Here is a 144,179-nt window from a genome sequence, read left to right on the forward strand (position 1 = left end):
CTAGCTGTTTCTACTATCTTCAGCCTTGCAAGAGCCATTTTGCTCTTCTCATTGTACCCGGTGACATCGAAGTACTCTTCGAAGTACTCTTCCATTGCTTCGATCCACTTCTCCAGAGTCTCGCCCAAGTTTTCCCCTTCACTCTTGAAAGGTCCAGGCTACGATCTATGAAGAGTTTTACGAACATCCAAGTCGAGCTCTTCCTCATCGAGTTGGGGGTTATCATTCCTACCATGATGACCTTGATCCATGATCCTATCAATACAAAAATTCTTGTTAAGTCCTTTTACAATTCAAATCCGACTTTAGATTCAACTGATTCTGGGGTTCTTTAGATTGGTCAACTCTCCACAAAATCATGGGATAAAGATCCCTTATATAGAACTCATTATCAGATAACAATTCATTCAGAACATTTCATTCATATTCTTAACACAATAACGGTCCATCAGACCTAAAATTCCATCTGAACATTCCTCCATGGAAGTTTCAGTTATGCTGGTTTTTAATTTGTCATCCCTTAATTGGATCCACTAGGTCAAGTGTTAACAGTAGCAATCTGTCAGCACAATCCACTAATCTCGTAGTGATTTGCTAAAGTCATTATCGTCATTCCGATTACGAATATCATCATAGGGACTCGTCCCACTCATCCTCAATGTGGCTTTGTTTAACTGATCGCTTTTCAACCAAAATTCAAGAATCATCTTTTTTTCAATCAGAATCCAAATCAACTCATCAATTCTCAGCCAGAATTTTAAAATCATATCAACCACATTCGAATTCATCATCTGGATAGCATTTTTACTTTTAATTTTAAAGTCTTAGATCTACTCGTATATACTGCCGGTAAAGAGCTGCAGTTATACCCTCGGTATATACGGGTAGTCACAGTCCTTGGAATTATAAGGTAAATACCATCATGTCTAGGTCTCAAGCAAGTCAGGGATTTCCATACAATTGTGGTACTTCATCTGGAGACCCACTTTCAATTTTATGAATCTTCATTCTGAATATCAATTTGTATGAATTTTATCACACAATTACAACCTTTTACTGGTACTTCTCATAATTTTTTTGACATTTATGGCTTCTCGACGGTTGATCCGCTTTAGCCAATTCACTCTGATATGAGCTGAAAGATCCCAGGCCCCTCTGGGCAACGGATTTTGGGGGTGCTAGCAGCGGAAGTAGCACTTTTTGTGTGGGGCAGGATCCCTCACTTGGGGCCTCGCTCCACGGATATCCGGACAAGAGACTAATCCCTTGGTTCTTCAAAAACCGAACCCGAAAAAACTTCCCCCTACCGGAAAGCACGGGCAATTCCACCAGGATATTTGTACTCTAATGTAGTCAGGGTCATTACTGACCAAACTGATCCTACCAAACCTGTGAGTCACTTGGTCAGATGAAGAAAGAAACTTGCACTTGGATCATAGAAACCAACGCTTTTTTTCCCATCGAGAGGCACAGCCGTTGATTCTTTTTCCATAGAATAATTGCTATCCGGGATTTACTTCATCTATCGTACTATAATAGAATTGAGTCTTATTTTACGGATCCATCAGTCCAGCCTAACCCCATCCAATCCCATGGGTTAGCCAACCGCCCAACCATTGTAGTGACGGGATCCAATTAGGAATTTGGTTAGGTTTTGTCCTGGGTACTAGGGAAAAGAGTTCCAAGGCCCCCTAGCCAGATATTCATGCAAATTTAATGCCAGTCACACCACTTATACACCCAATATGAAATTACCTTTTTCATAGATTCAGCTATCTTTAAAATAATCATTTAATAAAACCATAGTGTCCCTGATCATAATCCTCCAAAATATCCGATCGAATTCTAATTTCCAATCATTCCTTCATCGGCGTACCTATGGCATCGTTGGCAACCAGAACGCTCACCACCTCTCTCTCAGGGGCCTTTTCGATAGTTCCTAGCTCATAGTACCCGACAATATATTCACTTATAAAAATCAAGATGGAATCTCCATTGAAGATCAGCAAGATCAACCAACAGATCCATATAAAAGAGCCATGGACTCATCCGTTGTTGAGGACCAGCAAGGTCAATCAACCAGATCCATGCCTGGTTTCAGAAAACAACTCTTACTCGTTCCAATATCTTCCACGACGCACGTGTGGATATCTTCGGTGACCCAAAGTCCGAACACCGTATGGTCAGCACCCTCTAAGATCCTTCACAGGTCACCCAGCGCTTCACTCATAGGCCGCTTCCTTGGTCCCTCATCTACCATACCGAAAGCTCACCATTTAAATCGAACCGAGGCTCTCTCAATTTACATCACATCTCATCTCATTCATTCTTCTCCCGATTCACATCACATCACATCTCATCCATTCACATCCCATATCATACATTTACATCCAATTCGCATGACATCACATCTCATTCATTCACTCACATCGACATCACATCCTTTCACATACACATCCACATCTATTCTTCCACATACATATCCACATCCATTCTTCCACATACACATCCGCATCCATTCTTCCACATACACATACACATCCACATTCATTCTTCCACATACACATCCACATCCATTCTTCCACATACGCATCCACATTCATTCTTCCACATAGACATCTACATTTATTCTCATTACATCACATCTTATCACATCCTGTTTTCATCTTATCACATCCTATCACATCCCATACACATCTTATCACATCCATTCACATCCCGTACACCTCTTATCACATCCATTCACATTCTATCACATCCATTCACATTCTATCACATCCTATACACATCTTATCACATCCATTCTCATCCTATCGCATCCCATTTACATCTTATCACATTCTATCACATCCCATACACATTTTATCGCATCCTATTTTCACCTTATCTCATCCATTCACATGCTATTCCCATTTAATAGCTTTTTCTAGGCTGATCCCAATAATGGGACTTTTTCTAAATTTTTACCAACTGCTTGGCCTAATAAAAGGTTCTTTTTCTTGACGACTATTTCTATATTCATTCACAATTTCTCAAATGAATTATATTCAATATTCCTCTTTTGAATAAAAGAATTCATGGGATTTACAGAAATCAATTCTATCCATATTTTCACTTTTGATAAATAATCATAAATTGAATTATACTAAAAATTTCTCTTCTTCTCATTTAATTTCTTGGATCTCAAATACCATGGGAATTCCTCTTTTTGCATTTAATCGATTGCATTCCAATGTCATGGGTATTCCTCTTTTATCATCAAATATTTCTCATAAAGTAATTTCATCTAAAATAAAATACCCATTAATTCAATATGCTAGGAATTTTTCTTTTCCCATCTAAATGATGGAATTCTAGATGTTATAGGAATTCCTCTTTTAACATTTAAATATTTCTTATAGATAAAATAAATTTATCTAAATTTCATCTTTGAATTTAATTCAATAATTCCAATATACTAGGAATTTCTCTTTCTCCATCTCAATGATGGAATTCCAAATGTCATAGGAATTCCTCTTTTAACATTTAAATATTTCTCATAGATAAAATAAATTTATCTAAATTTTATCTTTGAATTTAATTAAAATGCTCAATAATTCCAATATACTAGGAATTTCTCTTTTTCCATCTCAATGATGGAATTCCAAATGTCATAGAAATTTCTTTTTTACCATTTAAATATTTCTCATATATAAAATAAATTGATCTAAATTTTATCTTTGAATTTAATTAAAATACTCATTAATTCCAATATACTAGGAAATTCTCTTTTTCCATTTCAATGATGGAATTCCAAATGTCATAGGAATTTCTCTTTTAACATTTAAATATTTCTCATAGATAAAATAAATTTATTTAAATTTTATCTTTGAATTTAATTGAAATACTCATTAATTCCAATATACTAGGAATTTCTCTTTTCCCATCTCAATGATGGAATTCCAAATGTCATAGGAATTCCTCTTTTAACATTTATATATATTACTAGAAATTTCTCTTTTTTCTAACAACTATTTGTGCATAAACATTAAAATCAATTTATCCATGGTTATGATGAGAATTAATCAATTAACCTAGGATGATTAATCCTAGAATATGATAGGAAGTCCTCTTTTCGTATTATGAATGAAAATGATTTATGTGTTAATTTTTTAAAAATTTTACCATAGCTCCGCTACTATTACTGATAATTCTCAATAATTTTGAAAGCATAAAGTTTAGTAATATCATATGATAGAATAACCATTAATTGGATCACTATCCAATTATGGAATTGATTCCTAATTTTTTCATAAATTAAATAGCATAAAAGCATTAAAAAGCTATTTCTTTGGCCTCTAATTTGACAAGCATAGAAATTACTTTTAGATTAGAGAATTGCTTCATGAGAAGCTTCATTTGAATATAGAATAGGTCATAGGAATGACCATTCTTTGGGGGAGAGAGAGACATGCTTAAAAAAACATTTAATTTAAGCATCAATAGAAATTTATGTGTTTTATCACTATTGTTCATTAAAGAACTTCAATTGTTTAAAAAAGCCATTTAATTGAATGTTTCTCAAGCTTGAGAGGGGTTGAGAAGAGAGAAACATTTGGAGGTTAAAGAAAAAAGACCATAAACCACATTTTACCTCCTAGACTGCTTGATTCTTTGATCAAAGTAGAAGCCCCCAACCAATCAATTGGTTCGGTATGTTGATGAAGTCTCCAAGGAAGATTGAAGAGAGAGAGAAGCTCCAATCTCTTCAATTTGTAGAGGATTTTTAGAGGATAATAGAAAATATCATTATTTCAGTATAATACTGGCATGGTATAGTTGTCATATTTTTTTTACAAAGGGCTAAGGATCTATTCATAGGTGAGGGAGGCCTCTAACCAAGTCCAACTAGTTTTTAGAATTTTCCAGGTTGAATTTGGCTGAATTTGGACAAGATTTGGGCTCCCTTTTGATTTGGTTTGATCCAAGAGAGAGGAGAGATAAAAATATCACAATATTTTTGAGTTTAAAACTCTACCACACATGTGAAATAGGTGCCTCCTTGAAGAACCCCCTTCTCCTTACCAAGGTGTCAAAATTGAATCATTATACCCAAAATATCTCATTTGTTTAGTAATATTCATAGTTTTTTACTAATAAATGTTGAGATATCAAGCTCATCCAGTGAGGCGGTGGACGCTGATGACCCGCCTGGGGGATAGGCCCCACACTTACACCACTGGCATGGTTGGTGAGATCTTGGGTGATATGCGGCCAGTGGGATGACAGGCTGTGTGACAGCCATTCTAGAGACTGGCATAGTTATAGCGCTAGCTCATTTAGTTGGGTTCACACTATAGAGAACCCGTGTATGTATTGGTTGAGTACCTTTCATATTGTGTGTACTCTTATCTTTGTATATGGTGTGTTGAGTGTTGAGTGAAGAAGAAGAAGAAGATTTTCAGCCTCTCACCTTGTGTGTTCTCTATTAGGGTTTTGTGAGTGTGTGTGTGCTTGCAAGAGCTCAAGCTCTCTTCCTCCCTGCATCTTTTTATGGTTTCAGAGCTTGGTTCGTGCTAAGGGCTGAGCTGCAAGCAAGACAACCACAGGAAACGGTACGAGGGTAAGAGCTTCAACTACTCTTCCCTATTTGTGTTGGTGACTACACCCTTGTCGGGAGCTCTACGGGAGGCACCGACAAACGATCTCTGATTGAGGAGCTTTCTTCGCGGGAGTAAAGCTATAGGGCAACTATACTGTCCTATCATCGGACTCCATTTTCTGGGCCGAAAACGCGTTTTGGGCGCGTCTGGGCCTCCATTTTTTAGAAAGCAGGCGATTTCGAGCACTACGGGTAAGTCATCGATTCTCTGCAGAACTCTGTTTTAAGAACTGCAGAAAGACAGATTGACTGTGCAAACACTGTGGGTGCTGCAAAGAGGTCAACAGTTGCCATTGGGTGTATGCATGCACATTGAAGTCACTGGTTGTGACATTTGAGAGTACTACAGTACCGCTGTGCAGGAAATACAACAGTTTGTGCAGGACAAACCAGAGCGTTGTTTCTGGTAAAATTGTGTGTTTGGCAAGATGTCAAATGATGGGATAACCCAGATTGTGGTTGAGAAACTAGATAAGAATAACTTCCATGCTTGGAGGTTCAGGTTGACGAATTTCCTGATGGGAAAGGGCTATTGGGACTACATAGAAGGTGAGCATGAAGAGGCACCGGAGATACCGGACATAAATCCGACTGCTCTGCAGATGTGAAAGAGTTTAAAGACTGGAACCAAGGAGCCAGGAAAGTAATGTATTGGCTCTCCATTAGTATATAGGACACCATGATTGGACACATTCAGGATGCCAAGTCCCCCAAGGAGGCGTGGGACACCTTGGTAAAGCTTTATGAAACAAATACCAAGGCACGTAAGATACAGTTGAAGAATGAACTTCATACTGTGGAGAAAAAGAGCATGTCTGTGAATGACTATGCGTTGAAGATAAAGGGTATTGTGGAATCCCTTGCATCTATTGGTGTGTCAGTAGATGATGATGATAAGGTGGAGGTCTGTCTACGTGGTCTCGGGCCACAATACAAGGCGTTCAAGACGTCTATTCAGACTCGGGAAAACATTCCCAACTTTACAGATTTGGTGTCTATGCTGATTATAGAAGAGAAGTGCTTGGGTGAAGACCAACAGTCTTCACAAAACAAAAACAGTTCAGAGCAACGGGCCTTCTACACAAGTTCAGGAAGAGGACGAGGTAGAGGAGGCCGTGGACGCGGTCAAGGAGGTGGCCGAACAGGTAATCAGAATTATGGACAGCAGCAGCAACAACAACAGTCCCAGAATACACAACAACAACAACAACAACACGCAGGTGGAAGAGGCAAATTCAGAGGCAGGGGGAGTCAAAGAGGCCGTGGAAATTGGCAAAGGCAGTATAATGATGCACGTGAATGCTATTATTGTGGTAAGCCTGGACATGTGCAGGCAGAATGTTATAAGAAGCAGGCTGACATGCAAAATGGGAAAGTGCAGCAAAACAACTATGCATTCTCAAGTAGAAATAATGAGGATAATGAAAGGCTATTTGTTATGCAGCATGTCGTGAATGCCATGTCTGAAAATGTTGATGCAGCACAAAAAGATGATGTATGGTATGTGGATTCAGGTGCTTCGAACCACATGACAAGTCATGGGGAGTGGTTCAAGGAGATGAAAAACCCGAAAAGACCAAGTTTTGTGGAAACAGGGGATGACACTGCTCATTCAATTGCCCATGTTGGAGATGTGCCATTGTCTATGCAGGATGGCAAAGTGAAGTACCTTGCAGATGTACTTCACGTTCCGAACATAACAAAGAATCTGGTTTCAGTTGGCCAGATGATTGAGCAGGGTTTGCAGGTTAGGTTTAACCCTGATGGTTGTTATGTTGAAGACTTTAAAGATAAGTGCAGGTTGGTTGCAAAAGGCAACAGAGTGGGCAGAATGTTTACGTTGAATGTAGACATGCCTGAGATGAGTGCTGCAATGTTTGCAAATGGTTCAGGAATTGTTGTGTTGTAGACACAGACATTTGGCATAAAAGGATTGGACATGTGAATGTGCAGAGATTGAAGTCTATGCAGAGACTAAAGGAATTGTGACAGGGCTGCCAAAATTTAAAGTGGAAGGTATGCAGAAAATATGTGAAGCGTGCCAATTTGGGAAGCAAACAAAGCATGTGTTTCCACGTAACAGATATGTGAGCAGAAATGCACTAGATGTTGTGCATTCAGATGTATGGAGTCCTACGAAGACCATATCTTGGGGAGGCTGCAGGTATTATGTGACATTCATTGATGACCACACAAGGAAAGTGTGGGTATATTTCATGAAGGAGAAGAGTGAGGTGTTCACTCACTTTCAGAATTTCAGAGTTTTGGTTGAAAAACAAACAGGGAAATATGTAAAGTGCCTAAGGTCACATGGAGGGGGAGAGTACTTCTCCAATGAGTTCTCTGAATTTTTGAAGAAGAATGGTATTCGGAGACAGTTTACATGCAGATACACTCCGCAGCAAAATGGAGTTGCTGAGCGAAAAAACAGGCACATTGCTGAGATTGCACGAGCATTGATGGAAGAGAAGAATATGCCGCATAGCTATTGGGCTGAGGCTGTTTCTATAGCAGTATACATCATGAACAGGACTCCAACTGCAGCCATACATGATGTAACTCCAGAGGAGAGGTTTACTGGCAGAAAACCAGATTTGTCTCATCTGAAAGTCTTTGGATGCATTGCATATGTGCATGTGCTAGATGAGCTGAGAACTAAGCTGGATCCGAAAGCTAAAAAATGTGTGTTTATTGGATATTCCCTTGAGCAAAAGGGATACAGGTGTTATAACCCTGCTACACGTGAGTTGAGGGTAAGCAGGGATGTTGTCTTTGATGAGATGAGCAGCTGGTATGCTGCTGAAAAAAAAGCTGTTGGGGCTGATGTGAGTGCAAGTGTGGTTGCACAGAATGCAGGTCAGCAATCACAGTCTTTGAGTGGACCAGGAGAGTCCTCATCTAGTGGATCTGTTGACAGACCATGGAGTGGCAGGCTGCGTCATAATACCAGTCCTGCAAATGTGATTAGTACATCACGTAAAGGAAAAGAGAAAGTGGTTGAGCCCCTTGGTATGCCTGACCCTCTGTAGGGCATTCTCATGTTGATGGAGAGTCTAGTGGCTCAGATATGAGCCTTGATGAGGAGCTTGGGATCCCAGCTATGAGAACACCTGGTGTAAAGAAGGCTATGGAAGCCATGAATGAAAAGTTACGAAGATCTGGGAGAGTGAAAAATCCTGTGCAGAGGTTTACCTATGATGGTTATGTGGCACATCACTACGCATATATGGCAAAGGTTGTGCAGGTTGTTGAGCCCACATGCATTGATGAGGCTGTTGGAAATGTGTGTTGGGAGAAAGCTATGGATGAGGAGATGGATGCACTATATGGAAATGAGACTTGGGATTTAGGGCAATTGCCTGAAGGCAAGAAAGCCATTGGATGCAAGTGGGTGTACAAAGTAAAACATAACAGTGATGGAAGCATAAAAAGGTACAAGGCTAGATTGGTAGCCAAAGGATATGCGCAGACATATGGCATTGATTTTATGAGGAAACTTTCAGTCCAGTTGCCAAGATGGCAACAGTGAGAGTTGTGATAGCAGTGGCTGCGTCAAAGCAATGGTCTTTACATCAGATGGATGTAAAGAATGCATTCTTGCATGGGGATTTGCAAGAAGAGGTTTATATGTTGCAGCCACCTGATTATGAGGATGTGGGTCACCCCAAGCATGTTTGCAGGTTGAAGAAAGCCTTGTATGGCTTAAAACAAGCACCAAGAGCATGGTCTAACAAGATTTCTGAATATCTTGTCACTATTGGCTTTCATGTAGCCAATACAGATTTCTCACTGTATGTGAGACATGGTGATAGAGGGGTTATGCTTGTTGCCATCTATGTAGATGACTTGATCATTACGGGGGACCATGATGCAGAGATCTTTGATGTAAAGATCTTGCTTAGACAGAAGTTTGAGATGAAGGATCTGGGGGAGCTCAGATATTTCTTGGGCATTAAGGTGATTAGGTCACCACATGGTATTGGATTACTGCAGAGATAGTATGGCTTGGACATGTTGTCCAAGTATGGTATGATAGGCTGTAAGCCTATTTCCGTGCCATTAGATCAGAATGGCAAGTTGAGTGCAGATTCAGGAGAGATCTTGGAGGATCCTACTATGTATAGGTGCATAGTAGGAAGTTTGATCTACATGACGATCACCAGACCAGATTTGAGCTATGCTATTGGGTTGGTGAGTCAGTTTATGCAGGTTCCACGGAAACCGCACTTGGATGCAGTGAGACGCATACTGAGGTATGTGAGGTCTACTTTGCATTGTGGACTATTCTATGAGACTGGGACAAAGATATGTGTACATGGGTACACAGATGCTGATTGGGCTGGTAGTATCTCAGATAGAAGATCAACCAGTGGATTCATGTTTTCTTTGGGGAGTGCTACTGTGACTTGGAGCAGCAAGAAGCAGCCTACGATTGCTCTATCCAGTACAGAGGCCGAGTACAGAGGAGCTGCTATGGCAACATGTGAGGTAGCTTGGTTGAGAAAGCTACTTGTAGATTTGGGTCTATCAGTGGATAGACAAGTTGTCATTTTCTGTGACAACATTAGCAGTATACAGTTGGCCAGGAACCCAGTCTTTCATGCTCGTACAAAGCATATAGAGATCCACTACCATTTCGTCAGAGAGAAGGTCTTGGTAGGAGACCTCGACCTTGTTTATGTCAGCACAGAGGATCAGGTAGCTGACATCTTCACCAAAGCATTGGGTACAGAGAAGCTTTGCAGATTCAGGGCTTCGCTTGGTGTACATGAGATGGAGTTGAGCTCGAGGGGGAGTGTTGAGATATCGAGCTCATCCAGTGAGGCGGTGGACACTGATGACCCGCCTGGGGGATAGGCCCCACACTTACACCACTGGCATGGTTGGTGAGATCTTGGGTGATATGCGGCCAGTGGGATGACAGGCTGTGTGACAGCCATTCTAGAGATTGGCATAGTTATAGCGCCAGCTCATTTAGTTGGGTTCACACTATAGAGAACCCGTGTATGTATTGGTTGAGTACCTTTCATATTGTGTGTACTCTTATCTTTGTATATGGTGTGTTGAGTGTTGAGTGAAGAAGAAGAAGAAGAAGATTTTCAGCCCCTCACCTTGTGTGTTCTCTATTAGGGTTTTGTGAGTGTGTGTGTGCTTGCAAGAGCTCAAGCTCTCTTCCTCCCTGCATCTTTTCAATAAACCTTGTACTTAGTCAACTCTTCATCTTATGTGAGCATTTACTCATTTTTGGGGGTTTTTCTTTTATAAATTGGATTTATATCCTCCACGCCACACTTGGATTGATCCTATTGGCCCATAGGAACCTTAATTGGGACCATAATTCCAAATTTTTTGAAAATCTAGACCCTTAGGCTAAGGTCCGTTATACTTATTTTCAATTGATTCCAAATGCACATGGAAAGTTCTTTTTGAATTTCTGTTTCAGGAGAAACCATTTTAGACACTAGGAGGATTTTTATATCCAAAAATTTCTCCATTTTGGATTACCTCTCTCTAGATATTTTCTCTCTCTAGGTCAAAACAAGGTAAAACAGAATCTTTCTTTTATTTCAAAGAGGGGAATAATTACAAGATCGAAAGGGGAGGTTCTTACACCTGTACACCTCAAAAGCTGGAGGGAGGAATCTTACAACCCCAATTTGTGCGATTTTCACTCACCAACTTTTTGAGGATACGCTGGAAGATTTTGTTTGTAGACTCTTCTTGACCATTGTCGTGTGGATAATAGACAATGGACTTCTTATGATGATCAAGTGTTGGGTGACTAATTGGCGAATGAAGTCATTTAAAAACCGTTTACCTTGACCACTGACCAGCTTCTTAATAAGACCAAACATGAGCCTAAACCTAGCAAAATGTGCATTTGTAGTCTAGAGCGGCATGCTCCTTAGCCAAAACTCACAAAAAGTGGTTCTGTCCAATCTACTATGCCAGCTGGAGATTATCAGATGCAAAGCAAAACTACTCCACCACTCATAGTAGGGAGGTGCTCAGGATGATTTACTTGGTTAGCAAATTCTGCTAGTACCTGCTAGGCAATAAATTTACATTTCATGTGGATCATTACATTGCTATATCTAGTAGATAAGAAGAGTTTGGTAGGGAAAATGGCTCGATGGATGCGGATCCTACAAGAGATCGAGTTAAGCATTGTGCACACCCTGAGAACCCACCATGCAGTGGCAGAATTCCTATCTTGGTTGGAGACTGGTGAAGCTCTGAGTGGCATGGCTATTGATCTACCAAATGCGGAGCTGTTTGCATAGGTAGTTGTGCTTATCCCTTCGACCTGGTACGATGAAATGTTGCAATTTGTGGCCATAGATCTAATGGAGGATAACCTTTCTCGAGACCAAAGGAAGTGATTGGTTGTGTGAAGCTAGAATTTCCAAGAGTGATAGAGCCAGATAGTTGAACAAGAGGGGCATTGACCAAATTCTCTGTCAGTGCATTCCACCTCATGAGTGAACAGGAGGCTGTCCTCCGAGAAGCCAATGAGGTGATGAATGGTGGCCACTTTGCAAGGGAGGTGACTGGGAGGAGGGTACTATAAGCCAGTCTTTGGTGGCCGATGGTATTAGGATATGCCTACATATTGGCAAAGCAATGTGACGTGTGTGACAGAGGCTCAGTCAGTCGAGTGACAAAGATTGGATATCTCACAATCCAATCCTTCCATGCGGAAGCCATTCTAGAAATGGGGACTCAATTTTGTGGGTCCATTCAAGCCACCCCAGCCCACTTTAAAGGTAACCAATACATTCTGGTGGCCACAGGCTATAGTACCAAGTGGGTGGAAGCAAGAGATCTTAAGGACTTAAGGACAATACAGCCAAGTCCACTGCCAAGTTCCCGTATGAGATGATCATCAGCAGGTTTGAATCTTTGTATTTTGACATGCATAACGCAAGATGCGTCAGGTATTGGCATAACTTCCCGAAGACACTGAAGTCATCTATGACACCTGCATGAAATGCTCATAAAAAATTTCTTTAATTGCTGAAACGTGACCAGAGCATTCTTTAGCCCAAAAGTCATCACGTTGGATGCAAAGGCACCCCATTCGATGACGAATGTTATCTTCTACCGATCCTTTCATGCCATCTAGACTTGATTGTAGCCATTGAATCCGTCAAGGAAGGAATACATTTTGTGGCTGGCTACTTCATACAGGGAATCTATGAATGATAAAGGGAAGGGGTCTGTTTATGGTTGTGGCATTGAACTTTCTGTCCACACACACCCTAATCATTTGACTTTTCTTGGGGAAAATTACGATTTGAGACAGCTGAGTTTCTCGATCGATCGGATATATGAATCCAACAGGTAGTAGCTTATCTAGCATCTCCTTCACCCTTTTGGCATAGTTCGGGCTCATCCGATATCTTTGCTATTGGATCACTGCTTCCTCCTTTAGATTGTTGATCCAATGTTGGTAAAATCGGGGGTCAATCCCTTTCATGTCCGTGTAGCTCCATGCAAATAAATCCTTAAAGGAAGTGAGTAATCCCCGAATCTCCGTCCGAAATGTATCATCCAATTTTGCACTTACTTGGACTATCTTTGGGCCTGCCTCTGTACCCAGATTCATTTCCATCAAATCATATTCTTTGACCCGTTTGGACTTCTTAGGTCCTTTTCAAAAGCCTTCGTCGTCGCCTACAATGATTTTGCTAGAGGTCTTGTACACTATCATCTTTGGCCAATCCTTTGAAAAAGTCCTTGGCCTCATTTGGAGACTCCACCTGCCTCATCAGATTTTGCTAACTCTCCCTTGTCTCATTCTGCTAATTCCGGGTTGGGTGGTACTTCTTCATTATGCTGACTACTTCGTCACCTGCCAATGATTTGCTAGAGGTCTTGTACACTTTATCATCTTTGGCCAATCCTTTGAAAAAGTCCTTGGCCTCATTTGGAGACTCCACCTGCCTCATCAGATTTTGCTAACTCTCGCTTGTCTCTTTCTGCTGATTCCGAGTTGGGTGGTACTTCTCCATTATGCTGACTACATTAACCTCAAACAAGATGATCAGATTGGCATTCTTCTGGAGTTATTCTTCTTCTTTATCCAAATCCATTCCTTCCAACATGTTGACTCCCTTGATTACTTTTGGCTGAGATGGGTTTTCCACTTTCTTGCAGCAGTTGGCCACTGACAATTCAACCTTCTTATTACCTCTCTGGATGGTGATCTTATCCACATCCCAATCCTCCTTTATTCGTACCTACCATAGCCATGGTCTGCCTAGTAACATCGAGTAGGAACCTTTGATGTCCTCCATCTGGATCACCACCACTGCTATTTTGAAGGTGAACCCACCAGTGACTTCCATTATTGGCCCTCGCGGATCAATCCAACTAGTTGTACTCTATGCTGATCTACCATTTTCACAAACGAATGAGACTTGATCTCAATCCTAATTTTTGGCATGTCACATACAACACAATATTGACTCCCGATCCTTCATCTAACAATGCCTCTACTATGTCAATGCCATATAGCTTGACCTGAATCATCGAGATGGCCTCATCGGATTGGAGCTTCCTTCAACAGAATTGGATTTTTAGATGCCGTTTTGTCAATGTGCATGGTTTCCAGAACCTATGATGTACATGTCCTCTCCTCTAGGGGCATTAATTGGTGGACCAGCTACTCTCTAAAGTTCGGTACTAGGGTTAGTAGCTGCTCCACTAACATGTGGATCTGTTGTTTCTTCAAATCTTCCCATAGATCATACTGTAATGTTTCTCCCTCCGCTACCGTCATTAGCCTCCTTGGTGCCTCCGCACTTTCCTACGGGTTTACTTTGCCCCGTGTCTTGACACTTCCTCCCATGATCTGTGACTTGTTGGATCGGATCACCAGATTGTATTGTGAACTTAGCTTCTTGCTAAATTGTCAGCTGCTATTCTGACTCCTTCGTCCAAAGTGCTTCTCAAGCTTCCTGCTCTTGTACCCAATTGGACACGTGTCAAAACCTGGTGTTCTGATCCTGCCATGTGACCACCTTGTGCTTCCCTTTCTTATAGGTCATTTCTTTTGCCACCTATAGAGTCTTGGGCTACATCAATGACCTTGTGAGACCCCTTTGCCCTCTCCGTGCACCGGATTCCCGGTTGCTACCTCTTGCGCCGCGGGCAGGGTTTCCCACTTGGGGCCTCGCCCTCGAATGTCCGGACACGAGACTAATCTGGTGGTCATTCCAAAATTGAAACTGAGAAAATTTCCCTTGCCCGAAAAACATGGACGATTCCACCTTTTTGATTTTCTTAATGAATTTTCTAACGGGGTCAAGAGACTAAACTATCCTTCACCTGATTAAACCAGATAGAAGAAAAACTATCACTCACTTAATTTGAAGAAACCAACGCTTTTTTCCTCATCGAAATTAGGCACAATCACCTTCTTTGCATGACATATAAGTCTAGAGAAATGGATTTCACTTGGCTTGACACCAGTGCACCTATTTTGGATCCGGACGCGAAGTGTCCACAACATACCACCTTTCCAAACCTATCCTCGTTACTTTTACGTATTTTAGGAGAGAATTGTGGAAATGCTTTCATTGCTTTATTTTTATTGTAATTCCATCCGATTTCTCCATGTCCTGCATGTGAATGATACATGCTCTTTGTAGTGTCCCATCTCTTTTGGCAATGTAGGACATATTTTCGATGATATGGGGTACTGCTTACTCTAATCCAGGTAGGAGTGACATTGCAGGCATGACACTTGACTGTTCTTTACACGGTTGGTGGGCTTAACCAAGTAAGGAGGCAAGCAAGCAATGGAGACAAGAGCATTACCTTGCACACCCCCCCCCACCACTTTATGAGATGATATTACCCACACCATATCCATTTTTTGGATAGAAATATATGAGTTTATCGATGATTTTCAGGGAGTGAGTTGCTTTGACCGACTTATCTATAGTACCTATGCCCTTCCATAACCAAGTTACACTCAGACCATTGCCTACTCATCCAGCAGAAAGTTACGTTTTGGGAAACCCGAGCGAGGAGGAAGATCAACCTAGTAATGTTAAATCAGACCTTGCTTATTCACTATGATTATGTAACATGATGAGCTTGCCAGATAGGATTATTTTATAAGTTATCGATTTGTAGTCCAAGAATTTACATCATTGCACACCAAATCCAGATTTTATGACTTGAAGAACCGATGTAGGGGACACACAACTTTATTATGATGAGAACTGAATTCTTCCACTTGCTCAAGTGTACCCTAACTTAACTGTAACTTTAAAATTGTTTCTTTACTTCACTTAGCTACATTCATGGAATAACTCAAAAACCTTATGACTAGAATGAATTCCTTTCTAATTGGCACTTCAAGGAACTCCATGGCCATATTATTTAATGTCCCTATTTGACCATGACTGACCTTACAATATGCTGATAGAGTACGCCAAGTACTCCCACTCAACCTTTAGTGAACTTTAGGTGAGTTGTAGATTTTAAAAACATTTTTTTAAATGACCAAGAGGATAAATATTGTCATGTAGGATCCTAGTAGAACTCTTGGTTACTCGTGGTGGTCCCTAGTTGATGTCTTCATTCTCATGAGATAGGACCTTGTGTCACCAATAAGATAATAAAAGGAAGAGGCTAAGCCATCACCGTAATAATCAAAAGATTCCTGGTGGTCCTAAGATACTCTTGGTGGAGACGTCTCTAGGCCATTGCCTTGATCTCCACGGGTTAGTGCCTTATCCCTATTTATCTTTATTTACTTTTAAAAAAAAACCAAAAGAAACAAAAGTCTAGTCACCTTCACTTTTACCACTAAGAATGACTTCACCATAAAAAACATCGTTTGAAAGACTTTCATATAATCTTTTTTAGACATGAGTGAAATAGTACCTAAACCTTTTACATCGTTGCCCAATGCTACCATAATGCCATCTTCCATAAGTTTAGGGAGGAATACTAATCCTTTCAACAACAGGCCATGTTCCTAGGAAGCCCAACGATCCAAGAATCATCATATGCTGCAACATTTTTCGTCTCAGTGCACACTTCTTCAATGGTAACAACTAGGTCTATCTCTATATCATGTCTGGATTCTTCCTTCGTCTTTTAGAGTGCCATTCTTGGCATCTACTTGCTTTTTCTTGCATTCTTTGGGTATGTGTCCTTTTTTATTTAAAGAGTTACCCTTCTTCTTTGTGTTAGTAGAGAAAGCCTCGTCCCCACCATTTGCGACCTTGCATCCTCTTCTTCTCATCTTGAAGTAATGAGCTAAACTCCTTAAATGTGAGAGAAGTAGGCCTGACACTCACATCCAAAGATTTTTGTTCCTCAAATGTGAGAGAAGTAGGCCTGACACTAACATCCAAAGATATAACAAAACTATAATACTTAGGTAGTAATACCCTTAGACAACGACGAACTAGCGAGCGAAGAGTAAACTCATGTTGATTGCAGCCATCTAGGTCACGAAGATCTTTGATTCTGGTAAGAAACACGTCCATCGTTTCCTCTTCTCTTGTTTGAAGCTAATTTTTGAGATTCTGAATTCTTGATGGATTTGTGGTCTCATTCTAGCTCTGCAACAAAGTCCATGCTTCAACTCTATAGGTACATGCTAAACCATAGATCCCTTCATCTCCAAGCTTAGACAATGTCAGTAGTATAGATTGTACAAGGTTACCGTCTACTACATCCCTTATTGGTGGTGGGTGAACATCAACAATAATGAAGTGCCCCAAAGATCATAAGAGGAAAGAAAAACCTTAAGCTTGAACTTCCAGAGAGGATAATTAATACTGTTAAGCTTTCCATCGACACCACCAAATGGTTGTGGGTGGGGTCTTGTAGAAGATGCCATTTCTCTAAGGAACTTCTAGATAGAAATCAAAGAAGAAGTTTTATACCAAGGAAGAAGTCTTCATAGGCCACCTTCCCATGTTATACAACCTCGTCTTCACATGGGAACGTGGCCTATGAAGACTTCTTCTTGATGCTGTTATACAACCTGTAAATTGTTACCTGTAAATTGCTAGCAACATATCCAAGTGAAATTATTGGATATCAATGTTCCACCCTTATATCGTATTGTCTAGGCATCGGTTAGCTCATGTTTGTGCAGTCCCCATTATGACGAGTAGGCCATGGTTAAGCACCTCAGGTTCCTAGTATCCTCGTCTTCACATGGGAAGGTGGCCTATGAAGACTTCTTCTTGATGGTGCCACCTTCCCATGTGAAGACGAGGATGCTGGGCACCTGAGCTGCTCAACCATGGCCTACTCGTCATAATGGGGACTGCACAAACATGAGCTAACCGATGCTTAGACAATACGATATAAGGGTGGAACATTGATATCCAACAATTTCACTTGGATATGTTACTAGCAATTTATAGGTTGTATAACAGCCACTTTGGTTACTAGAGTTGTGGCATAGTTATAGTGCCATATCATATAGATGGGTTCACACTTTGGACCTTGTATATTTTAGTAGTAGGGTACTTTCTCTTATAGTATATACTCTTATCTTTATGTTGTGGTTATATAGAAATGAAGAAGATAGTGGAAAATCTAGCCATTCATCTCTCTTGTGTGCTTGTCTATTCTTGTGTATGTGTGTGTGAAGAAGAAATCTTACAAGGAGCTCAAGATCACTCTCTCCCCCACATTCTTTTCAAAATAGTCATTGGCAACAAATGAACACATCTAATTTCTAAACATCATTCTCTTAGAAAATATATAGCAAAAAAGCCTTACTAAGACTAAAATCTTCTATTTTAAAAGAATATTTTGACAAAACAAATTACAAATTCATTAGGATAATCAATGAACATCATTACTAACATGATTACAAGTATGATTTCCTAAATAAATTATCTTAGTCAAACAATGTTCAATTTGATGAAAATTGATGAGTTAGGTAATGAGAGAGAGAAAGAGAGACATTTTTCAATTTTATATAGAGAAAGAGTCTTCAATTAGAACATCTTTAACTAACATTGATATATAACTTATCTTGAATCCAAGGTGCTATTAAAATAGCCTCATTGGGATAAACAAATATAAGAGTTTGCATTATGGTAGCTATGGCAAATTCTAGTCTCTCATAGATTGCACGTGAGAAGTTGGATAGAAATAACTTCCAAGCATGAAGGTTGTGTATGTAAAATTTCCTTATGGGAAAAGGAATGTGGGATCTCATTACATGTGATGAAGAGGAGCCCAAAGCTAAGGTGGTCAAGCATAAATCTTGGAATGAAGAATCAAGGAAAGTGATGTATTAGATATCTATTACTTAACTCCATGATATGTCATGCATACAAGATGCTAAGACTCCACATGAAGCTAAGGATAAGCACTCATGAGACAAGCCACTAAAGCGAGGAAAATGTAGCTAAAGAGGGAGTTGCATTACTTAGAAAAGTCTAGAGAAGTCGTCTATGGGTGCGAATAACTATGTGTAAAAGGTTAAAGGAATTGTAGATGCATTGGATTCTATTGGTGCCCCCTCTGTGGTGGTCGATGATTGATGATCTTGTGTTTGCCACTTTGGATGACCTTTGAAAAGAGTATAAGACATTTGAGACATTGATCTCACTTAGGGAAAACTTCTGTGATTTTTTAGAGTTGGTATCACTATACATTAGGAAGGAGATTAGCCTTGGTGTTAGTGATATATTATCATCAAGTGGTAGTGGTGGAGTAGGTCTTCTACTCATACAGGGGTAGAGGAAGCAAGGGGAGATCCTCGACCAAAGGAAGAGGAGCACAAAAAGTGGTGGCCAATGGCAAAGTCACCACCAACAACAACAAACATGTTTTGGTAGAGGCACATGCTCATATGGCTCTAGAGGTAGGGGAAAGCCTAGAGGTAGAGCATGATCTACAAAAAGGCAAGGGAACTTGATGCTTCTATTGTGGAAAGAAACGGCATTATGCAAGTAGTTTTTAGAAGAACAAGGTAAGAAGAATGGAAAATTACAATGCAATTATGGATCTACTAGTGGAAAAGAGGACTAAATAGGAACACTTACTACAATGAAGCATACTATAGGGTCAATTATGACAGATGCATGTTATGCAAGGGCAGTATGCAAATGATTGTTGGAAGAAGAATGGTAAAAATTGCAAGGCAATCATGCATCGGACCAACAGCACATGAACAATTATTGCAAGGCAATTATGCATCCAACCAACAACATGAACACTTATTTTCTGTGAAGCATATTATGGGCTCATCCATGCCAGATGCATGTTATGGTGATGTATGGTATACTGACTTGGGTGGATCAAATCATAGGATAGGTCATGGTGAGTAGTTCCAAGATTTTATTCCAAGGTGATGATACAATACATTGCATTACCCACATTCCCATAAAGTTCCCTTGAAGTTGAAAGATGAGACAACAAAGCATCTTTGGAATATATTACATGCTCCCACCATAACAAAGAACTTAGTATTAGTTGGGAAGATGGTAGATCAAAGATTGCAAGATCGATTCAATCAAGATGGGTGCTACGACAAATGCAAGTTGATCACCAAAGGAAAGAGGAATGAGAGAGAGTTTATTCTTGATGTGAGTATTATTCCTGAGGTAAAGGCAACCATTTCTCTAATGGTTCAAGTGTGATTGCCAATGTGGACATGTGGCACAAGAGAATATACAAAGGTTGAAAGTGATGCAAACCAAGAGAATTGTTGATGGTTTCCTTGAGCTTAAGGTTGATGGTGTGATTGGTGCTTTTGAAGCTTGTCGATTTGAAGAATAAGCTAAGCATTTGTTTCCCAAGCATGGCAATGTAAGCAACAAGCCATTGGAGATTATAGATACAATTGGCCCAACCAAGATAGCTTCATTGGGTGATTGTCACTCTTATATCACTTTCATAGATGACCATACACGGGTTTACTTTATGAGAGAGGAGTGAAGCCTTTAGATACTTTAAAGCCTTCAAAGCCCTTGTGAAAGTTGCCTCCTTATCACATCCAAAAACTCTAAGCTTCTTTTAAACAAGACCAAACAAGACCACCACTTTTTCCCAAACCTCATACTCCCCTAGAAGCACAAGTCTAACCTTTGTATGTAGACTCCCACATGTATCCGAACACCTTGACCAACCATTGCTCGAAGTTCTAGTGTGTATCATCATAGAAATTCACATCACAACCTATTTCTATCTCGGAAAAGCTTCTAAGGTTTGACCACAATGTCCCGTTATAACTCCACATGGGCATGTGCATTACATTTATGGTCTCATAAACCCCATACCTCTATGTTTGATGTTTTGCTTTGTGATACTAAAACGAGGGTCTCCGTAAATGGCTCATTTCCAAGCCTTCCTTACTTTTATGACATGGATCGTACCAAGTTTCATGTGTTCTATCTACAAGGAGGTGAGATCCTCACCAATAGAAGTTGGTGGCTAGGAAGGCCGCACCTTTTATAGAAATGGCAAACTTGGGAATCTTGGAGCCATTTCTTTGTCATATCCTTTCATACAAGCCATGCATTGATGAACGGGGATGCCCCGTGGGGAGGCTAGTGACTCATACACGCATGCAATGCTCTAGTGGCTTCTTCTAGCCCCACCTTCTACGACCATATTTAAGCTCTCTTTTTGTATTTCTGGTCGGTGCAGCATGGAAGGCCTCCTTCATACGTTCTTATTATTAATATTTAAGAGTTCCTCCATCTCGTTCTCTTGCAAAGACTTTAAAAGTCGTACTTTCCTTGTCATGGTGCCCATTGGTGCGGGCCACAAGGTAGGGCGCACACACCCACCTGAAAGTGCAGAGCAGGGGAAAGAGGCCAAAAGTGCGGCCAAGGCGACACACGGAGCAGTGGAGGGTGAAAAGTGCATGGGCGTACAAGAATCATAAGAACGGGGCGAGGGTTTTGTGTGTGTGTGTGTGTGTGAGAGAGAGAGAGAGAGAGTTCTACTAATGTGTACAAAAGACCAAAGGGTCTATGAGACCCCAAAAAAAAAACACACACACACACAAAGAAATAAGGAGATTTCGGTCACAGTCCCCTACCCCCTCATGAATTTATTCCTGAGTCTCCATATTGTATGCAAGGAAACTCTCACACATTTCCAATCCACATACTCCTCTTTGAATAAACAAAGAAGTGACCAATGATTTTAGAGTACAGTAGACATTGAAGGATAACAGGCTCCTTGCACTTTTATCTCATATATGTCAGATGCAGTACGGGCATATTTGTAGCTGTAGATGCTCTCACATGGGTGCCACTTCTCTCCCAAGGTCCATCCAAAGTCTGTGAGGGCACCTTGATCTAGCCCAAGGAAATTCTAAATACATGTGGCATATGAATCTGTAAGTCTCGTGGCATTTGGACAAATCCATGTACAATCACTATGATAAAATGGCCTCTAAACAAGCTCATCCGTGTCCTATAAATAAGAAGTTGTGAAAGTGTGATCTCTAACGACTTTGCTTAGTTCTTGGCTAAAAATCCAACAAGGTATTCAAGAAGTGGAAATACATATATTGAGAGACCACACATTGTCATCCATATGCAAATCTTGCCAGACAAGAAGTATAATGGAAGTGACTTGGTTAGAAACTGCTGAAAATGGCAACTCAAAAGAACAAAAGAAGTCCTTAAAACAAAAACCTAAATATCACTTTTCTTCAAATATCAAGACCTTGCTTTTGCCAAGATAGGCCAATACAAGATTGTGAAGTTACATAACCTGCATTAAGACCCCCCTCATATGGTTGATCCCATATGAACTATTAAAAATGAAGCTGAACGCTCAAATGCAGGCAACATGCTTAAGGACAACAAACTTCATCTGAACCATGAAGGTTCAGGTCTACTCAGCTGCATCCATGAATGGTGTCCAATCAAACTACAGCTTGGGTTTGTTTTCAATCGAGCAGTCATAAGACAGGCTCATTAAGGATGTTCAGCAAGCTGCAAGCATTTTACGATTACGCTGGAAATCTGACCTGCAAGCCATTCGAGAGGCTTGTTCGAACAAGCCTCAGAACCAAGAAATGAGAGAAGTAAACAATGGAAAATAACATATTAGCTACAGAAACAAAGAACAAAAAACAATAGCGCCAAGCAAAAAATAGCCTCCGCCCAAGTCTCCACCCACGTGGGGAATTCACAAATATTACCTTATACGCATGAATTGTACTTCTTGAGAGCTCAGACAAGGAGAGGCCGCTTTAGACAAGTTCTAATCGCAGCTCCAACCTCCTCAGGAAAGTCCTCTTGTGCGTGGTGGCCAACCTGAAATTACAAAAACAAGGTCCATAAAAATCTTTTGGTGAACATACACAATGCAAAATGCTGACGTCGTCGGAGGTGACAAATACTTGCCATTTATGTCAACAGGATGCAAATACTGTAAATGCTTTCATCTAGCTTTCAACAGAACTGTTCAAATGCCAATGAGGTGATAGCTCAAGTGGTGAAGGTGTTTGCCTAGGACCAAGAGGTCCTGGGTCAAAACCCCCCTTGGTGCTTTCCTCGGCAGCATCACCTACAGACATAATTAAGCGCCTACGGCCGGTGAAAAATCAGAAACTCTTGGGCCTGAGGCCAGTCAAAAAAAAAAAAGAACTGTTCAAATATCCATGGAAACTGATGAGCTTCACAGTACAAAATTATGTCTATGTACACGGGAGAAACATCCCACATCTCCAAGGGGGCTGTGGGGACCAAACACCTCACCTCACCCTTCCCTCGCTCATATTCATCCCTTGGGGCGTGGTTACTACCAGGTTGAGTTTGATTCGCCTGTAGCATCAGACAGAGTCACGCAGCTGAGCCCCGTCGCACTAAGTACAGCCCAGGCCTTCTTTGTGAGGTGGCAGCACAGCTTCAACCCAACGTCTGACCCTCTAGCTGGCATCTCAGGCTTTGCCGTGGTAGTTTTCTTTCCTCATCTCAAGAAAGAATACCTTCCTCTCCTCCCGATGATAGGTGTGTTATTGGGAGAGTGATGGAACCCCCAACCCCCCCCCCCCCCCCCCACACGCGGCCGCTCTCGGACGGCCGGGATTCCATCCCTTCATATCGGCATAGCCTCTCCGGAGTCAATCCCTCATGCCATATCGCTTCCTTGCCTCCAGGGAGATCCTATTCTGCAGAGAGTTTAGTACTCCAGCCTCCCAGGCCAATGCTTCATTTGCCGGAAAATGGGACACCTTACTAAAGCTTGTCCTTAGGAGGGCACCTCCAATGGTCCCCCCCCCCCCCCCCCTCCTAGTTCCGATCCTCATCAGGGGGGTGTAGGGGATACCAACCCCCAGGCATCAGAGTACCAGGGCCCGGCCTCGGTACTCTGATCCCAATGTAGGTGAGTGGCAGACCGCTGGCCCGAGGCGGAACCACCATCTGACTTCCACAGCAGATCGGCGCCGCCACACATGCCAGGCTGCCAAGACACAGGAGGATACGGTTTTATCAGAGAACCGTTATGAGCACTTATCTCAGCAGCCCCTTGATGGTGATGGGCCTCCCACGTACCCTCGAGGAACCCGCCACCAGTCCCCCTTTCTAGAGACTGTTGCCTCATCGTGATCCCGCTCCATGCATTCAGATTCCCACGAGGCTTTCTAACCCCAGAGACTTCGGCGGGCCGACCCCGGAGTCCCAACCTTCCCCTCCCTCACAGGCAAACCCTTCCTCCCCCGGCCACCCTCCTCAACCCTCGCTCCCCCGTTCCCACCTTCTGCTCCGGCTTTCCCCCCTCCGCTCCGACTTCATCGGGAACACCCCCCCCCTTCCACCTCACCGAAGCACTCATGCCGCCCTCCGGCCGCGCCTAACCCAAAGCAGATCGAATCAATAGTTCAGTCTGCGGTTTGATCCACTCTTTCACAGAGCCAACAGAGATGACTAACACTGCCTCTCCGGTGCAGGCTCTCCCTCCAAAGTTGCCACACCCCCCCCCCCCAACGTGCTCGGGCAACCTGTCGACTACAACTTCTTCCGATTCCTTCCCGTGAAGGAGCGGGTATTTTCAAGGCATGAGTGCAGCATCGGGGACGAATTGGAGTATGGAGTCGGTTTCTGCCACTATCCACAGCAGGCCATAGAGCTCTCACACCATTTGCATGATATGCATATCACCAATGTGCTCACTCACTTCTGGCCATTGGCACGGATGGAGTTGGGTGGCTCTGGCCACAGAGGTCCGGAAGGGGAGATGGTGTCCTCGAGCCTGGAGGTGATCCTTTTTGTATTTCTTCATGTTTGAGTGGCAACACCCCTTCCTCCCTACTACACATACTTGCACTGTGATAGGTGGAGCCAAGAGTATGTATATTCCAGGGCTCGAACTTACCCCCCCCCCCCCTCCCGCCTCACCGGAGCACTCCCACCACCCTCCGGCCGTGCCTGACCTGGAGCAAAGGTAGCAGGCTAGTTCAGTCCGCCGTTTGATCCATTGTTTCTTCACAGAGCCAGTGCTTTTGGCCCATCTAGGACACAGGGTGGAGTATGCTTCTCCGTCAGCGAGCAACTATTGCGCCTACAGTGGTATATTGTGCTTCATTCTAGCATGGTATACTGGGTTATTAGCAAACTCTTCATCATGAACCTCCATAGTGAGTAGTTGGGACCATCAAGTCGATCTATAGTTGTCTTGAACCCACCAAACCCAAAAAGATCAGTGGTGGCAGGTCCTCTTTGTGACATCCTCACAGTACGGGATTTCCCAAAGCTGGATAGGGTGTAAGGAACACAAAAGCCCCCCCTGGATGTGAGCTCTTGGGAAAGTAAGGGAAGAAGAGATGTATGAGAGTGTGCACACAAGGCACTGGGATATGACCGGATTTGAGGTGTGATAACCGAAGTATACCAAAAACAAGATGTATACTTGAGTGAGTAGAACAAAAGCTCGGAGATATGTGCACAAGAACTCGAGTGCATACGGATGCCTAAACCAAAAAGATATCTCTGAGAGAGCACCCCAAAACAAGAAACCGATACCTCAAAGTTTTGCCAATGATGACAGCTGATGGCGTGATGGCTCCCAGCAGCTCCTCCCTTTCCAGTGGTGGTTCCTCCCTTTCTGACTGCTCTTCTAGGTAGCACCCTCTCCAAGCAGGGTTGCAACTCTGATGGAGCAAGATGGCACTCAAGGCGGTTGCTCTAGGACTGAATTTATTCCCATATTAATCACTATCAATATTTAAAATATACTCATTTTCTATATTCGATAGGAAATATCACAAGCTCTTAATAATATGGCTGTGATCCGTCACCACATGCGATTATCTACACTTTAGGATCTTCCAGTTTGTAACTATTCAACCAATGAAAAAGGCTTCCCACAAGCATACTTTCGAACAAAAGTTGTCACACAAGTTGTGGAATCCAGTACCCGCTCCCTGAAGCAACCCAGGTTTGAGGGAACAGCATAGCCTAACTATCCCATGGATAATTGATTGAACCGAAGGATATAGCACCGTAAAGATTCATCATTGAAAATCTTAGTCGATACCATGAAAGTGGTCTCCCCAGAAAGTTATACAATATATCTCTGTAGTAGAGTTGATGGAGGGCGGGGCACGGTGTAGCATCAAATCTCAAAGGAAGATACTATATAAATGGATCCATATTGAGAATAGGATAGTTAGAAAGATTATTATTCTCTAGGAGTACGGAAAAGATTCTATTCGAGACAAATGGAATTAGCAAGCCCTTTCACTAACTATTTTCTTAGTTCCTTCACAAATCAGGAGTAACACTTTGCTTAAATGAACAAGTGCAATGTACGATTCAAGACATGCCACCTTTTTATTCATTCAAGTAACAACGTATAATGCAACTACGTATCGCACTAAGTATGCATGTCGGTTGGCCATTGGACGTAGGCCAACATTATGTTCGAGGTGTGGCCATCCCCAAAAGTCCAAGCATCATTGTCTTTGGGATTGCCCGAAGGCTCGGTAGGTTTGGCAGCGAATCCTCCGCATCTTTACTATAGACAGGGCCCCTTCCCGCACTATTGCATGGGGCACAATTGCTTGGGCCACTAAGGCCGAGTTTGTCATGGCATATGAGGAGGGTGGGGAACTAGCCCTTCAGGTCTCTCACCTTCGTATTTCTACAATGCTAGTCCCAGCTCCATCTATCGCTCACTGGTCTCCAAGTTCTTGCTAGAGACGGGAGACTTGCAACAGTATTGCTACATGGCACATCTAGAGAGCTCAATGCAGTGAAGCCATCAAATGCACCCTCACTCCGCTAGCGAAGTCCATCGAGCTTCTGGCTCGATATCATTCATACCTCCCATGGCCAGTGGGGGAAGCTTTAGGGTGGTTCAGACCGCATGCATAAGCATCGAGAAACCTTCCTGAGGATCTAGCAACCCGGTCCCTTTCTCACTCATAGTGGTGGTGAGCCCGCTTGGCACTATAGACCACCTATGTGGTTATTTCCCCCTCCCTCCATTGTATGAGATAGTCTTCTCCTCATAGAGTGGCCAGCCGGAGGAGAAGAGCATCCTTCACCCTCATTCTGTTCCTTGATTCTCACTCCATATATGGAGACTTAGCCTTGAGGCTGTTTTTCTTGGTAACTAATAGAAGGATCTTTTTCCCAAAAAAAAAAATGTATGCATCCGTAATGCATAGATGTTATGTATACACACATAGAATCTATGTATGTGTGCCGAGAACAAATACAATCTCGTATCTTGTCCATGAGTCAAAGTAGAGATCAAGGGTTGATAGTACGCAACGGACGACCGAAGTCTACCAATGGTCTCCAAAGTCTCTCCACATGCAACTACCGCTAAAACCATTGGTACCTCCAAATGAGGGTGATGATAAGACAAGGGCTACATTGGAGAGTCATAGACTCATCATGGTAACAACTCCTCCACTCACTTACTTTGAATCATAAAAACATGATTACAAAGCATAGAGATCTCATCCCGACATGCATACATAGATGAAAAGTGTATTCGTAGAGCTCTATTCACTCAAGAAATACTTAACAATTGTGAAGCAAGCTTCAAACACATGCCAAATTACTTCTAATCTATCCTAAGCAACTTGACGAGTGTGAAGCAAGGTTCTGATACATGCCAAATTACTTCTAGTATGTCATAACTAGAAAAAACAATTAACTTTTAAAAAAAATTAAAATGTATTAAACCAAATACAAGAGGAACTTTCAAGTAATATTTATTATTTTTCTATCATTATAAACAGACTTTGAATTTTAATTATTAACTAAAATTTATAGAAATTTATTAACTTAATAAAAAATCTAGAAAATAATTACCACTGGTCTAACAAATTATTTTTATAAATCCTTTTTTGAATTGTGTTGCCCGTTTTTTGCCACAGATTTGATATCAGCAGAGGGGTAAGGGGGAAGAGGGAAGGAAGGGGATATCCAACAATGTTGGTGGATTGTGGCTAGAAAACAATCCTCACTTCCATGTGAGGACTTCCATGTGGGAAGCGAAGCATTTTGAGGATCACAGACCATAATTTTTGCATTTAACAAACTATACTAGGAAAAGATGATAAGTTGCTAAGCATAATCATACCTCCTGAAGTTCCACAAGCTGCAAACCAGCTGAGCTTGTAAATTCTGCAACTCCTTTGAAATCCAACCATTTGTCCTTTCTGCCCCAAATCACAGATGTCTGTTTGCTCCATCTAGCATCTGATAAAGTTTTCCTCATGATGTCAATCGATCCCTGTGGCATGGTCCAGGATGCTTCATCTTATTTTAATATCTCATAAAAGCCATGCTAATGCTCCACAAACGCCAACATACATAAACTCAGCAACCTCCCTACGGGGAATGCACACTAGGGCTCACTTAGATATGCAATAGGCCCTTCAAATTGTGAACACATGAAATTGTTCTGAAACCAGATGGTTTCCTTGATCTACTAAGGCATGGCCCTTATGTCTATTCCTATACCCATTCCCATACAAAACACGGGGAGATGCACACACCAAAGCATAACTAACTTTCCTAACGATCTCACATGGTTCAGTTTAATGCATGCATAAATTGTAATGCTCACCAGCATGTGCAATCTAAGGATGTTTGAGGAACATGAAGTAAAACCTATCACATTCCTTCAAGAAGTCTGGTTCTAAGTATACAACACATTTTGAATACTATGAATTACTTGTCCATTTCTTGATCTCTTGTAGTAAGCCTTCTGCTTCCACCTGGCATGCATATACATTCAAATCTAAGGAAGCGTATAGTCAATTATACATCCACATCTGCAAAAAAGAATACATCTGTCTCTTAACACAAGCACAATATTTGGCATAATACTTATGCGCCATAAAACCATACGTGCTAATGTTAAAATATCCACATCTGATGCAAGCATCGATATGCCAGGAGCTGTATAGGCTCATACATGTACTTCATTCTTGAAAATTCTACGCTGGGACATACATATCTGTTGGGTATTTCGGAGTCTGTGTGTGTGTATCCATCATCTACATGTACCCCTATTTGTCTGTGTGAACAACCCTTATATGTGTGTGTGAACACTCACTTACACGAGTAAGTGCATTATAGCCAGTGTTTGTGTGTGTAGACATTGATATCATTAGTTTAGCTAAGTGTCACTAGAATGATGTCCCTCTCTTCAGTTTGTTACATCTCACTCTCTCTTTTCTATACACATCACCATGTATCAGTTTGAGCCTCCATAGCTGCTGGTCTGCTAACCCTAAGCCCCACAATATCGAGATGTTAAATTCCATATATGCTGAAATAAATATCTGGGTGCTGAAAACCATATTTACTTGAACAAATAATTGTAACAAGCATTCTTATGCTTTGCATATTCATGATAGCATAAGAACGCCTAGGGCATTGTATACTCTACCAAGTTGAAGAGAATCTTTTCCTTGCATAGGCAGAAGAGATCCTGATAATCTTGTGATTACACGACAATAACAAATTACTTTCCGACAAAGGGATAGTAAATTTGAAAGTCCCTTTTGGAGAGTTTCGTTTTAAAGATTGGGCACAAGGTTACATATAAGCACTGCTAAACATCCTAAAATGATCAAATAGAAACAAATATAAGTTTGTCTTACTTCCTACTTGTGTATATATGAAGCCTAAAGCCTCTATAAGCCAAGTCTCATGAGATGTAAATTAAAAAAGTTAGGGTCTTCAAAAAACCCCTTAAAAGGACACTTTTATGTCTTGTAACATTATCAAACTAGTTTTAGAATCCCACCCACTACCTCTTTCCTTGAAGAGGCCAGTGAAAACAATGTAAGATAGCAAGAGAGTTTAACAAAAGGCTTCTTAATTTTCCATGGAGTTAACAAAAGTACAGGGTCATGAGAGCATTGAAGATACGTTCATGCATATGTAAAACACAAGCAAACCATTTGGGAAGAGTACACCAATACTAGAAATTTCTTAAAACAGTGCAAAGCACTCAGCTATAGATTTTAATCCATTTCTGATCATGTATGGATTTAAGCCTAGAGCTCCCCTAGCATGGGTCTAGAGAAGGAAAGGGTACAAACACCTAAAGACTTTCTTGAGGATATGAACCAAATGGTTAAGTTGGCTCAAAACAGCATAAGGAAGGCTCAGTATAGAGAAAAAAGTTATGTAAACTCACATCTAAGAAGGGTAGAGTTTATTACAGATGAAAAAGTCACTTTAAAGGTATCCGATTCTTTACAAACCCTAAGAATCAAAAAGCTTCCTAAGCTATCTCCTAGGTATTCTAGTCCATTCAAAGGGCTTAGAAAGATAAGTGTAACTTGGTTGGAACACAATACTAATCAATACACTTACATACACCAAGATTTAATGGACAACATGCTCAATACAAGAAGTAATTTGCTAAATTGACAAGAGACGCACAATGAACCGGAACAGGGATTCTGTGAGGTACTTGCAGGACTCACAGGGTGAGGTTCCGATTGAGCCTGATAATGTGAGGGGTATTGCTTCAGAATTTTATCGGTCTTTGTTGACTACAGAGGTGCCCTCTCCTCAGAGAGATGTGGCATGGCAGAAATTTTGGGAGTGCATGCCCAGGCTCATTACAGATGCTATGTGTTCTTCCCTGGATGCCCCTTTCTCGAAGGATGAATTCCTTCACGCACTGCATGCTCTTTCCAGTGGTTCATGCCTAGGGGATGATGGTCTTTCTCCCGCCTTCTTTATTCTTTTTTGGGATCATATTGGAGATGCTATCACTGTTGCCCTTCAGGAAATGTGGTTGTAGGGTATGATGCCTCCATACCTCACGGAGGAGCTGATTCACCTTATCCCCAAGAGTGGGGCAAGACTGACATCAAGCAATGGAGGCCCATCACCCTCCTTGGATCTGCATATAAAATCTTAGCTAAAGCCTTTAGTATAAGGTTGCAGCCACTTCTCCAAAGGACTATCCATGATACCCAGAATGGTTTCCTCCAAGGAAGGAGTATATTTGATAACATTTTTTCTTTTTGGAAGCTGTCAAGTGGGCAAAGTCTAGTCAGCAGCCTCTTGCCATTCTTTTGCTTGATTTTGAAAAAGCTTATGACAGAGTGGATTGGGAATTTTTGGAGGGCACTATGGCACACATGGGGTTTTCCCAAAACTCGATCAGAGGGGTGTCTTGCCTATACAGGAGGCTCATAGCACTTTTTTAGCCTGTGGGGGGCGCGGTGAGCGTTTTCAGATTTCCCGTTCAGTGAGGCAGGGCTGTCCCCTCGCCCCCCTTTACTGTACCTCATTGTAGCTGAGGCTATGAGCAGGTTTCTGCGGCTTGCCCCTGGTGTTGTGGGTCTCAGGCTGCCTTTATGCATGGAGGAAGAGTTTTTGGACTCTGAGTTAGCAGATGATACGGCGTTGTTCCTTGAGGCTTCACATGCTTGTTTATGTTCATTCCGGACAGCCTTGGAGGCCTTTTGTTTGGCAGAAGGAGCTACTATCAATTGGCATAAGTTAGTTGGTTTTTGGATCAGTGATTCTCCTCTTGCAGATTGGGGTACAGATGTTGGTTTTCCTTGGATTGAGAGAGGATGATGCTCTGCCAAATACCTTGGTTGTCAGGTGGGCGTTGACATCTCCCCTGCACAACAGTTTGCTCCAGTGCTCTTAAGCATTAAAAGCAAACTTCACTGGAGTAGGAGGAAGCTCGACTTGGCCTCTAGAGCTTTGGTGGTTAACCAAGTTTTGCTAGCCACGACTTGGTTTATCGCTTCATGCTGGATTTTTCATAAGGGCTGCATTGGCCAGCTTCGTCGCCTTATTCGGAACTTTCTTTGGTCAGGGCTTGATGGAAATGCACACACTATGGCTAGAGTTGCTTGGGAAACCATTATCAGGCCTAAGAAGGAAGGGGGATTGAATATCATTGACCCTGAGGTGCAATGTAAGGCTTTGCTTTGTAAGCTGGTTCTTAGGGGCTTTCTTCCAGGCACTGAGCCGTGGAAGGACTTTCTCATGCAGCAGATCACGAAGTGTGTCCCTGTTTGCGGAGGTGACTGGACTCTCAGCTCACGCTTTATTTTTTCGGATGCAGTTCACCGCTCCCCTTCATCCCCCCTGGTTAGGTTCCTCCTATGGGCCTGGGAATGCCTAAGGAGTTTTTTGGTACACATCCCCCCGCGTTCAGCGGAGGAAGTTAACTGGCAGCCCATTCTGTGGAATGATTTGATCTTAGATGTGCATGGTAGGCCTCTTGGGGCAGCAATGCATATTCTTTGGGCTGGTTGGGAGACCCTATGCCCCACAGTGCTGGCTTAGAAGAGGTTTCAGAGCCTCACCGAGGTACAGAGATTAAATTTCACGCAGCATTTGAGAGGCTCTAACCGGAGGATTGTACAAATTGATGCAGCCATTCCCAACCACTGGATTACTGGATCTTTCTTGGAAGGTCGTCATCATTCTTGGTTTGGGGTTTTTTCTGGGACAGGTGTTCCTCTTCAGGTTATGGGTCTCCCCTTGCCTAGGGAGGAGGATGTACCGGTCTTTTTTTCTGTACAGGATGGATGGCAGCTGGAGAGATGTGAGGTGCAGGACCTTATTGAGGGCCCCCAGATTCGTCCAGTCAGAGTTGTTGGCAGGTTAGGGAAGCACGTCTTTGTTGACACCCACCCCCAGGGATGATCACAGAGAGTGTCAGCCTTTGGTTGTATGGTGGCTGCCCTATCAGACATTTGCATTGGGACCCCGGTGAGTGGGAGTGGAAGGATGCTTGTAACCCTTTGAAAAGCATGCCTTTTTTCAGTTATACGGTGCGGAATGCCAGACATCTTTTCTTGGGACACATTCAGAGTGTCCCTACTCTTAGACCCCATTGGAAATTTTACGGCATTTTGACTGACATTCTGAGGGTTTTTTGGCGGAGATTGTGGCATTCTTATAGGAAGATTGATAAATTTTCTGATAGGAAAAGGCTATTGGGATTACATTGAAGGTAAACATGAGAAGGCACCAGAGATACCGAAGATTAATTTAACTGCTGCAAATGTAAAAGAATACAAGGATTGGAATCAAGGAGCAAGGAAAGTCAGGTAATGGCTTTCTATTAGCATACAGGACACCATGATTGGGCATATACAAGATGCAAAGTCACCCAAGCAGACATGAGACACCTTGGTGAAGTTATATGAAACTAGCATCAAGGCACGAAAGATTCAGTTGAAGAATGAGCTTCATACTGGGGAGAAGAAAAACATGTCTGTGAATGATTATGCCTTGAAGATCAAGGACATTATGAAATCCCTTGCATCTATTGGTATTTCTGTTAATGATGATGATAAGGTGAAAGTATGTCTACATGGTCTCGGGCCACAATACAAGGCATTCAAGACGTCTATTCAGACTCGGGAGAATATTCCCAACTTTACAGATTTAGTGTCAATGCTGATCATTGAAGAAAAGAGTTTAGGTGAAGACCAGTCTTCACAAAACAAAGGCAATTCAAAGCAACATGCCTTCTACACAAGTGCAGGTAGAGGACGAGGTAGAGGTCGAGACCGTGGCCAAGGTGGTAGTTGAACAGATATCAAAATTATGGTCATCAACAACAGTCCCATGAATCACAACAGCAACACACAGGTGGAAGAGGCCAGTTTAGAGGCAGGGGGAGTCAAAGAGATCGTGGAAATTGGCAAAGATAACAAAATGATACACGAGGGTGTTTTTACTATGGCAAATGTAGACATGCGTAAGCAAATTGTTATAAGAAGCAAAATGACATGAGAAGTGAAAAAGTGCAACAAAATAATTATGCGTCCTCTAACCGAAGTAATGAGGACAATGAAAGATTGTTTGTTATGCAACATGTGCTTAATGTTATGTCGAAAAATAATGTATCTGCATGCAATGATGATGTATGGTATGTGGATTCAAGTGCTTCGAACCACATGACCAATAATGACAGGTGGTTCAAAAATATGAAAAATCTTGAAAAGCCAGGTTTTGTTGAAACAGGGGATGATACTACTTATCCAATTGTCCATGTTGGAAATGTGCCATTGTCTATGCAGAATGGTAAGGTGAAGTATCTTGCAGATGTACTTCACGTTCCAAATATTACAAAGAATCTGGTTTCTGCTGGCCAAATAATTGATCAGGGTTTGCAGGTGAAACCGGCCTCTGGTAGAAACCAAAGTGCAGTAGACTAGCAGTCACCCTTCCACTTGTAGTCCAGATATAAAAACAAATTTAATTGGAGCTAGAGTGCCCCAAAACTGTAATGAGAACGACACCTGTTGGCCCCAAAGCTTGGTGCCCCTTTCGGTATTTATTTATTCAAATTCAAAAAGATGTAAAGCTGAGTACAACAAAACCAGCCAGGAGAGTACACCTGTATGTCCAATCTGGCAGCCCACAAGACCTCTTAGCACAGAGGATTCACACACAGATCTGTGTCCCACAAAAGCAACACTCTGTGTTTCCCTCTGATCAGCCAAGACCATTCAGCAGGGCAGCCTTGAGCACACATCTGGCATATCCCATGTACATGGTTCCACAATTCAGCACAAACATACATCCACTGTCCAATCTCTGTTTCCACCCTTTCAATCTGCCATACCCCTCCTCTCACAAGAGGCCAGATAGCACAACTCTGCAGCAGACATAAGCCAACCAGCTTGTACTTTCCTCCTTGCAATCACTTGACTGATTCACCAACTAAGCTCTGAGAAAGCTTTGCCTGCAACTGGAGATGCACCGCCCACTACTGTTCAGGTCTGAACAGAACTGAAACTGGCTGTACCTGTCCGTACACCTGTACCAGATGTCATACAGCTGCCACGTGGATTGTACCTGCAGCTGTACCTGCCTGCAAAACAGAACTACAGCCGCCTGTACTCTGGTCGCCAACAGTAGAGCAACAGCCGCCTGAGCCAGCGCCGCCTGTACCTGTAGCAATACTTGCTGTCATACAGCTCTGTACGGCATGTCCTGTTCTGTACGGAAGATTCAGTATGCAGCCAAACACACAGCATGCACCTGCTTTCAGCCCCTGTCAGCGCCGCCTGTACCTGCAGCAGCCATACCCTGTACGGGCAGCCACGTGGACTATACCTGCAGCTGTACGGGCACTTCTGTACGGAAAACAGCAGTCAGCACTCTCTTCTATGCAGTCGAGCAGCCTTCCCCTCTTCTCCACGCTTGAGACTTGCACGTTTTTCCAAAAAAAAGCTAGAGAGAGAGATGATAGAGGCGTGTAACTCCAAAAGTGGAGTGGCCTCTCTCCAAAATTATCCTAGGCCCCCAACTTTAATAGTTATTAAAGTTCCCTAGGGGCCACTTAGGCCTAGGGACCACCCATGAATAAAACATTAAAATTCATTAATGTTTTGGTCCCCCTTCACACCTGAAGATGTCCACGCATCATTCTCTTTGTCCGGGCACCCCAAATGTGAATCATTTAATATTTTTGCTCAACAACCACCATGCCCACACTTGTGCTCTTCCATTTTCACAGGGTCATGACATACCCCCCTCTTGAAAAATGGCAAGCGTCCTCGATTGCATTCTGGTGATACAGCAAAATATCCAAAGTGAAATATACAATATGGCAAGATCAGCGTCCCAATCTCTCTAAGCCATGCACATGTAACATCATTCACTGCAAACCAATGGCGTAGTAGTAGTCCAAGTTGTATACCACTGTGAACCATACAGAACCACAACATCTAATGTGACTAGTACACATATATCATAGACGTCCCATAAACAGATGTACTGTCAGCCATCAGTACCTTCGGGTGAGATAAAAACTGCACCAAGCGACCTCTAGATGTCATCTGAGCCTGTTTGTATCAAGGGAGTGGAGGTGCTACCCCCCTCTTGAGCATCAGGCAATGCTCCAAACCCATGCTCTGCTGAACCTGAATGAGCCAAAAAAAGAGTTGTCTCCAACTCAAAGGCATCGAGATAAAGCTGCAAAACGTGAGGTGAATCTGTTTAGTCACCTTCCTCCATCCACTTCGCATCCATCGGTGAATAGTTCTTGAACTTCACAAGATAGCGACGGGAAACTTTACCTCATACCTTTCTTTCCTTATGTACCAGTATCTGCTCTGGAATAAGAACCTCATCAAGTTCCTCAACTTCCGGCTGAGCCTCATCTGATACATCCTCAGGCACATCCCCACGGAAAGGTCTAAGGAGACTCATGTGAAAAGCATTGTGAATCCTCCAGTGATCTGGTAGCTTCAAGCGATAGGCCACCTCACCAATCTTTTCCAATACCTGAAAAGGCCCATAATAACGCATGCTCAACTTAGGGAATAAGCGCTCTTTACCCTTCATCTTCTTGAGTCTAGCCTTTTCAAATCGCAAAAGAACCCAATCACCCAATGCAAACTCTAAAGCACGTCTGTGACGGTCTGCGGCTTTCTTTTGCTTTTGCTGAGTTTTCTAGAGTGCCAACTTAACTCTCCGATAAGCTTCATCCATGTTTTCCACATACTAATCAGCCTCAAAGATCTTATCCTTTGTGTGCAAAATGGGTGGTACCTTCTTCCCTCCTTCCACAATCTCAAAAGGCGCCTTGCCCGTCGAGGTATGGACAGTGTTGTTATATGCAAACTCCACCAAAGGAAGATACTTTTCCCATTGTTGCTTGTGCTCTGACACATAACACTAAAGAAGATCTAGCACTGTAGAGTTAGCCTCTTCCGATTGACCATCTGTTTGTGGATGAAATGAAGATGAAAACTTGAGAGTTGTACCCATGTTGTCAAACAATCCTCTCTAGAATAAACTCGTCATCCGTAGATCACGGTCACTAATGATAGACGTAGGCAAGCCATGATACTTGAAGATGTTCGCGATGAACAACTTCACCATATGATCCACTTTGATCGTCTTACGCAGGGGAATGAAATGAGCCTGCTTACTGAACCTGCATATGATAGTCCAAATGCCATCATTACCCGTTTGTGTCCATGGCAGATCAAATATAAAATCCATGGCAATGCTCTCCCAAGGTCTATCTGGAATAGGTAAAGGCTGTAATAACCCTGGTGTCTTTTGACGGTCAAACTTTACCTTCTGACAAACGATGCATTGCCTAACAAAGGCATCAACATCTCGTCTCAAGGTTGGCCAATAAAAGAAAGTCTCCATTGCTTTTACCGTGGCGTCAATACCTCTATGACCTGCATACGGTGGAGCATGACTTTCAATCATAACCTTGAGTCGCAATGGCCTGGTAACACACAGTCTGCCATGCATCAACAAAAACCCATCTCTGAGAGCATAGTGCTCATGCCGCTGACCCTCAGATATCTGATCATACAACCTTTCAAAGTCCTCTTCATGGGCATACTGCTCTTTCATTTCATCAAGCTCATGATGATAAGCAAGTGAAACTGCTGAGACCTGTGGCTTGCGTGACAAAGCATCTGCCACAACATTCTTTTTGCCTTCCACATGCACAATCTGGAAGTGAAACATAGACAAAAAGTTTGCCCATCGCATATGCTTCTCTGAAAGCTTAGTTTGCGTGAGGAAATAATGCAAGGTCTGATGATCTGTCTACACAGTGAAATCAGCCCCAAGCAAGTAGTGTTTCCATGTAGAAAGAGCGTGAATTACAGCCAACATCTCTTTCTCATAAACCTGTAAATGCTTCTCGGCATCTTGCAATATTCTACTCTCATAGGCTATCACATGTCCTTCCTGCATGAGAACTGCCCCAATGCTACTTCCACATGCATCACATTGGACAACAAAAGCCTTTCGGAGGTCCGATAACACCAATACTGGATCCGAAGTAAGCTTTTCTTTAAGCTTTTTAAAGGCTGTAATTTCCTGATCAGCCCATCTAAACGGAGTTGCCTTCTTTGTTAAGGCATGAAGGGGCGAAGCAATTTCAGCAAAATACCGTATGTACCGCCTGTAATAGGAACACAATCCCAAAAAGCTGCGTACATCATGCACGGTTCTCAAATCTGGCCAATTAAGAATTGCTTCCACCTTCGATGGATCCATACGGACTCCATGCTTAGACACAATATGCCCCAAGAAATGTATCTCTTGCAAGAAAAACTCACTCTTCTTGCCATTAATAACCAGCCTATGGTTCCTGAGTTCTGTAAACACAATGGCCAAATGTCTTCTATGCTCCTCCTCAGTTTGTGAATGCACAATCATATCATCAAAGAACGTGCCCACAAACGCTCTATGAGGCCTGAAAATCCTGTCCGTCATTCTGTTAAATGTGGCAGGTGCATTTGTCAAACCAAAGGGCATAACCAAAAACTCATACAACCCAAACATGGTTCGAAATGCTGTCTTATGTACATCCTCGGGTCTAATACGTATCTGATGATACCCGCTTTTCAAGTCAATCCGACTAAAAACTGTGGAGTCCTGTAAGCGGTCCAATATGTCATCGATCCTCGGAATGGGGAATCGATTCTTGATGGTATTCTTGTTCAGCGCCCTGTAGTCAATACACATGCGCCAAGAACCATCCTTCTTTTGTACTAAGAGTACAGGTGAGCAAAAGGGTGATGAGCTAGGTTGTATCAACCCTTTGTTCAACAGCTCCTGTACCTGACTCATAATTTCTTGTTGTTGGACTGCACTAACACGGTACGGCGGTCTATTTGGTGAGTACCACCAGGAATTAGATCAATGGCATGATCTTCTGGCGAGATCGAGCAATCCAGAGTCGTATGGGCTTACAAGTAGCTAAACTTAACCTTTGCAAGATTTGTATTCTCTCCATGTTTTTTCAAGCCGTCATCCGTGATGCCATCTCATAATGTTTGATATTTGATCTCTAGAATTCAGGAGATCTCTCAAATCATAGAGACGCGATGGGTGCCGCCCAATTCATGGAATAGCTGCCTTGGTTCATCCTCTGTACAGCAAGGATGATCAATCCAGACCTTTTGATGCTGCAAGACCACTACCTAGAGGTGGCCTACCCCGTAAAGGAGCATGCGGTGATCAACAAACAAATGGTGAGCTACATTCATAGCTTGGGGGTGTTTTTAGTAGAACCTCCTCTATGAAGGAAGAGGAGACCAAGGCTCCAGTTGATTGGTGGCTCACCTATGGATACAACGCGGTTAATCTCCAACAAATGGTCATTCGTGTCCTCTCTCAGGTAACTACTTGACATAAGCCATATGTGACAACGGCATGCTCCTTGCAAGTCATGACTCCTGCGTATTACTGTAAAACTTTTTGTAGGATTGTTCAGCTGGTGCGTGTAAGTGCAATTGGAGCGTGAACTCCTTGATTCACACAAGAATACACGAGTACACGTCAAATGACGCGCTTGGTCTATTGCCAAGAAAATCTCCATCTTGTACGGAATCTAAAGAAACTCGGCATCCTATGCAGGTAGCTATGATCCTTGCAAGGCTCGAGGTCACATTTGTCACTTGTGATCTAGATTCTATCATCTTGCATATCATGAATCCCCTTCTGGGTTGTCTTTGTTTTGTCTCTTCTTGCTACGTGGATCCCCTAGCATTGGAGCTACAGAAGGTGAGCTGCAAGCGAGGGTGAGAGACAAGCAGGAGGAGATCCTCCGGATGCTTCATAGAGAACTTGAGAGCATCGATCGGAGGGTTACACGGGCTCGATCTAGGGCCTACAACATTCAATCTGTTGAGGGTACTCCATGCCAAGGTCGGGTGGTCCAACCCCGTGCACTTGGCAGAGGTGTGGGACTCGACAAGGATGATGAGTAAGAGGATCTGCCACAGTATGTTTTCTAGGGAAGACAATTCAACTTAAGTCTATCCCTGATGTAAAAGCACCCGTCCATTTACTTATGACGGTGATCTTACAGTGTGAGCTTGACCTACACAAAGTCGTCACAAGCCATACCATCCCACATCCCAATAGACCATGTGCCGTGAATTAAACGCAAATGATTGATTTGATCTTCTCAAACATGGATTCTTGACATAGAGGGGGCTTACACACATCATAAGCAAGCCAAAACCCGGCACAAATGATGAGGTGGAGCATTAACTTCTAAGAAAAGCATATCCTTGCGAATCTCTGGCCACAAAAACCAATGAGAGTTTTCTTTTTTTCATGATTTTGTTCCTAAGATATGATGTCATGGTTCAATCCACTTGCAACCACCCCAGCTGGTGTTTCTAAGCACCCTCATAGAGATTTTATGGTCCCGTAGCTCTAGATCCTCCTCTCAGCTTGAGAGGACCGAGGTACAGTAAACAGAATTTGAAATACCACGAGTGCATAAGGTGTTAGCAATACTCAACATCCAAGGTGTGAAAAGTATCCATATATGCATTTTCACTCTCCTGGTATGTAACAGTGAGAAAACTAAATCGCCAATCAAGAAGCAAGCTGGAGAGAGTCACTTCATGAAAATATTGATCATTTATTGGAGGAAGACGCAACAAATCAAAAATCTATGGATGAGACGAAAAAGTTATATCAATCAAGGGGGAAGTCCTACTTTAATAGAAGCTTGGATATGTGCTCCTTTCCTACTTAAATAGAAGCTTTGTTCTTCATGAGGAGAAAAAGAAAAAACAAAAGTGATATTACTATGATGAAACTAATATGATGGAGTGTTTAAAACCAGATAAAACCTCAATGGGCGGTGTGTCTTTCTTGTAGGATGTTGTAAAGACAAAAAGGAAAGCTGAGCAATGGTTGACCAAACCTTTAACTCCTTTTTCAGCGCCTTACTTATGGCTGTGAGAGCAAATCCAGCAGAGCCTGACGTAAGGTAAGGCCTTCTGTAAACCATAGCATCTTCTTCGTCCAGAATATATGGCCCACATTCATTTAGTGGGTTTTCACCAGCTTTGAGAGGATCCTGCATTTTGGAATCATTTTACAAAGAAAAGAACAATCAGGCATCACTACAAGATACTAATTTAGTCTATCTTATTGATAGCATGACTCTAAAGCTATCATTGTGTAGGCATCTGGCATCTCTGCCCTTCTAGCTCAAGGGAAGATACGACTGTACATGTGCTTGTACCTGTGCCTGCACGTGTGGGGGGGACTGTTAAGATGTTATAGAATGACTTGAGCTTTTTGTCATAATTTCTATAATAGAATACCTGGGCAAAAATTTCACCAAGTAGGAAGTTGGAAAAAATCGACAACCCAGATGGTAGCTTTGCATGCTGCTCTGTGACCTTCAAATATCATACAGGTGGCAATGTCACAGTTACTTGACTGAAGGCTTAAAATATATGTCTGCATAATTTGGAATAAAGAGGCGTCCCTTAAGTTTTTCTCAATCAGAAAATGAAAGTCCAGTTTGACTGTAGTTTATCAATAAGGGAGTAGACATGGGGACAACATTCCCCTTGGAAAATGGAGAACTGCCACAGCAGCGACCTATTTTCCATGTGGGGAATGTGAAACCCAGGTGTCATTCCCTGATGCCATTGTCCGTCAGGAGAAAGATTAAATTAAGCATTTATGAAACACTCAAAGGGTCTATGAGATTAAGAATGAGTACGTATGATCCCGAATAACTAGATGTCAGAAACATGAAAAAAGAGAGCACTGGGCAGGATGGTGAGGGAAAGCACAGGGCAGCAGCTAACAGACTGACAAGTCAACTTTGCAGAAAGCAGATGGTTTCCTGACAACTTAGCATCTTAGAAATCAATCACAAAATGTCTGATGTGTACGAATCTCGTGCGTTTCCATTTAAAAAAAAGAAGACCAATCGGTGGAGATGCATCTTCCAACACCTAGAGAACAATGATGGAGGTAGACAAGCAGGAGACTAGACAATAGGGTAAAAATATTATTACAGAGCACATAGCTCCATACGTATGTGCAAACTTTAATCCCTTAACTGCATCCTTGAAAGTTTACAGATCAAAGCTACAACAATACTTACAGGAGGATTTAGAAGCACCAAGCAGTCTACCTTCTCCTGATTTCTGCTTGCAAATTCCAACACTACTGGTGCAGAAAATCCCTGCAAGGTTGTAACTAGCTAATCAACGTCTGGTTAATGCAACATATGCACTCTCTCTCTCTCTCTCTCTCTCTCTCTCTCTCTCTCTCTCAGTTCACTAAAAGAACAAATCTTGAGCACCTGGAAAGGACTATGAATTTACCTGACACACAACACTCAATCTTTCTAGACCAAGAGATTCTACCAAGCTTGCCAATGCATTTACATACTCTACGACATACAAGATCAAAAGTCAATTCCCCCACAAGGTGACAAGAGCTATGAGGCTCAGCAAGTTTTCAGTAGTATGTGGGTCTACATATTTGCCAAAAGAATCACAAAAACCTTTACATTTACAAGCACGCAAAAATATCTGACCTTTTGTTGTGTAATTGAAACCATAGTTCACTTGGGGCTTATCTGAAAATCCAAACCCTGGATGCAGCACAGCATTAAAACCAAGGAAATTGGATACAAGCTGAGAGATGCTGAAAATCGAAACCCTGGATGCAGCACAGCATTAAAACCAAGGAAATTTGGATACAAGCTGAGAGATGCTTTAAAAAATTATCTAAAGCTGGTGACTTTGTTTTTAACAACTCACACTTGTTTTTTAGGGTGCAGACATGGTAAGCACTGTTGGTGTCAGGGTATCAACTCAACGTTGGGTAAGGTAGTTCGTGAGGTAACCACCCAACCTATGCCATGACTTATGCCCAGGTTATTGAAGAAACACCAGAAAAGTAAGCTGCAGATTTCTGAAAACTCGCATGCACACACCTTTCCTCATTTCGATGACTTCTCTTTATTGCCCTCTCTGTTTCCCTTTTTCTTCCTTCGTTTGTTATCCTTGTTCCTTGCTCTCTCTAGCTGACTAGTAGGATTTTTCTTCATAAAGACCTCCATGGTCTTTATGTTATGTATTGTTAGGTCATTTGGTATTTTGTAGATGTTAATAAAAGTTTTCTTTTTCTTTCTTTCTTCAGCCTGTCAACCCTTTTAAACATTAGGTTCAGCCCTGCAGCCTGCCTAGCCATACAGCCCATCATCCAGCCTTCAGCTTGTCACTTAGTTGTGTAGCTTATTGCCCAGCTTGAAGCATCAACATTTTACATTCAGCTCTGCAGCCCACCCTGATGTACGTCAAGAACCTGCATAACTAGAAGCCTGGCTGTTGGCAATACCTGCTTCCCCAATTTCTCATTGCTAATGCGCCCGACTGCAGCCCCTTGTTTCTGTTTTGCACCAATTGCAGCCTGCGACCCCAATTTCCCCCAAATTTTCCTTGCCCATTCAGCCTGGTGACTGCAGCCTGTTTCTAGCTCATGGCACCCTATCTTATCATAAGATTTTACTCCTGCACCTTGGGATTTCCAGAGTTAAGGATGTCCTGTACCTTGTGACCAGCAGTATTTGGGTTGCAGTGCAATTGTTTAGGATTCTACAGTGCTTTTCTAAGTTCAGACAGATTGGATATGTGCAGCACAGCATAAAACTTCATTTTTACCATTTATACTACATCCACTTTCAAAACATAACCAAGAGCGATTTATTCTTTCCACTTTTACCATTTATAGAACTAGTTCCCCATCCACTTTGAAAACATAGCCAACGCATTTTTATTTTTATTTTTAAAACTGTGTTCTTTAAATTAACTAGGACTGTATTATAAAGATTTAAGGATTTTACAAGAAACATACATAAAACTCGGCATAAGCAAAAGGTGCTATAACCACAGAGGATCTACAATTGGACTATGATTGTGCAGCTATGACATGTTTGGGTCTTTAAACTTTAACAATCACAAGTTGGTGACTCATGACAAACCCCATGGAACACTCATGAAGTTGATTTTGAACTTTTAGCATACTGAGAACATGAAATTTACTAGCTGCATACCAAGCCAATCGAAGGCAACAACATGGAAGTCTGTTGATAACATAGGTATCACCTTGCGAAACGAGTAGGCCTGTAGACAGGCGAGGCCAACTTCAATTTATAAAACCAGTAAGGCAATTTCACTACTAACAAGATTAACCCCATCTAGAAGGGGTTAATCTTACTAGAACGTTCACCAAGAAGCAAAAGGCATTCAAAGAACTATATGTAGCATTTGTTACCAACCTGGGATGGAAAACCGTGGACTAGCAAAACTGTTGGTTTCTGGGGATCTCCCTCCTCAACACAAAACCACCTAGGGTCACAAAAACACCAAAGATGCATCACAAAACAATACCAATTGCAAGTACACGTTCTGTTTGTATCTGAAGACACCACAAAAAACAATATAAACTCAGTGTGGAGGGGGAGATAGCAGACAATCACGAAAATAATGCAGTTCATAGTGATCAACATCAGTTCTTTAAATAACGTGTGTTATTGCATTTAAAACAACACTCAAAGGTTCCCCAACTTCCATATGTTAACAAATTCCAAGGTTGGTCAGTTACAATAGTTGGTAACTTTTGAGGTTAGAACAGTTGACCCATAGGTCAATTGTTCAGCCACCTGCTCACCAAACCATCCCCAGTGTAAACACTACTGAGGCCTGGAAATGGAATCATGATTGCTGTCCACCTTCATCTGCTGTCCTACACAGTCTGCATATTATCCTGAACTAGAAATGAATCCTCTGCTCATTCATAGTTGGATTGACCCCAGTGCAACAGCAATAGCCTCTTGATAAGGAGGCAGCAACACAAGGAATTGTAAGAAAACACAATAGCGGAAGCACGATCTTCACAATACAAAGCACTGAATTGCATAAAGAAGTGGAGAGTAAACAATATTACTACATGCAAACTTTGATTACAAACTGATGGTTGTAGCATGCAGCCTGTTTGATCGTGTAACGTACAACAAGGCCTTCTTTATACCTTTATGTTAGTGAGCATGAAGCAATCCACTTAAATCTTTATTCATAGGAGATAGAGATGAAGAGAGAGAGAATGTAGAGACGACACCACATTGGGTCCCAATCTGCCCACGTAAGGGCCCCCTCCTGCAATCAGGAGTATTTGCTTAATTGCTTTGGAGAACTTCTTTACAAAGCAGAAAACTTACTGCAGATGGTTGACTAAGGATTGCCAAATGAAAGGATGATGTAGAGCAAACATTGACTGAACCATCAAACAGATTGGAGACACTCTCAAGCCACTTCGGAAAGCCTTATGCACACCCAAATCCACTGAGGGAGATGCAAGAATGAAGGCTGAATGCTGAAGAGAGCGTCAGACTACCTTGGACTGTAGCACAATGAAGTGCTTGGCTGCGATGATGTATGCACAAGCCCTAAGACTCAAGCACACATACTTCTGCAGTTGTTTACTGTTGAATCTATAAAAGAATGAGATGATTTAGGAAAAGGATTGAGGAGTGCTTATATATGAATACTATTTTGTTGGTCGGTTCCTTTTACTGTTGTCAGCCTGTTATAATATGCTCAACTGCTGAAAATAAGCATAAATGCTTCTTCAATGTCATTGCTTCACACATGTGAGTCGGGGCTCTCCTCAATGCTGGCCGATTGGGCCTGATGCTGGCTGACAGCCTGTATATTGCTCAATGGAGCTGCCGACTGGGTATAGATTACTTTTATGTCCCTTTTTGGTGGCCCACATGCAAGGCTCATAGGGCTGGCCTAAAGTCTTGAATCCCTTTGGTAACGAAACTCCTACATGCTTCTAGATGCTTGCTATGCTAGGGTGACCTACATGAACTGACTGTTCTCCAAGTGGGTTGACTGACTGACATGTAAGTCTTGGAAATACCTATGTACCTTGTGCGCCTGACATGTCCCTAGACTACGGCTCATGATGGGATCACAATAAACAACAAACCAAACTAAAAAAGGCACTAATACTTTACAAGTATGGCACTGATGCGATGAGCCAGTGTGTCACATGGAACCTAAGGGCATGAGTGCATGTGGCATCCCCTCCTGCTTAACTTGGTAGTAATTGGATGGCCTATGGGTACTCTTGGAAGAATTCCTCGTCGAGGCAAACAACTTTGTGAGTGCTTTGGTCTCTGAACTTGGTGTAGAATGTCTCAGTCTTGCATAGTCCAATTGTCTAGAAACTTCAACTTCATGGAGACATCATTGAGCTACTTTACAATAGGGAGAGCTTGAGACAACGCTTGCCCACTTGCTTTATCTGTTGCTTCATGATTCGGAGAAATGCCCAATCTCCCTCCTTGTAGTTGACGTCTCGTCTAGACTCGTTGGCTTGCCTGGTGTATAATTCCTATGCTTTAGCTAGGCACTCATGGACTCAATAATCTCTAAAAAAGTTTATGTGCTCTTGTTGATCTCAATGATAGCCCTAGCGACACCATCCTCATAAAACGAGACGAGAAACGGTGAACAAATGTTGCCTCATATGGAGTCCTACCAACGCTAGATGAATGAGTTGATAGAATGCACAGTGGATGATGTGAAAGTGGAAACACAGGGGAGAGAGAGAGAGAGAGAGAGAGAGAGAGAGAGAGAGAGAGAGAGATGTTATTAACGTCTTCCAAAAGACCAAACTCGACCTATGAGACAAATCGGTGTACCTGTATGGGGTATCCTCTGTCATCCCAACAAAATGAAAAGTACTCAACTAAAAAGCTGAATCTGGGTGTGCAATAAGTACAATGAGTGGGGGAGGGGATGGAGCTCTACTACTAGGAGAATGCAAAGCTATATGCATGGAGTATACAATCATGATATACAACCTAGCTAGCTCCATCCTGTACCATACTGGGGGTATAAAATGGTATACATCAATGAAGGGGGTGTCCATAGGTCCCTGAAGAACATGCCTGGGTCTGCTCTAAAGCGAGCTAGTCACTCCGCACCCTCTCTGTGAAACTGAGCTCTGATCTCTGTCATCTCTCTCTGGTATAGGCGAGGTGTCCGAAAGCCAGGTGTCCTCTGTCTCCTGCGGGCTCTGAGTGTCTCTGCTCTCTGGAGAGTAATTCCCTGCCGTGTAGGGGCTGGGAGTGGGATGGATCTTTGAAAAAATGTAGTAATCTGTGTCTGTCGGCCCCCCTCTAGAGCTGTTTGAGCCTGTAATGATGTCTCTCTGTGACGCTGTATGTCTAGAATGAATCTCCCCAGTATGCGCTGGTCTGCTGCCTCAAAGATCTGGCGTAGGGAATGTGGCTCTCTGAATAAAATGGGATATCTCTCTCTGATGCCTGTATATGCTCTGCATCTGCATACATAATGCTCCTCACTCTCCACCTCCTCTCAACACAATCTGCATACCCTCTCCTCTCGGGGGATCCGTGCTGCTCTGCCAGTCTCGATCTCCAATCAATGAGATGAAACTCTAAGCTGACCAATAGCCACTCGGGAGCCGTGTGGTAAAAAGCCCTCCATGTATCTAGGCCTCTCTATAAATCCATCATCAGTGATACTCATGAAGTGATCTCTGTAGTATAGCATCTTCGGTGGAAGAGGCTGTGTAGGCGATATACATGTCTCTCGTGTATAGAGCTGCCATAGGTCGTGTCTCAATACTCTGTTCCTCTCACTATGAATATGTGGTGCATCCCTGTCATACTGGAATGGTGGTAGATGATCCATGTCTAGGCCATGCTGTGAGAACCAATGTGTGACCTGTGCATACCATGATCCTCTGTCTCCTGCCTCAGCCAGCTGTCTAGATGCCTCAAAAGCTCTGTATGACAATCTGTCCTGTGGCATCTGTCTGAATCTGTCTAGCAGGCATATAGTCTAGAATATGGCCTCTACCATCATAGGAGGCGCAGCAAACTCTGCTTGGATAATGTCATGAGGTACCGACGGTTTGCTGCGTATCATGCGTGCCATCATGAGGGCCTGTGGTCTCTCTATCTGTGTCCACCAATGGGTAGCAAGGCTTGGCGCCCATACCACTGCTCTATGCATCAGTGCCGGTGTGACTAATGTGTCAAATAGCCCCCCCTTCGTTCGGGGCTCTTGAAAATGCGCCTGGTGGCACTGTCTCTCTAGCATAGCCAATGCTGCATATCCCCGTGTCAATCTAGCTCTGGCTGCTGAACCCATGGTGAAGCGTGTGACTGCTGCAGAGAAGGTAACCCCTAGGTACACGTATGATGTCACCACCTCCACCTGGCGTCTTGCGAGAGTGAATGTCAGCTGACTCCTACCCTGTCTCGATGTATGGAAGACCATAACCTTGGTTTTCCCAAGGTTCACAGTAAGACCCCTCTGTGTGCAGAAATCATCGAGTGCATGTAGATGCTGCTGTAGACCTCCTGGAGACTCAGACACTAGTACAATATCATCAGCATAAAGCATAATATGTACTGAGGTACCTACTAAATCAAGTCCATCTTCGCCTCCCCGTGTAATGAAGTCAGTCACCTCATCAATGTATAACCCAAATAGCGTGGGGGAAAGTGGGCATCCTTGCTTCACACCAATGGTGCTAGCAATAGTCTCGGACATACCTCCTGGACATTTGACTCGCCCAAAAACTTGCTCATATAATGCATAAATGCCCCATGTCATACCTGCTGGTATGCCAAGAGACTGCAAGCGCTGAAAGTGTAGGCCCATATGGTCGGCGGCCCGTCCATGCTGTAGGCGGCGGATAGCTTCCTTTACCATCGAGTGGGTAAAGAAGCTAGCTATGGTAGGTCGAGGCTCCTGTGGCTGAGGTATAGGTGGCTGCTGTGGGGCGTGGTATAGGCCCTCTGCATATGTGTGCCATGTTTGTGGGTCTACAATAGGTGTCGGTGTCCGGGGCTCTCTGAAGTGCCGCCACAAAGGAAGCCAGCAGCAAGGGGACAATGATGTCTGGCACCCCCTCTCAGCACCGGATGCTAAGTGAACTCCAAGAAGCCAAAGACGCCGTCCTCAATCATAGAAGAAAGACTGGAGCAACAAAGGAAGCCAGCAGCAAGGGGACAATGATGTCTAGCACCCCCTCTCAGCACTGGATGCTAAGTGAACTCCAAGAAGCCAGAGACACCATCCTCAATCATAGATGAAAGACTGGAGCAACAGGTACCAAGGAAGCTCCACAAGAAATCTCCTCAGCAACTCAACTACAAAAGCAAAAGAACAAGCTGCCAGGTACATCGCTCGTCTAGAAGAAAATAACCATGTAGACTACGACGTGCTGCTCCAAATAATGGTTCCACTCCCAAGTGTAAGAACAATCTCCGAAGTCGAATGTCATGTTTACAACCAAGAGAAGGTCTGTAAAACCTCATAACCAACCAAGATCAAATCCTGTAGATAATCAATCCTGGGAGAAGCAGGTTGCTCCTCACTGGAACCCTCTGAGTCCATCTGCTCAAACTCTGTAACAAGAGTCGCCAAACGCTGAAATGAAGCATCCTCTGAAAAGGTCGGCATTGCAAGATGTAAAGACTCTATAAAAAAGATGGGGTCCATCTGCTCAAACTCCATACCATGAGTTACCCAATGCTGTACACAAGCACACTCCACTGAGGTGGGCATCGCCAGATGAAAGGACTCCACATCCCCCTCTGAAAAATGATGTCATCGGACTGGTACAAGCCCAACCTGATTCTGATCCAAATCCAAAAAACTTTGAAAGTACCACTGTGCCCCAAGCACAGCAAGCAACCACAGATCCAAAGCATCCCACCAGGTCTGAAAGTCCATCCTCCAAAACAACCCTGCACGCCGCATTAAACCAAATGCAGAACTAGCAAAGGGAGGGGCATCCTCAGAAGCATCACAAAGAGAGGCATAGGTAGACTCCTCACAATGAGGAAGGGAAGTAGGAATATAAACTATAGTGGTAATGAAGTCCTCAAAAGCATCACTGAGAGCGGAAGACTCTTCCATAGAATCAGATCCCAAGAATCAGCAACAAACAAATGATCCCTGTGAAAGGATCACACCTTACAGACAAAACACCCTCCTTTCTGTGCAAACACTGCAAAGAACACAGGCTCGGACAAAATAAACAATGCTCAGGGTCTCTGAAAAGATCACTACTCTCGTCAAGAAAGAACTATTGTCCTCCAAAATCTGTGAACTCCTGTCACATAAGAAAGTCTCCACAGATAAAAAAACAGCTCCCGAAAACTGATCCTAAGTGAAGTAGCTGGAGATGGGCCCCCTAAGTGTAGAAAACTCTATTGGGAAGCAAAACGCAGCCAAAACACTATTGTCCAGCAAAAAACAGCACTCCACCGCCAACAGAAGGCAAGGAAAATGAAGAAACTGGGGAACTGTGTAGGCCAGGAACAAAACTCAAGTATAGATGCTCCAAAAATCAGCAAAACGCTGACTGAAATCAGAAATTCAGTGTCCTCCTCAGGTACCAAACTACCACCAAAGCCACAATCCACACAAGACCCCCTCTGCAAATGATATGTGTCCATTGGAGAAGAAAACGCAGTCAACCCCACTTCTATCCACGCTCTTCTCAAGCAAGATTCCACTCCATAGACACACTGGGATCGTCGAGTGAGCTACAAGCTCCCCCCGCACCTGCCTGCTTGTCGTCGCCTCCCCCCCCCCCCCCCCCCCTTTCCGTTTGCGCCACCCAGCCCGCCAGCGCCACCAGCCCCCCGCCCCCCTCTCTCCCCTTTTTCTTTTTTCTTACTACTCCCGTCCACGTTTCCCCCCCTTCGCTCGTGCCTCTTGCCCTGTCGCCTCCCCCCCTTTTTTCTCCATCATCATCGGCAAAGCCCTCAGCTCATGGGCATTTCTTTATTTTCGGCAAGTCTCAACCTCTTCTGGTCTTCGCCCCAAGGAGAACTCCATGGCAGCCGCTCCGTCTCCCCCGACCGAGGCCGCCGTTACTTGCCTATCGTTTTCAGAAGCGGACCTGCAGATTCTCGATACGATTGTCGCATCCCTAGAGGCCTCCACTCTAGTATGTAAGATTGTCGGTAGCTGCCCCATGCATGGCCAAGTCAGGGATCTTCTTCAAGCTAGCCTACTAGGTGCGCCTGCAAAGATCGCAAATATTCATCCATTGGGGCATGGATACTACCAGGTTGACTTCGATTCACCAACGGTGTTTGATCTTGTCATGCAGCTGAGCCCCGTTGCATTGCGTACGGCACAGACCTTCTTTGCACCGTGGCAGCACGGCTTCGACCCGGCATCCAACCCTCTAGCTAGAGTTTCAGGCTTTCCCGTGACAGTTTGCTTTGCAGGCCTCAGGAAGGAATACCTTCCTCTTCTCCCGGTGATTGGTGGTGCCATTGGGAGAGTGATGGAACCCCCCCCCCAACCGCTACCTCGGCCCTCGCATGAGCAGCCGGGATTCCATCTCTACGCATCTGTGTTGCCTCGCCCGATTCTGTGCCTCACAAGATATCTATTCCCAGCCTTCGCAGTGACCCCATTATGCAGAGAGTGGAGTACTCCGGCCTTCCAGGCCAATGTTTCATTTGCAAGCAGATGGGTCATCTGGCCAATGTTTCATTTGCAAGCAGATGGGTCATCTGGCTAGAGCTTGCCCTCGGCGTCAGTCTAGGAGACCGCCCCCGATGGTTCCCCCTCCTTCCCACTCAAATCCGCACCAGAGGGCCGAGGGAGGAGTAGGTTCCCAAGCCGCGGAGCACCAGGTACCAACCATGGATGACCCATCGTGGTGGATGTTAGAAGTCATCTCCTGTCTATTTTTATACACCAGGGCCCTTGTTGTGGGTGTGCCCGCCCTTATGAGGTGTTTTCTCATTTTTCCCCACTCTCCGTATTTTTCCCCATTTTTTCCCTATTTTTCTGTGGCATGGAAGGCAGTCTAGTTGTGGCAGGAGGACCCTGAACCTGGCCGACTGCATCTGTGGAGATTCTGGAAGTGACCGAGTGCACTGCATGAGTCGTGGGACTTTTCTGATGCTGGCCGACCCACTTTGCTGCTGGCCGACTGTGATTATTCAGTCGTGGAGGTTTCTTGTGTCCAGTCGGCTGCCCTACAGCAGGCCGACTGCTGATGGGAGGGCATATAAATAGGCCCCCAGCCCCCATACCATTTTGTATCATACTACGGGATCTTCTTGTGTATATAGAGCAGAGTTACACGCCTCTATCTCTCTCTCTTGTGCTGTATTTTTTCTGCATGCGTTTTTTGCTCTTGTGTTCCCAGATCTGGTCATCATCTCCACTGCGTATTCTGACATAGTATCAGAGCCTAGGCTCTAGATAGTTCTTGGGATTTGTGTGAGCAAGAGGGGGACAGTTGTGTGGCTGATTGGTGGACCGTACGGGACTGTTCGGGAAGAGGAGAAGCAAGAGGACGGCGGGCTGATTTGCTGGACAGCCACTTGCAGGTATTAGTTCTTCTTTGTTCCCACCCACCCACCCTTTTCAGAGTACATCCCCGCAATGGCAGATCTGTTTGAGATGGCCGAGAGGCATGTGAAGATCCCGACACTCCCCACGTTCCCGGTGGACCGTCAGTTGGACGGGAGCTGTAACGGGAGGCGGACGCGTGTATTGGAATCGTATAAATGTGAACAAGATTCTGAGCACTTAACACTTGAGCATCACAACCACAAAGCTGAAAATGACAGTACACCACATAAAGGGGCCGATGATAGGCTGACCCCCCCCCTTTAGGTTATATTACCAAAAGAGTCTGCAAAGTACAAGATTACGGGTGCCTGGGGATTCACCACCAGCCTGCACCTGATTCTTCCAAATACATCATGAATGAAAACATTTCAAACAAGAGAATCTGTAGGTACATCCGCCCTACACACAGGTACATCCGCCCTGCACAAGCCTCTTCACAGGTACATCCGCCCTGCACAAGAGTACCACAATCCTCACAGGTACTCCGCCCTGCACAGGATGTAAATGGATCTTTAGGCCCTGTTTCCACGCGAGAAACTGATCCAGAAACCTGTGTTCTCCGCGAGCAAGTGTCCCCAATGCTTGCCCTAAGTACCTGTTATACCAGGAATCCTTGAGACACATCCATGCTCACATATTCCATTGCTGTCCGGTCTGTTTTGTGCAATAACCAGTCCAAAACAGCAACTTTCTATCGCGAGAAATCCACCTGTAAAGGGTCCTACAGCCCTGTGGAGGTCCCTAGAGCTGTCCTGTACTGTCCAAGTTGACTTTGGACACCTGTAACCAGCCCAAAACTCGCAATAACCAGAAATTACAGGTCTGAAATTTACCAACCAGCCCTTTAGAAGAGTGTGGGGATCATTATCCAAGCTTGTGTGAGTCCGGGAAGCAAGCAACCAGCCCTGTAGCAACTCCCAAATCTCCAACCAGCTCTCCAATGTGTTAAGTTATGAATAAAACAGCCCAAAAGGCCTCTTGAAGGAGGCGCCTTTCTCCAGTGCCACCTAAGGGGCTTGGTGGGTACACATACAGGCTGACAAGTGTCCCCATAAGGTGTCCAGGTAGGTGTCCAGCCCATAGTGCTCCATTTGTCCTGTTTGTATAAGTTTAGGTCCAACCAAATGGGAAATGGCCATAAGTTGTCCGGACTTCATTAATTTTGGTCCAACCAGATGCGAACGCATTATAAGTTGTCCGGCCACTTATTAATGAGTGTGGACCTGCAAACCAATAAACTTTAGTAGTAAATGAAATAAGCTGTAAATTGAGTGTGGACGCACTTACCACCTGCAAAACCCATAAGCCCACAGTTTTAGGCCCAAACAAGAGTGCACACACGTGTCCACAAGGTGCTCGGGCGTCCCCGGTCCCTCGGACTTCACAAGCCAAAATAACAAGCATTGTCCAGGCAACAAGACAATGTCACACAAAGTAAAATAAAGTTATGGCATGCATCATTTATGCATTGTGCACATGTAAACTTGGAGAACCACCTATCATCATTCTTGTACTTGAAAATATTCCGCCTGCCATCATAACACACCATGTGTGCATGGCCGGAATCCACACGGGCACCGCCCGAAAGTCCACAAATGTCCTGCCATGTCCTTGGACTCATATGCATCCACTCATATGATCCATACACATGCCCAGGTATAATACATACATGCATCCGCATGTTTCTAGGCCTGACACGCATCCGCATGTCTCTAGAATATAGGGATTTGTGACATCCCCCCGGCTTCTAATCAGTTGACCGCAACTGAAAAGCCTCCAGATAGGCCTTCAAAAGATCTGGGTAATCCTCGAAGTAGGCCTCATCCATCCATTTCGCATCCAAAGCTGAATAATTCTTGAACTTCACAAGGTACCTACGAACAAGTTTGCCTCCCGCAAGCTTTCGTTCCTTGTGAAAAACAATCTGTTCAGGTTGAAGAATCTCTTCCAGCTCATCCACCTCGGGTGGGTCTTCCAAAACCGGCTCAAACGGTGTCGGTCCCACATAAGGCCTCAATAGGCTCACATGAAAAGCATTATGCATGTTCCAATGATCTGGGAGTACAAGCCGAAATGCAACATCATTGATCTTCTCCAAGATCTGAAAAGGTCCATAATACCTGTTGGAAAGTTTAGGGTACTTTCCCTCTTTCCCTGGCCTCTTCCGAAGGCGTGCCTTTTCAAATTTCAGCAAGACCCAATCACCTTGTTTGAATTGTACATCCCTTCTATGCTTATCAGCTGCCTTTTTAATCTTGGTTTGAGACCTCTCTATGGCTGTCCGTACCTGTGCAAATGCAGTATCCAAGTCTCTGACATACTCATCTGCTGCAAAAATTTCATCCTTTGTACGAAGGATGGGTGGTAGTACCACCTTGCCATAGATAATCTCAAAGGGCGCCTTGCCCGTAGAAGTATGTACCGTATTGTTGTAGGCAAACTCCACAAGTAGTAAATACTTCTCCCAATCCGATTTGCGGTCGGATACATAAGATTTCAGCAAGTCGAGGACGGCTGAATTTGCTATTTCACTTTGCCCATCTGTCTGTGGATGGTAAGCTGATGAGAAGTTCAGCTTTGTACCCATATTGTCAAACAATGCGCGCCAAAATAAGCTTGTGGTTCTAGGATCTCTATCCCCCACAATAGATTTAGGCATGCCATGGTGTTTGAATATCTGTGCCAAAAACATCCTAGCCATATGATCTGGCTTTATTGTCTTGCGCACGGGAATGAAATGTGCCTGCTTGCTAAACCTGTCAATAATGGTCCAAATAGCATCATTTCCCTGTGGCGTCCTTGGCAAATCCATAATGAAATCCATAGCAATGCTTTCCCATGGTTCATTTGGTATAGGCAAAGGCTGAAGCAATCCAGGTGGTTTATGTCTGTCAAACTTGACCTTTTGACATACCATACATTCACGTGCATATGCTTCAATATCCTTGCGAATATGTGGCCAAAAGAAATACCTCTCCAAAGCTTGTGCTGTGGCCAAAATGCCTCTATGACCTGCATATGGAGGAGCATGACACTCATCCATAACCTTATGGCAAAGGTTCTTTACCACACACATACGATTTTGCATCATGAGATATCCATCTCTTATGACATAAGATGGGACAGCAATACCCTCTTGCAAATCAGCCCATACATGTGCAAAATCCTCATCCAGATGATAAGTATTACGCATATCCGATAAGTCCTCATGGTATGCAACTGTAATAGCATGAACCTGTGGTCGTCTAGATAAGGCATCCGCCACCACATTCTTTTTCCCTGGAGTATGTAAAATCTGAAAATGAAACATTGAGAGGAAATTTGCCCATCTCATATGCTTCTCTGAGAGCTTACTTTGAGTCAAAAAGTATCTCAAACTTTGATGATCAGTTTTGACCATAAAATCAGCCCCTAAAAGATAGTGTTTCCAAATAGTAAGGGCATGAATTACAGCCAACAACTCCTTCTCATAAACCTGTAAGTGAAGTTCTGCATGTTGCAAGCGTCTGCTCTCATAGGCAATGGCATGTCCTTCTTGGTTCAAAACAGCCCCTATGCAGTCCCCACATGCATCACATTCCACCACAAAAGGTTTGTGCAAATCCGGAATAATGAGTACCGGTCCCGAGATGATTGCACTCTTCAACTTTTGAAAGGCATCTCTCTCTTCTTGTGTCCATTTAAAGATTGCTTTCTTCTTCGTTAAGTCATGTAACGGAGCGGCAATGAAAGCAAAATGCTTGACGAACCTCCTGTAGTAAGCACATAAACCATAAACCAAGGAAGCTCCTCACTTCATGGACTGATTTCAGCTCTGGCCATTCTTGCATGGCTTGTATCTTTGTAGGATCCATGCGCACACCATCCTTTGATACAATGTGACCAAGATAGTGAATTTCTGGGAGAAAGAATTCACTCTTTTTTGCATTTATGTAGAGCTGATTTTCCCTTAACCCTTTAAACACAATAGCCAGGTGCTCACGATGTTGGGCTTCATTCTTTGAGAATACAATAATGTCATCAAAGAATATACCTGTGAACTTTCTGTGCTTTCTGAACACCCTGTCCATCATCCTGTTGAAGGTAGCGGGTGCATTTGTTAGACCAAAAGGCACCACCAAAAACTCATAAAGACCAAAGGTTGTTCTAAATGCAGTCTTGTGAATATCTTGAGGTGCCACTCTCACTTGATGATACCCACTCTTGAGGTCTATTCGGCTGAAACATGCCGAACCTTCAAGCTTATCCAAGATGTCATCAATGCGCGGAATCGGAAACCGATTCTTGATGGTTATCTTATTGAGGGCACGGTAATCAACACACATCCTGTAAGTACCATCCTTCTTTTGAACAAGAAGTACCGGCGAGCAATATGGCGAGGAACTAGGCCGAATCAAACCCTTTTCCAAAAGTTCATTCACCTGAGCCATAATCTCTTCTTGTTGACTAGCACTCACCCTGTATGGTGGCCTATTAGGTGGAGAACTACCGGGAATTAGATCTATGCAATGATCTTCCGGCCTCTCTGGTGGCAACCTTGCTGGCAAAGCATTTGTAAAACAACCTTTGAACTCATTCAAAAAGTTAAGCTTGTCTTGATCTAATGCACTAAGATCAACACTAGAATGTTCAATGGTATCACGTACAAAAACCAAGTAAGAACAAGCTGATTTCTTTATTGCCTTATTAATTTGTACATGGCTTACAAGAGGTATGGTACTTCCAGTAGTACCAGCATCTATAGAGTGCTCACGGCCTCTATGTACAAAGCTGATTTTCTTCTCTTTGTAAGCCTTAATACGCTCTAAACGGTGATGCCAGGGCATCCCCAACAAAACATCACAACCTGTAAGAGGAGCCACTAAAAAGCTCTTATGGTCGAGGTAGTCCTGTATTTGTACACGGAGCTTACCAATGACCGGAGTTACATCAACCTGTTTGCCCTCAAAGGCGGCATCTGCATTCATTTGCATTCCCATGTCTTCCACATTGAGACCTATGGCGGCAGTCATCTGTACGGATATAAAGTTATCTGTGGAAGCATCATCAAAAAGAAACAAAGCGGGCTGATCCTTCAATTTGCCCCAAGCCTTGCATATGACTCTACTCTTGGACTCATGCCCTGTATTACCCTGCACATCGGGTACAACATTCACAAGAGGCTTTTGCACATTAGGCTCAGCATTCTTAGGATTTTGTGGGCATTTAGGATATATATGATCTTTACTGCCACACTTAAAGCATTTTCCAGCCTTCCTGTACTCTTCCAATTGCTGTTTTGAGAGCCCAAAATTGTGGCGTTTACCCCCGGGCTTCTTTTCGGAGTCATCCTTTGCATCTCGGCCATCTTTGGGAGCATTCTTAGGTGGCTGTCCACCCTTTTTCTGGTCATAACCAGCCCTGAATTTGCTCTTGTTTTGACCTGCAAATGGCTTATTTGTGGGTGCTTTTATGTGCAAGTTCTCCGCAATCATGGCTAAGTGTATAAGCTCTTGTATGGTCTTATTTGGGTACACTCCCAAGCTTTGTTGGATGATGTGATGGAGCCCCGATTCAAACTTTCTCTTCTTCTCGTCCTCTCCAATCTTCATGAAGGGAGTAACCTTGAGAAGGACTTTCCAAAACTTTGCTATGTATGAAGCAACGAACTCTCCCTCATCTTGGGACAGCCAATCCCACTCCTTGCGTACATCCTTTGCAAAGTTTGGTGGTAAGAATTGATCATAAAACTGAATTTTGAAAGAAGACCAAGTTGAGGCAGCACTTCCATCAAGTATTTTTGCAAGCCACCAATCACTTGCCGTATCCTTGAAATGCATTCCCACATGCCTGAGCATAGACTTTTCTGAAAAGTCTTCATTGCAAAAAGCTATCTCAAACTGTCTAATGAAAGCAAGTGCTTTGGTAGAGTCCATCCGTCCCTGAAAGTTTTCAAACTTTACATCCTTGTCACCGGACTTGAACTCTTGAGGCTTCTTCCTTCTATATGCATCCCTATGTACATCCTGTTCACCGGACTTGAACTCTTGAGGCTTCTTCCTTCTATATGCATCCCTATGTACATCCTGTTCATCTGCATGATGATGATGCCGTGATGAAGATTCACGATCCCTCTTCGTTCTCTCTTGAGTCACACTCTCCAAATGAGTGGAAAGCTCAACACGAGAACGGATATGTCTTCTTGGAGCAAAGCGGGAATGAGTAGAGGATCCCTCATCCTTACTCTTCTCTTGACCTGCATCAAGCCTAGCACCAGGGACTCTTGTCCTTTCAGCATTTGGCACTTGCTGTGCTCTTTCTGCTTGTGCATCATGTGCATCACCACGGGCAGCCATGAGGGGTGGCTTCTTGAAAGCCAAACTACCATCTGCTTCAGTGTATACATCACCCTTAACCATTAGGTATGCAAGTGCAAGCTCTCGGGGTTTCTCAACATCCATTTCCTTTGCAATTGCTTCAAAAGTGACTTCATGGACCGAAGCCTTTGCCTTCGCAGCCAACACCCTTTGTACATCCGGGTCATTTTTCAATGACCTAAGCTCTTCGGTTTCAGCCCTATAGCGTCGCACTTGACGCCTCAAAGATTCCAAATCAGAATGCATAGTCTCATGAGTACCTGCATCTCCATAGACATCATTGCCTGCAGCATCTCTTGCATCCCTTGTACCATGAAATTCAAGGTCCTGTGTGTTCTCCACACTGTCAGAAATGTGGCTGTCCATGACACTCAAATCAGCTCACCACTTTCGATTCCAAGCCTCAGACCGTTTTCCAATGAGGGGAAAAACTGAGCTCTGATACCAATGTAACGGGAGGCGGACGCGTGTATTGGAATCGTATAAATGTGAACAAGATTCTGAGCACTTAACACTTGAGCATCACAACCACAAAGCTGAAAATGACAGTACACCACATAAAGGGGCCGATGATAGGCTGACCCCCCCCCTTTAGGTTATATTACCAAAAGAGTCTGCAAAGTACAAGATTACGGGTGCCTGGGGATTCACCACCAGCCTGCACCTGATTCTTCCAAATACATCATGAATGAAAACATTTCAAACAAGAGAATCTGTAGGTACATCCGCCCTACACACAGGTACATCCGCCCTGCACAAGCCTCTTCACAGGTACATCCGCCCTGCACAAGAGTACCACAATCCTCACAGGTACTCCGCCCTGCACAGGATGTAAATGGATCTTTAGGCCCTGTTTCCACGCGAGAAACTGATCCAGAAACCTGTGTTCTCCGCGAGCAAGTGTCCCCAATGCTTGCCCTAAGTACCTGTTATACCAGGAATCCTTGAGACACATCCATGCTCACATATTCCATTGCTGTCCGGTCTGTTTTGTGCAATAACCAGTCCAAAACAGCAACTTTCTATCGCGAGAAATCCACCTGTAAAGGGTCCTACAGCCCTGTGGAGGTCCCTAGAGCTGTCCTGTACTATCCAAGTTGACTTTGGACACCTGTAACCAGCCCAAAACTCGCAATAACCAGAAATTACAGGTCTGAAATTTACCAACCAGCCCTTTAGAAGAGTGTGGGGATCATTATCCAAGCTTGTGTGAGTCCGGGAAGCAAGCAACCAGCCCTGTAGCAACTCCCAAATCTCCAACCAGCTCTCCAATGTGTTAAGTTATGAATAAAACAGCCCAAAAGGCCTCTTGAAGGAGGCGCCTTTCTCCAGTGCCACCTAAGGGGCTTGGTGGGTACACATACAGGCTGACAAGTGTCCCCATAAGGTGTCCAGGTAGGTGTCCAGCCCATAGTGCTCCATTTGTCCTGTTTGTATAAGTTTAGGTCCAACCAAATGGGAAATGGCCATAAGTTGTCCGGACTTCATTAATTTTGGTCCAACCAGATGCGAACGCATTATAAGTTGTCCGGCCACTTATTAATGAGTGTGGACCTACAAACCAATAAACTTTAGTAGTAAATGAAATAAGCTGTAAATTGAGTGTGGACGCACTTACCACCTGCAAAACCCATAAGCCCACAGTTTTAGGCCCAAACAAGAGTGCACACACGTGTCCACAAGGTGCTCGGGCGTCCCCGGTCCCTCGGACTTCACAAGCCAAAATAACAAGCATTGTCCAGGCAACAAGACAATGTCACACAAAGTAAAATAAAGTTATGGCATGCATCATTTATGCATTGTGCACATGTAAACTTGGAGAACCACCTATCATCATTCTTGTACTTGAAAATATTCCGCCTGCCATCATAACACACCATGTGTGCATGGCCGGAATCCACACGGGCACCGCCCGAAAGTCCACAAATGTCCTGCCATGTCCTTGGACTCATATGCATCCACTCATATGATCCATACACATGCCCAGGTATAATACATACATGCATCCGCATGTTTCTAGGCCTGACACGCATCCGCATGTCCCTAGAATATAGGGATTTGTGACAGGAGCAACTACGGCATATGGAAGGTTATGATGGAATCTGTTCTGGAGTCTTACGACCTCGCTGATTTCGTCGTTGTTGGGGTTCCACGGCTGGAAGTAGAGGAAGGGGAGTTACCGTCGATCCGAAAGGACCGGGAGGCTCAGACACGGATGTGGGATCGTGTCAACGCCAAGGTCCGTTCGTTTATCTTTCTCAACTGCACACCGCAGGTAATCAATCATGTAAAGCATATGACGCTCGCCAGAGGTATATGGCAGCATTTGGCCTCTCTTTACAACAGGGTAACGCCCATGAAGAGGATTTCCTTGGAAGTACAGATGCGGGTTATGAGCCCTGCAAAGTCGGCGACGATGCGGGAGCATATTAACAAGCTGCAGGCTCTTCAGCAAGAAGTTCTTCAGGCTGGGAAGGAGATATCATCAGAGGACATGGCCATAACGTTGCTGTCGCACTTGCCCTCTCAGTACTCAGCATTTTACTCATCTTTGATTACCAGTGGCAGGCTCAGCACCATCACGTGGGAGGAGCTTGTGCCCATGGTCTTGGACCAGGAGGAACGATTCACCAACCCTCCTCAGGGTGGAGGTTCGGAGGCCTTAACTGGCCAACGGTCGAAAGGCCGTAATACGGGCAAAGGGAAGGCTTTGTCGGAGAAGTCTTCTGAGAAGAAGTCCGTTACTGACCGCGAGAAACTAAAGGCAGAGAGGACCTGTAATGATTGTGGCGAGAAAGGCCACTATTGGAGGCAGTGTCCCAAGCGGAAGAAGGGTGAAGATTCCTCGGCAGCAATCATGAAGACTCCGGCTTTTGTGCACCTGGAGGTGGTGGACACTGATGTTTCATTTTCTTCAGGCAGGAAGGAGATTGGAGGACTCCCCGCAACGGATACTCGGGAGTGGATTCTAGATAGTGGTGCTTCCAGGCACATGACTCCTTCCCGTTCCGGTTTACAGGATCTCTGCAGGCTTTCTGGTCACATTCTTACTGGGAATACATCCACTATCCCAGTTCACAGTGAGGGCAGGATGGAGATAGTTCCCGATGGCAGAGGGGGAAAGCATTCCTCCCAGGTGTTGTATGTTCCGGCACTTGGTTTTCATCTGTTGTCGGTGCATCAGGTTTGCAAGACTGGCGTACGGGTGGAGTTTGATGAGCATTTTGTTGCTCTCCGGGACAAAGCAACAGGCCAAGTGGTTTGGGAAGGCGGAGTGGAGAATGGAGTTTACAAGCTTTCAGCACTCTCTCTCCCAGGTCCTGATGAGTGGCAGTTTGGTAATGGCCACTTAAGTGTGGATACGCTGCAGGTGCAGGCTTTTCGGGACCAGATGGTGGATAGCTTGCCAGTAGTGGCAGCAGTTGGCAGGAACTCTCCAGTACTGATGTTGGTAGTTCTTGTGTTCGTCAGTCAGAGGAAACTGAACATGTAACTTATGCTCTGATGTCTCGTAGTATTCGAGACAAAGAATCTCCTGTAGATGAGGATGTTCTTTCCACGGGGACCTTTCGAAAAGCCAGGCAGGTGGTAGTTGATTACTTGCAGAAGGAGGTGGTTACTCCAGGCTTTGTGGTTCCGGATTCAGAGGGGGTGGTTAACAGGTTTCAAAAGGCCTTGCGTGGTCTTTATCAGGTTTCCAGGACTTGTTTTTGCACCATAACAGGTGTTGATCCTTGTGAGCAGTGTGATGCCTCTTTGACTCAGAAGCAGAATGGTTCATCGATCTGGTTGATGGACACCAGATTGGACGCGAGCTTCCTGATGAGGCAGTTGAGCTCATGGTTGCGGATGACACTTTGGGAGGCAGGATTGCGTTTTCTATGGTTTCTGCAGCATGCAAAGGATCATGGACTCTTTTACATTGGAGGTGGATTGTTGGATGGAGTCCGACTCCATGGTTGGAGTGACTCAGTTTGGGGAGGAGATCCAGACACGAGGAGATCTACTTCAGGCCCGGGAGCAGTTTTACAGAGCAGTAAGAGGCAGTCATCTTTTGCCTTGTCGCGGACAGAGGCAGAGAACCGGGCTGTTTGTGATGCTGCTTGTGAGGTGGTGAGGATGCAGAGGTTGCATTGCAGATTTGGGCTTCCACTGGTGGAACCCATTGTCATCCAGAGGCACTTTGTTCGTGAACAGATCGTTGTTGCTAATGACATCTTGCTAGAGTTCTATTTGACGAAGGACAGTACGGTGGACCTCTTCACGAAGTCGCTCTCTCAGGATTTGCTCAGGCGGCATCCCAACTCCCTGTGGTTGGTTTCACAGCCAGGAGCTGAGAGGGGGTGTTAGAAGTCATCTCCTGTCTATTTTTATACACCAGGGCCCTTGTTGTGGGTGTGCCCGCCCTTATGAGGTGTTTTCTCATTTTTCCCCACTCTACGTATTTTTTCCCTATTTTTCTGTGGCATGGAAGGCAATCTAGTTGTGGCAGGAGGACCCTGAACTTGGCCAAGTGCATCTGTGGAGATTCTGGAAGTGGCCGAGTGCACTGCATGAGTCGTGGGACTTTTCTGATGCTGGCCGACCCACTTTGCTGCTGTGGCTGACTGTGATTATTCAGTCGTGGAGGTTTCTTGTGTCCAGTCGGCTGCCCTACAGCAGGCCGACTGCTGATGGGGGGGCATATAAATAGGCCCCCAGCCCCCATACCATTTTGTATCATACTACGGGATCTTCTTGTGTATATAGAGCAGAGTTACACGCCTCTATCTCTCTCTCTTGTGCTGTATTTTTTCTGCATGCGTTTTTTGCTCGTGTTCCCAGATCTGCGCGTGCCAGGCTGGCAGCATGCAGGAGCATTCGGTTCTATCAGAGAACTGTTATACGAGCACACACACCCCCGCCCCCAATGTGGCAATTGATTCCTCGTCCACGACTCCCCTTTTGGCCCTCAATGCCCAGTGGGGCCGATTGACCCAACCCTCTCTCCATCATGCCTTCCCCAATAGCCTTCCTCTCCGATGGATGCCTCTCTGCAGCGTCTCTCTCCAGCCTCTTTACCTTCCCGCTCCCCCTCGCCTCCCCCTCCCCCCCCCACCCGGCGCGCCTTTCCAAAGCATTCCCGTCAACCCCCCACAGCCCCTGATCCGGAGAGGAAACAACCGGCGAGCTTCGTTCGTCGCCTGATTCATCGCTTCTCGGAGCCGGTGGAGATGACCATTGCGACCTCATTGGTGAGGGCTCTCCCACCTGAGTCTCTAGGCGGGCCCCCTAGGATCTTGGGGCAGCCTGTGGATTATAATTTCTTCCGGTGTCTTCCGATGGAAGGGACAGACAGTTTTGAGGAGATCGTGGCCCCTATTCAGATATGCGTGGTCTTCCACAACTCCAGACCCTCTATGCCAAAGAATGGCGCGATGATTCTCTTTTCCCTTGAGCACAGCCCCGAGGAGAAAGTGGGATCCAGAGTCCGTGGTCGCTACCATTCAAGGCCAGGTAGTTGCGCTATCACATCATCTTCAGGATCTCCGCATCACTGACGTTCTTACTCATCTATGGCCTCTGGCAAGGATGGAGCTTGGTGGATCAGCCCACAGAGACCAGGAAGGGGAGATGGTGACCTCCAGCTTGGAGGTGCTGCTCTTTGTGTTCATGCATACCTCTATCGCAGTTCCTCTCCCCCCTTCTTACAGGTATCTTCACTGTGATCGATGGAGCACGGAGTATGCATACTATCACACTCGGACAGAGTGGCAGTACATGGAGGGCACATGGAGGGCAAGATACACGCCCACTTGGCGCGACTTCACACCAGGACAGATTGTGATTATTCTCTGTCTAAACCCGTGCCCAAGACTCTTCGAGTGGAGGGCAGTTCCGATAATTCTGCCTCACAGAGTTTGATATGAGGATTGTCTCATGGAACATTCAGAGTTTAGGGGGACCTCGGTGTTTTCATAGATGAGGCGTCCTTAGAGAAGAGCTTCAACGAGCTATGGTGGGGGGACCTATCGACATTATTTTCCTCCAGGACCATCACCTTACTGAGGGGCGCACCTGCCGCTGCAGGAAGATTTTACCAGGCAAGAGCCATACTTTTTGGTCCCCATCCTTCGGCCCTTTAGGGACGCAGGGAGGAGCATCTCTCTCTGTCAGTGAGCAGCTTCTACCATCGGTGACAGGATCAAGAGTCATAGTTCCAGGACAAGCTTAGTGGGTTACCATTCTGACGGGTGAGGATAGCATTGGCTTCCTCAACATTTATGCCCTAAATACTACTGCAGGTAGAGCTATCTTTTGGAGCACTGGCCGATAGGCCCTTCCTCAAGCTGATTTTTGGTGTATGGGCGGTGACTTCAATATGATAAGAGGCAGCAAGGACAGACTTGGAGGTGGCACGGCCACAATCTCAAGAGCGGAGTACTCTACTTGGGAGGAGATGATACTAATTCTTAGGGGACAGGACCCTTGGCATCTCCCAGAGTTTGGGCGTAGCCCTAGGAGTCTTAGTTTCTCTCGATCGGATAGGCGAAGCACCGGCCCCAACCTCTCTCGGCTAGACAGGTTTTACATTGTTGAGTGGGCTTGCAGCCGCGGAGGCATGGTTGGTATTCTGGCAGGCACTACTTTCTCAGATCATGCCCTAGTTATTTTGTCCCTAAAGGACCCATGGAGGCATGACAAGCATGCGAGCTTCAGGATTCCAAACAGCCTCATTCAAGACCCTGAGATCTACAGCCGGATCGAGCAAATATGGGTAGGACTAGACTTTTCCTCGGGCTCTGGCTCTGGCTCTGCAGCGTGCACTTTGGATGATGGCCTTGGGGAGATCAATGTTTTTTTATAGGATGCAGCCCGGAGTAGATTGGAGGGATTTCGGGAGCAGGAGAGGAGCCTGAGGAGGGGCCTAGTCTCTTTACAGCGTCTTCAGGAGAGTTCCCCAGACAGCCCGTGGATTGAGAGCAGATTGCTGCCACCCGCATAGAGATTCGGTCCATTGAGGAGACGAGGGTGGAGTACAAATATCATGTGAGGGTCCATTCTAGACTCAAGCCGGTGACAGAGTTACTGGAGATTTCTTTGAGATAGCAGGCCCCCACAGGAGGAGAGACGGTATTCATAGGTTGCGCGGCTAGGATAGAGCTATTGTTTCTCACCCCCCACATGTGAAAGCCATCGCCACGGATTTCTTCCGATCTCCTCACTGGTGCCCCTTTATCCCCCCAGGTGATGGACGCGCACGAGAGAGTCTGGAGGCACACGAGAGACGTGGTTCCTCCCTCCCTTCGGTCTTTCTTATTGACCCCTTCCACTTCAGAGGAGCTAGCGGAGGCGGTGACGGCATTACCCGAGGGCAAATGCCCGGGGGCCGATGGACTTCCTGTCTTTCTTTCGCCATTGGGACCTCATGGAAGGTGGCCTTCACGCTACCTTAAATGAGATTATGCTCACACGTGCCATGCCAGAGCGGCTCACAGAGGGCTTGATTCATTTGATTCCCAAGGAGAGTGGTGACAGATTGGAGATCCGGCAGTGGGGACCCATCACCCTTCTCTAGGGACGACCTATAAGATTTTGGCCAAGGCCATCAATAGGCAACTTCAGCCTTCTCTCCCAGACTTGATCCACGACACTCAGACTGGTTTTGTTCAGGATCGGGCCATTCTGGACAACATCTTTACCTTTTGGGAGGCGACAACTTCAGCTAGGATGTGGTAGCAGGACCTCATTGTGCTACTCCTAGACTTTGAGAAAGCTTACGGCAAGGTGGATTGGAGCTTTCTGGAGGGCACTATGAGCCGGATGGGATTCCCCATGGAGTGGATTCGTTGAGTATCAAGACTTTATTCACAATCACACAATCGGGTTCTCATTCAAGGAGCCCGAGGCGACAGATTCCCCCTTTCTCGCTCGGTTTGACAGGGTTGTCCTGTCATGTGCACAGAGTGTATCTACCATGTGCAGCACGCACACAAGACTAGCTTCGAGGCTTGGGGTACCTTGGAGCTAGGCAAGCTGATTGGCGAGCTGGGCTACGGATGGACTGATGGGCAGGCGCCCAAGTGTGGACGGCCATGTATGTAGGCTGCTATATATGGCCCGGTGATTTTCTCCCCTCATTCACTCACGAGAGCCCTCACGGGCCAAGTCCTCCCTCACGGGAGTATGTCATCACACCCTCACTTACGGGGACCACCCCACACTAGGGGCAGACATGTACACTTCATCTTCATTGTTATGCAGATTGTTTTTCTCTTTTCTCTATGTGTCGTTGTCTCGTTCCTTGCTTTCCGCTGCGCACCTTGACAGAAAAGCTAGATAGACAGAGTTAATGCAAGATTTTGTTTTTGAAATATGCTGTCGCAAGGGGTCCATGAATAGTGTAGCGAATGCGCTTAGTCGGATTAGAGAGGTGAATACTTTGTCATTCACTGAGATTTCCACTGACTTATTTCAGTCATTGAGAGGGCTTTGCAAGACTGATAGTTATTTTGGTCCATATTGGCAAAGGATCCAAGACGGGATCTCATTGATTGACCAAGACTCGGTGACTGAGCAGCCTACGATTCACACTGCAGGAGGCCAATGGATGATTCGGAATAGTTTACTGTTTCGTAAATGACAAAATTTGTGTACCGCAAGTCCCGGACAGAAAAGCTAGATAGACAGAGTTAATGCAAGATTTTGTTTCTGAAATATGCTGTAGCAAGGGGTCCATGAATAGTGTAGCAAATGCGCTTAGTCGGATTAGAGAGGTGAATACTTTGTCATTCACCGAGATTTCCACTGACATCATCCTCAATCTAATGGCCAGACTGAAAGAGTGAATCAAACTTTGGAGGACACGCTTCGTGCATATGTCTCCAAAAGACAAGGTTCATTTCCTATGTTAGAATTTGCATACAACAGTACTAAGCATACGAGTACCGGTTTTAGTCCTTTTACGCTTATGTATAGATTTCAACCTAGATCACCTGAAACAAGACCCGAAACCTGCAAAACCAAACCATAAATCGTGAAGGGGATGTGTCATGTGCACAGTGTGTATCTACCGTGTGCTACACACACACAAGACTAGCTTCGAGGTTTGGGGAAGCTTGAAGCTAGGCAGGCTGATTGACGAGCTAAGTTAGGGATAGACTAACGGGGGCACCCAAGTATGGACGGGCGGGCACCCAAGTGTGGACGCCCGATGACCAGCCAAGAGCCTATAAAAGGGTGGCCAAGGTTAGTCATTAGTCATATAGAGTCTCGCGTGACTTTGTGAGAGCTCTATGGTCAAGAGCCTGGATCTAGTGCAAACGTGCACCTGCTTCATGCAGCCGAGGTCGACAGCAGTCTCAAGGCCCACGAGGGTAGCTTCGTGGCGTGGGATGTCCCGAGGTAGAGATTGGTCGGTACGTCCATCTAGTTAGCTCAACTCGTGGCTCGGTGGGGACAGCCAAGACTTGTGGGCTTGCCCACGGCTGTCAAGGTTGGGAGGTGAGTCAGGCCTGCACCCCCGTCATGTTTGTTTCGTTTGTTTGTAGGTTTCGAGTCTTGTACCAGGAGCGTTCTACGAGGAGATCCTATGGGGATTGACAGCTCACCCCCGTCATGTTTGTTTCGTTTGTTTGCAGGTTTCGAGTCTCGTACCAGGAGCGTTCTACGAGGAGATCTTATGGGGATTCGACAGTTGTCAAATCCCCATAGGATCTCCTCGTAGAACAGCTGTCAAATCCCCATAAGATCTCCTCGTAGAACGCTCCTGGTACAAGACTCGAAACCTGCAAACAAACGAAACAAACATGACGGAGGTGCAGGCCTGACTCACCTCCCAACCTTGACAATCGTGGGTAAGCCCACAAGTCTTGGCTGTCCCCACCGAGCCACGAGCTGAGCTAACTAGATGGACGTACCGACCAATCTCTACCTCGGGACGTCCCATACCGCCACGAAGCTACCCTCGCGGGCCTCAAGACTGCTGCCGGCCTCGGCTGCATGAAGCAGGTGCACGTCTGCACTAGATCCAGGCTCCTAACCATAGAGCTCTCACAAAGTCACACGAGACTCTATATGACTAATGACTAACATTGGCCACCCTTTTATAGGCTCTTGGCCGATCGTTGGGCATCCACACTTGGGCGCCCGCTCGCCCATACTTGGGTGCCCGCCCGTTAGTCTATCCCTAACTTAGCTCGTCAATCAGCCTGCCAAGCTCCAAGCTTCCCCAAACCTCGAAGCTAGTCTTGTGTGCGTGTAACACACGGTAGATACACACTGTGCACATGACATACTTACCTCGAAGCTAGTCTTGTGTGCGTGTAGCACACGGTAGATACACACTTTGCACATGACATACTCCCCTTCCTCTAAGAGCTCACTCCTGAGCTCACTAAAAAGCCAGGGTAATCTCTCTGAAGAGTAGTGAATGTCTCCCAGGTAGTGTCCTCCTCAACACGATCCTTCCACTTGATCTTGTATTCCATGATAAGCGTATTACGCAATCTTCTTTCACGAAATCCAAGAATCTTTTCAGGTTCGTGTGGAACAAATGTCATGTCCTCGACATCTATGATTTCTTGAAGAGTAACTAACTGGTCTGTTTCACCCAGTACTTCCTTAAGTCTACTGACATGAAATACAGGATGAACTTTCACATGAGAAGGCAAATCCAATTCATATGCAACTGAACCAATCCGTCGTGTAATACGAAATGGTCCACAGTATCTAGGGGATAATTTCGGAGATCGACCTGTCCGTAAAGTCTCGGAATCTTTCGGAACTCACAAATACACCATCGTTCCTTCAGAGAACTCTCTGGGTGAACGATGTCTATTAGAATAAAATCTATCTCGGTCTTGAGCACTTCTAATAGATTCCTTCGCAACTTGTAACATTCCTTGCATATCTTGTAAAAAATTACGTGCTGCATCATGCTGAAGTCCTGAGAATCCCACTGTAACAGGTGATCTAGATTGAAAACCATACATGAGCATGAAAAGACTAAAACCTGTACTCGTATGCTTAGTACTGTTATATGCAAATTCTAACATAGGAAGATAATCCTCCCATGAACTCTGTCTTTTGGATACATATGCTCGAAGCATATCCTCCAAAATCTGATTCACTCTTTCAGTCTGGCCATCAGATTGAGGATGATCTGAGGAACTCAAATTCAAAGTTGTTTCCAACTTCTCAAAAACAAGTTTCCAAAAATCACTCGTAAGCTTAGAGTCCCTATCGCTCGTGTACTTCTATATTATATGGATGTGACACACATGCAAGGGTTGACTTGCATTTTGTGGCTCTCTCTCTCTCTCTCTCTCTCTCTCTCTCTCATTTCTGTGTGAGCTTCTCCATCCTGCACCTAACCCTAATGTGCAGGTTTGTGTGTGTGTGAGTGTGTGAGTCCAACACCAACAATTGGTATCAGAGCTGAGGCAACTGCATATGGATTTCCATCGACAACAAACAGTCTGTCCGTCGCCTGCGAAATTCCGTCGACGGAGCCAATCCGTCCGTCGCCTGCGACATTCCATCGTCCAAGCCAGTCAGTCCATCGACGGTTTCTGTTCGACTCTGCTCCACCACAGCCGCCCAAAGCCGGCGGCACTAGTGCAGGCAGGACCACCCGCTCCTCAGCGCCTCCCGCCCGACGGAGTCCGTTCGACGCAAGGCGTTCTGTCCGTCGCCGTGGCTTTCCGACCGCCTCTACTCCGCCCATCCCAGCCACCGTCGCCACCCAGAGCCGGCGGGACTACTACGGAGACCTCCGCCCGCAACTCAGCTCACAGGCGGCGGCGCCCAGCCCACCGGCAGTGCTAGTGCCCAGCAAAACACTGCCGCCTGTTTCCACCTCCTGCGCCCAACGCCCAACACGTGTACCTCAAGGTCGTCCAATCCACACACTGCTCCACTCCAACGTGTACCTGCAGCTCCCTCGTCGGCCTGACTTGACCTGACTTCAGTACCTGCGTCTTCCCGTACTGCCAGTCTGACAACTGTGCCATCCGTGCTATCCACGCTTGCAAATACCTTCAATTCAAAAAATTTTAAAATTATTAAAAAAAAACAAAAACAGCTTTGCAGCCATTTAAAGGCAGGGCAGGTTCAGCAATCTTTTGGGGTTTGCCAAAATTCCCCTTTGCCAGAAAAATTGCAGGTGGTGCCATTCATGTTGTTTGAGTTGGAATATGGGCGTTTTCCAAATTGAGGTCAAAATCAGCAAATTGAGCCTCTTTCAGTTGCAAAAATTTGGGGCTTTTGTGAAAATTGGACAATTAATTGCACATTGAAGCGATTGGAGTGCATAAAAATTGGGGCTTTTCAGATTGGAGCATGTAATTGGGCATTACAGCTGTGATTTGTCGCATATGTATACACATTGTGTGTAATTGGACAATTTGGTGCAGGTTTACACTTGCTTCAGTTTGCAGGCAAACATTTGCACAGGACATCTGGTTGCCTGGCAGTGCACATTGGTGCTTGGTTTGCTTGCAGGTATATTTTGTTGACATGGCTCAAAATGCTACTACAGATGTATTTGGTGTGCTCACCCAGGAGGACAAGTTGGATGGATCTAACTACTCCCTCTGGAGTTTCATGACCCATAATTTGCTGGTAGCCAAAGGGCTTTGGGGCATCGTGTGTGGTGATGACACACGCCCACTTACCATACAGCCAGCCACGCCTCAAAGGGGAGGTGCTCAAAGAGCTTCTGAAGTAGAACCTACTCCCACACAAGAGCAAAAGAGATGGGACTCTAGGGATGCACAGGCCATGTCATTGATAGCCCTTTCAGTGAAAAGGACTATTATTCCACACATTCGTTCTTGCAAGACATCGAAGCTTGCATGGGACACATTGGAAGCAATGTATCAGGTACGCAACGAGGCAAGAGTTGCCTACTTGAAGAGGCAATTGGATCTTCTTTCTATGGATGAGGGTGACTCCATGGCAGATCATCTCACCAAAGTGAAAGATTTGCAGGAACAATTGCTCAACATTGATGAGGTTATCCCAGACAGACAGCTAGTCACCAACACTCTTCATTCTTTACCACCTTCCTACTTGGGCTTTCACACCTCTCTCAACCTCTCTATGAGAGGAGGTGGTGATCCCGTCACTTTTGAAGAGCTGGTGGGTTTACTCTTGCAGGAAGAGCAAACAAGACCAAACTTATCGAGCAACCGTGGTGGAGACAAGGCATTTACAACCAAGGATAAGGGTAAAGCAAAGAGCTTTAAGCATGGGGGACAACAGTCTAGCAAGGCTGGTCACGGACAGCCCTCTTCTGGTAGTGAAAAGTCTGACACAGGGGATGCAAACAAGCCCCAAAAGAAGGGCAAATGTCACTACTGCCATAAGCGTGGACACTACATCAGTGAACGTAGAAAGCGGATTGCAAAAGAGAAAAGGAAAGAAGCAAGCAATGCAGTAGCAGACTCTTCTGATGACAAAGCACAACAATCAGCTAATGTAATTCAGGAAGAGTACACTTTTTTGGTCACATGCACTAGTGACACACCAAGTGCTTCAGACAATGATATGTCTTGCATTGCATCTGACAGACAGGATGTATCATGGTATTTTGATAGTGGTGCTTCGAGCCACATCACTTCATGCAAAGATGTATTTCAGCACTTGGTTTATGCTTCAAATGGCCGCACTGTATCATGTGCAGATCATACCACATATCCAGTAAAGGGAATTGGCAATGTCGTACTTATTGCAGCCAATGGTGCCAATATATGTATGAAAAATGTATTGTATGTTCCAGGGATAAAGAAAAATCTGCTCTCCGTCTCAGCCATAAACGACCAAGGTTTAAAGGTTGAATTTGAAGATGGAAAGTGTTTGGTAAAAGACCCATCAAAGGGTTATGAAATAGTCACTTCTGGAACACAATGCAAAGGCTTGCATAAGCTGGACAGCTATTACAAGCGTACTTATGAAGCAAATACAGTGGCTGCCCACACTCCTGCTATGCATGATGCAGAGCTATGGCATGCTCGTTTTGGGCATGTAAATTTTCGGAGTTTGATGCTTTTGCAAAAACATCATATGGTTGATAATATGCCGCCTCTTGAGTCTCCAACAAGACATGTATGTGAGGGGTGTATTTTGGGAAATATGCAACGAAAACCATTCCCCAAAGATGGAGCTATTAGAGCTGAAAGTAAATTACAGCTCATACATAGTGATGTATGTGGTCCAATGCGGACACCATCCATAGGGAGGCATCTTTACTTCGTCACATTCATTGATGACTACTCCACGTTTTCTTGGGTTTACCCTTTGAAAGCAAAAGCAGAGGTGTTTACATTCTTTCGACACTTTGTAGCAATGGCTGAAAATACAAAGGTGGAGAATACATGTCAAATGCATTCAAGGATTATATGCTTCAAAAGGGCATCAAACCCGAAAGCCAACAGTGGATTATATGCGTACATTTGGGTGTTTGGCATATGCACATGTGCCAGAACAACTCCGAACAAAGCTAGATGACAAAGCAATGAAATGCATTTTTCTGGGCTACATGGATTCCTGGACTTCTTTTCTAGGGATTTGGATCCATCCTCAAGTTTATGGATTATTCTTTTTGGCTCTCTTTATTTGGGGTGCATTGGACTTATGGAACTCATGGTTCACATACCCTATGTAGTGTTCTCTTGTCCTACGTGCTCTCTTGAAGATTGTTTCTACCATGTGTGGCTAGAACAATAGAGAGCAGATGGAAGGGAACATGGGCACTTGAGAGGGTAGTGTCGAGCACAACATACCGTGTGTAGTGTTATCTTGTCCTACGTACTCTCTTGAAGATTGTTTCTACCATATCTGGGTGGAACAATAGAGAGCAGATGGAAGGGAACATGGGCACTTGAGAGGGTAGTGTGAGTTGGTGGCTGAAATGCCTACAAACTATTGGTGGCCGAAATGCCTATAAACTACGTGTAGCAGAAATGCTTATGGAACACCAGGCTATCTATGCTTGCGAGTGATTGTTTTATCTTGTTACTTGAGCCCTCATCCAAGGTGTGTGGTCAGAGTACCAACACGGAGTGCAAGTGGCAAAGTGGACATGACACCTGGTTGGCACAGGACTTATGTCTATGCCAAGGGTCATGTGGACTGATGCCTTGATGGCAGGAGACTTATTTTGTCTCGCCCATTTACTTGGGACATGGATTATGATATCTGGACTTATGGGACTGATTTGTCTCGCCCATTTACTTGGACATGATTATGATATCTGGACTTATGGGACTGTTTTGTCTTGCCCATTTATTTGGGACATGGATTTCTTTATTTTTTTAAGCCATATTAGAATCACTATCTCCCCATACAAGAGGCCAAGAGGTTCATTGTTCATCTCACCATGCATGTGGATTTATGTTGGGATTGTGAGAGGGCAATTCAATGAACACTCCACCATACACGTGGATTCGTGTTGCGATTGTGGAGTGAGTGTTTCATTGTTTCCACACCATGCTTGTTGATCAAAGTTGGGATTGTATGGGAGAACATGGGAATGTTGGGATTGGGAGAAAGGATTACCAGAACTATGGAGAACCAGCTTTTCTACTTTGGGAATGGGAGATTATCCTAGAATACAAAGCACCACACTCCTAAAATTTAGGAGAGTTGCTATTTTTGGCCCGACTTCGATGGAAATTCTGTTCGCGTCATTAGATCTGGAATTGAGTAGATACCAAGAGTTAGCAAAGTGCCTATGACAGAATGTCTACCAGTTGGGATATTTTTAGAGATAAAGTTTATGGAAGGACCCATCTCTTAGATTGGGATATGTGGCAAGAAAGTGGATCAAAGTGAGACAGTGGCCTCACACTTGTCACTCCAGCTATTGTGTGGCTCTCCACTTGTTATCATAGCCTTCTCTTTCCATTTTCACTCATGCGAGCCCCAAATCTATAAATTGGAGCCCTCTCTCTTCATTAATGGAGGCTCTCTTGCTACACACTAGCCTCTACCACCGTTACAGGCTGCCCTAATGATGGCTACTCTCTTTCTCTCTCTCTCTTGAACGCTGTCCATGAAGAATACCGACTGTTGGGGACTGTTTTGGAGGCTTCCATCGCGAAGAAATACTGAAGGCAAGGGTATTTAATAATTTATTATGATTTCTAGCCGCCCTTGTACTTGCTGTACCAACCACTGTACTGGCTGTACAAGCCCTTGTACCTGCTGTACCAACCACTATACTGGCTATACCAGCCCTTGTACTTGCTGTACTTACTGTACCAGCATTTGTACTTGTACCTGCTATACCAGCCACTATACCTGTTGTACCGGCCAATGTACCTGCTGTACCGGCTGAATGGAGCATTGTACTTGCTGTACCAGCTCTATTGCATGAAGACCCGTGGTTTTTGGGAAAGAATCAGTACCCACACGGAGGTATATGGATTATATTGTTGGCTCCGCATTTCTACAGCCTATGTTCCGGCTTGGTTGCCTCGTGTTGGGCTGTGTTATGGCATTTGTATATGGATAATCCGGTATCCCCCGTTGGGAGAGTAAGGCCCTCTAAGCTTGTACATGATATTATTGTCCTTGGGTAATAAAATGCTCCAAGGGGGGCTCGGCCCATTCCAGCCTCTATGCAGTGTCACATGTGCAAGCTCCATTTTCAACATTTGTGGATGTTTTGTCCAGCTTTATGTTCTAGAATGCTCCAGAACAAAAAGGAAAACGACACCTGTTGGCCCCAAAGCTTGGCGCCCCTTTCGGTATTTCTTTATTCAATTTCAATGGAAAAGTTTAACTGAGTACAACAAAGCCAGTCAAGGAAAATAAACGTGTCCAATCTGGCAACCCTCAAGACCTCTTAGCATAGAGGATACACATACAGATCTGTGTCCCACAAAAGCAACACACTACTGTCTCCTCTAATCAACCAAGACAATGCAACAGGGAAGCCTTGAGCACGCATCTGGCTGTTCCATGATCATGGCTTAAAACTCAGCCAAAGAACAAATCCACCATCCAACTCTATTTCCACCCTTCAAACTGCCACACCCCTCCTCTCACAAAGGGCCAGAAGAAACAACTCTTAAGCAGTCGTAAGCCAGTGGAAAGAGAGAGAAAGATATTTAGCAGATTCACTGTCGTCCCTCAGTCCAATCCTCCTCAAAAACACCAGTTCAGAGAGTATAGAGTATGCTGTCTTGAATTTGCAACCACCCGCCTTTGCCCTCCAGAGCTCACACAAGGGGAAGAGAAGAAGAGAGAGAGAGAGAGAGAGAGAGAGAGAGAGAGAGAGAGAGAGAAGAAGGGTTCAGCTTGCACCAGCTGCCCTGTACGGTTCTTCACCAGCCGGCCTTCGCCAACTGACCAACAACAGCCACCTGTCCAGCAGCCGCCTGTACCTGCTGGCCTGCACTGCCTGTACTCGTCTGTGTCAAAAAAGCTGTAGCCGCCTGTACCTATCCGTACCAGTGTGTACCTGCAGTCGCCTGTGTCAGCAAAACTGCAGCAGCCGCCTGTACCTGTCCGTACCAGTCGCCCTGCAACCACCTGTATGATGCGTCGCCTGTACCAGCTGGCCTGCGTCGCCTGTACCAGTTGGCCTGCACCGCCTGTACCTGTCCATACTAGTCTGTACCAGCAGCACATATACTGTACGGCTTCCCTTCAGGCGACCTGTACCAGTCTCTCTCCACGCAGCCAACCGACCTGTTTTCTCCACGCAGCCAGCCGACTAGTCCTTTCCAAAAAGCAAGAGAGAGAGATATGGAGAGGGAGGCGTGTATACTAAAAGTGGAGTAGCCCCCCCTCCATAATTATCCTAGTGGCCCTTTAAAGTTTTCAAAACTTTCTAGGGCCACCCAAGGTTTATAAACCTTATAAAGTTTAATACCTTGGTCCCCCTTCACACTTGGGGTTGTCCACACCTGTTACCTTTTTGTCCGGACACCCAAGTATGAATCTTTAAAAATTTATCTTGCTCACTGACCACCATGCCCACACTTGTGCTGTTCCAATTTCACAGGGTCATGACACTTGGGATCAGCCCTGCACATGACATCCCCCTCTGCTAAACTTGATGAAGGATTCCAATCTCTGTTCTTGGATGACTATCATCATCCCATTGTCTATTCACGGAGTCCCAACCTGTCATCCTTCCCTTCCTGGCAACTTTTTCACTGAACACCCGGTCCGATCTCCAAATCCACTCTTAACTCTGATGAAGATCTGTGCATCTGTTCCATCCTGTCCATTTTCCATGCATGCCTTTTCTCTGAACACTTTCTCTGGTCTTTTTTCCTGAGTATCGAGTCTGGCACTCTCACTCCACCCCTTGGAGGATCATCCTCTCTTGGAACCGTTGCCTGAAAGCCTTTCCTGGTGTGCCCCAAGTGGCACCCGACGCAAAGGACTACATTTCCCCTTGGGTCTTGTGGAACACCACCAACCAACCTCCTGGGAATTTCTTCCATGTCTTGTGTTCCTTTCCTTGGGCCTCGTACCTATGCACTTTCATGTACCTTGGACCTGCGCACCTTCATCTGCGACGACTGAATCAGTGTTTAGCCTTGCTGAGCCTGTTCCTTTCCTTGGGCCTCGTACCTATGCACTTTCATGTACCTTGGACCTGCGCACCTTCATCTGCGACTGAATCAGTGTTTAGCCTTGCTGAGCCTGATGCTGAAACAGTGTTGCCTGGTCCCCACACCACCAAAAGATCAAGACACGGACGATGGTTTCATCCATGCGCAATGCAGTAAGGGTGGGTGGGACATGGGCACCAACAATATCTCAGAACCAACCTAAAGCTCTGATACCAATGTCACATGCGGAAGCTCTGGGAGTCTTCTTTCAGCCCTAAACACCATCTTGGAAAATGCTTGATGCAAAATACAACCAGAAGATAGAGAAGAGAGAGAGAGATAGCTGAGTTTTCAGTATATTCATATGGTACAAAAAGGATGTACAATCTTGCAGCCCTTGGCTGCCTTCATGAAAAGGTGTAAAACCTAATCTATGCCTAAGTCTAAGACCCAATCCAAGAACGATTGAATGAATCAAAAAAATGAGCAAAAATGGCCGATTGCTGGTCGGCCAGGTCCTGGACAAATTCCAATAAATTTGCTGCAGCCGAGGGGTGTCCTTTTCATTCATGCACTGGCCGACAGCCTCACTTGTCCACCACAAGTCCTTTTCCTGCCAATACCAGCAACCAATGCTCCATAATCTGGTTCTAACCTAACTCTTTATCTTGTTGCACTTCAGGATTAGTCATGGGATCAGCCCTGCACACGTCTTGCACATGACATCCTATCTCTCAATCGTCCTTAAGAACTCACCACTGGGCAATGTTCATGACCATAACTAGGTTCATCGCAATCCCTTCAGGACTAATGATGACCCCAATAAAATTTTCTCCATATACAGGTTGGTTTTTCTTTATGAGCTTCCACACCTATTCCAAATGTTGCTCATGCTCCTCCTGGGTCTCTGAAAATACCCCAGCTATCATCCAATTGCAATGTCCTAGGGACATCGGAGGGCTTAGTGATCTTGACATTGGATGATGGAAAATTTGTGAACTACAGACCATCATGGACACAAGGGGCATTAATCATGGTAGCACCTTTTTTTATCACCATTCCATGCTGCTTGCGCCCTTTGAGAGGGTGGCTATTTCAATGGCCTCTTCAGATACAAAAGACTTTGCAATAAGCTGGACCTTTGTGACCCGTCTCAATCCAGACCCTTGGACTTACCATGTGCAAACCACGCAAACAAATAAGACCAGTAGAATATCCATTGTCTGTAAGGCTGGATGACAAGTGGACTCTGTCTTCTTTGTGTGACTTTGCATCTGTCTCTCTTAGGGGAGTTTTTTAAGTTTTGGAGTGGTGTGTCCATAGAAAAACATCCATAACTCTTGCAGAATATAAACGTGGTACTTGTTTTTGTCCAAAAAACCAAAAAGAAATTGCATAAGGACAAACCTGAAATAATCATCAGAAATTTGTGAAGCCTCACCCATGGCAAGACCAAAAATAGGATCCTGAGCTTTCCTTGATTTGTCTTCCACAACACATGCATTTACCTGATGGGACAGTGTTTCATATACAAAAACTCATCATAAGAATTCCAAGGTCTGAAGCTTCTCAAACCTCCCATCAGAAAACATTTAGTTACTTGGTGGACACAAAAGCAGTCCTAAGACCGTAAAAAAGGTTCGACCATGTTGGCAGCTACGTAGCCTAGTTGGTAAGGGATTAGACTAGCTAGGCGGGTGCCCAAGTTCAAACCCTGCTGGCTGCAGCTGCCAGACGCGATGTTGTGATAAATGAAAAATGCATTAGATTCTCAACAAGAAAAAAAAAAAAAAGAAGACTTGACCATAGTGATATCCAACCTAGAGCCAGGCAGAGAAGTTGATCTAGCTTGCAACAAGATATTACAAGGATGGGCAAGCACATAAGAAGAGGTTTCAAAGGGGATGTCTCCTGAAGAGATCAAAGCTCCATACTCATCAAAATTTGAAGCTGGAAGAGAGGCTCACCATTTTGCCACGGGCAAACCACTTCTCAGCTGGGCCATCCTCATTCGAATATTTACCTAAAATACACTTTTTATTTATTTATTCACAATCATCAAGCATTCTATGCACACATCAAACGAATTTATGTATTTTTCCAACAACAACAACAAAAAACCAAAAAACCAAAAAACCAAAAAAAAAAAAGCATTGAATCTTTACTCACTCACCTCCTACAAATGAGAAGCCATCTCCGACTGAAATGGGTGCATCCACCAAATAGTCCTGGCATGAAAACCCTTAAAATTTAATCCTGCATCCAATAATAATTTTTATTCTTTTTATTCTTTTTTGGGCTAAAGCAGTACCTCGTCGTCCACGTACAGCGAGCGGCAGATAAGGCGTGTGATGATTGGCCTAGCACGTACTGAAGGCCCTCTGCGAACCAAACGTGTGTGGATGATGTTGGGCTTCGAAGAGAAGGGTGCTGCCCATAGCTGCTGTTGGAAGCCACCACACACCAGAGCAGCAGCCATCTTTGCCACACGTCCACCTGGCATCACATTTTGATCATGTCTTTGCTTATATGGCAAGAGTGAAGTTCATGGCACACAACTAGTGGGCCATCTCTTCTCTATCTCTATATTATCTTAAGGAAGAGTTTCACAAAGTTGTCACATGGCAAGAATTTGGAGGTTCGGAAATTGTCACATGGCAAGAATTTGGAGGTTCGGAAAAGAGAGGTTTGGGTAGAATTTGATTTTGGAAGCCTCAAAAGACGTGCGAAGCACGGGTTCCCAACTAGTATATAGTAAATATATAATAATATTGTATTAATACTATTATTATATATAAACACGTTCACACATGTACGTACACATAGACACAACCACATACATGCAGGGGTGCATGTGTGTGAGAGAGAGAGTGAGAGAGAATTTTTATGTGTGAGAGAGTGTATGCTTGCAAGATGGGTGTGAAGAGAGAGTGTGCATTTGCAAGTGTGTGTGTGTGAGAGAGACAGAGATAATGCATGTGAGAGAAACACAAATATGCGTCTATCTAAGAGAGTCACACATAGACACGTGTACACGCACATATGCACACACGAATACACATATCCATACAAATACACACATAGACACATGCACACATGCATATACAAGTGCACACAAATACACAAGCGTATACAAACACACACAAAATATATAGATATATAATAAGTATGTGTAAAATATATATAGAATACATATATATATATATAATAACAAACGTGGTGGGGACACATGGCAATTGGAAGATGGCCAAGTATTGGGCTAGGGGAGGAGCCACGTGTGGGGGTAGAGGAGAGAGAGAGAGACACACACACACACCCCCTCCACACGCACATATGTGATTGTGTGTACACGTGTGTGAATGTGTTTATATATAATAGTATATTGATGTATATATTATATTAGTATATATTTATTATATATAGTATATTATTATATTATTTATGTATATTTATATTAAATTATCATATTTAAAATATATTCTTGTATATTTACTATATATATATATAACATTATAATATAATATATTAGTATAGATTTAATATTTTTTTTCTTTAATATCCTTACTTATTTATGTTTACATATTGTTATTATATATATATATATGTATTCTATATATATTTTGTACTTACTTATTATATATCTTTGTATTTTTATATTGTACTATTTATTTGAATTTTCCTCCATCAACATACCCCTACACTCCTCTCTCTTTCCCCCTATTCCTCTCTCTCTCTCTCTCTCTCTCTCTCTCTCTCTCTCTCTAGGAATGATCAACCAAGGTGAGCTGCCAATTGCATGTGAAAACTAATTGACAATCTCCAGTCTTTAGAACTACACTGAGGCTTTTGTGTGAGGCTTCTGTGTGTGTGTGTGTGTGTGTGTGTGTGTGTGTGTGTGTGTGTGTGAGAGAGAGAGAGAGAGTTTCTATGTGTGTGAGAGAGTGTGTATGCAAGACTAGTGTGAGAAGAGAGAGAGTGCATCTACAAGTGTATGTGTGTGACAGGGAGGGTTGTGTGTGTACATGACATAAAAAAAAGTGTGTACGTGACACAGACATAGAGATAATGTATGTGAGAGACACACACACACCCATATGTGTATGTGAGAGAGTCACACATAGACACATGCACACACACATACGCATACACACGTGCATACAAATAAACGTCAGAAATTTGTGAAGCTTGGCAAGACCAAAAATAGGATCCTGAGCTTTCTTTGATTTGTCTTCCACAACACAAGTATTTACCTCATGGGACAATGTTTCACATGGCCAAAAACTCATCATAAGAATTCTAAGGTTCGAAGCTTCTCAAACCTCCTATCAAAAAACATTTAGTTACTTGGTGGACACAAAAGCAATCCTAAGACTGTAAAAAAGGCTTGACCATGTTGGTGGCCATGTAGCCCAATTGGTAAGGACTTAGACTAGCTAGGCAGGTACCCAAGTTCAACCCCTTCTAGCTACAACTACCAAACGCGATGTTGTGATAAATTAAAAATGCAGTAGACTATAAAAAAAAGACTTGACCATAGTGATATCCAACCTAGAGCCATGCAAATTGCAAGAGAAGTTGATTAAGCACATGAGGAGAGGTTTCAAAGGGGGGTGTTTCCAGAAGAGATCAAAGCTCCTTACTCATCAAAATTTGAAGTTGGAAGAGAGGCTCACCATTTTGCCACAGGCAAACCAATTCTCAGCTGGGCCATCCTTATTTGAATATTTACTTAAAATACACTTTTATTTATTTAGTCACGTTCATCAAGCATTCTATGCACACCTCAAAACAATTTATATATTTTCCAAAAAATAAGAGCATGGAGTCTTTACTCCCTCACCTCCTACAAATGAGAAGCCATCTCCGACTGAAACAAGTGCATCCACCAAATAGTCCTAGCATGAAAACCCTTAAAATTTAATCCTGCATCCAATGATAATTTTTTGTTTTGCGTGTATAAAACATATATATGTGTATTTATAAATGTAAATAAATATACACACATACATATATATATTTAAATTATATTTATACCTTATTGAAAGCTTCTCTCTCTCTCTCTCTCTCTCTCTCTCTCTCTCTCTCTCTCTCTCTCTCTCTCTCTCTCTCTCAAACACACAAACACACACACATACCTATACATACATATATATGTCTATTTATAAATAGAAATAAATTTAATTGAAAAAGTCAAAAGTCCTCTCACATGGAGCCCCACACACATACACATATAATTTCAAGTAATTGAATTTTAATTTAGATTAAAATTTAATGGGTGGGGATGTGTGGTGAGGTGTGCTCACTCCTAAATGAATATATCTTACATGTAATGTCTTTTGTCTTTTCTTTACAATGAGAGAAAGAAAGAGAGAGACACCTACAAGTTGAATTTTTCATCATGAAGCTCACCTCTTAAGAGGGAGACCTCTATTTTTTCTCTAAAGGAAATCATTACACAAGAAGGAATAGCTCTCCTTTCAAAAATTGAGATGAGATGAGAAAATTCAAAATTGACAAAGAGAAAGCATAAATCACTCCCCCCACATATACTCACACATAGAAATTCTCTCTCTCTCTCTCTCTCTCTCTCTCTCACACACACACACACACACACACGCACGCATGCACGCACGCACACGCCCACCCTCTCTCTTCTCACGCATACTCTCCCACACATTAGAAACTCTATGTCTCTCTTACACACACGCACGTATACTCTCTCTCTCTCTCTCTCTCTCTCTCACACACACACACACACACACATACACGCACACATATGTGCATGCACATGCACACACGCACATGCCCACCCTCTCTCTTCTCACACATACTCTCCCACACCTTAGAAACTCTATGTCTCCCTTACACACATGCACGTATACTCTCTCTCTCTCTCTCTCTCTCTCTCTCTCTCTCTCTCTCTCTCTCACACACACACACACACACGTATCTATTATATATAATACTATGTTTTATTATATTTAGACACGTATACCTATATATACCTATATATGTGTACATATAAATAAATATATATATATACACATACATACACATCTAATTTTAATTAATTAAGCTTTAATTTAGATTAAATTTTAATGGTGGGGATGCTTGGTGAGGTGGGCTCACTCTCAAATAAATACATCTTACATGTAATGTCTTTTGTCTTTTCTTTATAATGAGAGAGAGAAAGAGATGACACCTACATGTTGAGGATTTTTGCTCTCAAGGAAATCATTAGGTAAGAAGGGATAGCTCTCATTTCAAAAGTCCAAAATTCAAAATTAAGAAAGGGGCAGTGTGAATCTCCCTCCTTTCTCTCTTGGCCCTCTCCCTCTTCTCCTTTGGCCACGTGGAAGGGGAAAATCTTGTCTTTAATAAGAGTATAACCCAAGTTGTATGATCCCCACCCTCATCTTCCCACCCTCCACCACTAGCCCTCGGTTTTGAAGAGTAAAAATTAGATTAACATTTTTTCCTTATAATTTAGAAGGGCACCCTTAGTAAGTCTTTGAATTAAAGCCTTTCTTTTAATGCCCTTATTTGAAGGGTAAAAATCCCTAAGAAGGGTTCCATAGTCTTCAAACCTCTACCCCATAAATCTCAAGAAACCTCATCAATTTCTCCCCCTCTCCCTCCCTCTGTCCCTTCCACCCATAACTAGAACACCTAGACAAAACTAAACACGATAAATAGAATCCCCCAAGAGTAATCTAATGCCAAGACAAACAAAGTAAAAGAACCTGACCCTCATACAAGTGATAATTAATGATTAGAGACGTAATTAGCACTATGCTCATAAAACAGAGATCTTCCTTTGTTAAACTTTAGCCATAGTTGTGCCCTCATCAAAACCAAGTGGACCAAACTGTTTCCATCAGCACCTTTTAAGAACTCCTACACTTATATGTGTTGTGTGTTGGAATTAGGGTTGCAGGAATGCACACACAACTTCAAGAAGATGAGGAAGCTTGAGCACAACACAGTAGTGTATTATGAGTGCCAAAAAATGAAAGATAACAAGCCCTAGAAGATAATGGGCGTATATACAATGCACGGGGGAAAAAACCTTCTAGTGAGGGAAAAAGTGCCCCGGCGGTCCTAAGTGTGTTCACACACATCACTACTATAATATGGTAACAAATCCCCCCTGGAGTGATGCGGTAAACAAGAGCTAGCACTCATGTATAGGGAAGTGTCTAGCTATGTGGACGAATCCACAAAAGGGAGTAAGCCCAAAGCTTTGCGAAAAGCTTCGAACTTCTCACGAGGCAGAGCCTTTGTGAAAAGGTCTGCAAGGTTATCCTGTGTTGGCACATAAGCCAAACTGATCTCTCCTGCAGAGAGTCTCTCCCTGACATAATGGTAGTGCACCTCAATGTGCTTCGTACGAGCATGGAACACTGGGTTCCGCGCAACTGCCAATGCGCTCTGACTGTCAGTGAAGATGGTGGTGGCAGATGGCTGCCCAACACCCAAATCAGCCATAAGGCGTCTGAGCCACACACACTCAACCGTAGCTGTGAAAGCTGCCCTGTACTCAGCTTCACAACTAGAAGTGGCCACAGTAGGCTGCTTCTTGCTCAACCATGATATGCATGAGCTTCCAAGCATGAAGCAAAAACCACTCGTGGACACGCGTGTGTCATAACAACCAGCCCAGTCAGAATCTGAAAAAACATGTAAATCTGGCGGCAATGATCCCCCCTTGGGATAAAACAACCCAAGATGCCGAGTACCACTCAAATAGCGAAAGATACGCTTCACTGCCTGCCAATGCTTAATGCCTGGGCTATGCATAAATCTGCTCACCTGTGAGACTGCAAACTGAATGTCTGGCCTCGTAATGCATACATAAATGAGGCAACCAACAGCTGTCTGATAGAGTGTGACATCAAAGTGATCTCCAGCATCATGAAGACTCAACTTCAAACCTGTCTCCATTGGAGTAGCAATAGGCTTGCAGTCTTCAAGGCCAAATCTCCGCAACAATGTTTCAATATACTTTGTCTGACACAAAGCAATACCTCCATCACACTGCTTAAATTGTATCCCCAAATAATGATGCAAATGCCCCAAATCTGACATCTCAAAAGAGGCATTCAAATCAGCCTTAAAATCAGCAATATGACTCTCATTTGGTCCTGTGAGCAGCATGTCATCGACATAGAGAGCAATGATTAGATGTACACCATCCACACGTTTAACATACAAAGTGCTTTCTGTTGGACTATTCTGAAACCCATGTGCAGTCAAATATGCATGTATTTTTTCATACCAAGCTCGTGGAGCTTGCTTTAAACCATATAAAGCCTTTTTTAACCTGCACACTTTGTTTTCCTGCCCTCTTTGAACAAAACCACGAGGCTGCGATACATACACCTCCTCATGCAAATCTCCATTTAAGAACGCAGTCTTTATGTCCAGCTGATGTACATTCCAACCATTATGAGCTGCTAATGCACAGATGCTACGAACAGTGGTCATACGACATGTGGGAGCAAAAGTCTCATCAAAATCAATGCCCTTCTCTTGAGCATAACCTTTTGCAACAAGCCTAGCCTTATGGCGATCCACTGTGCCATCAGGCTTACGCTTCAATTTGTATACCCACTTAGTGCCAATGGCCTTCTTGCCAGGGGGCAAGTCACATAAAGACCATGTACTATTCTTCATAATAGCATCGTATTCTGCTTGCATAGCAGCCATCCAATTTTCTGAACTTTGTGCCTCATCAAATGAAACAGGCTCACTTTCATCGCACATATAAGAAACAGCCAATGCATAACAATCTGACGCATAAGAGGCACCATGAGAGCCAGAACGAGTGCGACTAGACAAAGGGGCATCCAACTTGCTGTCACGCAAAGTCTGCACCAGCCATCTAGGCATGTTCCTAGAGCCCTCAATCTCTTGTCTCTCATCCTCAAGTGCATCATGCACATCTGCATCAGATATAGGCTGATCTGTGCCATCATTTAAAACCTGCATAGGCTGAAAAACTGCCTCATGAGGTATTGCACTTGACTGTGCAGCACTGAAAAGAGGCAACAATGTATCATAGACATCACGTGAGCTGATATCTGTCTCCTTAGTACATGAAACCAAGGGCTGAACTGCATCTTCCACAAATACAACATCACGGCTAACCAAAATGCGCTTTGTCTGTGGATGATACAAACGATAGCCTTTGCTCTCAGCACTATATCCAACAAAAATACATTTGACAGCTTTGTCATCCAATTTTCTGCGATGTTGCACAGGCACTAATGCATATGCCAGGCAACCAAAAACACGTAAATGGCCAACAGATGGCTTGCGGCTATGCCAAGCCTCATATGGAGTGACAACCTGTAATGCTTTGGTGGGACACCTGTTTAGTACATAAGTGGCACACATGACAGCCTCAAGCCAAAAACCATGTGGTAGACTTTGACTCTTAACCATACATCTTGCCATTTCCATGAGAGACCTGTTTTTTCTCTCAGCCACACCATTTTGTTGTGGTGTATACGGCACTGTACATTGGTGTTTTATCCCACGCTCAGCCAGAAATGCATTAAATTCTGAAGACATATACTCCCCCCCTCGATCTGAACGGAGGGTGCCCATCTTACTTTCTGACACATTTTCAGCCATAACCAAAAACTGTTTGAAGCACAAAAACACTTCGGACTTTGCCTTCAAAGGATATACCCATGCATGCCTGGTAAAATCATCAATGAAAGTCACGAAGTAAAGGTAGTTTCCAAATGATGGAGTTTGCATTGGACCACAAACATCACTGTGAACAAGCTGCAATCTGCGTTCAGCTCTCACTGATCCATCTTTGGGAAAGGAAGCACGCTGCATTTTACCCAATATGCAGCCCTCACAAACATGCTTGACAGGTGCCTCAAGCTTAGGCAAAGAAGACACCATTTCAGATTTCTGCAGGCGCAGCAAACTTGCAAAATTCAGATGACCAAAACGTGCATGCCACAGTTTTGCATTTGAAATAGCCTGCGTATCCATAATAGCACATGCTGAATCCTCTACACATTTGCCATCCATATTGAGCTCATACAGCCCTCGACATAGTGAACCAGATGCTACAATGATGTCACCACAAGAGAGATCATGAACAGTACATCTGTCATCCACAAATTTTACAACCAAACCTGTTTTGGCAAATGCGGAGACTGACAGCAGATTCTTTTTGATCCCTGGCACATACAATGCATCAAAAAGTGTAAAGGTGTTGCAATTTGCAACATTCAGCACAATCTGTCCAACTCCTTTAACGGGATAAGAGGAGTTATTGGCACAAGTGACAGTATTCCCTGTGGGAGCAGACTCAAGGAAAGTGAATAAACTGCGCTGCGAGGTGATATGCTTAGTGGCACCACTGTCAAAGTACCATACATCTGAATCTACTGCAGACATACATGTGTCATGCAAAGATGGGTCATAACTGCACTACGCATTGAATGCCCATTCTGTATCTTGAACAACATTAGCAGATTCATTGTTAGAAGGAGAGGCATCTGCAACAGCCATACCAGCCTCTTTCTTCTTAGCCTCTTTCGCAGCCAGCTTAGGACACGCTTTGATGACATGATCATTTCCCTTACAGTACTTGCAAAATGTCTTCTGTTTGTCACCCTTCTTCTCATCTTTGTCTTCCTTCTTTGGTTGCGCAGCATTTGCAGATTTCTGCTTACTAGAAGAAAAGCCAGCTTTACCTTTCCCGCTTCTCTGACTAGCAACGAAAGCTTCATCTGCGACACGCATAATATTCCTGTTTTGCCTTGACTGGTCTTCTTGCAGCAAAACAGAAACTAACTCCTCAAATGATAAGGCATTGGGATTGCCTTTCATCATCAAGCGAAGAGTGGAAGCAAAACCCTGATAAGAATCTGGTAGACCATTCAAAACAGTCTGCACAAGTGAACTGTCTGACAGGATTTCATCTGCAGAAATGAGCTGCTCTTTGAAATCCTTGATCTTTGTCAAAAAGCTATCCATAGAATCACCTTCGTTCATATGCTCACTCTCCAACTGTTTTCGGAGGTAAGCAACACGAGCCTCATTTCTTGCCTGATACAATGTGGCAAGTACATCCCAAGCATCCTTAGAAGTCCTGCAGGAGCGAATATGTGGGATAATGGTACGTTTGACAGACAGCGCAATCAAGGCATGAGCCTGCGCATCTCTACCATCCCAACGAATCTGCTCTGCTGAAAGTGGTGGTTCTCGAACAGCTGCTACAGCACTTGTGCCTGCACCATCATCAACAGTACCTGTTTCTGATGTGTTTGCAGCATTCCCAGCCACAATAGGACGTGCATCAATACCCTGCACAATGTTCCATAACCCCTTTGCTACCAATACATGTCGCATCATATATGCCCACAATGGATAGTTGGTGCCATCCAACTTATCCTCAGCAGCCAACATGCGGAATACATCATTGTTGTCAGCCATGGCCAATGACTGTACTACTAGATGTAAATGCTGTCTGTAAGAGGTAAACCTGTATAAAATCGACCTGTGCTATGTAGCACAGCCCAAAACAGACGAATGGGCACCTGTCCTGCAGATTTTAATCTTGACAGAAAATCTGCACAGTAGGACGATTTTGCCTGCGCAGTACTTGGAATGCAAAAACGGAGGGCGAAATGACTTCAGATCAAAATTATGAAACGAACAAGCCCTACGGGCTTTCCCACGGCATATACTAACCTGCAGACGCTCGTGAAACCTCGTCGCAATCGGAGGAGATGAAGCGGCAGGTGCCGGTGATGCTGCCCGGGAGGAGGAAGCCTGCTCTGATACCAATTGTTGGAATTAGGGTTGCAGGAATGCACACACAACTTCAAGAAGATGAGGAAGCTTGAGCACAACACAGTAGTGTATTATGAGTGCCAAAAAATGAAAGATAACAAGCCCTAGAAGATAATGGGCGTATATACAATGCACGGGGGAAAAAACCTCCTAGTGAGGGAAAAAGTGCCCCGGCGGTCCTAAGTGTGTTCACACACATCACTACTATAATATGGTAACATTGTGGACACATAAAAGCTTCACATCACACCTAGTCATGTATCATGTAACAAAGGGTTTTTAGGATACACATGCACATGGGGGATGGGCCTATGCACATGGGGCTTAGGGGCATTTACACACATGATGTTAGGGCATGTGGGCCTTGGGACTATAAAAGGCATCAACCCTAGGACTATTGTACATTTCTGACATTACACACTTGACCATTTGTGGAGCTATTAGCTTCTTGTACAAGCTTTCATGGCTTCTTCATAAACTTATGGCTTCTCTAGGCATTGAGGAGCAACCTGTGTGGACTTCAACCGCCATTGAGTCAAGTTGTGAGGACTCCAACCATTGATTTCTACCCTTCAAAGATTCCTTTCATTACATTGGTATCAAAGCCATGGATCCCTTCATTGCATTGGTATCAAAGCTCTTGGCTTAGATTTTGATTTTTTAATTAGGGAGTGATTAGTGCTTAAACTATTTTTAGATTAGTGCTTTTACACAATTTTCAATTTTGATTTTCTTCATTTTGAGAGGATTAGTATTGAGATTAATGCTTAATTGATTTTGAGTTTATTTTAACCACCATTTTCAAAAACCCTAATTTACACAATTTTTTGAATATCTTCTTGATTATTTTGAGAGGATTAGCATTGAGATTAATGCTCAACCGTTTTCGAGTTTATGTCAACCACCATTTTCAAAAACCCTAATCTACATAATTTCTTAAATATTTTCTTGATTAGTGTTTCTTAAATTTCTTCATTTCTCGACTTTCTTGAGAATTTTCTTGATTTTCTTGAAATGTTGAAATCTTTCAAAATTGGAGGTTCTTTCACTAAACCTGCTAGATCTTTCTTTATCCTTGCTTAGATCCTTAGGATTTTGTACATTTTTAGAGAGATTTAAGGTTTTATGGTTCAAAGATTGCTGTGTAGATCTTGGTTCAGTGTTTCCATTAAGAAAAATGTGCAGATTGCAGTTCTATTCAGATTTGAGTTGATTTATTGTTCTATTGCAAAATTATGCAAAGTTACTATGCAAATTATAGATTGTGCAAAGATTGGAGTGTAGATTGCATATTGGTGCAATTTTTATCAAGAAAGTGTGCAAAGATTAAAGTTCTTATGCAAATCAACCACAACAATGGATTGGAGTGTAAGAATATATGTAAGTGCTCAATATTTCAACTTATATTGTAGTTCTTGTTGATTTCTCACAAAGTTTGCAAAGAAAGATCTCACAGAGGGCAAACAGTTGACCAACAACATTTTATGTAAAGATTTAATAAGTTTGAGGCTTAATCAAAGTGATTAAGGACAAATCTTGCAAAGCCTTACTTATGAAGGATAATTTGGACAGTTTCTTGATAAAAGAACATCAATAACAACAGATTAAGTTAAAAAGTTACAAACGACTAAAGAGATAATAGAATACAAATATTTTACAAAGCTTTTGGCAACACTTTTTAGTGTACAACCTGACTAGGAATTAAACCCAATCCACTAGTGTAAGCCAATGTGCTCCATACACCACATGGTTTCCTAACCTACAACACAGGTTTGGGAGAGAAGATTTGTAGTTTGCACACGTAAACAAACCTAGTAAACTAAGCAGTTAGGACGACATCCTCACCAACTTCTTCTGAGGATCTTGAAAAAGCTAGGCTGAGTAACATAAAGCAAGGGGCCCCTGCCCTCTGCCTTTGGAAAGAGGAAGAAGGGGCAATCCCCACATTGACAATGGTGCAGTTCGAGAAAAAAAAAAGATGGTTCTCTGCAAATCCTGTGACATCCTCAAAACAAGTTGAGTGGATAGTAGCTTTTCAACTTGAGTAGGTAGCCAACCTTCAAAGTTCTTTTAGCGCAATGGTCATATAGTGCTACAAGCACGAATGTGGGGATCATTGACTTGATAAAAGGCCCAGCAATTGTTAGTGCTTGGTAGGAGCATCCTTAGAATCAGATAAAGAAAAAAAGAAATAATAGCAAACCACTTCGAATCTGAGCCATAGCGTTATACAGCTTGTGAAGGGCATCATTGAGCTCAAGGACATCTCAGGCTGGAGACATCACCATAGCCTTGGGTGAACGCTTAGAGTGGCCACCAAGGGCACAAACGTGAGGAGGAATGAGAGAAGATAAAGAATAATAAAGCTTCCCTTCCTTTTAAGTTGAAATTTTTAGGGTTCTTAACCCTTTTTCATAAAATTTCCCTTCCACACCTTAGTTAGTCCAATCTTGACCTACACCCTTGGCTACCCTTTTACACCAAGTTTTGACTTAGTTTACTTCCTTGCTTATGCTAGTGGTCACTCAGGGTTCCATTTGTGAGTTGTTGGGCTTGCTTTTGAGCATTATCTCAGGAACGATCACGTGCTTAGGATTCTTTTACACGTGTACACTTTTGAGAGTTGTTAGAGTGTGTTCACACGCATCAGTGCATCTTGGACTTGTTTCACACACTTTTGGGTTTTCTAGAGATTTTTCACATGCTTTTGGGTTTTCTAGAGCTTTTTCACATGCTTTGTTCTTTGTGAGTGTGTTTACACATTTTGTGTGCTTTATGGAGTGTTCACACATTTGGGGGTACCTTGTGGAGTGTTCACACATTTGGGGGTACCTTGTGGAGAGTGTTCATGCACAGTTATGGGTTGTTCCTACTATTTTTACCCTTCATTTGATTTCCATGGTGTGAGTTCACATCATCATCGACATCACCATGTTAAAGAGGAGAAACAAATAGGTACTTGAATTTCATGTCTAAAAAGGATTAGGGTGTGTAGAAATGGATTAGAATCAACATCTTGACATAATAGAAATGCAAAAAGAGATTAAGACTAATGACAAAAATAGAGCATAATGATAAGGCAAGAGGTTTAGCAAAAGTCTAATATATTAACTCATTAGATAGAGGGTCTTTACAGAGACTTGATTACATCTCCATTAGCCACTGATTGTGGCCCATAAGCTTGATTAATATGTCCCTAATCTTTCCTAGATTTGAGCACCATCTCCCTTGAAGTGAGCATCCACTTGGCCTCTTTCCCATAGGCACCTACTTTTGGCCTCTACATGGGTTGGACATTCCACACAATCCTTTATATCTCCCTTTGAGTCTTTAAACCATGGTCTATAATGTATGCAACTCGTACAATTGATTGAGGGCCACATAGGACCCCCCTTGCTCCTAACATTTACCCAACATCACATAGCACTCCCCCTTGCTCCTCCTAACAATTGATTGAGGATCCCATAGCACTCGCCCCTTGCTCCTACTAACATTTACCTGGCATCAATTGCTATTTCAACACCCCCCCTCAAGTGATGAACTACTACCACCATACATACATTGGATCTACACTCTTAGTCATTTTCTAGATTATTCTATGTGCCTCATATGCTATAATGTTGGCTTAGGACTTGAAGTTTTTAACACAAGGGTAGGAATACAACGAGCGGGTTAAACACAAGGTGAGATAGGTTCCCTCTTCCATGAACTAGAAGAGATGTTATGATGATTGGCCTCCTTCTTATGAAGCCCTTTCATTTGGCTCTTCTTTGATTATTATGCTGCTTGAGTGCTATTTGGAGTCTTCTTTTTGCTCCAACAATCTCTCCCTCTATGTGGCCTAGTTTGCCCCACAAAGGTTGCACTTCACTCTAGCTCTTGGTCCTTTGGTAAAGAGTGATTTCTCCTCATAGTGTGATAAATGTCCCACTCACTTTGAATTTGAGTCTTTTCTCCTCTTCGATCAAGGTAGCTTCAATACTGGTGAAGGTTGGTTTAGGTAGAATCTTCAAGGTAGCCACCTGGTGAGGATTGGTTCAAGTAGAATCTTCAAGGTAGCCACACCAATGGGTTGAATACTTCCAAGGTCATGCTTTTGAGAAGGATTTCTATGACATCGACCTCATCCACTAGAGGCCCAACACATGGAAGTTGTTGCATAACACTTTTTATTTTGTTTTAGTGAGCTTGGAGTAACTCATACTCTTTGATGTCCAATCCAAAAAGTTAAATTTTTATACTAACTTTTGAGTTGTTTTGTTTGCCACCATATAACTTCTCTAGTTCATCCCATGCTCCTTTAGAAGTTATTTGTTTGGCACCAAATAACTTCTCTAGTTCATTCCGTGTTCCTTTAGAATTTTTTTTCCGAAGCAATATGATAAATAAAACTATCTCCTAGTCCTAATGCAATGGCTAGGACTCTCTCATCTCTTCTAAGCTAAAACCTTTTCTCTTCTCCTTATAGTTTGGGACACTTCTCCCTTCCACTTATAATACCCCAAAGCCCATCGTTCATGAGTATAAACTTAAGCTTTACTTGCCATGTACGGAAATCATCACCACTTTGAGTGGAGTTGTCATGATTTCCTTATGGGGATGGGAAAGTCTTTTGCAATGGAGTGACCCAAAGCCACTATTTAGTCCCTTACAAAGGTTGAGAGATGCATTTCATATGATTAACACTTCCCAATTTCAAAACTATAAAAATAGAGAATAACCTACTTTGGGAGAATAAATTGGAGTAGCAAACCAAGGGGCAAAATGATTTTGATGATGCACAATTTCTTAGCAACACCCCAACAGTAAAGTAGAACCCTTAATGAGCACAAGTGTTGCTAAATAATAAAGTAGAACCTTTAATGATTTTGATGAGGATGGACCCAACAGTAAAGTAGAACCATTAATGGCTCAAAAGATAGACTATAATTAGTGCGAATTACTCTATTAATAGAGGTAATTTTTTGCTAATAGAGTGCAAAATGATTTACAGATTAAAATTGTTGTTGTTTGTGCTTAACAAACTAATGTGTACACTCTCCACATCATGTATGATGAACCCATAAGTAAAGAGCTTGCCAAATTTCATGAGATTTTGGAATTTTACTCTCTTGCTGTTGGATTTCGTCACCGTGCAGTAGTGAAGCCTTTTTAAAGCTTTGAGTTGATCACAATTTTCCCCCTTTGATGTCTTGTAGCTTCTTGAGTTGAAGTAGATACTTAAAATAGTGCCTTCTTATAGTAGATGAGTGAAGAACTCTTGATTCTTGATGATTTTGGATCTTGAGAAAATGGGCTTAGTGATGATCTTGTGATTAGTAAGTAATCTTGATGAAGAAAAGGATAAATCTTACAAAGCTTTGTTAAAAATTTGCTAGAAGATTGAAGGGATAGCAAAATACAAACAATTTAACCAAGCTTTTAGCAACCATTTTAGTGTATAGCCCTGCTGGGAATTGAACTTAGTCCATTGGTGTAAGCTAGTGTGCTACATACACCACAAGGTCTCATGACCTGCATTGCAAGGCTTCAGGAGTGGGAAGGTCTGAGTCTTACAAAATTGATTTGTCCTTGTGGAGCATCCCTGAGCTTTGCAAAAGCTCTCAGAGCAAAGCACACAAGACAAGAGTGTAGATTTCAGTTCAATATTGGCAGAGCAGGTATCAAGCTGTAGTAAATAGCTCAAGACATCACTGTTTCAATAGTAAACAGCTAAAAGACATTGTGCAAGAAAGTTTAACAAACAAACATTCTAGCAGCATAGCTGTTCAAAAGGGTTGTCATTGTTCGACTCTCCAAAAGAACTTGGGTTTGACAAAAGTTCACAGTTCTAACACCGTAGGCAGAAGACCACTTGTCCTACACAATGTCGAAGTGTATGTTTCCAAAGTGATCCACATTGGATGGAAACAAAGCTGTATGATGACTTAAGGAACAACTAGATTCAAAATTGAAGGGCAAACTTGGAGCACTTTCTTTTAAAATAAATTCAATAGCATGATTTGCCTTTCTAATTAGCCTCACATAAGGCAGCGTAATATTTATAATCAAGTAGTGCACGCGTTCTCAAGTGCACCAATCATGTATCAAGAACAAGGTGAGCTTGTTTACTGATTGTTTTCGTAACATTCATCAAGCTTTCCATTCCATTGGCACATCATGTTTTTCTTTTAAGAGAGCGCAGACGTGAGCTTTTAGCGAGCATAGGCCTAAGACAGCGCAGATCGTGTTGTTTTCTTTCTCAGCACTGCAGTACCGACTTACATCGTGTTTTTCTTTTAATAGAGCGTAGACATTTTTTTTTTCCCAAAAAAGAAAGCTTGCCACCATCACATAGCTTTCAAGCTCTCAAACCATTTTAAAAAATAAAATAAAATGAGATTATTTTTATTAAAAGCTCTGCCATCATTAAAAAATGATTAGCAGTGTCGCACCACACATTGTGGTTTTTTTTTTAATACAGTGCAGATTTTTTTTAAAAAAACTTCTAACAAAAAAAAAGAGAGAGAGAAAGGGCTTCATCGCCTCGGTTACTAAAGGCTCAGCTCACTACCCTAAAGGCAGGCTCGGCTAGCGCTTGAGAAAAGGAGGGGAAAAAAGAAAAGAAAAGAGAGGAACTTGCCTGCCATACACCTAAGAAGGAGAAGGTGGAGGAGGAAACAAAAAGAAAGAAAAATGGTTTGATTATAGATCTTTCTCCTGAAAAGAGAATAGAGGGATACACAAGGGACACACCTAAACCATAGTTTCTCTCATTTCATCAACAAAGAGAAGCTCCATATTCCTAGCTCACCATATTCATCTCATGTACTCCAAGCTTGTCTCTAAAGTACTCAAAATTCTCTTTACCAAGTGGTTTGGTAAAGATATCTACAACCTGCTCTTTAGTCTTCACATATGTCAACTCTAATTGTCCATCCAACACTTTTTCCTATCTGTTCATCCAACACTTTCTCCTTGATGAAATGATAGTGGATCTCTATGTGTTTGATCCTCACATGATAGACCATATTACTTGCCAATTGTATGTTTCTCACGTTGTCACAATGTATGATAACTTTCCCGTCATATTGCTGTCCCAAATCTTCGAGTAGCTTTTTTAGTCATACCACCTCACATGCAGCCATAGTTGCTTCTCTATACTCTGCCTTTGTGCTAGATAAAGCAACTATGGGTTGTTTTTTGATACTCCAACTCACCACTGCACTTCCCAATCTGAAAGCATGGCCACTAGTAGATCTTATGTCATAAGAACTACTTGCCCAATCTACGTATGTATATCCATGAACATCTATAGCTTTGCCATACTCATAAAAAAGTCCATAATGTGATGTAACTTTCACATATCTCAATTCTTCTTACTACATCCAAATGTGGTTTCTTTGGGCTTTACATAACCTGACTCACAAGCCTAATTTCATAGCATAAATCCAGTCTAGTGATAGTTAAACTACCAACCATCTTTCTATACATTGTCACATCCTCAATCTCTTCACCACAATCAACCCTTATCTTCACATTTTGCTCCAATGGCATGCTCATTGGCTTACAACATATCATGCCATATTTTGCTGGCATATTCAATGCATACTGCCTTTGAGCCAACCAAATGCCTTTCTTTGTTTTCACCACTTCAATGCCAAGAAAATTCTCCTAAGTCTTTTATGTCAAATTCACCACATAATGAAGCTTTCACATCAACAATATCCTTACTTGAATCACCTGTCTCACAATCAAGTCATCTACATAGATGACAATCAACACAATACCATGTGTTGTCTTCTTTGCATATAGTGATGAATCTAATGTTTCCACATGAAAACCAATGCTCATGAGATATCTGCTTATCTTGTCTGTCCAAGCACGTGGTCCTTGCTTCAATCCATACAAAGCCTTCTTCAACTTACATACATGTGTGGGATATTTAGGATGCACATAATCTTCTGGATGCTCCATGAACACCTCTTCTTGCAATCACCATTTAGAAATGCATTTTTTACATCCATTTGATGCATTTTCCAACCATTTACTGCTACCAATGCAATCACAAATCTCTCTGTTTCCATCTTAGCAATGGGTCAAAATGTTTTATCATGATCCAAACCATGTGTTTATACCTATCCCTTTAGGACCATCCTTGCTTTTTACGCCTTTCTATTGATCCATCTGACATACAAGACATTTCACTTTATACACCCGTTTGTAACCAATGACATTTTTTCCACTTGGTAATGCAACCAAGTCCCATGTATCATTGTGTACCAAGGCATCCATTGCTTTCTCCCATACATGCTTTCCAATAGTTTCTCCAGAACATGATGGTTCCACATGCTTCACATCATTGATTTCATGAAATCAATGGTGTGAATTGCATACCCATCATATGTCAATCGCTCCCACTTGATACCTTATCCTTTGTGATCTTGTCAAAACCTGTGGATCACTTTGTACACCTTACACTCTAGCATGTGGAGGAACATATCTGTCTTTCCTTACACCTGGAGCACGTAAGGCTGGGATGCTAAGTTCTTCATTTAAACTTTCCGAGCTAGATGACTCATAACCTATTATGCCAATTCCTTCAACCTTCTTTTTGCCTTTGTGAGCAACACTTCCACTTGTGCTCACACTACCATGTCTCAACCTTCTTGACCATGTCTCAACCTTCTTGACCATGGACTTACATTATCACTTCAACTCATAGAACTCTCTTTTGGCAAGTTTACATGTATATCCGCATCTATGTCATAAACCATAACATCCTCTTTATTTTTATACCAACTTGTCAACTCATCAAACACGACATCTCTAGAAATGAGCACTTGTTTAGTTTTCGGATTGTAACATTTGTAAGCCTTTCTATCTTGAGCATAACCAATGAATATGCACTTCTCAATCTTTGGCTCGAGCTTCCTTATCTTCTCATCCGGCACATGTACATAAGAAATACATCCAAAAACTTTGAGATGTACACATGTACATGTACACATGTACACATGTACATAAGAAATACATCCAAAAACTTTGAGATGCCCAATGTCCACCCTAAAACTTGTCATCCTCATCTCAGGAGTACTCTCATGTATGACAACTGTAGGTACACTATTGTGGCACATGCTTCAACCCAATAATACAAAGGCATACTCTTCTCATTCATCAATTCTCTTGCTACTTCACCTATCACACGATTCTTTCTCTCAACAATCCCATTTTGCTGAGGAGTATACCTGTATGTAAGCTGCTGTCTAATACGATGGTCTCTCAAGAATGCATCAAATGCATGTGAGATTTAATCACCACTACCATCTATCCTCAAAAATTTAATCCAATGACAATATTGCTTTTCCATAAGTGCTTTGAATTCTTTGAGCTTTCCCAAGGCTGCACTCTTCTCTTTCAAAAAATAAATCCATGTCATCCCAATTGAAATCATCAATAAATGTGATGTAATACTTGCTCCCATTTATTGATCATGTTTGAGTGGGACACCAAATATCACTATGCACAACCTCAAGTGATCTTCTACTTATTTGACTATCTTTGGGAAATGGCTTGTTTCCCAAATTGACATGCATCACAAACATGTGTACTCCCATCATATTTGAATCTAGGTAGAACACCAACAATTCCCTTTGTTTCAGCTTTTGTATGTTTACATGACCAATCTTTTTCTTCCAAATATCAATGTTTGGCACTATCCCACGACTATGAGAAGCAGATGCATGAGAGAAGAAAGAAGGAAGAAGATCAAGGGTTCACCTTTTAGAAGCTAAGTTGTCAACTCAAGACATCAAGACATTGGTCCTAAGTCCCAGAACTTTGGTTCTAATTTTGGACCAAGAATGTTTTCATCCCTTAGTGGAAGAGTCCAAAACACAAATCAAAGAAGCCAAGTGGAATGGTTCAAGTGTGGGGAGGGGTCATATATCTCCAAATTGTTTGAATCCCAAGACGCAGCAAGGATAAAAGCCCTAATGTGAAAGATGCAAAGGAGAAGGCCATATAGCCAGAGATTATCCTAGACCTTTAACATCAATAGAAACATCAAAGGAAGCCAATTTAAAGCCAAAGACAAGTACCAACTTGGTGGAATTATTGGAAGTGGTGGTGGTAGAAGAAACACACAAAGATACCATAGATCCCAAAATAGTATAAGCTGCCACAAGAAGGCAAAATTTTCTCAACCTCTACTCAAATGAAAGGAGAAAGAAGGATGTTATGTAGCTTGTAGTGGCTATTGGGAGCTCGAACGGCCTCCGAGACCGTCCCATTGGAGCGTGAGTGGTGAGTGAGCCGGGGTTCAGGGGAGAGGGCGCCCGAGTGTAGTATCGCGGGCGACCAAACATGTGTGGGCAAGCAGGCCACTATATATGTCAAGTGGTGAGGATCCCTATCCTCATTCCCTCTATGGCTGAGTGTGGTGATCCAAAGCTCTCCTCCTCCATCGCGTCGACATGTTTCTGCTACTGTAATGTGACATTCGTATATCAGATCCTTGGTTCTCAAGATCCTTGGTTCTCATCTTCATCGTGCGTGAACGAGGGCCAGGGCCACAAAGTTTTTTGTGGGGTGGAGGAGAATCATCTTATCTGCAATGCAAGCCAGCAAGGCTACAAATGCTCTTCATCATTTTTTGGGCTTGCGTGGGCACGAGTGTGGTAGCAAAGAATCTTATATGCACGATTGTGTGATGGAGAGGAAGCAAACAAAACCATATTGTTGATCTTCTTCGTTGTAACACGCAAAAAGGATCACCTTCGATTGGAAGGAAACTTCACATGTGAGAAGTGCATGGTGTGCAAGACACCTGCCCATTGGCTAGCCATGAAGCAGGCGTGGAAAGAACTCCCTCTCTGGAGTTGAATGTGTGTGTGTGTGTGTGTGTGTGTGTGTGTGTGTGTGTTAAGGTGACAGCTTGAGACGTGCGTAGCCCAGCATGGATAGCAGCCAAGAGGAGAGAGGTAGATGTGTGTAGTAGCCCAGCCTAGAGAAGTGCAAGCATGGAGAAGCTTTCTCTCTCTCTAGCTCGTGGGTAGCCACCTTCAACGGCAAAAAAGCAATAAACGAAGGAGAACACTCTCATATCCGGGGGGGGGGGGGGACACCAAGTGGAAGGAGCGACTCCAATTGCAAAAAAGTAGCCGCCCTGAAGCAGCTGGCCAACAAAATGACAAGCAAGCAAGTGTATAGCTATTCGTGTGTGTGGGGGTGTAGCAATAATCTGAGCTATTGGACTGCGTGGACAGGAAGGCGGCCATAGCTTAAGAAGGAAGAGCACCTTATCCTCTACAGCATGGTGTGTGAAGGAGGAAGGAGCACCCGTCTTTGATAGTGTGAAGGAGAGAGGCCACCATTCGACTGAGTGGGGGAGGACAACCATAGCCAAAAAATGCAGCTCTCTCTCCCATCATGTGGGCAGCAGCAAAGTTGACTGCGTGGAGGGAAGAAGCTGCTATAGTAAAAACACAGTAGACCATCGTGAAGCACCTTCCCCACGCAGCCATAGATGACACCTAGGGAGTCATCTTCTTCGTAGCATCGAGGGGACGGCTCTCTCTCTCTCTCTCTCTCTCCCCATCGTAGTGACCAGTGTAGTGCACTGGTCATCCCTTCGAGTAGCCTGGCTGTTGCAGTGCATAGAAGATTGCTGCCAACATGGTAGTGCATTGACCGACGGAACATCGACATCGGCATTGGCATAGACAAGACCATGTCTCCAACGATGACCAGCACACTCTATGGGACTTGGGTAGCTAGTTCTAATTTTTTTCTAATATTTATTTATTTATCATATTTTTTTATTTTACTGTAAAATAAAAATAAATAAAAAGAATAAGATTTGAAAATTTTGATTCAAGCATGGCTAGCGGGGATATTTTTCCGTTGTTAGGTGGATTAGGGAGGTTTAGCTTGACTGTATTTGTCATGTAGTGTGACTGCTCGCTAGACTGAGATGATGCGATCTCCTTCGGGCTTACGCGAGGGACCGGCGGGGATATTCCCATTGATGTAGCTCCTTATGTTTTCTTGTCCGTAAATAACCCTGTAGGTTCGTCCCCGCGCCCCGCTCAGCGAGATGGATAGCATGGAGCTAGTGGACGAGCAGCCCTTGTAGGCTGATGACACTAACAAGAATTACTATGAGGACAATCTTCTCGATGATGAGGACACCTATGGAGATGATAATCAACCCGCGAATGTGGTGTTAGAGACCAAGATGGATATCTTGAGGGGGTCCATAGCCCAGTTGTAAGGACCAGCGCATTGGAGAGAAATTAGATTGAGATTTTATCTGTGCTCAAGAGTATTCATGCCCGTTTGGATGCTAGTCTTGCTTCTCCTCCATGGACTGTTGTTGCGTTGAGATCACCAAGGAGGGTGCATTTTCCTCCTACTGAGGACGTAGTGCCTCGAGTAAGATCACAGGCTGGAGTGCCTGTAAGCAGTCCATAGAGTGCCTGCTGCTAATCTCCTTAAGGAACTCAAGCAATCGAGTTTTGGGAGAGAGGAGAAAGAATGTAACAAGGACACGATGAACATCTTTCTCCAGAAGTGGTCGGATATCCACAATCTTAGGCAAGCACCAGAGGTGGTGAGGCCCGTCGAGGCCATCCTATCATTGAGGCAAGGCTTACAAATGGTGGATGAGTTTAGCTGAGAGTGCTAGACTTCCGAGGACCTGGGTAGAGTTTAAAACAATGTTTTGGAAAGAGTTTTTGCTTGTGAATGAGTTGCAGAGGTCCTGGTGTGATTGGAAAAAAACTCGATGGAGGGCATCTCCCTCACATAACTACAATACATCTCCAACTACCGTGAGATAATGTGTTGAAATTAAAGGGAATCGATGAATTCCAAACTTTACATAGATTCATGAGAGGCTTACACCTAGATTATGAGGTTTTTGTAAAGCCTAAGTAGCCAATAGATTTTGGTGAGAGGCCATAAAGTATGTGCATATTTATGTGATGACATTTCACGTTGCTCTAAATCCGGGCTCAGCAAGATAACTGAGGGTAAAGAGGGCCCTAGAACAAATTGAGGGAATCCACATCACTCCACACATCAATCCACACATCACTCCACATTATTCCACACATCCCACACATCACGTCTCATCACTCCACTTCATTCCACACATCCCACACATCACTCCACATTATTCCACATTATTCCACACATCCCACACATCATTTCTCAATCATCACTCCACTTCATTCCACACACATCCCACACATCACTTCACATTACTCCACATCATTCCCCACATCCCACACATCACTTCTCATCAGTCCACTTCATTCCACACACATCCCACACATCACTTCACATTACTCCACATCATTCCCCACATCCCACACATCACTCCAATTTTCACAAACAAGATGGTCTCTTTTCGCTTAGGTTTGATTATCAACTTTCCTTGATCTAGTCATCAAAATTTTTGTTCCACAATTAACCAGGTTGAGAGTACAGTTACTCTACTTTTTATACTGACAGAACTTTCTAAGTCTCGGCCAATTACTTAGCTCAGTTAAAGGTAACTTTTTCTCGACTTAATTCAATTAAGTCTAAATTTTCATTCTCTTTTGGATCTCCATCTTTTCAAGAATTCTAGTTTCCTTTCTTAGGGAATCTAGGAATAAGTCAGTGTGACAAGTATTTACATTTCGTCCAATTAAGCATGTTTCTGGTCTTTTTCTGGGAAATTCTTTTCCCGTTCAGAATGTACCTAAGATTCTATTTTACGAGAATCTAGATGTATACTTTATAATTCCAAAAGTTAATTGTATTCATGATTCCTCTTTCTGATTAAAATTGATCTATGTTTTCTTGATGCATTCCTATGAATATTTCCACATTCTTTTCTCAAATTTTCCAAAATAAAATATCATGAAAATCCTTGTTTTTTTCTTAGCATAAAATACTTATGCACCTCTACTAATTCATTTTATCTAAATGAATTATATTCATAATCATTTTCATGATTCTCATAAATTAAACGAATCTAGAAAATTTGTGCATAACCTTCTTTATTTTTCTAGTAAATGAATAATGCTCAAAACTCCACTTTTAGCATAAATTTTAATTTATGCATAAACTCATATTCTAATGATAAAATTTTTTGCATAGTTTCCCCGTATTTTTAACAAAATAAAAATACTCAAAATTTCACTTTTAGTATAAAATTTATTATGGATAAATTCATTCTCTAATGATACATTTTCGCTATAGTTTCCTCGCATTTTCTATGAAATGATAATGCTGCTAAAAGTTTCACTTATAATATAAAAGTTAGTTTATGCATAAACATAAGCATTAATTCATCTTAAATCAAGAAAAGCATGGTTTTAAGAGGAAACCAGGTTAAAATAAAATGCTTCCCAGACATGAGGGAGGTTAGGAAGAAGATTAACATAAAAAAGAGAGCAACTTCATTGTTTAGGCTTACCCTTGGTTTGCTTAATTCTTTACCTTGCAAAAGTTATGTAGCCCTGAAGAAAGAGGCTTGGCAACCAAGAAAAAAGGGTAATCTTCAAGAGAAGAAGAGGTTTAGTGAAGCTCCAAAGCTTCACAATGGAGAGGCAAGGAAGAGGGAAGATGAAAATACACTAAAATAAAAATTACACTAGCATGGAATTAATCTAAGATGAAAATACAAAAGAATGAGGGTCTATTTATAGGTGAGGGAGGCCACCAACCAAGCCCAACTGGGATCTAGAGGCTTCCAGCTTCAGTTTGATCCAATTTGGACAAGTTTTAGACTAGTTTTACCCACTTTTTGATCTAGTTTGCGGAAGAGGAGAGCTGAGAGATGAAATATCTAGGCACCTCCTTGATGAAGGGTTTTTCCTCTCTTGAGGTGTCACAGAGCCTCCAAAAAGTCTCCTAAAATATCTGAAAACTCATAATTAAGGAACCTTCACTTCATGTGAACCTTTCTTTTTTATTTTCTTATGGATAATTCTAATTTTTTTATTTTTATTTTATTTTTATTTTCCAACCTTAATGAATAAGAATATCACATTTTTAAATTCAAAACAATTTAATAAGGCTTAGAACTTTGAACTAGGGGACTCCTTGGTTCACGCACCGTCCAAATGTAATGCAACTTAGAAATTTTTGATTAAAATTATGTTTCAAGGGATCTCTTCCTATTGGCTGGAAGAAAATACTTATCCAAAAGTATTTCAAAATTGTATTATCTCTCTCTAGAATATTTTCTCTCTCTAGACCAAAACAGGGTCAAACAAGATCTCTTTTCATTCTGAAAAGGGGGGATGATTACAAGAGACTGAAGGGGAGGTTCTTACATGTTTACATCATCAAAAGCTGGAGGGAGGAATCTTACATCCTACCCCACTTAAAAAACGCGAGATGTCCTCATCTTGCAGCTGGAGGATAATCTCGGTAAAATCATCTTCTTACTCCCAGGGCGGTAGTTAATTCCAAAAATCAAGCTCCTGACAGGGAACTGAAGATTTTAGACTTGATCATCAATGGTGACATAAATCTATCCGTCCTCTTTCTTCCTCCACTACATCAGCTATTGTGGCAGCTCTTGCTGTGCGGCCATATGGGATGGGACTCTCTCTTTTTAGTCAAGTCCATTTTTCCAACTTAACAAGATGCTCAAGGAATCTCAGGTGAAAAGATCACTTTATTTATAATTTGAATCCAAAAAGGAATTAAACTTTAGATCCAAGTGATTCTGGGGTTCCTTAAAGTTTGGTCAACCCTCTCAGAATCCCGGGATAAAGATCCCTTCTATAAGAAGAAACATACATAACTCATTATCAAAAAATAGTTCATTCATATCCGTAACACAATAATGGTCCATCAAACCAGTAATCTGGACATTCCCCACGGCAATTTCAGTTATATAGGTTCTCGATTCGTCATTCCACAATTGGGTCTACTGGGCCAAAGGTCAAGCTACAAAACAATCTATGAGCATGATCCACTAATCTCATAGTGATCTGAAAGTCTTGATCGTCTACCAAGCTACTAACATCATCACTGGAATTCATCATCATCATGACTTATTCAACTCATCTACTTTCAACCAGAGTTCAAAAATCGTCATCCTTCAATCAGAATCCAAATCAATTCATCAATTTTCAACCAGAATTCTAAAATCATATCAACCAGCATTCGAAAAATCATCATCTAGGATACCATTTTTGCTCATAACTTCAAGGTCTTACATTTGCTTGTATATATTGTTAGTATAGAGGTGCAGTTATACCCACGATATATATATTGTTAGTATAGAGGTGCAGTTATACCCACGATATATACAGGTATTCACGGTCCTTGGTGTTATAAGGCAAATGCCATCATATCTAAGCCTCAAGCAAGTCGGGGATTCCACACAAACGCAGTACTTCCATCTAAAAACCCAATCCCCAATTTATGAATTCCCATTCTGGATATCAATTCGTACGAGTCTTAACACACAATTACAATCTCACTGGTAACTCAAAAAATTTTGACATTTCTTGCTTCTTGGTTTATCAACTTCAACCAAATTGCTCTGATACCACAGCTCTGAGATCCATGGTCCCTCTGCACCATCGAACTCTAGAGTGTTGGCAGCGGAAGTAGCAACCTTGTGCGTGCAGGGCAGAGCTTCCCACTCGGGGCCTCGCCCACGAATGTCTGGACAAGAGACTAATCCCTCGGTTCTTCCAAAATCGAATCCAAAAAAAACTTCCCTTGCCCAGAAAGCAGAGGCGATTCCTCCAGGAAAAATCTTTTCACTTAGTCAAGGGCCTTAACTATCCTTTGTATTCCAACCAAACCTGCAGGTCACATAGCCAGTTCAAAGGAGGAACTTGCAGACCAACTCTTTTTTATTACAAGAGACTGAAGGGGAGGTTCTTACATCTTCAAACATGACTTAAGAACAGGGCCAGTACCACATCCCAACCCAAGGCAAATACCACCATGATGGCATAATAACTCAAGAAAGCAAGCCATAGATGTCCCACTCCTGTCTAAGGCTCTACGAATATCCTCCTTGGCAGGATCCCTATTGCATGAAACCTTAGGCAAATGGTGATACGTCACTGAATCCAAAGGCTGCATATGTAGAGCCTCAGGCAAATGGTGGTAAGCCACTGAATCCAAAGGCCGCATATGTAGAGCCTCAAAGAGTGGCAAACTCTCCAAGCAAAACAACGGAGGCACCATCCCTCATCTACAAACCACAAAGAGCATAGACAAAGCACATTGCAAATCAATAAAGCCAAACACTCAAACAACCTAATTGTGCATTAAACACAAAGTTGCAAGTGAAACTCGCAATAGTACCTTTGTTTGGAATCCACCACTCTCATGGTGACCATACAGGGAGTGATGGATGACAAAACAATCCGCCCTGCCATATCTCCAGATCTAATATATGTTAATACGATCGACCCAACCAATAGTCTCCCCTACAACCCATTGCAAAAAAAATCATTGCGTTAAAGACCTTGTCAAATCAAACAATTCAAACCTAGTAGAAAGGTAGAATGTTCATGGAATACCTCCCATGGACGCCATGATTAGCAAACCACCCTGAATCAAAGAGTGTTAATGCAGCACCAATGAAACTCCATATCGCACATGGTCCTTTGTGATAGTGTCCCAAGGAGGCCTAGACATGGCACCGAGTAGAACACCTCCAAAGGGGAGGTCCAGAAACACAAAATCTCCTGCCCAAGACACAGACCTCCCCTTCCTAGCAAACTCTCAACCCTATAGTAGAAACCTCCCCTTCCTAGCAAACTCTCGACCCTACAGTAGAAACCTCTGCATATGCTCATGAATACTCATGTATGTTGGATTTTTCATTGATGTTGAAAAATCCCTACCAATAACTATGTAACCACCAACCGAGCCAAACACTTGGGATCATCCCCCACGAAATCCTCTCCAAGAGTACAGTATTCTGACCGATATACGTAAGTGGTCGTTTGCTTTTTGAAATGACCCTGTCTATATTAACACCACTAGACTCACCGACACCTAAACCCAATAGAATTATTTGAAATAAGTGATCACTGCAAGAAAGATTAAACAAGAGATGAAAGGCTATAAATGACACTCACCATGTTCCGATGCTGTATTCTAGACCCCCCCAGCATCATCATCCTCATTGATTATCCTCATTGATTGTATCACCACGATTTTGCATTCCCTTTCCACCACGACCTTTGGACAACTAAGTTAGAGGTATTTGTCGAGTAATACTCAGAAAGTATGCATAAAAGGCAAGCATGCTTTTCTTATCTCCATCCATTGATTCATTAGCCTTTTCTACAATGACCCTGGGCTGCTCTTTCAAAACCTCTACATGGAGCTTCTTCTCCCTCTCCAACATGTGACCGCTCTCTAGGTCTATCCACCATGGGCAATTTTTGATCTCCCACTTCAAGAGTCCAAGCATGGGTGGAGGGTACATACTAGTGGTAGCATTTGCAATCACCAACACTGCTTTTATCTAACAGACATAGTGTGCAAATGACCCTTATCTTTCAAGGCAAACAAAGTATATGTATGTATTTACATGCACACAAATCACATTAGCTTTCTTCCACTTGTGGCAATAAAATTAGAATAAGAAAAGATTCCATTACACTCACCAAAAAGATTTCACACACTAGATGTTACTTGTAAATTAATCTCTGGGCCACCATCTGGATCAAATCAAGCTTCTTCAGTGCAGTCGCATCACCCTTTCTATCCTATGTCTCTCCACGAGTCTCGAAAGGAAACAAGTGTTTTCTCTTCTTAATTGTCAACTCTAAATAGTAGTTGCACAACAAACAATCTTCGGGGACCACGACACCACTAGGAGCTTCCTGAAAATATCTCAACAGCTCTTTTGCTCTATGCAATATTTTCTCCAGAGTCATTTCTCTCCGAAGCCAACTACACAACAAAAACAATATATGTACACAATCATCTCAAAACAAGAATGCGTGAAAAGAAAATAGATAAATCCAATACAAAAGTGTGCCATGAGCCAAGCCAAAGTGCAATAGAAGGCTATAATTTACTATCTGTATATGTGATCTAAGCAAGGTCGAACATAGTTTTAGTGGCCTTGTTCGCCTCCAGCAAAGACAACTAATAGATTTTAGACTCGATGGGAGCATCACACAAGGCAAGCAGGTTTAACTTCTCTAATGTTTCATAGCTATTTGCTCTCCATTTTAGAGACAATACTTTGGAACACCATGCTTAGGGTCAATCATATTGAGAATCTAAACCAAAAAGAAAAATATGGCACATGGACACACAAAAAAAAGCCGCCTGCTAAAAAATTGTCCTCTTTTTTTAAAGGTTTGTAATCAGACTTCTCCAACCACACATTAATCATGATTTCCTTGAAAACTCTCCAAAAAGGTAATTACAACTTTTCTTTACCTTCCCAATTCTATATCACCATATCTTGAGGCCAATTCCTATGTCTCCTTCTCCTCCAATTTATTGATCTCAGCATCAGACAATGTCAATCTTGTGTGCTCGAGCTTCTTGTTTAGCGATTGTGAGATTTGAACCTAAAACATCTTCAAAGATTTAAAGCATGCAACAAAGATGAAAACCTTACAATTAATAAATGATGGCATCATAGCAACCACTCACATTGTATACAAGCTTTCCAAGATATCTGTGAGTATGAGGGTACCATGGCTTTGCACCCTTAGTGTATTTCCTTCTAATCTGTGCTATCAATCTCCTATCTCTATTAGGTAGATCCTTTACGTAGTCCTCATGATTTGCAGCACAAATGTTTGCACAATTCACTATCTCATCTCACAAGGTTGTCCCATCCAAAGCATGTGTATTCAAACTAGAAACAAAATAAAATTGTCTCATTGATGACCAAGACCCAAAAATAAACTTTTTGCAAAAGTTTCTTTGTTATCTTATCCATATGTTAGGAGACACAAGGACACGGCCCATACATATACTCAAAGAAGATAGCCATTTTAGATCCATTGAGTGAACTTCTAAATATAGCCATTTTAGATCCATGTTAGGAGACAAAAGGACACAGCCCATACTCAAAGATAGCCATTTTAGATCCATTGAGTGAACTTCTAAATATATGCATAGTTCACAAATAAATAAAGACAAACATATACTCACTAGTTCATCTGTCTGCAAGCTTGATAGAAGTGCAATAACTTTTCCCTAACGTAGTCAAAAGCCTTAATTAACTGAACTGATCTGATTGAACTCGTAAGTTCCATAGTCAGATCAAGGGACAGATTGCACTTGGATCATAGAGACCAACGCTTTTTTCCTCATCGAGAGGCACAGCCGTTGATTCCCATAGAACAATTTTTGTCCGGGATTTACTTCATCTATCGAACTAAACAGAAATTGAGTCTTGATTTACGGATCCATCAATGCCTAACCCATCCAGTCCCATGGGTTAGCCAACCGCCCAACCAAAGTAGTGATGGGATCCAATTTAGAATTTGGTTAGGTTTTGTCCCGGGTACCAGGAAAAAGAGTTCCCAGGCCCTCTAGCCGGATGTTCATGCAAACATAAACTAGTCACACCACTTATACACCCAATATGAAATTGCTTTTTTCTCAGCATCAGCTATCTTTAAAACAATCCTTTAATGAAACCATTGTGTCACTGATCACAATCCTCAAAATCTCTGGTTGAGTCCTTATTTCCAATCATTCCTTCATTGGAGTATCTATGGCATCATTGGCAACCAGAACGCTCACCACCTGTCCACTCAGGGGCCTTTTCAATAGTTCCTAGACCATAGTACCCGGCAATATAATCACTTATAAAAATCAAGATGGAGTCTCCGTTGAAGATCAGCAAGATCATTCACAGATCCATATAAAAGAACCATGGACTTATCCGTTGAGGGCCAGCAAGTTCAATCAACCAGATCCATGCCCGATTTCAGAAAAATAACTCTTACTCTTTGTTTCAATATCTTCCACGACGCACGTGTGGGTATCTTCGGCGACCCAAAGCCCGAGCACCGTATGGTCAGCACCCTCTAGGATCCTTCGTAGGTCACCTAGTGCTTCACTCATAGGCCGCTTCCTTGGTCCCTCATCCACCGTACCGGAAGCTCACCATTTAAAGCGAACCGAGGCTAGTCAAGACCTCGGCCGACCTTACTACGCGAGATGTCCTCCATTGACTCTCTGTCTCAGCATTTGCAACTTTATCAGTTAGGTCTCCATGACCTTAATCACCATTAGGGACCACTATCCCCTACCATTCACCGAACATGTGCTAGAAAGAGTAGCAGCGGGAAAGGAAGCTTATAGCTTCCTCGACGGATTTTCAGGATACAACCAGGTGCTGATTAATCCAAAAGACCAGCACAGAATAGCTTTTGCTGTAAGATTCCTCCTCAGCAGCCTGAATAATGAATAAGCTTTTACTTCAATCCCCTGTAATCATTCCCTATTTCAAAATGTAAGAAAATATTATTTTTCCTTGTTTTTGCCTAGAGAGAAGAAAATTTCTAGAGAGAGATAATTCAATATTGAGATATTTTTAGATATAAAAATTCTCCTAATATCTAAAATATATTTCCCTGAAACAAAAGTTCAAAATAAATTCTCTAAGGTGGATTAGAAATCAATTAAAAACGATATAAGGGACCTTAGCCTAAGGGTCTAGATTTTCAAAAAAGTTTTGATTATGGTCCAATTAAGGTTCCTATGGGCCAATAGGATTAATCCAGGTGTTGGGATGAGATAAATCCAAAGAATAAAAGAAAATATCCAAAAATGAGTAAATTCTCACATAAGATGAAGAGTTGACTGAGTACAAGGTTTATTAGTTAAAAATTAAGAGATATTACCAAAAAAATGAGATATTTTAGAGAAATGATGAATTTTTTACACCTTGGTAAGGAAGGGGAGACCTTTGAGGTAGATGCCTCCTTCACATGTGTGGGAGGGTTTTTTAATTCAAAAAAATTGTGATATTTTTATCTCTCCTCTCTCCTGGATCAAACTAGATCAAAAAGGGACCCAAACTGGTCCAAATCTTATCAGAATTCAGTCAAACTAAAGCTGAAAAATTCTAGAACCTAGTTGGACTCAGTAAGTGGCCTCCCTCACCTCACAAGATGGTCAAAATGCTTCCCCAACATTCTTGACATAAAACAGTCATTTACAAACAGGTCACAAATACAGTTTCTATATTGAACTCTTGTCTTTCCACATTATCCCTCATCAGCTCTCATTACTTATTCCACATTCCATTCATATGTGTACTCATTCTCATCCAATCACATCATTTTCCATCTCATCACCATAGATTCATTCACATCACATATCATATATTCACATCCCAATTCACATGTCATTAAATCTCATCCATTCACTCATATCGACGACACATCATTTCACATACACATTCGCATTCATTATTCTACATACACATCCACATCATACATCCAATTTCACATCCGCATTCATACATACACATCCATATCCACATCCATACATCCACATCCACATTCATACATCCATATCCATTTCCACATCCTTACATCCATTTTCACATCCATATCCACATGCATACATCCATTTCCACATCCACATTCACATTCCATATCTACATCTATACATCCACATCCATGCCCACATCCATACATCCACATTCACATTCACATCCCATACATCCATATCCATATCCACATTCCACATTCATATATCCATATCCACATTCACATTCATACATTCATTTTCACATCCTTATTCATACATCCACATCCACATACATACATCCCTACAACCACATCCATTTACATCTATCTGATTCCTATCACATCTTATCACATCTATTTATAGAATGTAGGAGAATTCTAATTTTTTGATATGAAGATTCTTTACGCATCTAATTAGGCATAAAGACAACTTTAGTAGAAATAACACTTTTATACATCTATTTAGGCATAAGTTCAATTTTAAGAAAAATAACACTTTCGAATTAAAAATAAACCCTTTAATGCATTTTACTACGCATAAATTCCATTTTAATGAGAATAACACTTTTAAATAAAAATAAATCTTTTATGCATCTAACTATGCATAAATTTAATTTCAATGAAAATAATACTTTCGAAATAAAAATAAATCTTTTATGCATCTTTCTATGCATAAAATCAATATTGATAAGAATAACTCTTTTGAATTAAAAATAAAATTCTTTATGCATCTTTCTATGCAAAAAATCAAAATTGATGGAAATAACTCTTTTGAATTAAAAATAAAATTCTTTATGCATCTTTCTATGTAAAAATCAAAATTGATGAAAATAACTCTTTTGAATTAAAAATAAAATTCTTTATGCATCTTTCTAAGCAAAAATCAAAATTGATGAAAATAACTCTTTTGAATCAAAAATAAAGTTCTTTATGCATCTTTCTATGCATAAAATCAAAATTGATGAAAATAACTCTTTTGAATCAAAAATAAAATTCTTTATGCATCTATTTATGCATAAAATCAAAATTGATGAAAATAACTCTTTTGAATTAAAAATAAAGTTCTTTATGCATCTATTTATGCATAAAATCAAAATTGATGAAAATAACACTTTTGGATTAAAATAAATTCTTTATGCATCTTTCCATGCATAAATCCAATTTAGTAGGAATTACACTTTTAGAATAAAAGAATTTCTCTTATGCATCTAATTCATGCATAAAATCCATTTATGATTAAAATCACACTTTTAATTTAAAAAATATATCTTTTATGCATATGTTTATGCATACAAATCATTTATGATGAAAATCACACTTTTTATATAAAAATTATATCTTTTATGCATATGTTTATGCATACAAATCATTTATGATAAAAGTAACACTTTTATAATAAAAAAATATTCTTTTATGCATACTTTTATGCATAGAAACCAATAATGATAAAATTAACACTTTTATAATTAAAAAAATTCTTTTATGCATACTTTTATGCATAGAAATCAATAATGGTAAAAGTAACACTTTTATAAAAATATATATATATATATATATTCTTTTATGCATACTTTTATGCATAGAAATCAATAATGATAAAAGTAACACTTTTATAATTAAAAAAATATTCTTTTATGCATACTTTTATGCATAGAAATCAATAATGGTAAAAGTAACACTTTTATAATTAAAAAAATATTCTTTTATGCATAAAAATCAATATGATGAAAGTAACTCTTTTGTAATAAAAAAATATACTTTTATACATTATTTTAAGCATAAAAATCCATAATGAAGAAAGTAACACTTTCATAATAAAAAATTATCAATAAGTATCTTTCATAGAATTTAATTCTATTGAAAATCATTCTTTTATAAAAATTAATCAATATGCATCTTTTTATGCATGAATGAAAATGACACTTTTAGAATACTCTAACGATGGGGATTACTCTTTTTGATTAATAAAAGATAAAATTTATTTCATAATTTTTTAAAATTTTTACCATAACCTTCTTTGTATGCCTGACCATTTTTCAATTTTTAAGTCTCTAAAATTAATTAGAAGTGCACCAAGAGTATTTAAATCATTCTAAAGTAAACATTTTTCTACTTATTTAAGAGAAATATTTTGAAAAACTTGATTTTATTCATTAATCATTCATCTAGGATAAAGAATGGTTGGATTTACTAGTTAAGAGAGGGGAATGCCTTTTTGCAATGAGGCATAACATCATTTTTAATTTAGAGAAAACATAAATCATAAAAAACCATAAAAACCATAAAAGAATAGAAAAGAGAAGAATCTCCAACTTACATTGATAATTTGAGAGCTTTCCTTTGGCTTGATGGTTTGAGGGTTCTACTCTTGTTTGGAAACAAGAGTGGCCACCAATCTTTTGGAAGAGGGAAGGTCAAAAACTAATGAATTATGAGTAAAATTCATTGTTTTTGGCACTTGGGAGAGGCAGGGTAACAGTGCAAAAACACTATTGAGTTTCAAAAAAGAGGAAGGCTTCTATTTATAGGAAAAAGTGAGCTTCTAACCAAGCAAACTGATTCTAGAATTTTTCGGATCAGTTTGGTTAATTTTTGACCATTTTTAGGTCAGTTTTGCTCACTTTTTGGATCTAGTTGAAACAGGAGAGAGGAGAGATAAAAATATCTCATTATTTGGGAGTTTAAAACTCATTCAAGAATGTGAAATAGGCACCTCCTTCATGAGGGGAGTTCCCCCATATTGAGGTGTCAAAAATGCATCATTACTTCTAAATATCTCTCTTTTTTAACTATTAACCTTGTCCTTAGTCAACTCTTCATCTTATGTGAGTATTTACTCATTTTTGGGGGATTTTCCTTTTATTTCTTCATTTATCTCCTCCCTACATTTGGATGAATCTTATTGGTCCATAGGAACCTTAATTTAAAATTTCAAAAAAAATCTTGACTCTCAGGGATAAGGCCTCTTGAACAAATTATTCTTAATTTCTAATGCACCTTCTGGAAATCTTTTTGAACTTCTGTTTCAGGGGAACTTATTTTAATAAGAAGAGAGATTTTTCCATCCAAAAATATTTAAAAACTGAATTATCACTCTCTAGAAGATTTTCTCTCTCTAGGCCAAAACTGATAGAAACAAGATCTTTTATATTTCTGAAGAGAGATTTGACTACAGGGGAAGATACTGGACATCCTGAGAGGCTGGGGAGGAATCTTACATTCTACCCCACTTAAAAAACGTGAGGTTCTCATCTCGCAGGTGGAGTATAATCTCTTTCATCTTCTTCTTCTTCTTCAATCACTTCCAGCATTGCTGCCTTGGAAGTGGATGGCCGATTGGGGAACAACTCTCTTTGATTTTTCCTATTCTGAGGTGGAGGTCTTGCATTACTTTGGATTGAAACTGCATGTTGGATAGAGGGTCTACCTCTGGGATTTCCCTGATTTTGGCGGATAGAACCGAGATTACTCTTGAAGGAAGGGGCTAGAGGCTGGAGTCTTGATCCCTGATTTCCCTGCACTGAAAACCTTGATCCAAAAGGAGTTGGGCAATCCATGCTGCGATGTCCAAATCCTTGACAGTTATAGCATTTCACTCTCTTGTTCAAGGGTGGAACTTCTGAAGTTGAAATCCAAGGAATTGAATTTCGGGAAAAGGACGTTTCACTTTCTTGAAGGAAGGGGCTGGAGGCTGGAGTCTTGATCCCTGATTTCCCTGCACTGAAAACCTTGATCCAAAAGGAGTTGGGCAATCCATGCTACGATGTTTAAATCCTTGACAGTTATAGCATTTCACTCTCTTGTTCAAGGGTGGAACGTCTGAAGTTGAAATCCAGGGAATTGAATTTCGCGAAAAGGACATTTCTTCCATTCTGGAACTTCTCATATCCTGGGTTTGACCCTGATATCTTTTAGGCAGAGGAAGGTTGGAATCACCTTCTGGGAATAAAAACCTTTTGAAAGTGATGGTGCAAACTTCTACATCAAAGGCTTTGGCAAAATCCTTTGCCATTCTTACTGCTTCGGCCATTGAAGTAGGTTTTGCATTCTTGACTAAAGTATCCAATGGCTCGTTCATTCCCCGAATGAACCTGGCCATCAGTTGTCTTCATCCAATTGAGGGGAATATTTAAGGAGAAGGGCAAAAGCCTGATGGTACTCTTCAACTGTCCGGTTTTCCTGCTTTCGTTCCAAGAACTCATTCATCTTAATTTCAAGAAAGCCTGGGGGGCAAAACCTCTTTCTGAGGTAAGCCTTGAGATCAGTCCAGGTTTGGGTATTTCAGTCGAGATGGTTTGTCTCGCAGTGGTTTCTCCACGCCACTCTAGCTGTCTCCACTATCTTCAGCCTTGCAAGAGCCATTTTGCTCTTCTCATTGTACCCGGTGACATCGAAGTATTCTTCCATTGATTGGATCCACTTCTCCACAGCCTCGCCCAAGTTTTCCCCTTCACCCTTGAAAGGTCCAGGCTACAAACTATGAAGAGTTTTACGAACATCCAAGTCGAGCTCTTCTTCATCGAGTTGGGGGTTAACATTTCTACCACGACGACCTCGATCCATGTTCCTATCAATACGAAAATTCTTGTTAAGTCTCTTTATTTAAGATTCAATCCGATTTTTGATTCAACTGATTTCGGGGTTCTCGGCTCCCCACAGAGTCAAGGGATAAAGATACTCATATAGAACGTATTATTAGTTAACAATTCATTCAGAATTATCTCATTCATATCTTTAACACAATAATGGTCCATTGGACTGATTTTTTTTTTCCATCTGAACAGTCCTCCATGGGGGTTTCAATTTTTTTGATTTTTAATTTATCAACCCTTAACTTGATCCACTGGACAAAAGTTAACAGCAACAATCTGCCAGCACAATCCACTAATCTCATAGTGATTGGCTGAAGTCATTAACATCATTCCAGTTAAGAACATCATCACAGGGACTCGTCCCATTCATCCTCATAGTGATTGGCTGAAGTCATTAACATCATTCCAGTTAAGAACATCATCACAGGGACTCGTCCCATTCATCCTCATTGCAGTTTCGCTCAGCTTATTACATTTCAACCAAATTTCAGGGATCATCATTTTTCAATCAGAATCCAAATCAACTCATCAGTTCTCAACTCATCAGTTATCAACCACATTCGAATTCATCATCTGGATAGCATTAATGCTTATAATTTCAAGTCTTAGATTTACTCGTATATACTGCCAGTAATAAAGAGCTACAGTTATACCCTCGGTATATACGGGTAGTCATGGTTCTTGGAACTATAAGGTAAATACCATCATGTCTAGGCCTCAAGCAAGTCAAGGATTCCATACAATTACGGTACTTCCATCTGAAGACCCAATTACCAATTTACGAATTTCAGTTTGAAAATCAAATTGTATGAATTTTATCACACAATTACAACCTTTTAGTGCTTCTTGATAAATTTTTGACATATTTGGCTTCTCGGTTGATCCTCATTAGCCAATTGGCTCTGATACCAACTGTAAGATCCCTGTCCCCACCACCGCGCAACAATTTCAGGGGTGCTAGCAGCGGAAGTAGCACTTCTTGTGCGGGGCAGGGTCCCACACTCGGGGCCTCGCCCACGGATATCCGGACAAGAGACTAATCCATCGGTTTTTCCAAAACCGAACCCGAAAAAACTTCCTTTGCTCGGAAAGCACGGGCGATTCCACCAGGATAACTTTTCCCTAACGTAGTCAAAAGCCTAATTAACTAAACTGATCTGACCGAACTCGTAAGTTCCATAGTCAGATCAAGGGACAGATTGCACTTGGATCATAGAGACCAACGCTTTTTTCCTCATCGAGAGGCACAACCGTTGATTCTTTTTCCATAGAACAATTTTTGTCTGAGATTTACTTCATCTATCGAACTAAACAGAAATTGAGTCTTGATTTACGGATCCATCAGTCTAGCAGAAATTGAGTCCCGATTTATGGATCCATCAGTCCCATGGGTTAGCCAACCACCCAACCACTATAATGATGGGATCCAATTTAGAATTTGGTTAGGTTTTGTCCCGGGTAGTACCAGGGAAAAGAGTTCCCAGGCCCCCTAGTCGGATGTTCATGCAAACATAAACTAGTCACACCACTTACACACCCAATATGAAATTGCTTTTTTCTCAGCATTAGCTATCTTTAAAACAATCCTTTAATGAAACCATTGTGTCACTGATCATCACAATCCTCAAAATCTCTGGTTGAGTCCTTATTTCCAATCATTCCTTCATTGGAGTATCTATGGTATCATTGGAAACTAGAACGCTCACCACCTGTCCACTCAGGGGCCTTTTCAATAGTTCCTAGACCATAGTACCCGGCAATATAATCACTTATAAAAATCAAGATAGAATCTCCGTTGAAGATCAGCAAGATCAACCAGAGATCCATATAAAAGAGCCATGGACTCATCCGGTTTGAGGACCAGCAAGTTCAATCAACCAGATCCATGCCCGGTTTCAAAAAATAACTCTCACTCCTTGTTCCCATATCTTCCACGACGCACGTGTGGGTATCTTCGGTGACCCAGAGCCGAGCACCGTATGGTCAGCACCCTCTAGGATCCTTCGCATGTCACCTAGCGCTTCACTCATAGGCTGCTTCCTTGGTCCCTCATCCACCGTACCGAAAGCTCACCATTTAAATCGAATCGAGGCCAGTTAAGACCTCGATCGACCTTGCTACGCGAGACATCCTCCATTGACTCTCCGTCCCAGCAGTTGCAACTTTATCAGTTAGGTCTCCACGACCTTAATCACAAGACGGTCAAAATGCTTCCCCAGCATTCTTGACATAAAACAGTCATTTACAAACAGGTCACAAATACAGTTTCTATATTGAACTCTTGTCTTTCCACATTATCCCTCATCAGTCCTCATTACTTTTTTTTTTCGAGAAAAGATCCTTTCATTAGTTATATAAAAAATGCCCGTAGGGCTACAAAAGATCCTTTCATTAGTTATATAAAAAATGCCCGTAGGGCTACAAAAGATCCTCTCTGCTCATAAGAAAACAGAGTAGAGAACAAAGCAAGGCAGCCAGGGAGACTCTTCCTAGGTGCTGAAAAATACAAGAATCAGTTGTTTTATCCCAAGGGGGGATCATTGCCGCCAGATTTACATGCTTTTTCAGATTCTGACTGGGCTGGTTGTTATGACACACGCGTGTCCACGAGTGGTTTTTGCTTCATGCTTGGAAGCTCATGCATATCATGGTTGAGCAAGAAGCAGCCTACTGTGGCCACTTCTAGTTGTGAAGCTGAGTACAGGGCAGCTTTCACAGCTACGGTTGAGTGTGTGTGGCTCAGACGCCTTATGGCTGATTTGGGTGTTGGGCAGCCATCTGCCACCACCCTCTTCACTGACAGTCAGAGCGCATTGGCAGTTGCGCGGAACCCAGTGTTCCATGCTCGTACGAAGCACATTGAGGTGCACTACCATTATGTCAGGGAGAGACTCTCTGCAGGAGAGATCAGTTTGGCTTATGTGCCAACACAGGATAACCTTGCAGACCTTTTCACAAAGGCTCTGCCTCGTGAGAAGTTCGAAGCTTTTCGCAAAGCTTTGGGCTTACTCCCTTTTGTGGATTCGTCCACATAGCTAGACACTTCCCTATACATGAGTGCTAGCTCTTGTTCACCGCATCACTCCAGGGGGGATTTGTTACCATATTATAGTAGTGATGTGTGTGAACACACTTAGGACCGCCGGGGCACTTTTTCCCTCACTAGGAGGTTTTTTCCCCCGTGCATTGTATATACGCCCATTATCTTCTAGGGCTTGTTATCTTTCATTTTTGGCACTCATAATACACTACAGTGTTGTGCTCAAGCTTCCTCATCTTCTTGAAGTTGTGTGTGCATTCCTGCAACCCTAATTCCAACAGTAAGTAAGGAAAATTGAAACCTTCAATGGAGTTGTAAATCATGGATTTGGGCAATAGAAACAAGGCCTGACAATGTGTAAATAAGACCCAACAAGGCTTTAACTTTAAGCCCTAATGATACATTCCTCTTTTGGAGATTGCATACAAAGAAGAGACCTTGTTGTATTCCATCCACAAAATTCTCTATTATGGGGTTTTCTTTATCTAGGTTCTTCTTCTTCAGCCCCTCTTGAAGAACCTAGATAAAGAAAACCCCCCCCTTGTCTAGGTTTACTTTATCTTCTTTGACCCCTCTCGAAGAAGACATCCTTTGAGACCATCATAAACATCATTGGTATTATTATTCATTTAGGGATTTTCTAATCCATGAGGGGCTATTTCTCTCTCTCTCTCTCTCTCTCTCTCTCTCTCTCTCTCTCTCTCTCTCTCTCAAATCAAGAAGGCCTTTTTTTCTCCCTCTTCCAAAATGATATGATTTTATACAAGTATGTTGCACATATGAACAATTATAAATGTAATTTATCAGAGCCATCGATCTTGTTTGGTGTGGTCAATGGGGATGCCCATATAATCATTACTTTCACATAGGAATGTGGGTGATGCCATTATTTTAATTCCATATGTAAAGTATGTAGATCAGGTTAGTATTTGTGTATGGGTTGTGCCTTTTTATTTATATCATTTTCTAAGAATAATATGTTTAATCAACTAAGTGTGCTGGTATGATATAGTCAGGGTTAATGCGTTTAATAAACTATGTGTGTTGACTAATATTATTTTAGTGTAGGTGATGTTTGAGTGGCGGACTATGTGATAGTCACGGGGTGGAACATGTGTTGGACCACAACGAGATATCTTGGAAGACATGTGATCACCTCTTAGGTTTTCATATTTGGCATTTATGTTTTTGGAAGGCCATAGCCTTAAACCTTTGTACATACCAAATAGTATTTTTATACTTTTGGTAGGCCCAAGACTCTATAATTAGGCTTCCTATTATTTTGGAAGGAGCTTGTACGCTCAAAGACTCAAAAAGCTATAAGGCGTTATTTTTGGAGTATCTTTTTATAAAAGCAGGCATCAATATATTTAAATATGGGTGAGCGGTATGAGGGGCCACACTCACCCAGGGGAGATTGAACCTAACCATGTGTCAATGAGCTTGGGAGCCGCTCAAGGAGAAGAATTCTTGGATTTTAAAAAATTGAAGCCAAAAATTTATTTGAAGATTTTTAGAGCAAGGAAGGTTACTCAATTATTTTTGAAGAATTATAAAGCTTCATCAAATCAAAAGGAAGTATTACGGGAAAAAGAAAGGCCTGCAAAAAGCCTACAACAAAGGTACAAGGGCTTTGGACAAAGGGAGGGATTCATTTTAAAATCCAAAAGGCAAAGGAGGCAAAAGCAAAGAGACCTTTGGGCGAAAATCCAAAAGGCAAAGGAGGCAAAAGCAAAGAGACCTTTGGGCAAAGATTCATATGGGAAATTACCATTCAACTCTTCAAAAATCAAGCTTCAAAGCCCATGCCTTCTCAAGTGAACTAAAGGCTACAAATACCCCTTTTTGTTGGAATTTCATAATCTGCACAAATAAACAGAGAGTTCTAAAAATTAAAATTTTGCTTTGGTCAAAGATGAAGATAGGAGTTTCTATACCATAAATTTTTCTTCATCCTCGACTCTCCTATTTTTGAAATTCGAGACACAAAAAGTGTTTAGGGCTTCCACTTGCATACATTAAAGTTTGCCATATTGTCGAACCAATTGAAGGGGCTTCTTCAACAAATTTTCTGAGATTCCTCCAAGCTCGAAAAGACACTCACGGATTTATTTGACACTTGGAGATTAATTCTCGCTCGCTCAAGAATTGGTTCAACACTCGAGTTCCAAAAAATTGAAGTAAGGACGTAAGTATTACCTCGAGCATATATTATTTGCTTTGCTTATCTTAAATACTGTAAATTTTTGTAATTTTATTTTGTCTTCTCAATTTCGCATCATGAATAACCCCCAACCATTATGGAGTAACTTCAATCTATTCAAGCTCAACTTAACCAAGAAAGAGTTAAAATAATGGGATTGGAACAAATAGTCAACAAGAAGAAATGTGAACGAAGTGCTGAGCCTCAACTTGACATCTGTTGTACCATCCAAGAGACTTTTTGAAAGAAAAAAGAACAAAAAAGCAAGAAGATTACTCGAAAAGCATTCACCTTTCAGAATTTTGATGGTAAGAAGGAACCAAAGATTTTATTATCATGGCTTAGTCAAATTGATGACTATTTTTCCACGGAAGAATTTTCTGAGAAAGACAAAGTTAAATGTGATGCCAAACCATTTGGTTGATCTATGGTGGAATGCCATCAAGCAAGGACGAGATAGATCAAGGACATGGAAGGAATTTCAAAATCTCATCAAACAAAATTTTCTTCCACCTCAATACAAAGTTAGAGTGCATCAACAATGGGATATGCTATGCTAACTTGATAAAGAATCTATGCAGATATATGCGAATAAATTTTAGCAAACACTTATCCAACTTCAAGCCATCGAGAGAGTGTAATCAAAGGACCAAAAGCAAGATTTCATTGCCGGATCGAAGCCTACACTTAGGGTGGAGATCAATATGTTTCAACCACACTCTCTATCCACAACTTTCTCTTTGGCCCACAATTGTGAGCGAAAGAATGGAGCACCAAGGGAGAACAAACCACCACATAAGTCTCATACTAACAAATTAAAAGTTTGTTCCTTTTTGTAAGTTTGATAGGAATACTAATGTGAATAGAAGCATAGCTTCTAACAATGAGGTGCCAATAACAACAATAAGAAGAGTGGAAGATGAGAAGAAGCAAGTTTTCGTACCTAAAATTACATGATGCTATAATTGCAAACAACAATGAGGACACATTGCAATTAATTGCTCAGAGAATAAGAAGCAACCCACCGCTCGACTCAACTTGATCAATGGTGAGGATAACAACAACTTTTCTCTTAAGCAAGAGGGTAATTCTGAACAAGAAGATTAATACGATTATCCAAGTATGCCTAAACTCATCGAAAAGAAAACCTCTCTTCACATGCTTCTTAAAATGAAAGGTACAACTAAGGGCAAGGAAGTAAGTATATTGCATGATGATGGTAGTACACATAACTTTATTTCTAAAAAGCTTGTGCATGATCTTAAATTAGATGCTATTCCTTCTAAGTACAAGATTAAAATTACATTTCAAGGAACTAAATACCATTGCACTAGGGAAGTGAAAGATGTTGTGTTATCCATTACACCTTACAAGCAACACCACACATTTCTGTTGAAATATGCAAGTGAATGGGTGTGTGCGGGAACAAGCCCTTAGCTAGAGATCGTAAAAGGTAGTCAGTAATTGAGTGGGTAGCAGTGAAAAGGTGAGAAGAATATAGTGATGAAAGAATCAAGGGTAGGGGTGTGGAAAGATTCTAGGAAAAGGTGCCCCGAGATGTAGGGGAGGTGGCACAAATCAAGGAGAAATCAGTGGGATTAGATGTTTTTGGTGTAGGCGATAATTGAGTGGCGGACTATGTGATAACTGCGGGTGGAACATGTGTTGGACCACAATGAGATATCTTGGAAGACATGTGATCACCTCTTAGGTTTTCATATTTGGCATGTATATTTTTGGAAGGCCTTAACCTTAAACCTTTGTACATACCAAATAGTATTTTTATGCTTTTGGTAAGCCCAAGACTCTATAATTAGGCTTGCTATATTTTTAGAAGGAGCTTGTATGCTCAAAGACTCAAAAAGCTATTAAGCTTTATTTTTAGAGTATCGTTTTGTAAAAACAAGCATAAATATATTTAAATATGGGTGAGCGGTACGATAGGCCACACTCACCCAGGGGAGATTAAACCCAACCATGTGTCGATGGTGACTTCTTCTCTATTTTCAATCTTTCATGGTTTATGCTATTTTGTTGAATTGTTTACTTAAGATTTTGGTCTTTAATTTGTGCAAAGTCTATGTTTTATTAATTTTTGTGTTTAAGTTTGAGTAATTCTTCTCCAAGGTGTCATAAGATCTTGACATTTAGAGTCATGGACCTTGCACAAGATGAATAATTTTGTCATGAAGCTTGCAAAAGATAAACAATTTTGTTATATGTATGTGTATCTTTAATATTTTGTTATGCAAATTTTTTTCCTTTATATAAAATTTGTTTCCATGCTTTTATTGTGCACATAGCCATAATAATTTACTCAAATCCCTAATTAAAGTGTATAAAATAATCAAGAGAATGCAAAAGAAATTATTTACATACACCTATATATTCAACTTTACATACGTCTATATATTCAACTTTATCGACAAATATAGTGATGCAAGGAATTTTTTTTGCTTCCAAAATTTTGGCACCCATAAGTTTTCATTAAAAATGTGACTCTCTCTTAAAAAAACGTCAATAAAAAGCCTTCGAATCAGATGAACCTCTTATAGTATTTGTTCAAACCAAGATGACATTTTACAATGGGCCATCACATATGTTAAGAAAAGTTACATGATTAAAGAGTACCAAGAAGACTATCTCCAAAAAGTAAGGAGGCCACGTCTACAAATTTTGCTTCTATATATATGACTTTAAAGCATGTTATGTAGAAGTGTGCCCAACTTTTTTCAAAAGCTCATAAATGTTGGTGGTCAAAGCTTGGAGATCCATGGGAATGCATGTAGATAGAGGTTTCAATCAAACTTTGTGAGAAGGTTGGAGATCTACAGGCATCACTAATTTCATCAAAAGGATTGGTTTTCAAAAAGAATTTTAAAGATTCATCAAAGTGGATTCTCACTAAAGGTAGGCTCATATTTTCAAGCACAACACACTTTTTCATCAAAAGGATTGGTTTTCAAACAGAATTTTGGAGATCCATCAAATTGGATTCCCATTTTTCCAGAGAGGGTCCTAAGTCTAGCCTATGTACGCATGGAAGTTCACTCTACTTCTACACACACACACACACACACACACACACACACACACACACACACACACACACACATATCCAAGTACCAGAAGGGGGCATCACCCTTCCAAATATTGACCACTTTTGAAGGTAGTGGGCAAGCTATGGGACAAACCTTGCAAGTGAGTCAGTCAGCTGAATACCCTACAAGTTGTTAGTGACTTGACATTTCGCGATCGAGTTGTAATCTTTGATTTATCCAAAGCGTCGAGCTTGAAGGGCAAGCATAGCACACTATTGTCACCACATTACACTTGGATGATGTGTACTAATGTGTGGAATGGCAACCATGCATGCGAACACACACTAGGTTGGGAGAGGATTTGAACTCACATGAATGAGATTACTCCCTTGGGATATCAAAGTAGATTCTTTCTAAAAATAGGCTCATATTCTAAGCACAACACACTTGCGCAAGTTGTTAAAAATAGCCGCTGTGCTTTTGTCCTAAGGTATAGTAACTATACTATTAGTAGCTGGGTGTCCCATACAATACCATGTGTGAAGTGGCCGGGGTGATATGTTTTTCAATGCTTTTTTAAAGAGTGCAATACAAGCGTAAAAAAGCAAACTAATGAAAATAAAGGAAACGACTAAAACATATGAAAATTCATTCTAAAAAAAAAGGCTACAAGTTTTTTAAAATCAGAATTAAAAATTGCGAATCGTTTTCCTGTAAAAATACAGTGGGATGCTGTTTTCTTTCAAAGATTATATTTGAAATAAAAAAACCCACCTCCAAGTAGATTCAACCTTAATAAGAAAGACAGAACGGTAAATAAAAGCGGCGGCTGCTCCGGTGGTATCCCGATAATGAGACAGCTGCAAAGCATTTTTGGTGGAGACTGCGCACCAGAAATCACCAGCACGATAGCAAATGCGCCATCAAATTGGGCGGCCGAATAAGTTAGCAGGGCTTTGGGCAGAGACTGTAGTAGAGCAAGCAACGGAAAAGCCTTTGTCCATTGGACTCTGGAGAGATGCTTTGATATAAATTGCGGTACATACGTAGCAAAATGGCAATTACGTCGATTCACGTCAAATTACGTGTATTGAAAGAGGCAAGGACGACAGGAATCCCTTTACTATATGATTGAAGACCACCCTCTCTACTCCTCTGCAAGACTGCATCAATATTGGTAAGTTATCGGTAACAACTACAGAGTTATTAACGATGGCAGTAGGTCGTTCAAGAGTTGCAAGAAACGAGGCACGTGGAATGAAATGAAGTCCGTCCCTCCGCCCCAAAAATCATGAGCCACCGACCCTATATAATAGAATCGCTAACAAGTATTGTGTCCGTCTTAACAAATTGCGGTGTTATGAGAGGATTAACAAAAGAGAGTTCTGTGTCCTATGCACTGTGGGCGCTGCCATCGTTCTGCATATCGTACTTATAAAATATTTCAAAGCTATGCCATTGTCATCTGCTGTTGTTTTGCTGCTGTGAGATGCATGAACCCGTAGCCATCGTGACTTGGACGCACCTTCTGAAAAGCGTCGGGCGACTTCTTGGGCTCACAACCAGCTGGGTGATAAGATGGGCGGCCGGCTGCATGTGTGGGCTGTGCGTTCTGGTCACGCTGGTCGAGATTCCTTGGGCAAGCCAGGGCCGCCAGGCTCAAGCTCGGGTGTCGGACAGTTAACCAAGTAAAGCAAAAGGAGTCGTCCTCGACTCACTTGGCCATTTTAAGGGACGCTTGGTCAACCAGCCTGGTATCAGTCAGCTAAATTTGGGATAGGGAAATTTGCATTCACATGCGTTGGCCCGTTGGGCTTTTGGGCGCCCTACAGTGGACACGATGGGAGAGGAACACTTTGGCCCGCCGGTCTAAAGAGAACTAGGAATCTTCCGGCCTTGCGTGCAGTCAGGCGGTAGTGCACTAGTGAGGTCCGTTCGAGTCACGGACTGCTGTTCCGGCCCATCGCTATTTTTCTGAGTTCGCTGAACTTCGCTCAGGCGGGCCGGGGCTAGATAGTAGAGACACTCGAGTGCAAATCCAATATGCAATCTCTCCCAAACACAGGGCAGAGGGTCAGCTAGCATCATGGCTTCCTTGTCCCGAGTCCCCGCCGGCCCATACCGTTCCCCGAGGATTCGAATTTCGCCCTTTCCCCGGACCCGCCACCCCCACTTCCCAGTGCCCAACCCCACTGTTGAAGGCCGTGCGTTCTCGGACCTCCCCTCCCTCCTAGCCCACTTCTGCAGCTGGCCTTTGACCACCAACTCACTTTCTTTGCTTCCCCTGTCTGCCTCTCAGTGACTCCGTGTAGTCCCGTCTTTTGGCCTCAGAGAGTAAAGCTGCTCCGATTAGACCTCTCCTGTTACTCCCGCGCCCATCTCAACCCGCCTCCCCGGCGTAACTACTTATGATTCTCCGCTGCCTGGTCGTCTACCCACAGCATCCCTCATTCATAAAGCTAGCCAATGCGCTCCGCGTGTCGTTGAAGATGTGACTGCGTTCACAGAACCAAAATAGTAGAAAGTTCCACATGTGTATGATTAACAGTAGTAGTTCTTCAACCTTGAGATGATGAGCTCTGCATGGACTTGCAGCTGGTGAGGTCGGACAGAGGAGTCTTACAATAGTAGTGGGTTGTAGAGACAGAGAGAGCTAGAGATGGTAGTAGCAGTGGTTAAGTGGTTGACGATGACATTACTGGTGTGTTGGGCCGGGGGGTATGGAGGAGTTGTAGCGCTGTCGGAAGAAGGAAAGGCCCTACTGTCGGTTAAGGCGGCTCTCGTCGACGAAGCCGGCCATCTGCACAACTGGATAGCTGATGATCTCGACCCTTGCACCTGGAGTGGTGTCACGTGCAATGCATCTCAGCTTGTCGTCGCCCTTGACCTTTCCGGAATGAATCTCTCCGGTTCTCTTTCCCCAGCCATTGGCCAACTGCCCAACCTCGTCAACATCTCCGTCGCCGCCAACAACTTCTCCGGCGCCCTACCGACTGAGATCACCAACCTGGTATGCTTGCGTTCTCTCAACATCTCCAACAACCTGTTCAACAATCTCTGTCCTAAAAATTTATCCCGCCTCAAGTCCTTAGAGGTGCTGGATGCTTTCAACAACAACTTCACCGGCGAGCTACCGTTGGAAGTGAGCCTTCTGACGAACTTGCAGCACCTACATCTGGGCGGCAACTTCTTCTCCGGTGTCATTCACCCGCAATACGGCAACCTAGAGAACCTGCAGTATCTAGCATTGTCCGGGAACGCTCTCACAGGGCGCATACCGCCACAGTTGGGCAACTTGCAGAAGCTGCAACAAATGTACCTAGGCTACTTCAACCAGTTCGACGGTGGCATTCCGGTGGAGCTAGAGAGGCTGACAAATCTAGTTCGGCTGGATATTGCCGATAGTGGTCTTAGCGGGGTCATTCCTGCGGCTTTGGGCTCCCTTTCCAACCTTGATTCTCTGTTCCTTCAGACCAACAATCTGGTTGGGTTTATACCCGCCGAGTTGGGCAACCTCACGAACCTCAAGTCACTGGATCTCTCCAATAACCGCCTTACCGGAACCATACCGGCGAAGCTGGCCAACTTGCAGAAGCTGGAGTTGCTCAACCTCTTCCTCAACACTCTCCATGGCAGCATACCCCCTTACATAGGGGACCTTCCCCATCTCCAAGTCCTTACTCTGTGGCAGAACAACTTCACCGGCCCTGTCCCGCAGCATCTTGGCCTCAATGGGCAACTTCTCGAGGTGGACCTTTCCTCAAACTCCTTAACTGGATCTATCCCTCCTGACCTTTGCAGAGGTGGAAATTTGCAGCGCCTCATCCTCCTCCGCAACCGCCTTACCGGCCCTATCCCGCCCGGCCTGGGTTCCTGCCCAAAGCTCGTCCGTGCTCGCCTAGGCCAAAACCAGCTGAGCGGCCCCTTGCCGCCCGGCTTGCTGGCCCTTCCTGAGCTCAGCCTGCTTGAGGTTTCCTCCAACAACCTCATCGGCACTTTCCCCAACAGAATCCCTGCCTCCTCCATACTGGGAAGCTTGGACTTGTCCAATAACCAGCTGATCGGCGCCCTGCCACCCAGCATTGGCAACTTGTCTCAGATAGTGGTGCTGGACCTTTCCGGTAACCGGATCTCAGGTACCATTCCTCGAGAGATAGGCCGCTTGAAGCACCTCGCTAAGCTGGACCTGAGCGGCAACCTGGTCGCAGGTCCCTTGCCCCTTGACATTAGCGAGTGTGCAGGCCTGGCTTCTCTGGACCTCAGCCGCAACCAGCTTGATGGAGGAATCCCTTCCCAGCTCTCGAATCTCAATGTGCTTGCATCTTTGAATCTATCCAGGAATCATCTCCAGGGGCCCATCCCTCTCTCTCTGGAGAATATGGTGACTCTGGCAACGGTGGATTTCTCCTTCAACAATCTGTCAGGACTGATCCCTGATCGGGGGCAGTTTGCCAACTTCAACCGGAGCTCCTTCCTTGGCAACCCTGACCTTTGCGGCAAGCAAATGGGTGTTGATTGCAAACCCCTGCTGGCCAGTGTGACAAGTTCAAGACAGTCCAAGCAGTCGAGGTCACTCATCTACGGCATGAGTGGCTTGGTGGTGGGGCTGTTCATCCTAACCGTGGCCGCAGTTGTGTATGTCCTCTGCAATGAGCGTGACAAGCAGTTTCTCTGGTCTCTTTTCAAAGTGAATCTTGTAGAAAGAAGGTGGAAGCTTACTGCTTTTGAGAGGTTGGATTTCACTGTTAATAATGTGCTGGAATGCCTCGCAGACGACAACGTCATAGGCAAGGGTGGTTCGGGGACAGTGTACAAGGGTTTGATGCCGAATGGGAAGATGGTGGCAATCAAGAGGCTGCCGACGATACGTGAGGGCTCTTTAGAAGATGATCACGGCTTCTCAGCCGAGATTCAAACGCTGGGCAACATCAGGCATCGTCACATTGTGAGGCTGCTGGGGTGCTGCTCAAATCATGAAACAAACCTTCTGCTCTATGAATACATGCCCAACGGCAGTCTCGGTGAGCTCCTTCACGGGCCAAGAGGCGGCTTGTTGGATTGGGTGACCAGGTACAGGATAGCCATAGAAGCTGCCAAGGGTCTCTGCTATCTCCATCACGATTGCACTCCTGTGATTGTGCATCGAGACGTGAAGTCTAACAACATTCTTCTCGATTCCAACTACGAAGCGCATGTGGCAGACTTCGGACTGGCGCGTGCTCTCCAAGACTCCGGCAAGTCCGAATCCATGTCCTCTGTGGCAGGCTCGTATGGCTACATTGCGCCAGGTATGCATATGCCTCCTTCTGCACGCATGCGGCGGTAGAGTAAGCTGACGGTTCTTTAACTGACCCCTTTCATCGGCCATTGATGCAGAGTATGCTTACACTCTGAAGATTAACGAGAAGAGCGACATCTACAGCTTTGGTGTGGTTCTCTTGGAGCTACTCACGGGCAGGCGGCCCATCGAGCCCGAGTATGGGGAGTGCATAGACATTGCCAGGTGGGTGCGGAAGCGGGTGCAGAGCAGAGAGGGAACGCTGGAAGTGCTGGATGCGAGGATGGGGCTGGCGGAGTGGTCGAAGCAGATGCATGAGGTGATGCTGCTGCTCAAGGTGGCGCTCCGCTGCTTGGTGGACCCGCCCGACCAGCGCCCAACCATGCGTGAAGTCGTCCAGCTGCTAACGGACATCCCCAAATTGAAGGAACCCAAGATGCCGGCAACAGCCGCCACCAGTAGCCCTCCAGATTTGATCTGTATTTAGGCTCTGGCATGTCCGTTATCTCCTTCCAATGCATACCGAATTCATGATCGCGTCCTGTCGTGTCGGGTTCACGACTTGTGGACAGATACACCACCGACTTAGTGGCGTTTAGAAGTGCATTTTCTTGAATGAATGGTAGTTGCAACGTCCTCAGACAACTCAAGTATTCCTCTGCTTCCTATCTTGCTTTTGCTCCTGCTACAGATGTCTGTCTAGGCCATGGCGTGACATGTAGCGTGATTTTGGTCGAAGTTTGGCAATGCCTTCCTTTCCAAACAACAAAAATCTTACATTGTAGTTGTGACCTCCGTATTTACTCAGTATAAATCCCAATTACTTTTAAATCATTATCTTTACTTAGATTGGTTGGCAAAAAAAAAAACATATTTTTTGAGCACCGGGCCTTGTCTGTCCGTCTCCCTATAATGTTGAGGACCACTGCTAAAAATGTTGTAGCATAGAGGTGTGTATCATAGTTGTACCTCATGAGAGATTATTGAAAATAAACCGAGCAACAAGTGGCCACGTTTTAATTATATTAGTAGATTTATCCTTGCCGTTACTTCAAACATTTAACCATTTACAACGCTTACAAATCCTATGCATTTTTTTGCTTGTCGAAGAGGTTTGGAGGCCATTGCCACTTTTATGAAGAGAATGGTGCATACAAAGATTCATATCAAGAAATGTATAGTGTTATGTACGATGATTATCGTTACAAGATAGTAAGATTATACATATAGAGAGAATTGAGTGAGGTGGTGGTTATAGTTGGTTACAAAGAGGCGTAAACATGTGAATGTGTATGTACATACGTGTACATGTATCAACCATAACCAATCCGCAGGTTAATACGGTCTCACCCACTCGATCTATCATAAGGAACTTCGCTTCTAGCTCACCTGTAAAGTAGACACCTATCTTTTCTAAGATGATGTTAGAACATATAAAGCGGTTTTAACTTGTGCTTAATGTCGAACTTGTGGGAGGTCTTCATTGCTTTTGTGGCACAAAGTGTCCACCCTTATACATTGTTACCATAGGACTAGAGGAGGAGCAAGCTACCCACCCCTTGTACTGTAGGCATATGCTCACTTATGGTAGTGCTATGTGTGAACAAGGCTTAACCAAGGGCACTTTTTCCCATGTGGTTTTTTCCCTTGGATATCAAGTGTGAAAGGACACTAGACTACATATAATATTTTGTACTTCCATATTATATGGATGTGACACGCATGCAAGGGTTGACTTGCATTTTGTGGCTACCACACTCTTGGCTCTCTCTCTCTCTCTCTCTCTCTCTCTCTCTCTCTCTCTCTCTCTAATTTTTTACGTGAGCTTCCTTCTGATTTTGTGACTCCACTTGAGGCAAACTTGTACCTGTACTTGTACCTCTTCGTCAGACTTTGTATCCTTTGCATCGCCTCTATCTTTTGCGCTTTGGTGTCTGCCTCCCTTTGGTCCCGTCATTTGTACCTGTATTGTATTGCCACCCGTGCTGTCCACGCCTACAAGTACCATTAATTCAATTTTTTTAATAAAAAAAAAACACAATTTCAGGGCAGGTCAGGTTCAACAAGTTTTAGGGGTTTGCCAAAAATCCCTTTTTGCCAGGAAAATTGGAAAAAATCCTTTTTGGTGCAGGGTTCAGGCAATTTTGGGGGATTTCTCAATTTGATGCCAAATTGAAAAATTGGACATGTTGCTTTGCTTGCAATTTGGAGGTTTTTCGAATGGAGGTCAAAGTCAACAAATTGGGTCTCTTTCATTTGCAAAAATTTGGGGCTTTTGTGAAAATTGGCCAATTAACTGCACATTGAAGCAATTGCAGTGCATAAAAATTGGGGCTTTTCAGATTGGAGCATGTAATTGCAGCTGTGATTTGTCGCATATGTATACACATTGTGTGTAATTGGACAATTTGGTACTGTTTACACTTGCTTCAGTTTGCAAGCAAACATTTGCACCGGACATTTGGTTGCTTGGCAGTGCACATTGGTGCTTGGTTTGTTTGCAGGTATATTTTGTTGACATGGCTCAAAATGCTATAGATGTATTTGGTGTGCTCACCCAAGAGGACAAGTTGGATGGATCTAACTACTCTTTCTGGAGTTTCATGATCCATAATTTGCTGGTAGCCAAAGGGCTTTGGGGCATTGTGTGTGGTGATGACACATACCCACTTACCATACAGCCAGCCACGGCTTAAAGGGGAGGTGCTCAAAGAGCTCTTGAGGTAGAACCTACTCCCACACGAGCAGAAGAGATGGGACTCTCTAGGGATGCACATGCCATGTCATTGATAGCCCTTTCAGAGTGAAAAGGACTATTATTCCGCACATTCGTTCTTGCAAGACATCGAAACTTGCATGGGACACATTGGAAGCAATGTATCAGGTACGCAACGAGGCAAGAGTTGCCTACTTGAAGAGGCAATTGGATCTTCTTTCTATAGATGAGGGTGACTCCATGGCAGATCATCTCACCAAAGTGAAAGATTTGCAGGAACAATTGCTCAACATTGATGAGGTTATCCCAAATAGACAGCTAGTCACCAACACTCTTCATTCTTTACCACCTTCCTACTTGGGCTTTCACACCTCTCCCAACCTGTCTATGAGAGGAGGCGGTGATCCCGTCACTTTTGAAGAGCTGGTGGGTTTACTCTTGCAAGAAGAGGAAACAAGAGCAAACTTATCAAGCAACCGTGGTGGAGACAAGGCGTTTACAGCCAAGGATAAGGGTAAAGCAAAGAGCTTTAGGCATGGAGGACAACAGTCTAGCAAGGTTGGTCATGGACAGCCCTCTTCTGGTGGTGAAAAGTCTGACAAAGGGGATGCAAACAAGCCCAAAAAGAAGAGCAAATGTCACTACTGCCATAAGCCTGGAACTACATCAGTGAATGTAGAAAGCGGATTGCAAAAGAGAAAAGAAAAGAAGCAGACAATGCAGTAGCAGACTCTTCTAATCACAAAGCACAACAATCAGCTAATGTAATTCAGGAAGAGTACACTTTTTTGGTCACATGCACTAGTGACACACCAAGCGCTTCAGACAATGATATGTCTTGCATTGCATCTGACAGACAGGATGTATTATGGTATTTTGATAGTGGTGCTTCGAGCCGCATCACTTCATGCAAAGATGTATTTCATCACTTGGTTTATGCTTCAAATGGCCGCACTGTATCATGTGCAGATCATACCACATATCCAGTAAAGGGAATTGGTAATGTCATACTTATTGCAGCCAATGGTGCCAATATATGTATGAAAAATGTATTGTATGTTCCAGAGATAAAGAAAAATTTGCTCTCCATCTCAGCCATAAACAACCAAGGTTTAAAGGCTGAATTTGAAGATGGGAAGTGTTTGGTAAAAGACCCATCAAAGGGTTATGAAATAGTCACTTCTAGAACACGATACAAAGGCTTGTATAAGCTGGACGGCTATGACAAGCGTACTTATGATGCAAATACAGTGGGGCTGCCCACACTCCTGCTATGCATGATGCAAATACAGTGGCTGCCCACACTCCTGCTGTACCTGGGCACTAAATGCCTGATACTTGGTAATGGAAATCTCATACAAGAATAAACACTAGCACAAAAGACATTCCCTTTAACAGAAAATCATAACAGTAAAACGGAATACAAAACATCATATAGCAAATCCGCTAACACACAATAACCCTGAACAGATGATCAGAATTCATTCATGTCATAATCATGCAAGGGATTACATTCCGCTTCTTCATCTTCTGCAATTCTGAATATCCGTTATGCGCCTTCCCCTGATCAACTAACTACATCCCTTCATATCTATCACTTCTCATGAATTCCTAAGCAACTACCCAAAAGGATCATTCACATACATAGAATTCGGATATTCCAACTTAGGTAAAGTTAACCCCTAACACATGGCACAGCCCGATGGTTGGGTTTTCAAGAAAACCCGACTCGGACCCATAAATCCCTGATCAAACCATCCATTGTCTTTACATTGCTTCAAAAAGAAAACACAACTGCAAACTGAAAGCAAAATCCTACTAAACTGGAAATCCTAAAACACTAGAAAAGCGCGTAAATTACTGAGGTAACACCACCGGCTCCAACAGCTTCGGCGGATCATCTTTAGTCTTTGAATCTTCCACCGGCTCTAGATTGACCACTGGAACAGCAATCTGATCTGCAGGCATTATATCCTGTGACACCATCTGAATGACTTCAGCCTGGCCAACTGCTTCCTTTTCAACCTCTGACATAATCTCCACAGTTTGTCCATTATCCCCCACAGTAACCTGCTCTGTATCCAACTGTCCCTCATTAGGCAACTCCACAAAACACATAGCTTGAACTTGCTTCTCAATCTCCAACAATTTCAACATCAAAGCACCCTTTTCAGACTGTAAACCTGCTACTTGATCCAACAATATCTGCTCAGATTCAGAAATGAAAGCTCCACTTAAAGTATTAAATGGCTTCATCACCCAGGCGTCAATCCGATCTCGGATACCTTGCCACAGCTTGACTCCCACCTCAGTTAAGCTCCGCCTAATCACTGCTAAATCAGACTCTGAAACTAACACTCCCTCCACATCTTCATTACTCTGAGATAACATCTGTCTTTCAATAGCCAACAATGGTTGAATACGTTGGGCTAACATCTGATTCTCCACCTGCAAACCCACATTTTGCTCAGACAATACAGCCAACTCCATATGCATCTTCTCCTGCAATTGATATGTCCATTCTTTAAACAATCCCAACGACATCTTTGTCTTCACCAAATTTCTCTGACACTCTGCTACCTGGTCTTTCTCTTTAACCACTGCCTCCTGAGCCTAAACTAACAACATCTTAGTTTTCACTAACTCCTCCTCCTGATGCTTGACTTTAAGCTGATAAGTAGCTTCCGATCTCGACTGCTCCTGTATTACCCGAACCTGGTGTTTCCAATCTGCAATACTACTCTCCTGCTTCCGAACATACTCTTGGACCTTAGTCAAAGACCAGAGCACATCCTGCAACTCTCCCCCACAAATAGATCCACTCAAAACACTCTGTTCTGCTTCCTTGGCTACGACTAAAACGGAATCCCACTGATTTGACTTAACAGGAGGAAAATCCATCGTCTGAACCACAGATTTGATCGCAGATGAATCCACATCCAATTTTCTTTTCTTGCTAAAAGTGAATTTCTTACCCACTGAAACTAGTGATGGATCAGTACCAACAGACTCTGTGGCCTGATGCAACAAATCCAGCCCTTTCGGAACATCTGGTGAGACCAACACCTCCTTGGCTTCGGAGCGAGTATAGCCTGCTTCCACCAAAGACTGAAACACATGCATCTTGTCAGGCTGATGCTCAAACCCCAATGGAGAATTCACTGCCCCCTCCGGGACAACGTCAACCTGACCCGGTTCTTCATGACCACCATGCACACGCCCAGAAAAACCTGGTTGAGGCGGCAAAAGAGGCAATTTGCTGGCAGACATAATAGGAACCTTCTCAAACAAAGCTGCTAAGAACGCCGATAGCCGAGAAGTCACTTGAGACTTCCTCTTATCAGTGATGTCCACCTCCTGCAGAATTCTAGTGTGCACCAAAGAAGCCCAACTAACTTTCCCCCCCTTCTCAGCATACAGCAAAGGTGAAAAATTGTCTTTTGACATGTATTCCAATTTAATTACCTGACAAATTCGCTCAAGGTACCATCTTAAGTGCTGACGACGGGGTTCAGCGACATTCTTCACCATGTAATAGGCTCGAGACCCCTGTGGAAGCCCAAATTCCTTCCTCATGGCCACATCCGAACACTTTGCCACAGCCACAGTTTCTTCATAATGGAGATGAAACACTTCTGCTATCAATTGAGGTGTCAAACCCACAGTCGCAGAGAGGTAACCATTCCTCTTACGAATCACCTCCAACTGCATCTTGGCATAAACATTTTCCCGCCATCTGTCCCACGGCAAAGATGCAAACTCCCATAACCCAATGGTCTGCAACCACTGAGTAGTCACCTCCTCTGACAGATCCAAACGAACACCAAAATCCAAGAAAGGATCCATTAAAGCCTGCAAAGTAGTAGCTTCCAACCCCCCTACCTCAGCAGACAGCGCATCCTCAGGCTCGAAATCTTCATCAGCCTCTGCAGACGCACGGACAGAAAGCTCCTTATTGGCGGCGGGTTGCTGACGCAGTCGTTGGGGAGAAGAGCGCTCCACAGGAACCACCTTAAGCGGCATCGAACGCCCCATCTCAGCCAGCGCTTGACGCAGGCAATTCAGCTTTGCTAAGCACTCTGCGTTATTCATGCAAAAAGACTCCTCAAAGCATGCCAAAATTGAAATGTGCATGAAAAAACCCCCACACGTGGTGATATAAAACACAACGTCACCCAGTCGGCCAAATCTACCACACATGCCCGACTTTCCATCAGTATCCTCCACTTGTACACTAGCGGACATTCCCAAATTTTCTAACACATCCCCACTTACACCTTCGCCTGATTTGCCCACTGGTGCGGATATTCCTCCGTCTGCTAAAACTCCGACCTCTGCGGATACTCCGACCACCACTGGTGGCTGACCCACAAACTTCTTCAGTCGGAATCCATTAATCGGTTTCTCGACCAGAGTCCCAAACATATCAGCAAGTCGAAAAGTACCCTGACCACAATCCTCCATGATTTTGTACGGCCCTATGTACCTCAGCTTTAATTTACCCGGATGAGGACCAAGCTTCGAATTATACAACAAAACCCAATCCCCAACCTGAAAAACTTTGAATTTGATCTACCTACTGACCCAAGCCTTCCGCCTTTGCTGAATCACCTCTGTGATATACCCACTAACAATCCGATCCTCTTCGAGCTGATACAGCATCCGCTGTCGGAACTGAACAGATTCTTCCGGTGATAACCGATCAGCAATAGCCACCCGCAAACTAGGAACTACATATTCCATTGGAACCACCATACACCAGCTTGAAGGGTGTCAGACCTGTAGTGACTTTAAAAGCTGTACGGAATGACCATAGAGCAGAATCAAGCTTCACATCCCAGTCATCCCTATTCTCTGCTACTGTCTTCTTCAAAATCTTCACCAAGATCTTGTTGGAACTCTCTGCTTGACCATTGGCTTGAGGATGATAGGCAGTAGACTTCTTATGCATAATCAAATGAGTCTTGGTCAACTCTGCAATGACAGCATTGAGAAAATGAGTACCCCGATCACTAACCAATTCCACTGGGCACCCAAACCTGGTCATAATGTTGTGATACAGAAACCTAGCCACACTCTTGGCGGTATTATCTTTCAAGGCAACAGCTTCCACCCACTTCGTACAATAATCAGTAGCCACCAAGATATAACGACAACCTGTCCGCTTGGACTTAGGCTTGATTGGCCCAACAAAATCCAAACCCCACTTCTGAAAAGGATCTAAGGGCAGAATCGGATTATCCGCCATGCGGTCTGAAGCTCCAGGCTGCCCCAACTGTTGACATACCAAGCAACTCCTAGCATGATTGTGTGCATCCTTCAGCACGGTAGGCCACCAAAGCCCAGATTGAAGAATCTTCTTACCTGTAATGTCTCCAAAAAAATGCCCACCGGCAATTCCACCATGAGCCTCTTGTAGAACTGCTGATTGCTCAAATTCTGGGACACAGCGACGGATAATCTGATCTATCCCTCTCTTGTACAGAGCACCTGCAATTACCAAAAAAGGTTTACTCCTGAGTGCCAGCTTTCTCCGTTGATCAGTGGAAAATTCCACTGGCGTGGTGCCATCTGTCAAGAAACTCAACATCTAATCATACCAAGAATCCAATATCGCCACAGTAGCTGAAAACAAAACCGAATCAGGGAAGTGATCATCCACCCCTACAACTACTTCCCCAATCTCCAACCTACTCAAATAATCCGCTACAGCATGCTCCTTTCCCGGGGTATGTATGATTAGAAAGTCAAACTCCTGGAGTAGAAGCATCCACCTAGCTAACCTACCCGTCAAGTGTGGTTTCTTTACCAAATACAATAAGGCCTGATGATCTACATGGAAAACCACCTTATTGCTCAACAGATAGTGCCGGAACTTGTGAAGAGAATACACCATCCCCAAAGCTTCCCTCTCCGTGACGGTATAATTCCTTTCAGCACTTGTCAACATCCTGCTAGCATAGTACATTGGGCGAAACCAGCCCTTAATCTTCTCTTGCATGAGGACAGCCCCTATGGCAATGTCCGAAGCATCTACAAAAACATGAAACGGTAACCCCCAATCAGGAGGTTGCACTATCGGTGCCACCACCAACATCTTCTTCAGAATTTGAAATGCCTTTTCTTGAACTGGAGACCACACAAAATCCACTCCCTTCTTGGTCAAATGAGTAAGGGGTGCACACACATCTGAAAGATATCGCAAAAACCTACTATGCCACTTAACCTGCCCCAAAAACCTGCTTGTCTCCTTGAGAGTACTTGGTGTGGAAGCCTTCTGAATGGCCTCAATCTTCTTAGCATCAATCAAGATGCCTTCCCGGGACACCACATGGCCCAAGAGAATCCCACGCCTTACTGCAATAGCACATTTGAAGGGATTAAGAGCTATGCGGAACATCCGACAGCGCTCCAAACAAAGCCTCAGGTGCTGTAAGTGCAAAGCCATTTTACCAAAGACACTAAAATCATCAAGAAAGGCTCGCATAAAATCCAACAGATATGGCTCAAATGCCTGCTGAGCCACAAATGAAAATGATGGTGGGCCATTCTTTAATCCAAAGCTCATCACCGTGTAAGCAAATGCTCCCCACTCAGTGATAAAGGCCGTCTTATCCACATCCTCCGGTGCCATCCTTATCTGATTATACCCTGAGAAACCATCCAAAAAACTATACATCTCATGACTAGCCACAGCATCAAGGAGGGTATCACAGAACGGTAACGGAAACGGGTCAGTAATTGTGGCAGCATTCAACTTCCTGTAGTCCACACACACCCTGATCTTGCCATTCTTCTTTGGCACGACCACAATGGGAGACAGCCAAGTCACCTCATTGACCTGCTTGATAAACCCTACCCGTAATAGCTTATCCAGCTCCTCCTTGACCTGCTTGGTGAAATTTGGATTCATTCGATACCGTGTTGGATGACAGGAATAGCATCATTCTTCAAATTGATGCGGTGCTGATGTAAAGCTGCCCTTCATATCAGAATACTCCCAGGCAAATACATCTCGAAACTCCACTAACAGCTGCTGTAAGTCCTCCTTAAATTGACCTTCAACATACACACTGACTCGGACCACCTTGGGATCGGATGCAGTACCTAAATTCATGTCCTATAATTCATCTTCCTCCACCCTGATGGACTTCTGCAAACGCCGTTCATATTGCTATTCAGCTGCTATAATGGCTTCCTGCTCGGTTACAGAATGCACCTGCTGAGCCTTGGCAGCTAAAGCTTCTTCCACAGCCCGCTGAAAAGTCTGGCCTTCCATGATCTGGCCTGGTACCACCTGGATCTCCTGCTCGGGCACCACACTGTCTTCAGTCGGAACATCCGATGATTGTTCCAAACCCTCGACACTCTGCGGAACTGCCGATACAGGGTGTCCAGTATTCTGATATCTGGTGACAATAGCTTCCACATCTACATCAAAGACCGGTACTACCGTTGGATTTGCTTGCATATATGCCTCCTCCTCATCTTCACCTACATCACTTGCCAAATGAATGCCCGGAGCACATAAAGGCTTCTGCTCTTGCTTCAAGAGAACTTTGGATAACATGGACAAGCGAGTTGTCTTCTTGCCCTGCCTGATCACCACAGTATTATCCTCCCAATCCTGCTTGACTCGGGCAATTTTAAACCAGGGGCGGCCTAGCAACATGGCATAGGCAGACCCGCTACCCTGCATCCGGAGCACCACAAAATTCACAAGAAACGACAGACCACCCACCTTAATAGATTGATTCTTGAGAATCCCCAAAGGTTGAAGTCGCCTCTGATCTGCCATCCTCACTTGAAAAGGTGCTGGTGCTAACGCTCCCAACCTCATACGGAGGTAAACGATCTCCGGTAGAATATTGACTCCGGAACCCCCATCCAGTAAAACCTCTTCAAAATTGTGCCCGTGGAATACCACCTTAATCACTGGGACTTTAAAATCCACATCTGCGGACTCAGCTTGAGAAACTCCCACAAACGGGGCTTGATCCTCCACCATCTTTGCTGGAACTGGCTCCTGCAGCTTCCCCAACAGCTGTTCCCGAAAAGCCGGTACCATGCTTAACAGCTGATCCAAGGAAATCTGAATAGGCGCATGCATTAGTGCATCAAATAGATCCCCAGAACCTGGTACTGTTTCAGTTACCTTAGGGACTGGATCCAAATGGACCACCGCAATCTTTCCTGGAAGGGGATCACAAGGTGGCTGGGCGGGAATCAGTTCCTCCGACAACTGTGCCTTTAGCAGTGGCTCCATCGGTTCCACCGGGAGCTGCTTCTGCTAGAGTTTCTGAACCTGACTGGAAACTTTTCTACGAACCACCTCCTGGTCCTCCCAACTGATAGGTCCCTTACCCTTTGCACGGGTAACAGCCAAAGTATCCACTAAATCTTGCCCCTTACAATCCCCAACGAGCATACCCGTGGAGCACTCACCGAGCCAGCAAGAAGCCCGAGGGTTAGTGCTAACACACTGCGCATCAACAGAGCTAGAAGCTTTCAGCACTTGGAACTGCTGCGGCACACCCTGAAGATGTGAAACCCCCGTGCTAGCCCCCGCTGCTTTATCTCCCACCATCTCTATCAGGATGGCATTTGCTTGAGCTGGAGGTCTCTGCTGCTGGTCCTGGGGAGGTCCCTGACCCCGATTCCCCTCATTGAATCGGATGACAGGTCTCCCTCTTTCCTCCCTATGCTTACACCATAATTCACAGGCCGGACCAATTCGATGCCCGTCTTTTCCACAGTAATCACACAGTGGCACACCCTGAGGTTCCCTCTGAAACCCTTGCTGCCCCTGCCAATTAGGTCTTGGAGCATATGGTCTTGGAGGCCTATTATAGGGAACATGCGGAACGGTCGGAACCACCGCATTAGCCTCTGCAACTTGCTGAGGTGGTGCTCTCTGAACCACATTGGGTGGCACCTTGCCTCTGTAGTTGGGGTTGTACCAACAGGCACCCGTAAGATGGCCGTCCTTCTCACAGATATGGCAGTACTGTTTCTCCTTGGGCAAGACTGCTGCATACCCTAAGGCTTTAAGTTTGTGAAGAAGCTTTTTCTCCTTCTCCTCCCTAACCTGTTTCTCTTTATCTTTTTTCTGCTTAGCCTTCCTTGAGGCCTTTTTCTTCTCACTACGCTTCTCATCCTCCGATTCATCAGATGAGCATGCCGACTCGGCCTCACTATCCGAGTCTGACTCAGTCGAACTATCCGACTCTGAGTCATCCTGCTTCCTGCCCTTCCGTTTGCCCTTCTGAATGCCCAGTCGCTTTTCCACCCGAGAGGCAGCTGTCACGAGGTTATCAAAGCCGCCGGCAATATCCACATTTGCGACAGCACTCTTCAAGTTCCTCCGCAATCCTTTGACAAAATAACTGGCAAGCATTTCATCCGAGGGTCTTTCATTACCCTGCAGTCTGGCAGCCAATCCCCGAAACTTCTGAGCATAATCTTCCACTAATAGATGCTTCTGTTCCATGGCCTTGATCTTTTTGACGATATCAGTAGGAGTTTTCTCCTTCCTGAACCGGGCCAAAAACGCATCCTTCAAAGCATTGAAATCTGCAAAGTGGGCCAAGCCATATTGGCTAAACCAACTCATTGCTACCCCCTCCAGGGTTGCGGCAAACTGCTGCAATTTCACCGGATCTCCAAAATGGGCAGGGTACCCACTGGCTTGCCATCGGGTCTCGAATTGAGCCACGTGACAGTCTGGGTCTTCCTTAGGCTTTGCCTTAAATTTGGCAGCCTTAACCGTTGGATTGGGTGGTGGTGCAGCCATGTTCATAACTCCTGGTAGTGGATTAGCTGGTGGCGGATTTTTCAATGGATCAAATTGCAACCGTCTCTGACTCCGAACAGGCGGTCTGGACAGAATTAGGGCACCAACAAATTGATGCAAATGCCGCCGGGCTTGTTCCGGGCTAACGACATTCTGCCCCGGCCCTTCTGCAAGTGGTGTTGTATGCTCGACAGCGTCAGCCTCGTCCACGCGGGCCTGCGCCAATTGGCCCTCAATTACGCCAGCAGAAACCGACGTAACTGCCACAGGTGGCGCTTCCGCAGCATCACTGCTTCCACTGCTAGAAGCTTCCGACTGTCATATCTGCGCTTCCTGGCTTGAGCCCTCGTGAAATGAATGGGACTAGTGTGCCTCGCCCTATCTGACATTCATGCGAAACACAAACAACACAGCACAACACAACCCCATACCCAACAAATACAAGACAATGCTGAGTGTGCGAACACCGCAGGATCGCCAATGTGTACCTGGGCACTAAATGCCTGATACTTGGTAATGGAAATCTCATACAAGAATAAACACTAGCACAAAAGACATTCCCTTTAACAGAAAATCATAACAGTAAAACGGAATACAAAACATCATATAGCAAATCCGCTAACACACAATAACCCTGAACAGATGATCAGAATTCATTCATGTCATAATCATGCAAGGGATTACATTCCGCTTCTTCATCTTCTGCAATTCTGAATATCCGTTATGCGCCTTCCCCTGATCAACTAACTACATCCCTTCATATCTATCACTTCTCATGAATTCCTAAGCAACTACCCAAAAGGATCATTCACATACATAGAATTCGGATATTCCAACTTAGGTAAAGTTAACCCCCAACACCTGCTATGCATGATGCAAAGCTATGGCATGCTCATTTTGGGCATGTAAATTTTCGAAGTTTGATGCTTTTGTAGAAGTATCATATGGTTGATAATATGCCGCCTCTTGAGTCTCCAACAATACATGTATGTGGGGTGTATTTTGGGAAAGATGCAACGAAAACTATTCCCCAAAGATGGAGCTGTTAGAGCTGAAAGTAAATTACAGCTCATACATAGTGATGTATGTGGTCCAATGCGGACACCATCCATAAGGGGGCATCTTTACTTCGTCACATTCATTGATGACTACTCTAGGTTTGCTTGGGTTTACCCTTTGAAAGCGAAAGCAGAGGTGTTTACATGCTTTCGACACTTTGTAGCAATGGTTGAAAATATGCGTGGATGTAAAGTCCAAACACTCCGCTCAGATAGAGGTGGATAATACATGTCAAATGCATTCAAGGATTATATGCTTCAAAAGGGCATCAAACACCAATGTACTTTGCCTTATACACCGCAGCATAATGGTATAGCTGAGAGGAAAAATAGATCTCTCATGGAGATGGCAAGATGCATGGTGAAAGCACAAAAGTTGCCTCACAATTTTCGGATGGAAGCTATAATGTGTGCAACTCATGTGTTGAACAAGTGTCCAACAAAAGCTTTGAAAACCACAACACCATTTGAGGCTGGTATAGCCGAAAGCCAACAGTGGATTATATGCGTACATTTGGGTGTTTGGCATATGCACATGTGCCAGAACAACTCCGAACAAAGCTAGATAAAAAAGCAATGAAATGCATTTTTGTGGGCTACAACAATGAGAGCAAAGGATACCGTCTTTACAATCCAACAACACGCAAAATTTTTGTTAGTAGAGATGTGGTATTTGCTGAAAATTTAGACCAGTCCATGTACATCTTGTATAAAAGTAATTATACAGGCATACAAGACATGTTTGATGGACTATTACCCATTGCAATTAGGGGGGATTCAGATCAGCCAGCCCCTACACAAGAAAATCCTCATTAGAACATGTGGAATAGCCAGCCATTCAACCCCCTTCTATATGGAAGAAGTGGAAGATCTTGTCAGGAAAGAGCAAACAACCATAGACACAGCCAAGTCAATG

At 43.0% G+C, this 144,179-nt stretch overlaps 2 protein-coding genes and 1 pseudogene across 6 annotated transcripts; 1 reads left to right on the plus strand and 2 right to left on the minus strand.

The window, feature by feature from the left end:
* Positions 1 to 22,280: 22,280 nt before the first annotated feature.
* LOC147606817 (alpha/beta-Hydrolases superfamily protein) lies at positions 22,281 to 79,791 on the minus strand. Of its 5 annotated transcripts, XR_015264839.1 has the most exons (15): positions 79,550 to 79,791; positions 79,412 to 79,466; positions 79,206 to 79,261; positions 78,646 to 78,746; positions 44,168 to 44,237; positions 43,943 to 44,012; positions 42,422 to 42,478; positions 42,207 to 42,274; positions 41,984 to 42,064; positions 41,187 to 41,264; positions 40,781 to 40,936; positions 28,691 to 28,841; positions 28,202 to 28,354; positions 22,803 to 22,917; positions 22,281 to 22,628 (listed from the first exon to the last, which is right to left on the minus strand). XR_015264839.1 is itself a non-coding variant. In XM_086791111.1 (14 exons), exons 1-13 carry the CDS (start codon positions 79,739 to 79,741, stop codon positions 22,834 to 22,836), a joined length of 1,221 nt encoding a protein of 406 aa, XP_086647237.1. In that variant the 5' UTR covers positions 79,742 to 79,784; the 3' UTR covers positions 22,281 to 22,647; positions 22,803 to 22,833. The 5 variants fall into 5 exon arrangements, 4 of the variants coding, with proteins under 4 accessions (XP_086647237.1, XP_086647238.1, XP_086647236.1 ...); XM_086791111.1 differs by lacking the exon at positions 28,691 to 28,841 and having other exon boundaries at positions 22,281 to 22,647; positions 79,550 to 79,784; XM_086791112.1 differs by lacking the exon at positions 28,691 to 28,841 and having other exon boundaries at positions 22,486 to 22,623; positions 79,550 to 79,784.
* On the minus strand, positions 44,244 to 48,548 carry LOC147606818 (uncharacterized; annotated as a pseudogene).
* A 46,670-nt stretch (positions 79,792 to 126,461) lies between the features above and the next one.
* LOC147606819 (uncharacterized) lies at positions 126,462 to 130,527 on the plus strand. Its single transcript, XM_086791115.1, has 2 exons — positions 126,462 to 129,706; positions 129,795 to 130,527. The coding sequence occupies exons 1-2, from the start codon at positions 127,078 to 127,080 to the stop codon at positions 130,181 to 130,183; spliced, it is 3,018 nt and encodes a 1,005-aa protein (XP_086647241.1). The 5' UTR covers positions 126,462 to 127,077; the 3' UTR covers positions 130,184 to 130,527.
* The last annotated feature ends 13,652 nt before the right edge of the window (positions 130,528 to 144,179 follow it).

Source organism: Cibotium barometz, chromosome 56 (genome assembly GCF_041138505.1).
Source record: "Cibotium barometz isolate CiBa-2024 chromosome 56, ASM4113850v1, whole genome shotgun sequence".
Taxonomy (NCBI): domain Eukaryota; kingdom Viridiplantae; phylum Streptophyta; class Polypodiopsida; order Cyatheales; family Cibotiaceae; genus Cibotium; species Cibotium barometz.

What these genes read in the sequence shown, in the direction of transcription:
- LOC147606819 (XM_086791115.1), top strand. Translation starts at nt 127,078, where the DNA reads ATGGTAGTAGCAGTGGTTAAGTGGTTGACGATGACATTACTGGTGTGT. An exon ending in GTATGGCTACATTGCGCCAG is followed by an intron (nt 129,707 to 129,794) that starts GTATGCATATGC and finishes CCATTGATGCAG; the next exon opens with AGTATGCTTACACTCTGAAG.
- LOC147606817 (XM_086791111.1), bottom strand. Translation starts at nt 79,741, where the DNA reads ATGCCAGGTGGACGTGTGGCAAAGATGGCTGCTGCTCTGGTGTGTGGT. An exon ending in TTTCAATTACACAACAAAAG is followed by an intron (nt 42,275 to 42,421) that starts GTCAGATATTTT and finishes TGTATGTCGTAG; the next exon opens with AGTATGTAAATGCATTGGCA. An exon ending in CGCTGAAAAAGGAGTTAAAG is followed by an intron (nt 28,355 to 40,780) that starts GTTTGGTCAACC and finishes ACCATGCCACAG; the next exon opens with GGATCGATTGACATCATGAG.